Raw genomic sequence first — 121896 nt, 5'->3', positions numbered from 1 at the left:
ATGAAAATCGAACAATTTGACTTCCCTTCCCTTGATGATAGATTGATTGGGAAATGAACTAGAGTTATCTTATGGTAATCACAGAGAGGGACTGACAAGACATTTTTAATTGTAGCTTATTCAACTTTAAAACAATTTTCAGCTATAAACGAATGTTACTTAATACAAATATAAGTTAGCTAAATCAACAAATTTTATTAGATATGAAGTTTGGTCAAAATTTCAATTCAAATTTCCATTGGAATTTGCAACGAATAATTACCCATTTAAATAAGTCTAAAAATAGAAAATAACATACACAAGAGTGCACACACTGAAAAGTCTCGCCTTCTTTACTAATCATTGATATTATGTTGATAGTCCTAATAATAAAGTTTTATTACAACTGTCACATAAACTTAACATAAACCAAGAAAACTAAACGTTGACCTTTGAACCATGAAAATGAGGTCAAGGTCAGATAAACCATGCCAGGTAGGCATGTACAGCTAACAATTCTTCCATACAACAAATAAAATTGACTTATTGCTTTTAGTTTCAGAAAAACAGACCAAAACACAAAAGCTTAACACTGAGCAATGAACAGTAAAAAATGAGGTCAAGGTCAAATAAAACCTGCGCGACTGACATGTATATAGATCATGAAATATTTCCATACACCAAATATAGTTGACCTATTGCATATAGTATCAGAAAAAAAGGCCAAAACTCAAAAACTTAACTTTGACCACTGAACCATTTAAATGAGGTCAAGGTCATATGACACCTGCCAGGTAGACCTGTACACCTTACAACCATTCCATACACAAAATATAGAAGACTTATTGCATACAGTATACATGGTATAAGAAAAACAGAACAAAACACAAAAACTTAACTATAACCACTGAACCATGAACATAAGGTCAAGGTCAGATGACACCTGCCAGTTGGACATGTACACCTTACAGTGCTTCCTTACATCGAATATACTAGACCTATTGCTTATAGTATCTCAGAAATGGACTTGACCACCAAAACTTAACCTTGCTCACTGATCCATGAAATGAGGTCAAGGTCAAGTGAAAAATGTCTGACAGGCGAGAGGACCTTGCAAGGTACGCACATACCAAATATAGTTATCCTATTACTTATAATAAGAGAGAATTAAACATTCCAAAAATATTAACTTTTTTTTCAAGTGGTCACTGAACCATGAAAATGAGGTCAAGGACATTTGACATGTGACTGACTAAAACTTCGTAACATAAGGCATCTATATACAAAGTATCCAGGTCTTTCACCTTCTAAAATATAATGCTTTTAGGAAGTGAGCTAACACCGCCGCCGCCGTAGTTGCCGCCGTAGCCTCCGCCGCCGGATCACTATCCTTATGTCGAGCTTTCTGCAACAAAAGTTGCAGTCTCGACAAAAATCAAGATATTGACAATGATAGAGTGTTTTGAATTGTGAGACTTGAAGGTATTAAAAAATGTAAAAATAAAACCAACCAAAAATCTTGTAGAGATTATTACCTGATAACGATCTATTAATTTTAACTTGAAAATAGCTTAGACCCAGAGACAGTAGTCCAACATTACATGCATTACTCTGTCATCCAACTGCTGATAAGCAGGGCTGTCCCACGACCGTACTTGTCTAGCAAAACAGCTGTTGGACGACAGAGTTAGTTATCTCCGACTAAAAAAATCTTAACTTTTTTTTTCAAGTAGTCACTGAACCATGAAAATGAGGTCAAGGACATTGGACATGTGACTGACGGAAACTTCGTAACATGAGGCATCCATATACAAAGTATGAAGCATCCAGGTCTCCCACCTTCTAAAACATAAAGCTTTTAAGAAGTGAGCTAACACGCCGTCGCCACCGCCGGATCACTATCCCTATGTCGAGCTTTCTGCGACAAAAGTCGCAGGCTCAACAAAAACCAGGGCTAAAATCAATATTCTTCAATCATCATAAATTTAATAGTAACTTCTTGACCTCTAAATTACAAAATTTTGTTATACATAATTCAAAAGCGCTGTAAAAGGTAATCAAACATTTGGGTTACCTCCCTTTCACTGCTTTTAAATTGTCTCAATAGTGCTTAACCAGAAAAAAAACCTTCAGTCCATGTTTTTCTCCTTTTTTTGCCTCTAGTTCATGTCAGGGGGCAGATATAGCCATTTATTAAAGAGATGGTTCCAAGCCCTGAACCGCCACCTCCCTCTGCATTGGAGGATCTAGAGCGGGAGGTCCGGGATTGGAACCCCCCTTTTTTTTGGCTGATCAATGCCTTAAAATGGGGATGTATAGCTGGAACCCCCCTTTTGAAATGGCTGGATCAGCCCCTGCTCTGGATCTGCCACTGCACTTATATCAACTGTTATTTTAAACCCTTTGGGCCCTTTATTCCTAAACTGTTGGGTATAAAACTCCCAAAATCAATCCCAACCTCGCTTTTATGTTTAAATTTCATAGATTCTAATAACCTATACTAAAGTAATGGTGCGAAAACCAATAAAAATGCTTATTTGGGCCCCTTTTGGCCCCTAATTCCTAAACTGTTGGGACCAAAACTCCCAAAATCAATCCCAAACTCCCTTTTATGGTAATAAACCTTGTGTATAAATTTCATAGATTTTTAATTACCTATACATTTGTACTAAAGTTATGGTGCGAAAACCCATAAAAATGCTTATTTGGGCCCCTTTTTGGCCCCTAATTCCTAAACTGTTGGGACCAAAACTCCCATAATCTATCCCAACCTTCCTTTTGTGGTCATAAACCTTTTGTTTAAATGTCATAGATTTCTATTTACTTTTAACTAAAGTTATAGAGCGAAAACCAATGAGTTTTCAGACGAAACGACTATGTCGACGCCAACGTCATACCAATATACAACCACCACTAGTTTTGGCAGTCATATAAAAATATAAATATCAAATATGAATAGACTAAATATAATCATATAACTGTGTTGTTTCATTTTTAACAATTCAAGAAAGATTCAAATTCATTATGCATTACAATTTTTAATTTTCAAGGTTCAGAATGCTCTGACATCTTGTGAACTCCAATAGCTGTACCCTTAAAAGTCAGAGCTATATCTATTAAATTGTTTCCTTCTTCTTCTCTGCCTCCCCCTCTTTGAAATTCATTGGACAGTTCTCTCAATGTAACAGCAATTCTTTTGTTTTTGATGTCACCTCTATGTATTGCATGTTTCCATTTGTTTCGAGCTGGACCGTAAACGACTAACAAAGATCTTTGATACATCGGCAAATGTACCTCTGTCCTAGGAACGTCATCATTTGTAAAACAAAGAACTGAATCAGATAGAAGATTTAGAGTGACGAGTCTTTCTCCCCAAAGCCAAAAGTCATCAAAATGTGGATCAATAGATGCTCCTCGTTCTGAAGAATATTCTAAGTTACAAAGTTCAACAGGTTTAAAATCTGACAACATGTCTACCGTTTTCATTCGGTCATATATGTCTTTGCTGAAATCTGGAAGTCCTGTGAACTCTGCTAATTTTAGTTTCTTCTTTTTGAAGTTCACCTTTGGTCCATAGTCCTGAAAAACAAATTGAGACTAAATAATCTAATATTTATATCTACTGCAAACATCAAAATTTGAGAATTTGTGCCATTTTGTTTAATCTGTTGGATTCGATAGGCCAACAATTTTCTCCTCTGGCATTTATACATAGAACATCCTCATGTTTGTTTTTAAATTATCAAAACCATATGTTGCTATACATGTCACAAAAAAAACCATCACAACTAATAACCTTATCAGGTTGAAAATCATATACTAGTATGTGACTTGTTGTCTATGATCCAACATAACAATCTCCAATTACTGTGGATTCTTTTATTTTTGTGGATACTAATTTTTGTGGAATTATGAAAACTTGTATTTTCGTGGATATTAAATTTAGTGTTTTGGCAAATTCTGCATACATTCCTTTCGTTGAACATTGAAATTTGTGGTTCCCCTGTCCCCAAGATATCCACAAAAATTGGTATCCAACAAATATAAATGAGTTCACAGTATTTCAAATTGGTTAACTTACAGTTACTTATACATGTATAGATATAAAACCTCAAAATGATAAAGTATAGATATACTGAAGAATTATCGAAAAGACATACTGTTTATACAGTCAGAGCTCTGACATAAACAAGTCAGAATAAAATGACTTCCATAGGTCAGATATAATTTGATGTAAGTGTTGTCTCCCTTCTTGCACTCAACAGAATATGACTTGTACAGGTCAGTTTATGTCAGACTTTAATTTATCATAAAATGACTTCCACAGGTCAGCTTTTGCACAAAATATTGTGACTTAATATCTTCATATTCTAATAAGATTTATGTCCCTTTTTGAGGCATTTTGACTTAGAGAGGTCATTTTTTGTTCTGACTTGAAGCAGTCCTTACTACCACTTTGTGATCAATCTCCATAAAAGTATAATGATTACTAGTTTCCAATCAAAGAGTTTAAAAAGTGGGGCTCATCAAACCTTCTTCTAATACCAGAATCTTAACATAAAATATCTATCTCATCAAATTCAATCATTTCAAAATACAAACAAAAACCAGAGGAGAAAAAATGGATCATACAATTTTCTGTCATTATCAAAAGATTTACAAAATACAATATTGGATACATTTACTAGTACCATGACAATACCTTGAATCTTCCAAGGAAAAAATAAAGGATTTATTCTCATCCACTTTAAGCTAAATTTATCAAGAGCTAAACATTTATTATTTTAATATTTCATTGAGGTAAATACTGCTGTGCTAACTGACTCAAACAAGTCACACTATGTTCTGACTTAAAAAAGGTCAGTCAAAACTAAACTTATTTCCACCAAGTCTAGTTCTGTCATATTGATTTAAAAATGTATGGGAAAGCCAGATATATAGCACAGAGGAAATAAGGTCCCCTCAAGTCACAATGAGGACTATAAAACAAATTATTTGGTATATTCAATATTTAAATGCATTTTCTTTTAAACAAGTCAAATCATGTTTTGACTTAAAACAGTCAGTCCAAAACTAATTTTATTGCAATTTTTAGAGTGATGCACTGACATATGATATCAAATGAAAGTATGGGAACCAAATGAAAGTATGGGAACGTCAGAACAAAGGAAATGTATGTAAGATCCCCTAAAATAAATAACCATTTCACTTAATTGTTTCTAAACATTTATCAAATAATAAATTCACAGATGGCAGATGTAGAAGCATGGCTTAAAGGAACTCATTGTACACCTAGCTTTGATTGGAAAATTTGTTCTGCAATCTGACTTGAACAGGTCAAATCATGTTCAGACAAATTGACTTAAACAGGTCAAATGGGCATGTTCAGACAAATTTACTTAAACAGGTCAAATCATGTTCTTACTTATAAAAATCAGTCAAAAACTAAGTTTATGGAAATTTTTAAGTCGGGCATTGCCATACATGTATGATATTAATGTTATGTATGGAAAAGTCAGATAAAAGACACATAAACTACATGCAAGATCCTCTAAGATAAATGACCATTTGATTTAATTGTTTCTTAAAAAAATTATTAATAAATAAACTCAACAGTGGCAGATTCAGGAGGGGGCTAAGACTAAGAGGAAGAACACTTAGCTTTGATTGGAAATTTTGTTCTTCAAACTGACTTGAACAGGTCAAATCATGTTCTGACTTAAAAGAGTCCGTCAAAAACTAAATGGATTGCAAAGTTCTGTAAAAGTCAGGCATTATCATGATTGTGATGTTATAGTTAGAATGTATGGATACAAGTAGGAAAAAAAATCACAAATATTAAGTCACAATTGTAAGAACTATATAAAAGTTTATTTGGTATATTTTTGATATCTTAATATTTCATTGAGGTAAATCCTGTTGTGCAAACTGACTTGAACAAGTCGCATTATGTTCTGACTTCAAGGAGTCAGTAAAATACTATACTTTAATTAAGTATTGCAACTTTAAGTCTGGGATTGTCATATGCATATTCATATAATTAAGTATTGCAACTTTAAGTCTGGGATTGTCATATGCATTTAAAAAAGTATAAGAAACTCAGATAAAAGACACCCAATAATAAAATCACAAAAATGTGGACTATAAAAAAGTGTATTTGCATTGGTATTGTAGTATTTAATATTCAAATATATTTTGTTAACAAATTTCTTCAAATTATCTTAAAAATTTATTATATTTCTGTATTTTCATGACTTTTTTTCTCTTCAACTATCATTTGGAACTGTTATATGTTACTAGTATGTTTTATTTCGGATACACTCTGCCAATTTTATTTTATTAGTTTAATCTTAAAATTTAAATGGAAATTGGAGATGTGTCAAAGAGACAACCTGACCAAAGAGCTGAAAAAAACCAATGGGTCTTCAAAACAGCAGGAAAACCTTTTAACAATGTTTATCTTTACCTGTTTTCTTCTCCCTGACTGTGACAAACAAAATGGAGTTTCATATATCTTATCACAGATTGTCTGTTCTTCTGTTTTGTTGATAAAGTCACAATAAATCTGTATTCCCGGAAAATGTATGAATTTTCTGGTTCCCTGTTCATCATGACTTTCACAACATTGTTGGGTAGTAATCATTTCACAATTGGAAAATTTTTCTTCATCCTTGTCTGATTCCTTTGAAGTCTGTATCCAAGCTTTACCACAATGACAACAAAAATCATATGTATCTACCTAAAAATCAAAAACAGGTGAAACATGAACAAGACTGGAACAAATCATTAAACCATAATGGGCTCTGTCAGAATTTGTTTTCTAATAATGACATTGGCAATCATACCACATCTCTTTATTTTTAATCATGGTAATTAATTTAATTCCAACCATAATCAATTCATGCACTTATACAAAATGTACATTTAAAAACTTGGTTTTTTTTTAAATCATATTCATGATATTAATTAATGTTTCTTTTATAATTTAATTATGTAAAAATTTCAAACTTCAAATTAATGCTTTTATCTTGCAAAAATTATTGTGCATGAGCTACATATGATAAAAAAAATGATGCAGCCCATTGCAGCAGGTTGTTTTTTAACCTTTCTAGGATATCTTTTGACTATTTTTCATGAAGGTATGCCTCATGGTTACACAGGGACTAAACTTGGGAATTTCAAACTGGGAGCCCAGACCAGATACTTCATAATTATTTTCTATATGTTCAACTTGACTTTATCTGAAAGTTTAGAGGCCCAGCTCAAAATCTAGGAGCCATGGGTGACTGGGCACCCTTTAAGTTTTTTCCCTGCTGGTAGTTTCTAAATTAAGAATAGGTACCCTAAAATGCTTTAACCTTGACATTTGACTAGTTTTGATGGCCTCACTGAAGTTTCTAGGTGAAGAACAGCAATAAAAGTGCTGTCCCTTTGCTTTCAGTGATTTTTACTGTTTATTTAGAGATTGTGTGCATTTCTGCTTACCCTCCTGAGCTAATAACCATGAAAATGTAATTATGGAAATCTCCCACTTTCAAATGCAAAAAATAATCAATCAGTGCTTATTTGAAAACTTTTGTCTGTAGTTTTTATGTTCAGTATATGATTAATCAAAATTCATTTCTGCTATATCAACTCCAACAAAATCTTTTGTCTCTACCAAGTGGCATGGTAAAAAGAAGAAATAAATGACTGCCCACTTTCGAGGGCGATAAATAAATAATTGGTATTCATTGAACAACTTTGGTCAGTTGCTTTTATGTTCAATAGATAAGTTATCGAAATTCATTTCTGACATACTGATATATCAACACCAACAAGATCATGAAGATAGGGTCTTAGTCTCTACCAAGTGGCAGTGTAAAACAGGAGAAATAAATAACTGCAAATTGAAATGTATAGCAGATTAGAATGAAAGATTTTCAATTTTTACTACCAAGTTCACTTTTTCCCATTTTGTTCAATCAACTTTTATTTTTCTTCTGGTGGTCGGTACTATATTTGAAAGCATGCTTATATATTTAGTGTGATACTCTCAACAAAATCAAGATATTGACAATGATGGAGTGTTTTGAATTGTGAGACTTGAAGGTATTAAAAAATGTAAAAATAAAACCAACCAAAAATCTTGTAGAGATTATAACCTGATAACGATCTATTAATTTTAACTTGAAAATAGCTTAGACCCAGAGACAATAGTCCAACATTACATGATTACTCTGTCGTCCAACTGCTGATAAGCAGGGCTGTCCCACGACCGTACTTGTCTAGCAAAACAGCTGTTGGACGACAGAGTTAGTTATCTCCGACTACAGAGACAAGTGCCTGTACTGTATTCATGGTATTGCTTTATCATATATTTATATAATTTAAAAAAGAGATGCAAGGACGTATTCTTATGTAATGATTTTATAGTTCTGATCTTGCATGGAATTAAAGGTATGTGATTTTTATAGAATGAAGATAAAAACATCTGTCTGAACTTTTTAATGTTTCATTCAATATATATATGTTTTTCTGTTACAAATCATGGTATATTGTTTTGTGTGTACATGTTATGCTGCCAATCAAGGATTGGAAGAATATTCTTCTTATTATTGTGTGTCCTTTAGGAGACAATTAATATAATGTTCTTAGTATCTTATTCTTACACAATCTGACTTCTGACAGTCCTGTTGATTTGTGGGCGTTTCCTGATTTTCGCACAAGATACACGACCGTATTCCTTTACAACCACATGTCTTGTCCATTTCTTTTATCTGTTGTCCTCTGGAGGTCTGTACGATATACTATCATGAAATAAAATTGTTGTACATGAATTTCATTGTCAATAAAAATAAATATTTCGATAGGATACTGATTGAGACGGGGAAAGAAACACGTATTATTGCAGCATAACTATTTAGTGGTCTCATTGAAGACCAAAAGGTATCCCACAATATTATTTTTCAACTAGATTGTTTATACTCCTGCTTTTTAATATGCGAACACTAACGTATTGAAATCAATTTTGAAATTAGCTATTTTAACATATATATTGCATATCAGAGAAAATGTATTTCCTCAAACTTTATTGTGGGTTTTGGGTCTCACTACTTGTCGACTAAAGCGATAAGAAGCATCAAGAAGCTATTTAGCGACAAGAAAACATTTTTTTTTTATTAAATATAAAAAAATACTTTTTTAATATACGAGCAATGAATTGATAATTTTTCTTATTATATTGCTAGATGAAGAAATTGAACATTTATGAGGAAGGGATTGTGTAGTTTTTATTATTATATTGATAAATGAAGAAATTAAAAACATTTATGAGGAAGGGATTGTGTAGTTTTTATTATTATATTGATAGAGGAAGAAATTAAACATTTGTAAGGAAGGGATTGTGTAGTTTTATCTTTATATGAATAGATTAAGAAATTAAACATGTGTTAGATCAAAGGATATGCACACGCTTTACAATGTAAAATGAAAATAAAAACAAAGATTTGTCACCTTTCCTTTGAAGGATTTATTGAAACAAAAACATGAAATATCATTTTCTTTCTAACTGTGCAATTCATTTTTCCTGATTGCCCAACGTTAGCTGTAGCTGCACCCTATAAGGTAATACACAACGTAGAACATCAAATGAGATTAACGAGGCGTGTGTCCCTTGTTTTATTGCTACAATAACATCCTTCAACTTTATACACGCATCAGACTATACAATTACACGCGCCAGAATATACAATGATTGTAAATAGTGAACACCTATTGAAAACTCAAGATTGTCATTGAAAGTTTCCTTTAATCTTCAATCAATATGCATAAACATGATAAATATCATTAAAGGAGGCAATATACTATATCAAATGATGAAAAAAACAGAACACATTTTAATTATGTTTTCCTCTTGTTTGATTTCAGTTCTTTTGTATTTCACAATGTGTTCATGAATTTTCTGGACAATGATGCACACACATCATGCATTTTGCAAGTTTATTATATAATTGTACAAAGATAGTTTTAAAAACAAATTATAAGATAAATATATTATTGTTCTAAAACACCAGTAAAAGTAATATTATAAAACGACAGGGTAAACGTAATACTTGCTGCTATACATAATAAAATATCATGTAAATAAATGTAGCAACTGAATTAGATCTATGTTTCATTTTTTTTCTATCAACATTAACTTTCTTGTCATTAAAATTGCTTTCTTTTGCTTAGTCTTTTAATTTTTATTTGGAATAAGCAATTATAATAGCTAAAAATGTTTTCTTGTCGCTAAATAGTTTCTTGTCGCTTCTTGACGCTTTGTGTCGCTAATTAGGGAGACCGTGGGTTTCAGATATAATTCTTTTCACTTCCGTTTGTTGAATTTGGCGGGAATTTTCACATGTGTTTGTTTACATTGTTTGTTTTCGTAAGTATAAGAATAACCTTTAGCTTCAATGATCTTCCATGAATCTGTGACAATCAACTTATTTCTGTAAAATTGTTTTTCACCTTATATGCGAATCTCTGTATATAGATATAGGAAGATGTGGTGTGAGTGCCAATGAGACAACTCTCCATCCAAATAACAATTTAAAAATTAAACCATTATAGGTTAAAGTACGGCCTTCAACACGGAGCCTTGGCTCACACCGAACAACAAGCTATAAAGGGCCCCAAAATTACTAGTGTAAAACCATTCAAACGGGAAAACCAACGGTCTAATCTATATAAACAAAAGTATGGATTTCCATTTTAAAGAAAATGGGTGTGGAAATATTTGTTATGAGCACTGGTCCCTTATAGTCCGAGATTACTCTGACGTCCGACGGCTGTTTAGCCAGACAAGCTGGGGCCGTGGGACGTCAAAGCTTGTTCTATATCAAAAAGTGGATATTTGCCCACCCCAAATAGATGCGCTGCTAATTCCTCGCTTCTGGAGGCGACTGAGGGCCTTGGAAGTATATGAATCGGGCATCAATCTCTTCAGTTTTCATTTATCTCTTCATTTATGTAAGTTTCACCTATATTTCTATATTTTAACATTTTTCACAGAGACCCATGATTTCTGCATTTTTGACTTTCACTTTCAAATGGACGTCAAGTTAGGAGAGATTTCCTGGTCTCGAGACTCAAATATGCACCTATTTACATTTTGTTACCTCCTTTATAGGAGATCAATGTTTAACATTTAGAAGCAACCACGTTTTTTTCCCTCTTTTACAGGAGATCGGTAACTAGCATTTAGTTCCGACCACGATTACAATCGGCAGCTCTCGGACATTTAGGTAACTTACAGCGTAAATGAACAAGGTGTTACATTATCATTTGATTATGGTCATTTGCACTGTTTTCTCATGGTCACGTGATAATCTTTGAAAATGAAAGGCAAATTGGAGAAATCGTGGGTCTGTGAAAAATGTTAAAATATAGAAAAATAAAGATTTGGCAGGTAGGTGAAACTTACATAAATGAAGAGATAAATGAAAACTGAAGAGATTGATGCCCGATTTATATAAATCCAAGGCCCTCAGTTGGCTCCAGAAGCGAGAAAGCAGTGCATCTATTTTGGGTGGGCAAATATCCACTTTTTGATATGGAACAAGCTCTGATGTCCCACAGCCCCAGCTTATCTGGCTAAACATCCGTCGGACATCAAAGTAATCTCGGAATATTGTCCCTGGGCAAGTAAAACTGTAAATTTTACTTGTCCGGAAAATAAGTTACTTGTCCTGATCATTGCTGATGGTCCCAATAGATATTGAAGTATATTGTTTTTAGCTAAGCCTGATATATGATTCTTGGCACTTTTGCATCACAAACAAATGAAATCCATTTGATTATATATATGTGAAAAAAATTAGGAAAGTAGGAAACTGGTTAAGGCCTAAAATGGCCGTATTTTCGCCTCAAAATTTACTCTGAGTACAGACAAACCTGTGCATCTGGAGGAGTTTTAAGGCATAGCATGCCCTAGATAAATAGAAATCAAATGCATTGTATGATTTAGAAAATTTGTAACTTTATAACTGGATTTTTGCTGTGCACTTTTTAGCTCACCTGACCTGAAAGGTCAAGTGAGCTTTTCTCATCACTTGGCGTCCATCGTCCGTAAACTTTTACAAAAATCTTCTTCTCTGAAACTACTGGGCTAAATTTAACCAAACTTTGCCACAATCATCCTTAGGGTATCTAGTTTAAAAAATGTGTCCGGTGACCTGGCCATCCAACCAAGATGGCCACCATGGCTAAAAATAGAACACAGGGTTAAAATGTATATTTTGGCTTATATCTTTGAAACCAAAACATTTAGAGCAAATCTGACTGGGGTAAAATTGTTGATCAGGTCAAGATCTATCTGCCCTGAAATTTTCAGACCAATCAGACAACCTGTTGTTGGGTTGCTGCCCCTGGATTGGTTTTTGGTTATTATCTTGAATACTATTATAGATAGAGATAAACTGTAAACAGCAATAATGTTCAGCAAAGGAAGACCTACTAATAAGTCACATGACCAAAATTATCAGTCAACCCCTGAAGGAGTTATTGCCCTTTATAGTCAATTTTTAACAACTTTTTGTCATTTTTTGTAACTTGTACAAAAATCTTCTCCTCTGAAACTACATGGCCAAATTTAACCAAACTTGGCCACAATAATCATTGTTGTATCTATAATACTAAAATTACAAGGTCCAATTTGTCAGCCGTCATCACGTAAAAACGATGAATCAAAGAATTCAACTTTATATATAACTAATATAGAACAAAGGTGTAGATTAAAAATTACACCACTCAAGGCTCTTTTGTTTTCCACGTAATTAATATTGCCAGTAATTAAGAAGTTCCAGGTCGAGTCCGATATCGATACCAATAGTATATTCACCTGTTACCTATTACCTTATCTGTACGTTCCGCATCTGACAGGTGCACCTCCAAACGATGTATTTAGGATTTTGCTATATACACGGGTCATAATCACAGGGCTGACACTACTAAATTCAATCATAGTTAAACTGTAACCTATTGTAGTATTTTAATAAGTAAGACTTTCTAAGATAACAATACGAATACTAAAAATCTGGACTAAAACTAAGGCGTATAGGTGCAGTTTTCAATTTGTTAGCCGGCATCACGTAAAACATCGAATCAAAGAATTCAACTTTATTGATAACTAATATAGGACAATGATCTTGATTAAAAAATACTCCATTCCAGGACCTTTTGTTTTCCAAATAATTAATATTACCAATAATTGATAAGTTCCAGTTCGACGGGTTCAAACAAAAAGATTTGAACGCAGAGATAACTGTGTATCTTATAATCGCATCAGATAAAAAAAAATACTAAAATAAGGCTTGCGCATAGTTATATACTTTAATTCAGTCACGGACCCGCGATATCACGGGTGTGTTCTAGTATAGTTTAAAAATTGTTTCTGATGACCCCACCTACCAAACAAAATGGCCGACATGGCTAAAAATAGAACACAGGGGTAAAATGTATATTTTGGCTTATATCTTTGAAACCAAAACATTTAGAGCAAATCTGTCAAGATTTAAATGTACATCAGAATAAGATCTATCCCCTTTCAAATTTTCAGATGAATCAGACAACTCGTTGTTGGGTTGCTGCCCTAAAATTGGTAATTTTAAGGAAATTTTGCAGTTTTTGGTTATTATCTTGAATACTATTATAGATAGAGATAAACTGTAAACAGCAATAATGTTCAGCAAAGTAAGACCTACAAATAAGTCAACATGATCAAAATTGTTAGAGGACCCCTTAAGGAATTATTGCCCTTTATAGTCAATATTGAACAAAATTTCGTCATTTTTGTAATTTGTACAAAAATCTTTTTCTAAAACTGTGGGCCAAATTTAACCAAACTTGGCCACAATCATTGCTAGGGTATCAATATATAAAAAAGTGTCTTATGACCCCACCTACCACACAAGATGACCGACATCAGTAAATACAGTAACAGGTGAGCGACACAGGCTCTTGAGAGCCTTTAGTTTTAGTCCCTGTAGAACATGACAATATTGACAAACAGTTGAGTTTTCCTTCATATGGTCCACTCAGGTACACAGTTTAAATCACCAATTATTGTTTGGTATCTATTGTCCATGTCAATCAATACAGCTCACTTCAATTATTACCTGTCATGCCTGTGGGGAAATTCTCAAACCTATTTCCCAACTTAGTTTATTTTGGCATCCTCTTGAGGAAAGAAAAAAGTGCACTGCAATTTTTTTTTTTTTTTTCTAAAACATAAAACATATATTTGAAATTTATTTATCTAGGGCATGCTATGAGAACTTTATCGGGAACAACGGGATTGGTTCTTTTTAAGCTCAGGATTTTGGGATTGACCCTTTCGTGATCTGGGAATCCTTTTTATCGGATTTCGTGACGTCGGGATTTACTAAATACTTTATTTATATTCGAGACCTCGGGATTCCATTTTTTTTAAGTCCGGGATTTCGGGATCAGGACCCCTCCTATCCCCCCTCTGCTATACCTTAAAACTTTTCCAGATACACAGGTTTGTCTGTACTCAGAGTAAATTTTGAGGTGAAAATACGACCATTTTAGGCATAGAGTCCACATGAACCTTAACATCAAAGGGACAGAAACCACATCAAACCAACCAATGAAATTACAGGTAAAGGACAATTTTGCAGCAGTTTTTGAATAAAAATTGTAGCCAGTAGGTACATGTACATGTACATATATACTAATTTTGATGACAGTGTGTAAAGGAATGGAAACTAATTTACAGATAAAGCTGGAAGAATCCAAAAAAATCTATATTTTCTGATAGAACATAAAACTTAATAACATAGTCATTTGAATTGTTTTACCTTGTCCTATCTGGGCCTCTTATAGCTAACTATGCATTATGCGCTTTGCTCATTATTGAAGGCCGTAAGGTTACCTATAGTTGTTAATGTATGTCAAATGTATGTTTCATTTTGGTCTTTTGTGTATAGTTGTCTCATTGTCAATCATACCACATCTTCTTTTTCATATACTCACATATATACATGTGTAATTATTATTTTACCATGCATACAACTTTCCTTCTATTTGACAATTTTCATTCTATTTGATTCCATAATAATTATTTCAATTACAAATTCTTCCAAAAAGCACAAAAACAAGCTAATTATCCCTCAATTTATTAAGCTGCCATAAGTCCAACTCTTGCAAACTAAAACCAGGATCCAAATTTTGAAAAAAAAATTTCCATGATTCTCTAAACAAAGTATTATGGGTATTATGGTTTACGCCATACCAACAGTATTACGCATGAAGAAAATAAACACTTTGCTTATTTCAATTTACCCTAGGTTTACCACTTTTTTCAACACCCTTAAGAGCTACAAATTAACGTTTCCTGCTCCCTTACGCCTGGTTTATGCCTTATTTCCAGGTGTAATACGCGTAATAATTTAGTACAGGCAGGGCCACCTCCTAAAATCCTATATGAGGTGCTAATAAATTGTGTTAAAACACCAAAATCAAAATGCAATCTAGAGTTCAGTAAAGTTCTGTGAAATAAATGCTTTCAAAAATATATCACACATGACAGAAAACTTTTACTGTGCCAAAAACTTGAAATTTGTTACATATCATTTTGACGATGAAAAAAAAAGTTGACGTATATTTCAATATACAATTAATTTATCTCCAGTCCTATAGTTTACTATCATTTCAATTAAACATCCATTCAAGTTATCTATTTTTTTATTAAGCATTTTGTACATTAACTACAGTTCTGACAAATATCTGATTTTAACTGACCTTAATTTGAATACATTATTATTTCAGGCCTGGTCCATTATCTAATTACAGTAAAAATTTGCTCAGAAGATAATAAATATGATGTTTATTGATTTGATAAAAACTTTTTTTTTGAGGGGGAGGGTAGTTTTTTTCATCAGGAAGTTAATATTTTAATGTGAATTTAAAAATACATGAAATACATACATGTACAAGATAATTATATGTCTGCTCTATTGTCCTATTGTTAAAAAATTTCTTTGATGTCATTTTAGCTAAATTTTAATTGGCAATTTCTTACACATTGCCCCCAGGGGTATTGTCACATCTTATTATTTGTATTCCAAATAACTGTTAAATAAACAACCCATGTCAAAATACATGTCAATTAGATATTTGTGTTTATTTATTTAATAGGGACAGATTTATGGCTGATTAGAATGAGGACAGTTGATTAACAAAGAATATTGAAATAGGATAACAGAATTAAAATCAGGTAAGTTAATTCATAGTTATAATTATAAAAGATTCAGATTCAATATTTTATTAAAGTCTCACTACTTGCAATACATAAATATACAGTACATACAGAGTATATACACAATATAAAACAGACAATACACAAATATAAATTACAAAAACCATTCTATCAAGAATAATGAGAGACTTTAAAACAATTTCTATATAAAGCTTGTTAAAATACATACGATTATTAAAATAATTTCATTTTAAGAATATGAAAAGGTATTTCTTCTACTTAAAATATCATTAAAATAATGATTTTGAAATACACGACTTTATGATGATGTTGTATTTTAAGATTAAGCATTTATATTTAGATATTTTAGGAAAAATTTCTTTAAATAGAAATAGATATATAAAATATAATTTTCCCTGTCATTGTTAATATTATGTATAAATTGGAAGCTATTGGAAAGTATAATGTTGCATGAAAACTATACTTGTTATATGAATGTATGATTTTTTGGAAATATATATATATATTCGACCTATTATTCAAATGCGTTTTGTTTAAGTATACTTTTCACGTTTTTGGTATTTTGGAAAATGTTGTTTGTGCTGTTTTAAGATTCTTCTACAACGAAATTTATTTTACATGCACACGTATAAAAATTGGGGTTTTTATCCAACGCAATCATAGGTTTGAACGTAGTTTTCAATTTAGACTCGTTTATATATAAATGCAAATGATGAATAAATCAAATAGACTACTCAAAGATAATTTGAGAGTTTAGAGAAATAGGATTTGTAATTTCTGAGGTTTAGATATCAACACTATCTGTTGAATTTAAAAACATACAAGATGATTTATTTATAATATAAATAATAGAAGATGTGGGAAGACTGTTTACAAGCTAAGGCAACTCTTTCTCTCCACAAAAGACCAAATGCTACAGGAATTAACATTAAAGGTCTTTCAATATGTTCAATGATATAATGAAACAGGATTTGGAATCAAGAAAAGTAAAAACATATGTGGAACAAGCATACAATATAAACATATCCATTAAAGAAAAATAAAAGAAGTTTCACATGAAGATGAGGTGAAAAAGAAATTCTTTTGTACCAATGTATTTTGGGTTACGGTTGATGTTATATTGTATTTTGACTAAAATTTCAGAATGAAGATAACAGAAGATTTAGTGAAAAGTTTGTGTAATAAATCATCTCTCAGAGCAGTCCAGAGTTTAAAGTAAGTTATAATTTGCTAGAAACATTTAAGCATGTTAAATTTTCTGTAATTTGGAATTAAAAATTTTGACTGAAAAATCTTGAATATTTTAGTTTGTATTTTTAATATCTATAGATATGGTCTGTTGAAATAATAACCACTTATTAGTCTCATTCTATTATATTTCTGAAATAAAAGAGACAAAATTTTGTATTTATATAATTAAATTATCAAAATGTGTCCGAATAAACATCTTTTAAAACTATGATTTATCCATTCAACCAATGCAAGATAAAGGTTGTTATTAAAAAAAAAACACTCAAAAAAACAGATATGATGATTATCATAGAATCAATGCAATATTTCAAATATGTTGTTTAATGAAATTCATTAAATATTACCCCAATATCATGAATATAAGATAATGTCTAGAGTAGGGCAGAACGAGAGATTGTGTTTAAGATGCAAAAAAATGAATATTTTGTATTCTTACTGGGATGCTTTATGCAGATTTATAAAATTTATTTTAAACCCTGTTTTTTTGTTATTTTAGTCTTTCAGACAAAGAGATAAATGGAAGCTTGGATTGTACAGTATTAGAGCAGTTAGCGAACCTGTCAGTGTTAGACATATCACAAAACAGTATAACCGATATCCCAGAATCCTTCAGTCTACAGCGACTAGAGACCCTCGATTGCAGCTTCAACAATATAAAATCTTTAAAATTTATTCAGAACTTTAAGAATTGTACACAACTTTACTTGGATGGAAATGATGATATTCAGGTAGGTCAACACAGGAAATGTTGAAGTAAGAGTACAAAGAATTATGGGTAATTTCAATATTCATTCCCCAAAATGAAATATTATGGGAAGTTGGTTGAATTTTCATTGTTTAGGACTTTGCTGTAAAAAAAAGAAATGAAGTATGATTGCCAAGAGACATCTATGCACCAAAGCTTAAAAAAGAGGATGTCAGCAATTATTGGTAACCATATGACCTTTGGCAATGAGAAAAATCCATACCACATAGTCTGCTATAAAAGTCCCAACATAATTTTTTTTTATTTCAATTGGATAACTTTACTGATTTATAACAAAACAATTTATGAAAGACAAAAATTACAGACAAGAACCAATGACAACCACTTTCACAGGCACACAAAGAATGTGAAAAAAAATCATTTGAAAATAGCTTATAAATTTGTTTAAGAATCATGATAATTACAGTTTAGGATGTTTTTTTGTTTCTTTCTTTTAAAAAAAAATGTTGAGGTAGTTCTTACTTACTGTCTTTATCAACTAATATTGATGTTTATGTATATATATGCTAGAGGTTTATTTTTCTTTAATTATTTGAATAAGTTCTGTGTGACATTTCATTTGACAAATAACCATTGCTCTATTGAAAGAGTCAAAAGCCAATTAATTCAGTTTTTTTGCATTTATTGGTATTACTCATATAATTCCATTACACAGACAATTTATGTTACTCAATGTAATTAATAAATGTTGAATGGAAACATTTTGATATGCATCATACTGTGGTATAGTTTGGTATAGTTTGGTCTTATTTCAACAATTTATAAATTTTTTAAAAAGAGGGTGCTCTATAGAGAAAAGGATAATAATACTTTTAAAAGAACAAAATTTATCAGAAGAAAAATTTGATGCACCAAAACTAATGCAGGTTTTTTATGTTTTTACTTCATTATTTTTGAAAATATAAATTTTTTGCAGATTGATGTAGAATTGCATTTTTATGGTCATTTCAGGGTTTTCAAATCTGCAAACGGCATATAAAACTAGAAATAAATTCAACATTTAAATTTTTTGTCTACCCGGGCCCGAAATCCATTATCTAAAAAATAGTAGTATTCCTAAAAGAATACTGAATCCACAGCAGTTCAGTAGGTTGTGTACTCCACAACGAAGATCACATTTCATTGAATTATCTTTTATAGCTGATAGATAAAGTCAAAGCATTCAGGATGAATCCATCCATACATTTTGTTGATGAAATACGTAGAGCTACTGTGGAAAACTTCAAGGAGAAATTTGAAGTCATGGTAAGTTATATGAGTAAAAGTTATATGTTCTGAGATTGGAAATTGTAGTTTCTACTATCCTTGGTTTTTGATCTTCAAATTTTTTCAGGGGCCACAACTCTATGTATAAAGAAGAAGATGTGGTATGATTTATGATTGCCGATGAGACAGAGAGTCAGACCAAAAGACACTAATATTAACATTGTGATCAAGTTTCTTATTCATTGATCATGTAAGGCATACATGTACTTCGAACATGCCTCACCATGTGATATTTTGAATTAAGTGCTTTTTGACTAATATGAAAAGAGATGTTTGAATGACATTTTCTACACATTTTAAAAGAATGAAGTAAAATTGTGAGATGTTATGAATTAATTTGTGCTTTCTGCTTTTAGGTGAAGAGTAAATGGGAAGTCTTGTTTGCTGCCAAGTATGCAGAAGGATTCAGTGATGATCAATTTGAACATGTTCTCCAGGAGTTTTATACATCTTTAACCTCTGACCTTTTGTTTAAAAATATTACTGAAGAAACTGAATGGGCAATTGTAAGTATGCTGCCTTCACATTATAAATTCAATTTTTTTATATGTGTTTATGAGGTTTTGATGTAAAATATGACCTGCTCAATTTCTTTTTTAAAAACTTTAATTTTTTCATGTACACTTTTGTTGACAAGAAACTGGTTTTTGCAATATCCGTTTACAGCTGATTTCAATTATTGTGTAGCCTAAGGTAATATCTTTGATTAGCTTGCTTGTTAGCTGAACCCTGAAGTCATTGTTAGGTAAGGTACACTACGCTCCTTTCAATGTAGCTTAGCCTTACAGATATGTAGATTGGTTATTTGCCAGACTAGACTACTCTTAGTGGAGGGTAGTTTACATAACCTAACAATGACTTCATGGTTAAGCTAGCAAGCAAGCTTTTGCATAATATTTTAGTCAGTTTAATTGAAGTCTGGAGCTGGCATGTCAGTTAACTGCTAGTAGTCTGTTGTTATTTATGTATTATTGTCATTTTGTTTATTTTCTTTGGTTACATCTTCTGACATCAGACTCAGACTTCTCTGGACTGAATTTTAATGTGGGTATTGTTATGCTTTTACTTTTCTACATTGGGTAGAGGTATAGGGGAGGGTTGAGATCTCAAACACATGTTTAACCCTGCTGCATTTTTGCGCCTGTCCCAATATAGGAGCCTCTGGCCTTTGTTAGTCTTGTATTATTTTAATTTTAGTTTCTTGTGTACAATTTGGAAATTAGTATCACGTTCATTATCACTGAACTATAATATATTTGTTTAGGGGCCAGCTGAAGGACGCCTCCGGGTGAGGGAATTTCTCGCTACATTGAAGACCTTTTGGTGACCTTCTGCTGTTGTTTTTTTCTATGGTCGGGTTGTTGTCTCTTTGACACTTTCCCCATTTTCATTCTCAATTTTAAGCTTTTGCTTAAACACTCATGAAATTGGCTGTATAAGGTCTTACAGTAAACATTCATACCTTCTAAAGGCTAATTTGATCCAATTGAAATATTATATGAAGTGTTCCCATCACTTCATCCACTTTGACTCATTCAATTCATTTTTTTAAACAGGAATATTGCGACATTTATAGGAAATTTTAATAAAAAATATTTTTTATTTATTGTTTTACAAAATGTTTTAGGTCACAAAGTATAAGAAAAGACATAGTTTTTAACATTTTGTACAGATATGTTATTGCAAATGGATTTCTAGAAGGAAATTTAAGGTTACTGTGGGGTCATGCATTTGTACTGGACCTAGAATATAATCATTTGTTTGACATTTGAATTGTTTTGTTTATTCAGCTTAAAGACATTGCTTCAGAGATTGTTGAGAAAGCCCAAGATAAATCACTTTTCACTGAATCCAATATGTCTAGAGGTACACCACGAAGTGCTCGTCTAAATCATAAATGGTTGAACAGAAATGACTCAGGACCTTCAACCCCATCAACACCAGAATCCAGTGGACAGAAAGATTTAATGAGGGTAAAACCGTTAACTCCGAAAAGTGGGACAAGTACACCAAGACCATCTTTAAAACGAGGAAGAGAAAGTACCCCAACTAGTTCACCTAAAGGTCAACCTGCAAAAAGGGCAAGGGATACACCTCTATCAACACCAACAAGAAGGCCAACAGTTTTCACATCCATAAAAAGCACTGACGAACAGAAAACAGCACGTTTGGTATGTAAACATATAAAATTAAGAAAATTTACACCTTTTGTTTAATGAAAATTCTTCAAAAATAGTTTTGAATTAAGATCAGATAACACAATCTTAAATTGCACAAAGCATTGTGAATTAATTCATTAAAATATAATTTCAAGAAGTCTTTAGTAAAGGCAAATAAATACAGTATTCATAAATATATATTTCTCTGGTAAGTTACTATAACACTTGATAATTTATGCTCCTATAAGTAACTGTTTTAAATTAGTGTCCATTAAACATGTTTCCATTAATATAAAATGACTGAATAATAGCCAACTATAAATCTTATGGGGTGATGGATCATTAATGTATATAAATACTTCAATTTTTATGCAAAATATTTGTTTTGTTTTAGCCATCTGTTGGTGATTTTGACCCAGCCTACTTCATCAGATGTCACTCAACAAATAATGATCCCAATGACAATCAGACAAAAGTTTGGAGATGTGCTTTTAAACCAACTAATAAAGGTATGTTTTAGTTAAGTTTGAAAGAAGTGGAATTATGCTTATTAGATGTGATAGCCTTCTGGCTGTCCTGAAATCAACATTACAGCTTCTGAATTAAACCATTTAAGCTGGAAACCATATATTTAATGCATTTGGTTTGATTATGCCCAGTGGGATGAGAATAAAACCCCTAATTCAAGATGGGTTTTATAGGTCAAAGATGAAAGCTGCATGAGTTATTAAAAGAATAGAAATTTGGAAAATTTTATTACTGGATGTTATCTTTTGACCATATACAGCCCAGGGTGGAGTATTATCACTCATTTGATTAGATATTATTCTGGTTTGAGGGTCCATCCAATCATTGGTTTAAGATATTTCTCCAAGAAGTTATGGTCCTACCAGCTGAAATCTAGTACCATAAGTAAACATGTTATTATAATAACCTCAACATGTGACAAAAAGAAATTAGCATATCACTCCTTTTATACCTGCCTGCTGATTCAGTAGAAATCATAATTCAAACAAAATTAAAAGACTTTGTTGCTAGAAATATTTATTCTGGCATGATATTACACTTATGTTTACAGATAAAGGTAGCCGACTTTTAGCCACATGTGGAGGTCAAAATGTGTGTCTAATAGATTGTCAGACTGGTATTGTGATGAAGAGATACAAAGACAGTAGTAAAGAGGAGGTAACTCTATTTTAATATCATGTCATGTGACATAATTTTCACAAAATACACTAGCAACCAAAAGTTGTATGAACTTTTAACATTCTTATCTCCCAACAAAAACCAAAAAAAACAAACTACAAAAAAGCTTGGGTCTAATGCAGAAATAAAAAAGAAACTTTTGAAATTAGATGATGTGGTTTGATTGTCAATGAGACAACATTTCACAAGAGACCCAATGAAACAAAATTAATGTAACGATTATAGGTCACTGTAACAATGAGTAAAACCATACTGCAGTCAGCTGTCAAAGACCCCAAATTGGCTATTGGTAAACAATTCAAACAGGAAATCCAATGGTGATATCTATATAAATAAAAAAACATACATTTATTTTTTGCTCATCACAGATTAATGGTTAAAATGTGAGATCTTGCAAATTTTAAAAGAAAAATCACTACCTAAATACTGAATTAAGTTAATAAAGTTTTTATAATAGCTGAACTTTTTGAAATATGTTACATGTTTCGCATTTAACTTTGCAATAATTTTTGAAAGCTGACAGATCAAATATCTTTGTTTCTTTATGACCATTTATTTAAAAGATTATCTTTTTTGTACATATAACTATTGGTCTATTATTATTATTTTTTGTTTGTAGTACCTATGACATGCTTGACTTGAAACAAACCTTTGTCCTCAATATAAACAATAATAGACACTACCTTTCAAATTTGATTATTGAAAAGTTTTTATGCCCCACCTACAATAGTAGAGGGGCATTATGTTTTCTGGTCTGTGCCTCCGTTCGTCCCACATCAGCTTAAAGTTTTTTGGTCAAGATATTTTTTGATGAAGTTGAAGTCCAATCCATTTGAAACTTAGTACACATGTTCCCCATGATATGATCTTTCTAATTTTAATGCCAAATTATAGTTTTGACCCCAATTACATGGTCCACTGAACATATTAATTGATAGTGCGAAGTTCAGGTTAAAGTTTTTGGTCAAGGTAGTTTTTGATGAAGTTAAAGTTACATCAACTTGAAACTTAGTACACATGTTCCCTATGACATGATTTTTCTAATTTTAATTCCAAATTAAAGTTCTGACCACAATTTTCATGGTCCACTGAACACAGAAAATGATAGTGCGAGTGGGGCATCCGTGTACTATGGACACATTCTTGTTTAGTTATAATTTTGGTGTTTTAGGACTTTTATGCCTTAGCTTGGTCAACAATACCATACAAGACTGGTAGTAAAGAAGGAAAAATCAATATATTGGCAGTCGCAGGTAAGTGTACTGTACATACATAAATACATATGACAAGATGTGGTATAAGTGCCAATGAGACAACTCTCCATCCAAGTCACAATTTGTAAAAAGGAAACCATTATAGGTCAAAGTATGGTCTTCAACAAGGAGCTTGACTCACACCGAACAGCAATATATAAAGGGCCCCTAGACAGACATGTGAAAAACCATTCAAACCAGATAATCAATGGTCTTGCCAATATAAAAAATGAGAAATTGTCTGTTTTAAAATATGTGTTTTAAGCATGAAAGCAGGAGAAGACAATAAAGCATTCATATTTAATGATTTGTTTTCCCAATAGTTAGCATCCATATATTCACAGAAAATTCATTAACATCATCAAATAGGTAAAATTGAAATTTGTAAGCATTTTAAATTACCAGAAACTGGCTAATGTTAGAACATGGAATCTACAGCAAGTCAATGTTAGATATATAAGCATTTCGTGCATATTTAAGACTAGATGTTTTATTATTATCTATTAGACGCCGTCAGCTGAAATTCGTAGTGGTTATCATTTGAAATAATCTAAACTATCAACCGCGTTCTCTCGAGATATAGTTTTTCTCATTCCATTCATAAATCGTGAAAAGAAAAACCACTTCTGACCTACCTTTCAAGTGATTGCACTGTAATAATCCTGACCTTCACATTTTCCATTGTAATTCTGCCATCTTCGTTTCTATGAGGATCATTTGTTTACATGTGAAATTTGTCATTTACGCAGTTTCCTGAAATGTTCTTTTCATTGATGTGATACAGTTTCCCGCGCTTTATGCAAATGTTATGAAATTGAATTCCACGGAAACACTTCCGGAAAAAACAATGGCGTATTCCACCATTCAAAATAGTCTTGGAAAATGTGAAGGTCAGGATTATCACAGTGCAATCACTTAAAAGGTAGGTCAGTAGTGGTTTTTCTTTTCGCGATTTATGAATGGAATGTGAATAACTATATCTCGAGTGAATGTAGTTGATAGTTTAGATTATTTTTATAGATAACCGCTACGAATTTCAGCTGACAGCGACTATAAGATATATGAATAGCAAAAAGCAGTATTATGAAACTGAAATTCTATTATATTCCATCAAAATTGAATGAGTAACAACACTTGAAACTACATTTGAATTTTGTTTTTTAATCTGTTTTCAGGAAATAATGGTTTTATAAAACTTATCCATCCTTCCCAATTTGTGATGTATGCTACGATGGAAGGTCACCATGACTACATCAGCTGTTTGTTGTTTCACCCAGAAGAACCGACACATCTGTTTAGTAAGTTTTTATGATTCATTTACGGGCATCATGGGTTTTTTAGTCTAAGCATCTGTATGCTAATTTACAAAAATTGAATCTCACTTTGTACCTCAAAAATTTGACCTTTAAAATATATATGCCTCAGTTTTGAAACAAGCCATAAAACATACCCAAGTTTACAACTACAGAAGAAAACATTTTCATTACCACCTATGGGAAATCAATTGTGCATATTGAGCCATTTGCTGGTTTCAAAGATATTTTTTGTAGAGCAGATATGATAGGAAGTAAGGTGTGATTGGAGCAAAACTTGTGATTACATGTTGAATCAGGCTTTTTATTTGTTAAAAAATTTGATGTTAAAGTATTGATATCACAGTAAGTACCCAAATACTGTGGATTCATTATTATTCATTGGATACAAATTTCCGTGGGTATAGATGAGCCACGAAATTAGATATTGAACGAAAACCAAATTTTCTATAGGCTTGTATGCAGACTTTGACAAACAATGAAATTAAATATCCATGAACATGTAAGTTTTCCTTAATCCACAAAAATAAATGATCCACAGTATGTTTTTATGTATAAAGTTAAGAAGAATTTGTTAGAAATTGAACTGTTCATATCAGTTGAGTTGAAATTGAGAACTTGTCGTGTGATTTTGAGTTTTATTGGGTTGTCATATCAATCCATGAATCTGTCTGCCATTCAGAAAGCTTATATATAATTATCGTATGAAATTTATATGCATCATATATATGTAACAGTTATTAATAAAGATCAATAATTCAATATCTTTAGGTGGATCAAAAGACAGAAAAATAATACTATGGGATGTTGGTGTTCCAGATTTCACAGATTATACCACAAATTACAAGTAAGCCATAACCAAAAAACAAAATTGTGAAATTTGGTTATTTTGTATCTTTTATCATGTATATTGTGTCCTTATGATATTTATAACACATTTGAAGAGATTGGTTCAAAACTCCAGGTTATCTTTTTGGGTACTTGCAGTTGAATTTTTATGTGCTCTTCCTAGAATTTTTAAATAGCGCCATGGAAATTAACAAAGCACTTGTTTTCCAAAAAATATAGCACCATGGCCCCATTACATTCTATTATAAAATCATCCGTTAGCACCATGGGAAAACATATAGCACCGGGGTAGCAAGGTGCTTTATGGTCCTGGGGAGAACACTGATTATAATTTATTATTTAAGGTCTTAAGTGTCAGTCTTTGTAAGAATCAGGCAAATTAGAAAATTTTCAAAACATGGCCGAAAAAAACCCGCCAACCTAACCACCCTATTTTGAAGGTTAGAAATGGTAGATATTTCGTTTCTGCGTGTGGTAATTCGAAAAAAAATATCTAGATAAATTTTGGTTAGAATGATAGCAAATTACAGAGTTATCTCCCCTTAATTATTAATTTCTAGTGCATTTCAACCAAATTATATCTTTGATTACAAGATCAGGGAAAGAAAAAGAAAGTTATATTCATGCACAATTAAATATTCTGAACTTAAAATTAATGTAAAGCTGAGCTGGTTTTTGTTTGTCATGTTTCCACCACTGCCTGATTCTTAGGCAGATTGGCACTTAAGGAGGCTCCTGGGTACAAACATTTTAGCAAAAAATTAAACCTTTATTTTTTCATTACAAATTTTACTTATTACACTATTTGTTGTTACTTTATGATATGGTACAAAAAACAACCCACAAAAATGATTTGGTTTGGCCCCAGATGACTTTAAAACTTGAAATAGCTCCAAATTATCTCCCTTTGGTGCGAAAATGCCATTTTTTGGCCTTAAATTTGAAATATCTTTTTTAACTCATCGGTGACCTATATTTTTTATTATTGTTTTCAAATAAGCTGTACATAAACTAAATTATTGTAAAATTTAAGCAATTTCTTATATTAGGTTATTTTTTTATTTCGATATTTCCTCTTTTTCTCCTATTAGTTCAACAGAAAAAAAGGACATTAACAAAAATGTATGCTTTTTCCAGAGGCAGATTTTAGCTTAAATGAACGGTGACCCCATTATTTTATTTCATTTTTCTTTTAAGTATATGATAAAGTTCATTTATGAAAAAATATAGCGAAATCCTATATTAAAAAAAAAGAATTCATTTATACCCAGGAGCCCCCTTAACTGCTAAAAAGTGAAAAAGCATAAATGTTACTGCTTATGATTTTATATCTTAGTTTCCATATGAACTCATTGAACTGTTAGTTATGAAAATGTAAAAGGTTGCATGGTCTAGCATAAACTTCTAAACAGTTATAACCAGGTAAAAGGCCTTTAAAGAAAATACTACTTTTCTATACAATATCCTGTCTCCACATTGGGAGCACCTCCTACAATGATACACACTATGTTTTGTGTTTACAGGAAGTTGATGGTGTTAAATACAGCCCATACAGATGCCTTGAATTTGGTGTTTAGTATAAAGAGTCAGATGCTGATAGCTGGATGTGAAAAATCATGTTACGGATGGAGATTTAATAACAAGAAAAGTGTATCAAGGTATGGTTTATACACTCGTGGGTTCAACTGCGATAAATTCAGAAATTTGTGCAGTTTTTAGTGTTAGAAAATTGCGTCAAAATATTTTATAAAATAAAACTTTGCATTTTAAGTTCTGATTTTATTCTTTGTTTGCAGCATTTACTGAAAACACAATTGATCTCACGTTTTTGTCCTATCATCTAAAATCACAATCAGATATATATGCATACAAAAATTTGAGAATGACTGATATGGTGTAATGTTTGGAGGGTTAAGTTTTCCATATTCACCTTACACCAATCTTTGTAGAGACTTAATTTGGTAGGAACCATTAGCAGTTATTTCAATGTGAATGCAAACCATGGAAGCTTATTACTATACAAAATGTATATAGCTATGAACAAATTCTGAAATCAACCTCTAAATCTCTGAACTATATCTTGAATTTTCCATAAAAGAACGATTGAAATTTATGATTTTAGAAACTTTCATGGTAGAAAATTTTATATTGATTTCAGGGATCCTAACTTTGAGTTTCTGATACCCAGTACAATGTCCGATATTGAATCAGGGGACAGTGATGATGTGGAAGTAGTAGATGGCCTGGCATTGTTACCTAATGATTACATCGGTAAGTATTTGAATATTGTGAAGAAATCAAGTGATTGAAATTGGTGTTTAAAACCACTTACAGTACAGTTTGCTATTTCATGGCAGCCATTTTTAATTGGTGAAGGAAGCTTAATTGCCAATTGGAAACACATCTTTTGGTATGAAAACTGACAATCTTAGTCAATGAAGATTGGTGTTCCATAAGCCTGCCAAGTGCTGAACTTTAGATTATAAATGTTGACAGGCTTATGATACAGTAGTTTGACTACTTTGGCCATTGTAAAGAAATGAACATGAATATGAATTAGAATTGATAATACCCTCAAGAAGGGGGCACTATTTTTCAATCATATAGTCTATCTTTCCTTCTGTTCCAACACATGATGCTGGAATCCCAAGAGTAAGAAGTCTGCCGAATCAGGATTGTTAAAGATTTCCGATATATGTTCCTTTCTCGGACTACAGGCATATTTTAGTTAGTAATGTACATTCAGAAAAATTGACTTACTGCATTAAGAATGTTCACTTCTCAGTTTCAAAATAATTAACTTTTCAAAACATTAGTTTCTATTGACAGGGGATAAATAAAGGAATCAAAAGAGCAAACAAAAAAATATCGATCAATTTGCTTGTATTCGAGCTATAAGCCATTGAAATTTTTGCTTGAAAATATTCCCTCTTGAGTTTTCCTCTTGAGTTTTCATAGCTTTATCATTGACAAGGTGAAGTTCTCAAAGAAACTGTTAAAAAAATATTTAATAAAATTTTATAAGACTTTTTAAGGCATTCAAATAGATAAAACCAGAGGAATCCCAAAATCTGACAAAAATCCCAAAACATGACAAGCAAACATCCTTAACTGAAATAGGAAAGTGGTTTTGCAATATGGCTTCTCAAAAAGTTGTATTGTCCAGACTCCACCGTTAAATTATATATTTGACTTGTTGTGTACAGCATGAAACACATATATTCTAACATAACTCAGAAAAAAAGATTAGTCTTATGATCTGACCTTTTGTCTTTAACAACCTTGTTTTTCTCCACTGTTAATTTATTTTATTTTTGTCTTTTGCAGCAGCCAAATGTAATGGTTCAGGTCACATGGTCATCTGGAATCTCCATGACAACCTACCTGTCAAGGTTATTAAGGGGACAAAAACAGTAGAGGTCAAAGTATCAGCATTATTACAGTATACCAGAACATCTGTGGACTATATCAACCTCGGTTCAGCCTCAGGTAATATAACAGCCCGTGATCATCAGAAAATAGATAAGGGAAGACTATATCAACCTTGGTTCAACCTCAGGTAATATAACAGCCAGTGATCATCAGAAAATAGATAAGGGAAGACTATATCAACCTCGGTTCAACCTCAGGTAATATAACAGCCCATAATCATCAGAAAATAGATAAGATAATATGCAATTTCAGAATGAGAAGGATTATGGGTAAAACAGTTTACACAATACAACATAGAAAACTAAAAACTGAGGAAGACAAACACCATTTAAAACTAAGTTTGATCTCAGGTGACCATGAAAGGTTAAATGATTTAATTAAATAAACAAGTCTTAAACAAATGTCAACTTGAAATCAACTGGAATCAAGAAAAAAATTATACAACTTCAAGAAAACAACGTAGAGTAAGCTATCAACAAAATTATTTAAAAGAAAAAAATTCTGGAAAAAAACAACCACAAATAATGTTCCTAACTTTGGCCCGGCTAATTTTAAAATGTGCTCAGAAACAGATAAATGTGCTTTACTAAAAAAAAAATAAAAAAATTGATATGTATGAGGGATTCCTGGAAACGTATATTTTGTATATTATAGGTATGAGGGATTTCTGGAATCACATATATTTTGTATATTATAGGTATGCTTACAGCTGGAGACGACAAGGGGTCATTGTTTGTCTACCAGATGGATGCATTCACCAAAAAACACAAGGCCTCATCAGATCAAATTTTAGGCTATTCCATGGTAAGTTCTGATAGCAGATAATAGTTATATGGAAAAAATATCATACAAATTGAAGTTTACTTTCGCAATATCAGTGTCCGGTGGCATGACCTTTAGAAATTCAGTGAATTATGTATTATTAGTAGTACAATTGTCCTAATTTGAAAAATTTCATCTCATCTGATATGAATTTTATTGACCTGATAAATTCTGAATTAGGACAATTGCAGTGTACAAAATTTATCCTGATATTGTTATTACACCACTTATTTATTGGTTTTTTTTCCATGATAAATTCTGTATTAGGACAATTGCACAATGTTAAACAAATTTATTCTTATTTTTTTATTGCATATTGGCAGTGATAGCAATAAAGGAAAGCAACTCGAAAAATACTTTTTTTTTAAGTAAATGGTTTAAGGGACATAATTCAAATTGATTTAAAGTCATAAGAAACCTCAAATCAAAAAAAATAATGCATATGTTTTTTATAACTCAATGGATAGTTTTTATTATAAAACTTATGTACATATACTTTTTTCTGAAGAAAATTATTTAATTTATTCATATTTAGAAGAAGTTTACTTTATTTTAATAGCTTGCTTCCAGCAAACAATTCCCCCCGACATATTTTCCGTATGCAAAGTGACCTCAGTGTGACCCATCTCGTAAAAATCCGGTGATCACAATACGCATGGATGTCCTTAAAATAAACTATTATCTGAATTTACATGTAAACACATGCTCTCTTTCCATGCTTTTTTGTTTATTTTTTGTCGATTGTTGACAAACAGGTGACCATCATTAAACTTCGGCTTCAAAACACGAACTTTAATTACCTGCCATATTTTCACAACAACACTGACTGATTGAAAAAAAAATTGACGATTATACGAAATTTACACGAAAAAAATGATAAATTCGTGCACAGAAGACTAAGTTTATGATTTTTGTATGCATTGGTTCAAGATTTGGAAGAACATGATTTTTCACCGGTCACTCGTTTCTTATGACTTTAATAAAAAAATTGCACTGAAATTTTAATATTTGAAAAAAACAAGCCATTCAAATTGCAAGAAATTACTCTAAATCAGGATAAAACTACACATTTATAAAAAAAATTAATGAAGGAAAAAACTTATGTTACAGTAATTTAAATATATACCTGAAAAGTGGAAGAAATCTTGATTTGTTTGCATGAAAATTTGATTCTTTGAATAAATGATTTCAACCTTCAATGGTCAATGGTTTCAACACATTTTTAAAGAAACAAATTATCTTATTCTTTGAATTTATTTTTAAATGAAAATTGATGTTTCATTTTCTTGTTAAAAATTGAAATTGAAAATTTAAAAAATGAAAGTGACTCACTGTTATGAACAACAGATGGATTAGATATTGTTTTTGGCAGTAGGAAAGAGTGAAGCTGTTGACAGAAAAGCAATTATTTCAGCCACAGTCACCACACAGCAGGAGCCTAAGCTTGAGTCATATTTTTATAACTCAAATTCTTATGGTCAAGTCTATGGGTACAGTATAAAAAAACAAATTTCTTATAGAACGTAAAAAGTAGCATTTATATCTAAAATAATTCCTTTCGTTACAGAAACTTCTTTGGCCAGACCTAGATATTAGTTCAAGCAAGGGAAAAATGGATGAACTACCGGATTGTAATGTAAGAAATGTTTTATGATAATCTATTCTTTTCCAATATTGATGGAAAAAAGTAAAATAACAAAAATATCGAACACCAACTCAAATTGAAGAAGGAAAAGTCTATAACCTTAACCAAATATCAAGACACATCAAATGAATTGAAAACATATTCCAGTTGACTATTAACTCCTTACTTGTGTATTATTAGTAAGAATGGTCCTGGTTGTTCCATTATAATGAGTGTGGGGAAAGTAGAAAGTTATATCTATGGATATGTGTCTTGGGTCATTTATGATTGTATATACCATGTATACTGTGTTGTCATTTATTTTCAAGGGTATCAATTTTAATTGATTGATGAAAATCTCCATCTTGTGGAAATTTTATCTCCTTTTTTCAACAATAAATTTGCATATATTCCCATAGAAAAATTGTAATTCATTGAACATTAAATTCATGGTTCCCCATTTACACAGGTAATCCTCGGTAATTGATATAAAAAAAATTATAATGAATCCGCAGTCCATTTGACATGTGCAACATTTATTAAAGTATTTCTGATTGGTTAATTTTACAGGTTTTTTTTCACAAGACTGTAAATTCCTTAATTTGTCAAAAGTCTTGCTACATTCTTATTGATAAAATTTGTGGTTTCATTGTACCCATGAAATGAAATAAAATTGGTATCCAACGAAAAATAATGCATCCACAGTATAAGATTCTACATATAACATTTATAATTTTATCTTTCAGGATATTGTGATCAACAGTTGTTGTTCTAGTGATGATCAGACATTAATAGCTTGTGGAACAGATAATAATCTTGTGTGTATATGGAGGAAGAATCCTGTATCATTTCTATAGTGTTACAATATGGCTACCATTTGAGGGGGAGACCTTGAATCAGGGAGATAACTCTTTAAATCATTCATGTGCTTCTTAAAAGTCAAGTTTCATCAATGTATTTTAAGATTTTAGCTATAACAGATTGGAAATAAATTTACCTAGAAGCTTAGAATATATTAATGAAAATGGTTGACACAAACATTCTGATGATTTTATGAGTTATTTCCCTCAATTTAGGTCTAACTCCTTAATATAGATGCATCTTATAAGCATCAGATCTTACAAAGGAAAATGTTGAAGCTGATTGAAAAAATACGAAAGATAATTCAAGGATTTAAGATTTCCTCAAATTTGACGAATTGTTGACAAAAATGTCTGTTAAAAAACAACAGTATTTTCATTATGATGATAAAAAGGTAGAAAACAATTTAACTGCCCGATTTTTAAAAGATGCTCATAGGTTACGCTTATGTCATATTTTTGTTTTTTTGCAATAATTTTACTGAGATGAAATATTGTTTTATTTAATCATTCCTACTTGGGTGTTTTTTTGCATATTTTTATTTAAATTATAAGTCTATCTTTGTATTCGTTACTACTTCAGAAGTTCAGAAGTTATTGAGGAAATTTAATGGAGCTTTCTCTTTTAACTGTTTTAAAACCAGTTTAATGTCTGTTGCAGTAGCTCACAGTTTAACTTGTATATTTTTGTTATAGATATTCATGAAATATTGAAATTTATCGGTGAACTTTAATAATTTGTCAAGTAATTTAAACCATAATGAAAATATGGACATTGTAAATAGGAATGTGATAGTATGAATGTATAAGCTGAAAGTGAAGATAGAATATTGTTAGTATATGAGTTTTTAGAGGAGATATCATAGTTTTAGTATGTCATTTAGTTTTAGCATTTGTTAGTGATAAACTGTTATTGAGAAAAGTTTTTTTTTGTTATACAATAGATATTTTTACTACATTATATTTTTACTTAGTTCTATTTATCAAGGGAAAAAAACGTTTTAAGAGTTATGCTCCTTTCATGTAGTATACAAGAAATTGATAGTTTCTTGGTGTTATCTTTTGTTTTTGTAAATAGAAAAAAGCCATGACATTTGTTTAAAAACAATTGAACATTGTATGCATATACAAATCACAGTTTCTTGGTAAAGATTGCATGAAATGCAATCAAAACAATGGTACAGACTTGATATCTATCTAAGGTTTATCACTACCTTTGATTATTCAAACAAAATAGTGCAGTGAAGCAATCGTTATTTAGACCCTATTCAGGCAATGTTGTGCATGTTATACTTTGATATTTAAGTTACTGTATGATGTGTATTTCTTGTTGAGAAAACATTTATGCATAGAAATAGGTTAAGATAAGGCCGTACCTTGACCTATAATAATTTAATTTTATAAATTGTTACTTGGATGGAGAGTTGTCTCATTGGCACTTTTACCACATCTTCCTATATCTATAAAACTATCATGAAAAAAGGAAGTACAATTTTTTTATTTGACCAACAAATACAATACACTGCTTAATTCCAAATTCACAAAATTGCAAATGAAAGTAATGTTCACTTCACCCTTCAGTGTTCACAAGCACTTAGATTATATAACTGAGTTGTACTATTGATAGAAATCTCTGCTATATATGAAGAGTTTCTAGATCTGAACTTTAACTGATGATAAGCTCAAATATTGTCAAACATACCAATAGTCATATAGATGAATAGAAAAGAAAGGATATTGTGTGTCCTTGCAAGACAGAATCAGTACATGCACAGCAATAAAATGGAAAATGTGTCCATAGGACATGGATGATGCCCTTGTTTATGTATAACATTTTAAAGGGACATAACTCAAGAATATTAAAAATGACACCACCCAAATTCAAACTTGGTCCGAGTTTTATAATACACATTGTGTTTAAGTTTCATAACATTTGGCTTGGGCAAACCTAAGTTAAAAGAAAGGGAGCAAAAAAATCAGCAATTTTTCCATTTATAAAAGGGCATAACTTTAGAACAATAAAAGCAAAGCCACCCAAATTCGAATTTAAATTGTGTGTTGTGGAAATAAGCATTGTGTATAAGTTTCATAACATTTGTTTGAGGCAAACTAAAGTAAGATAATGGAAACTAATTCAGTAACACTTTAAGCCCCTTCTGATGAAGTAAAAAAAAAAACAACACATAAAGCAAAGGAACAGTGTTGTTATTCCTGTTCTACATCTCAAAGTTGCAGTGAAGCCTTTAATATGGTACTACAACTCTCATCCATAACAAGTTTAAGACAACACCAAGCACCTTTTTGAGTGGAATTTTCAAACTTACAACGACACAACTGGTCGAATCAAAGGGAACCACATGTGATGTGTCAATGGTAATTGGGAGCAGTGGTATCATCACTGGCAATTCTCATTTCCACAGAAGTTATATGGCCATGGAAGTTCAGTCATTGTTGTTGACTTTGAATGATAAAGTTGTTTTGCGATGTTAACCCACTTTGTTTTGATACACATTTAAAAATAAGGTTCTAAGACTTCAAAGAAACAGTTTTCACTGCTTTAGCTTTGGTTTTTTTAAGAAAAGTTATTTAGTTTGTACTTATTCCAAGAATTCATGTTAGTTTTAAACGCCAAAACTTATTAACAGAATTGACACATTAATATAGCTTTACGAAATTACAGTTAGAGTTAGAACTGATGTTCCAAAGGATATAATAATATATACTTTAGATACTAAATTTACTCCATATAAAAGAGGTAAGATCATAGTTAAACAACAGAAATACGGAATTCCGGGAAAAATTCAAAACAGAAAGTCTGTAGTCAAACAGCAAATTAAAACGAAGGAAAAAAACCTACCACAACAACTTGGCACAGGCATCTTCTAATGTAGAAAATTTATGGATTAAATCTGGTTTCATAGCTAGCTAAACCTCTCACTGACGTGTATGGCAGTCCCATAACATGTATGTAGTATATATTTTTAGTTTATAGCGATACATGTTTAAAAGTTTGGTTACATACATGTACATAACATATCTAAAGTTCATTTTGTGTGATATTTATAAGATCTAATACATATAAAGATGAATTTGACATTGTTGTGTTACACGGATATAGGCTGGTCATGTTACAGTCTGTAGGGTTGTTATATATAACAGGAGTAAATTCTGTGTACAGCATTCCTGTAAAAGAAAAGATGCATTTATATTTTGCCTAATACATGTAATATAATGCACTGTGTTTAAATTTTTCGATCACAATGTCATCAAAAAATTCCCAAGCCTTGAATATCTTTAAGAACACACTCCAATGTTTCAACAGTCGGAACATGCAGTGATATAATTCAGTTTGTTCCATTTGGGTTATTTTAATTTCAACGGTTCAATGTAAAATAGACACACACGACAAGTTGGCAGTAACAATGGATTTCAAACAAAATTAGGTTATACATGATCCTTGTCTAATGTTAACAACAAAATGTCGAACTAATCATGGTTTGATGGTGTAATTGAAACCGAAGACATTTTCTATTTTAATGATAAAATAAATAAAATCTAAGGATAAAAATTCCCCAGAAACCCCAATGTTCCTCCGCTTTTAAAACGTTTGTGTGTCACTGTGTGTGCACTTCGACAGATAGCAATTCCCAACCTTACATGTACCTCTTTGATAGACCGTTGCTGCTTACAAGACAACTTCTATGCCATGGGTTCGCTACTAAGCCATTGGTTCGTTATCATACATTTAGAGTAATCGCTTTAATAGTTTCACAGGAAATCAATCATATACGACCACAACTCTACAAATACGACTTTCAACCGGATGTTTTTTCGGCATGACGGGTTCCACGTGCACTAATGATTAGACGTTTATTCATCAGAGAAAAAGATTTTTACACCGGAGAACGAGTTGATCCATGTTACAGTATCTTCTTATTTATTTATTGTTTCGGAAATCTTAATCCTACTGTACCTTCCCCAAGAAAGAATGTTGATAATTTTAATGTACCTGCAATACAGGCAGTCATAAAGCAAGCAACGTTTCCACAAACAAATGCTCTGAACACTCCTCTGGCGTAATCTTTTCGTCTGCTAGGCTCAGCAGCAGTTAATGCACCTAATGTTACACCAATAGATGCTATACTACCAAATCCACAAAGAATGTAGGTTGCTATTACTGCTGATCGATCCTGGTTATGTAAAAAAAAAGGTCTTACATTAACAGATAAAAAAAATATAAACTGATGACGAAATTCAATACTGTTCACTCAAACAATGCTGAAAGGAAGCTGAAAGTAGCATAGCGGTGCCATAATACTTTCAATTAAGTCAAGTTTATCATTTGATAACTGCTGACTGTTACATCGTAAAGTTGCACATATTTCATGCATATTTAGGACGAGAACAGCATGCGTCATATAAGTGCTTAGACCACAGATCATTTTAAATCGGGGTATAATTTTTATAGCAGTGCTAAGAACAAACATTAAGTATAAAATAGTGTAAATGTTATATCAATATTTAGAAAATAGACTACATACGTCAGTAATAAACATAAACAACAACTTTTGTCTTGGGTGGAGAGATTTCTGGTTGGCACACCATACCGCATCTTCTTATTTATTACAAGGTATTTTTTATCTTTTGATTTTATGCAATTTCCCTAGATAATGGACACAGACACTTGTTTTTAGAAATGTCCTATATACCTCAATATAACAGAGTGTTACATTAATCTATAAAGGAAACATTTTTTTCTGACACAAGTGCCTGTGATAAATGACGAAATGAATTTCATTGTTTAATTTAAGAAACTTATCACACCTCGAGCTTATCCTCTTTAATCAATCTGCCAAGATCCATGTAAGCCAGAAAGTCATGAAGGACAATTTTCTTTCCTATCAGAGTAGCTACAGTCCTACAATCATTCCATGGTATACCCGTGATAACAGCTAGTGGCATGAAAATGTAAGAACATAACCACTGGAATAAATATAAAAAAAATTATTTGATTAACTCCCCTAACATCAACTCAACTCTATTACACACATAACGTCTATCAATAGGAATAATAATAACGAATAAGAAAAACAAACTATTAAAAATGTTGTCATAGTTCTTTCTATTTTGTTGTTTTGTTGGGTTACAATCTCCTTAACGTTAACACCGAATCTTATTTTTATTGACGACTTTAATGATTGACTTATTGAGTTACTATTTTTTTTTTGTGTTATTAAAATTTGCTGTTACAAAATGATAGAAATTGTTATAAATTAAGGAATGTATCTCCCTCATGCAAAGCTCTGATTCCTTTCACGGATTTGGCTATACTTTTTGGACTTTTTGAATTATAGCTCTTCATCTTTTATATAAGCTTTGGATTTCAAATATTTTGGCCACGAGCATCACTGAAGAGACATGTATTGTCGAAATGCGCATCTGGTGCAAGAAAATTGATACCGTTAATTTTATTACTATCACTGGGTCGATGCCTCTGCTGGTGGACTATTAGTCCCCGAGGGTATATCACCAGCCCAGTAGCCAGTACTTCGGTACTGGCATGAAAATACGGATTTTTTTTTGTGTTATTAAAATTTGCTGTTACAAAATGATAGAAATTGTTATAAATTAAGGAATGTATCTCTCTCATGCAAAGCTCTAATTCCTTTCACGGATTTGGCTATACTTTTTGGACTTTTTGGATTATAGCTCTTCATCTTTTATATAAGCTTTGGATTTCAAATATTTTGGCCACGAGCATCACTGAAGAGACATGTATTGTCGAAATGCGCATCTGGTGCCAGAAAATTGATACCGTTAATTTTATTACCCCCTTTTTTTTTTTTTTTTTAAAGTTAAATGGTTGCTCCCTTATGCTTGTTTTACGTCCAGTGGTAGTATTTCACGCATATTCAGTGATTATGAATGGCAAAATATTTGACAAATTATTATTATTTTGTAAAACAAGAACAATATATGTACCTCAAAATTTATTTCGGGATGACCAACTCTTTCACCATAAAATGAAATAGCGGCGTCTAGAAATGACAAAATAGCAAGAAATGCTATCAGATTTACAACAACGTAAGCAACCAGCTTGACAGTAGATGTCGCTCCTACAGATGCCGCCGCCAAAATGTTGGTTTCTTGTCTGAAACGAATAGTATCGAGTGGTGTTACAAATCACCTTGGGCATATACTGTACATAAAGTTTCATTATCATTATGTATAACAATTAAAAAAAAAAAGAAGATATGGTATGATTGCCAATGAGACAACTGTCCATAAGAGACCAAAATGACTGAGACATTAACAACTATAGGTCACGGTACGGCCTTCAACAATGAGCAAAGCCCATACCGTATAGTCAGCTGTGCATATTTAATTGAATGTGTTAAGTATTTTACCTCAACGTCTTTTATGATATAGTACATCTATCAATCTGCATCAGTATAGACCTGTTCATTGCATGGCTATACCCTACAGCGTTTTTGCATGATTTCATGCTTTATTTTTTCTTGTTGAGAAGGAATTACAAACTCTCCTGGAACACAGATGTTCATTTCTGGTATATTGTTTTATGTGCTATTTATTTTTTGGCGTGATGCTTTGTTGAATGCAGATTTTCTTTTTATCGTTTCTTTTAGTCATTAAAGTGTTCGTCATTCTTTGTTAATGGGTTTGATGTTTATGGGTTTGATTGCCTCAGCGATTTTGGTAAGAATTGAAATAATAAAAAAAAAAAACAATACTTTGCTAATAGTAAGCTCCGGTTTAACTCTGTATGAGAATGAGCTGAGACTACTATAACACATAGTAGTCTCAGGTATGAGGCAATTGTTAAATTTAAAATAATTGGATTGATAGCATGTCAATATTTATTAAATTTCAAGAAAAAACGTCAAATTTTTGGGGTAAAGATTGCATGGATGCATTCAAAATCATATTGAACAAGCATGATAATAAGATTCACCTTTCTAATACAGTCTTAACCCTCCAGTGTTCACACGTACTTTTATATTTAATTATTACGTGTTCCTTTTTTTTTACTATATCATAATCATGAAATAAAATACCCAACATCTCATTGTAAATTGCTCAAATCTAATTCTTCAGCAGCACTGTCCTCAGGCCATCCTAATTTAGCTACTGCTAATGCAGCCGGTCGGGAGCGGACATGAAAGTCGCTGCCACTAAATGCTGTGCAGGTACCTGCAAAGGTAAACAATTTAAAAAAGTACCTGTTTAAAATTTTATATACCTTATTTCAATACAATATGCAGATTTGGCGGTAGGATGGGCTTTTTATATTGACCTAGTAGATGTGTACGATTTCAACTCACTTCCGTGATAGAAACATGTCAAAATATTGAACTTTTCCAACGTGCTACTTTCTTAACGTTACAGGGCACAGGAAGGCAAGTCTCCTAACTCATATCATTTCTACTCCGGGTCGACTAGGCATGCTTTAAACCATAATTGCAGCAAATACCAACTTTCTAGTAAATTTCTTAAGCCAAATCTGTTTGCGGGATTTAACAGCTACATGTATAAAAGGCACAGACTTAGTTGGTGTTTTTGCAATTTCATCATTATAACTTAAATTGCAATGATAGCCCCCCCCCTTCCGAAAATCAAATGGTTGCTGCCTAAGTAAAGACGGGTACCCCGTCTTTACTTAGGCAGCAACCATTTGATTTTCGGAGGGGGGGGGGCTATGGATTTTTTCCGGGCAAATCTATTTTTTGTCGACAGGTCGAAAACAATTTTGTTTTTTCAATTTTAGCATGACATATAGTGGCAGCTGAGGGTGAAACAAACATTTTTTTCTCAGGGTATAAAACAAATTATTTTTTTTTCTAAAAAAGTGGACCCCCCCTCCCCCCAAATAAAAATAATCAAATGGTTGCTGCCTTACGGTATATGCAAAGTACTTAAATTTTAACGGAGTCAGAGATGTACAATACCACTGAGTTAATAAAGCACACTACAACATACACATGACGTTTTTGGTAATATAACCCCACCACATTCTTTAAGTGCCTGTCCAAAGCAAGAACCAAATAATTCAGTGGTTGTCGTTTGTTGCTTTATAAATATATTATGTTTGTTTTTCGTTCATTATGTTGTACATAAATCAGGCCAATAGTTTTCTTATTAAAATTGTTTTGCATTTGTCATTTTGGGGCCTTTCATAGTGGACTATGCGGAATGGGGTTTTCTCATTGTTAAAGGCCGTACGGTTAACTATAATTGTTTATTTTTAATTTTACTTACATACCTACCTTGAACACTATAGGATGTTCTTTAAGTCCTTCTTTTCCAACACACAATTTTTGATGCATTATCGGTATAAGACAGGAACGCAGAAATCTGACTGGCAATAAATCCAAAAACTCCATAGCCGATTGGCCAACGTAGAATAATCAGTCCAAACAGAAATTGAAGAAGGATTCCCCAAATAACTGGCGTCCATTTAATCTATAAAGAAAAGTTATATTGAAATGCCATTCAGAGGTTCAATGTAAATAGAAGTGAAAAACAAAAAAAAACAATAAAAAAAACCCAAAAAAACAACATGTTGTGTCGAGAGGTTATGACAACTTTTCATGCACAATATATAGTGTATATGAATTTCACTTCATGTATTCATATAATAAATTGTATCACTCAGGTATCTTCGAGACCAAAGTTTTGGAATCATAATGAAAACGCCATTTAGGAATATCAAAACCATAATTGGTTACGTAGAGAAAAAATAAAACATATAAGACTCAACTGTAGTTAACAAATTTCCTTTAAAAGATTACTGACTCAAAATTGAATCCGTCCATTCCGATGAAAATGTAAAAAAAAAAAACTTTTTGTAGTTTTAAATCTGTTTTAAAAATATTCTACTACGTTGAAATATTGCTTATACTGTCAGTTATAGATTTAACAGGGAAATATAGAGGTCATATCAAAACAAAGTCTACACGTATTCAAAACTGAGTACTAACATACCTTAGATGGAGAACGTGACGTCAATATTGTTAGAAACAACAAAAGTATCAACCCACCTAAAGGTATTAGTTTTCTGGTGTCGTGGATCCATTCGTGTATCAAAAACACCAGTAGTACCAATAATACAGTTACTGTTATTATTCTGAAATAAAAGAATGTAATTACCGCAGCAGAATGTATGAAGTTATTCACATCAAAATAACCTCATTTGTAGTAACAATCGAAAGGGCCAAACAAAAACCTTTAAAATTAGTATGTATTGCCTCTCCTCTAAGCATGCATCATTCAGAAGTAAGAGAAAACTTTGGACTGGTCAGTTCAGATTCCGAATGATATGCCCGGGAGAGCCGTTTATTTTTAATACTGTCATGTTATGATTTATACTTACATTCTTAAATAAGGAATTTTCGTATTAACTGTCCTGTTGGCTTTAACGATTTTCTTCCCTGCTCGAATGAAAAGTTTTCTAGACCTTTCTGCATGTGCGGCTATCCATAAACTGACAATACAAGTGTCAAACAGCAACAAGAAAGCATTACCACTATCATACCATATGGCATACACCATGTATGCTGTATACAATAGCATAGAGACTATTTTTCCTATCCAGGAAAATGTTTTTCTCCTTTTTCTGTCCCACCATCGTGTTCGTAGGAAAGATGGTCGGCCGAACAATGCGAATGAATCTACATTCAGTATGGGAGCTGACTCTTTCCTAAATGATTCGTTGAAGTCTGCACAGTATTCGTCATGCGTTCCGTTTTCGACGTCTGTCAAACATGTTGTGTCCAGCGACATGTTTATGTTGTGTCCAGCGACATGTTTATGTTGTGTCCAGCGACATGTTTCAACCCAGGTCATGTTAAGCCCTGACGATACAGTATGAAGGTAAAAAAAAGCACCACGTGGTGTCGTGTATATATCTTCACTTGACACAGGTAGGTCAAATCTATGTTATTTAAAAAATATATAGTTTAACGGGCAGTAACCTGAGGATAAAAATAAATATAGTGGCTTAGTTTTGTAAAGAGTCATTTAAATGGCTAGAGATATATTTTAGATTATAAAAATAAGAAGATGTGATATGATTGCAAATGCGACAACTCTCCACGAGAGACCAAATGACACAGAAATTATCAACTATAGGCCACCTTTCGGTACGGCCTTCAACAATGAGCAAAGCCCATACAGCAAAGTCAGCTATAAGAGGCCCCTTAATATCAAATTTAAAACAATTCAAACGAGAAAACTAACGTCCTAATTTATGTACAAAAGAATGAACGAAAAACAAATATGCTACACAGCAACAAACAACAACCACTGAATTACAGGCTTCTGACTTAGGACAGACACATACAGAATGTGGCGGGGTTAAACTAGTTTGTAGGCACCCCCTCTCCCCTGGTACAGTGGTGTAACAGTAAAACATAAGAACAACTATAAAAATCAGTTGGAAAAGACTGAACTCAGCAGATGGATAAAAATAGAAATACATCTAACAAAAACACAGAGTGGACGTGGACAGGTACTTATACATCCACACAATAGAAAGACAATAAAGATTCGACAATACTCGCAGTTACTGACAGCTAGTTCAAAGCCAATAACATCTAATGAAAAACATCATGGATAATTTAATAGTTTGTTGTTTTGTGAGTATCGTCTTTTTGGATCACTTGTGTCTTCCATGTTTCACAAATCAATCAAGACCACCAAATACAAATGTCTGTAAACAAATAAGAGAGTGCGAAACCCACGACCTTGTGCATTGCCAAAGTATCTACAGGATGTAGGATCGTAAGTGTTCATAACTGTATAGTGATGCATATTTAATCATGTTTTAGTATTCCTCAAACAAAAATGTTGTTATATGCTAAAATAGTATTTGGAATATTCTCACTAAAGAGCTTGATATTCACAGCAAAACTGGGAATCTTATGATACATATAATACACCGACATCATTCACGAAAGAGAACATTTAAGAATGTCACAAATCCGCCATTCCCTTTTGGTATTAACTTCAAAGAGGACGATTTATATACTGGATACCTTAACATCACCAACATCCTTATAAAGAACGATATATAGCCGGGTGGTCAAGATGCTCGACTAAACATCTTTCTAAAGTTCTATCACAACTCTTTCTACAGAAAAATATGGCATTCAGCAATATTGTTATCAGATTTATTTAACCAGCGTTGTCAATAAGATGTGGAATTATACATTCTTTTAAAAGATCTAATCAAAAATATGCAATCACAATATTTACACTTTTGCAGTTATATATCAAAACCATCTTCTTCGCTTTACACTACTATTACACATGTTCAATTGAAAGAACGTCTCATATAATAGAGCTTTTTTTATACAAAAATGGGAAACGTAGATACAAATTCTTTGTTTTAGGTCATGAAAAATCTTACTTTGTGAATATCCACACAGATTCCCACTACAAATACATCGACGATGATCGAATTGTACACTTTTCTATCACAACATAAATGTTCAGTATGGTGGATTTATATTTCAGCTGAAATTCGGCATTCCAATGGGTCTTAATAGTGCATCACTACTGACCGACATGTTTTTGTACTCATATGAAGCAGAGTTCACAGAGAACCTTTTCAAAGACGAACTGAAAAAAAAACCATCTTTCAAAGTTCTTTAATTTGACTTTGAGATATACTGATGATGTCACTCAATAGCCCTCATGTTAATGAGTTCTTACATTTCATATATCCCAATGAACTTGAGATTAAGGATAATACCGAAAGTAGAAGATCAGCTTTATATCTTTATCTTTTTTCTCGATGATGACACATACGGATGACTTCAGGCTAGAACCTATGACAAACATGAGATTTTCAACTTTCCAATTACCATCTTACCATTTCTCAGTAGTAGCACACTCTCTTCTCAATCCTATGACATTTATATATCTCAGTTTATACGTTACACCGGTGAATGTTCACACCATACGGAATTCATCAACCAGAGCTAGTGTGCTACGTTCACAAAAAACTGATCCAAAAGAGCTACGAGGAAGAACGACTGAAATCGACACTACATAAGTTTTACGAAAACCATCAAAAATTGGTTGATTGATACAAATTATCGGTGTTTCCACTCACTAACGACATGTTTTCACGGTGTTAGATCTTTAGATACCAATAAAGTCGTCTATTCTGTAATTTTCCCCATTGTGACAGTTTGCCATAGTGTGGATTCACCTCGCATGGTGGGTGACGCATGCGTGTTGGAGACGCTTACTCTGTTAACGCACCCAGTCTCGATCCTTTTAGAGTACATGCAGTCCCCTTGCAGTTTCTTGCCTTGATTTGTTTCTTCTTAATCGATTTACGAGATTTGGACATTGATAAGCTACTGTCGCCTTAATCTTAATTAATAACCTTTTAGGATAGGTTTATTGAAAAGAGAATCGACATGTTTACATTGATTATATCTAAAACGGGGTCTTTAACCAGCATTATGATGCATTTTCGTAAGATGATAAGTTTCTCTTTCATATTTTTATGGAGAATGACCAAGAGCTGTACTATTTTAGCTGTGGGTTAACTTTTGACTGCTACCACCACGCCAGTAGCCAGAGAGAACGGAAACACATTCGGTTGTTGGAAAGACACATTTATCAAGAAAGCACGAGGCGGGGAAACAAATTAAACATGGGAATAAACTGGCGCTATCACATTTCGATTGGAATCACCTTTTATTATCACAATCAGCCTCAAATCAGATATGTTCAAGCCAGGTAAAATATTTGGGACAACAAATTAGATTTTTAACATCTGCATTCTTACTAGAAAAGACAACACAGTGTCGACGTCATGTACTATTCTAACGAGATAACGTCATCAGCATCAATCAAAGATTAAAATGATTCTACATTTTAAGAGCTTGATTTGAGGGAAACATGTCGTGTCACAGTGCAAATTATGTCTTGGTGATCGTTACATTTTGTGTTCAGTATACATCACTTCCCTTTTACTACTGACGTATCATTTTCTATCCGGACAATTCAAGCAGATATTTGTCTGTTAGAATTTATGAAAAATTACCTCAAACAATCCCTCCATCTCCCCAAAAAATTGAACAAAAAAGGTTGTATATTTTCCTTTGATGGTCTTTCGTTCCATTTGTCCTTGCATTGTCATTTCGTTTCAACTTATGCGTTTAAATACCGCTTTGGTATTTTTCATCTCTCTTTGTGGATGTGGAAAGAAATCAGATTCCGTCTTATCAAGTAAAAGTGTCGTAAGTTTTACAATTTTAGAAAATATATCGTGCTTCGTGATTTATTTAATTAGATCTGGCGATATGCTGGCACCTAAAGACCTAGCCTACATTACTAACTTTGTAAAGCCATGACATACGTAATTTAGTTCTAACTTATAGATACACATATCTTATCCAGATTATAAAAATAAAAATGCACTAACTGGCTTCCGTAAAAATGTTCACAACTAGTACACGCAATTTTTACATGTTTAAGGTATGTCAAATAGATGTTATAAACATAATATTGTTGTGGTTAGTTTTTTCATATACTATTAATTTACTTGATAGACCAAAAATATCTATTGTCATGTATGACTCTTAAATAAACTGAAATTGTACACCATGAATACCTCACAATTTGTTTCATTCATATTAAAATACAAGGTGTCTTCTTTCTTTCAAGTAACGTAATTCGGTAGTTAATTTTGATATCTACCCATGCATGTAGGTGCATATCTTCAGTCTGACATATTACATAATATTGATCAAAACTATATGTGAATTAGTAAAATAGTTTGTAGTAATTAAAAACACATGAAACTTACATAGATATTGGATTACATGATTTATAAAAGGATACAAAAGAAATTTACCTTTTGACAGGACGGAATACATTAATATGTCTAATATTTCAAAAAAAGTATATGAATAATACTGAGTTATATGAGTGTTATAAAACGTTTAAACTTTATGATGTAAACATGTTTAAATACCGAAACTTAATACGAACGTCCTTGTACAGTGTTGTATGTATTGTAAAGGCGGAAAACTTTATACATAAACATTTACAATGAAGGTATGTCTTTATATTCATATAATTGTGATAATTATGGGGGGAAACGGGAAACAAGGAACAAATAGTTATCAAAGGTACCAGGATTATAATTTAGTACGCCAGACGCGCGTTTCGTCTACATAAGACTCACCAGTGACGCTCATATCAAAATATTTATAAAGCCAAATAAGTACAAAGTTGAAGAGCATTGAGGATCCAAAATTCCAAAAAGTTGTGCAAAATACGGCTAAGGTAATCTATGCCTGGGATAAGAAAATCCTTAGCTTTCGAAAAGTTCAAAGTTTTGTAAACAGGAAATTTATAAAATTGACCACATTATTGATATTCATGTCAACACCGAAGTGTTGACTACTGGGCTGGTGATACCATCGGGGACAAAACGTCCACCAGCAGTGGCATCGACCCAGTGGTGTAAATAGTTATCAAAGGTACCAGGATTATAATTTAGTACGCCAGACGCGCGTTTCGTCTACATAAGACTCATCAGTGACGCTCATATCAAAATATTTATAAAGCCAAATAAGTACAAAGTTGAAGAGCATTGAGGATCCAAAATTCCAAAAAGTTGTGCCAAATACGGCTAAGGTAATCCATGCCTGGGATAAGAAAATCCTTAGTTTTCGAAAAATTCAAAGTTTTGTAAACAGGAAATTTATAAAATTGACCACATTATTGATATTCATGTCAACATCGAAGTGTTGACTACTGGGCTGGTGATACCCTCGGGGAGGAAACGTCCACCAGCAGTGGCATCGACCCAGTGGTGTAAATAGTTATCAAAGGTACCAGGATTATAATTTAGTACGCCAGACGCGCGTTTCGTCTTCATAAGACTCATCAGTGACGCTCATATCAAAATATTTATAAAGCCAAATAAGTACAAAGTTGAAGAGCATTGATGATCCAAAGTGCCAAAAGGTTGTGCTAAATACGGCTAAGGTAATCTATGCCTGGGATAAGAAAATCCTTAGTTTAAGAAAAATTCAAAGTTTTGTAAACAGGAAATTTATAAAATTGACCACATTATTGATATTCATGTCAACACCGAAGTGTTGACTACTGGGCTGGTGATACCCTCGGGGACGAAACGTCCACCAGCAGTGGCATCGACCCAGTGGTGTAAATAGTTATCAAAGGTACCAGGATAATAATTTATTACGCCAGACGCGCATTTCGTCTACATAAGACTCATCAGTGACGCTCATATCAAAATATTTATAAAGCCAAATAAGTACAAAGTTGAAGAGCATTGAGGATCCAAAATTCCAAAAAGTTGTGCCAAATACGGCCAAGGTAATCTATGCCTGGGATAAGAAAATCCTTAGTTTTCGAAAAATTCAAAGTTTTGTAAACAGGAAATTTATAAAATTGACCACATTATTGATATTCATGTCAACATCGAAGTGTTGACTACTGGGCTGGTGATACCCTCGGGGAGGAAACGTCCCCAGCAGTGGCATCGACCCAGTGGTGTAAATAGTTATCAAAGGTACCAGGATTATAATTTAGTACGCCAGACGCGCGTTTCGTCTTCATAAGACTCATCAGTGACGCTCATATCAAAATATTTATAAAGCCAAATAAGTACAAAGTTGAAGAGCATTGATGATCAAAAGTTCCAAAAGGTTGTGCTAAATACGGCTAAGGTAATCTATGCCTGGGATAAGAAAATCCTTAGTTTAAGAAAAATTCAAAGTTTTGTAAACAGGAAATTTATAAAATTGACCACATTATTGATATTCATGTCAACACCGAAGTTTTGACTACTGGGCTGGTGATACCATCGGGGACGAAACGTCCACCAGCAGTGGCATCGACCCAGTAGTGTAAATAGTTATCACAGGTACCAGGATTATAATTTAGTACGCCAGACGCGCATTTTGTCTACATAAGACTCATCAGTGACGCTCATATCAAAATATTTATAAAGCCAAATAAGTACAAAGTTGAAGAGCATTGAGGATCCAAAATTCCAAAAAGTTGTGCCAAATACGGCTAAGGTTATCTATGCCTGGGATAAAAAAATCCTTAGTTTTCGAAAATTCAAAGTTTTGTAAACAGGAAATTTATAAAATTGACCACATTATTGATATTCATGTCAACACCGAAGTGTTGACTACTGGGCTGGTGATACCATCGGGGACAAAACGTCCACCAGCAGTGGCATCGACCCAGTGGTGTAAATAGTTATCACAGGTACCAGGATTATAATTTAGTACGCCAGACGCGCGTTTCGTCTACATAAGACTCATCAGTGACGCTCATATCAACAAACACTTTCTAAGAAGCCAAGATTATATACATTGTTATAAAAGTGCCCCAAAATATGTAAATGATATATATTTTATGTATTGCACTTGTAGGCTAAAGCCAATACATGCAAGACTAGAATAAAGCATTGTATCGTTAGCAACGGCAACATTTTATATTCGGAGGCCACACAAGCATACAAACCACATAGAAAGTTCAAAATTACACATCTGGCCATCATGACCACCGAGACTACTGGTTTGAACATTATATATGTATAAATCTTTGTGGTGCAGTTCAACTAGTTTGAGTTCTCCTCCCTCTTGTCTCGTATTATTGTTGTCAACGAAGATAAAATAGTGATAAAATCAACCGTATCAATACACGCCTAAGAAAACAGATACTGACTTTATTGTAGCATAACATACTTGTACCTCGAAGTAAAAAGTATCAACAATATAGTATTGCTGTTAAATTTGATTTAATTAAGGTAATTATAAATATGCTTACAGACAATTGGTATTGTAATGGCTTTTAATTGGCCTCCCTACCAGCAGACTTGTTTTGAGCTCATATATAAAACTAATGTATGCTTATATGGCCTTCAAATTAACATTGATTTAAAAAAAGTTTCTTTTTATATTGTCAAAACCCTTGATGTTAACCGTTAAATATATGGCAATATCCTAACTTTTTTGTATTTCGATGAATACTCATTTACAAGACATGAAATGTTAAATTCACGTAATCTTTTGACTAGACTTTGATTTACAAAACTCGATTATATGCTTGAAAATATGCTCTGTTAAGGTAAATAAACCCCAAATCTATTATGCGTTTGTAATTGGCTGTTTCATCAATGATATTTTAGCACTCATGGGGAACAGAATACAAATTAAATATTATATGATATTTCGAAGCTTATAATATATTTGAGTTTATAAAAATGTATGCATACGATCCAGTTGCAGTTTACTGATCATTTGTCCTAGAGCATTAATCAATTTACACAATTAAAGTAATTACCTACTGTAAACACTACACTAATGTTTATTGTTAGAACGCGTTTGAGTGCTGAGTTATGATATGAAATAATATGATACCGAAGTTTTTTATATTTCAAAACAGCTCTTAATATATTTTTTTCAGCAGCAGAAACAACATTAAAAAACCGAAATGAATTGCAATAATTCAAAAAGGACACAAAAACTAGCACTACCCATGCATAGAAGTTTATCCTAGATATTAAACGATTTGAGTCAACTGAAACCCGAAGGTACGTTTTGGTTTCCCCCCCCCCCCCCCTGAAAATCTGCAAAATAAATCCTTGTATAAAACCATTATTAAACTTATTTTTTGAACTTTCACTATAAAGGCTTTTGATAAAGACGTAAGAATTGACTAAGCCTTAATTACACAATTTGGAACAGTCACCATTTTGTTCACATCAATATTATATGCTCAGTAAAACAATTGGTTAGCAATGATGTTCACCTTCCGATGAAATCAGATAAATATATTTGCAAATTGGTGAAAGATGAAAACCACCTCTGCATCTTAATTGTACAGATACAATGCAAAGAACAGTTCTATAGATACATTAACGCTGAGATGAGCATTGTCAGTTATTGGTATAGCTTTCTGTGCTTGGTATTTTATGACTACAGTCTAACAAGAAGTCTTAATATATCAATTTCTACAACTCAAACCTTATTTACGACTAGATATTGTATACTCATCAGCCAAATATTTCCATTCAAAACTGCATCATCGATTTCCAAACATTTACAGATGTCATTTTTATTTTGTCATTCAGGTTAAAGGTATTAAAATCTGTGAAAATGGAAGGAATGATCGATGATATAAAAATTTACTCGATTACTTTAGACAATATTCTCGAAACTATTGGTGCGTCAGAATACGTCCGTCGAACACAACAACATGGATATATTATGCAAGAACTTCTGATCTCTGCAACCCAAAATATAACCGGGAGTTCCATTTTAGAGATATATACCTATAAATTTGGTAGTGCAGTTGAAGGAACAACAACTCCTGGTCTAAACTCTGATCAAGATTGTCTGATATGCGTTGATCGTCCTCAGGTTGTCGAGGAAATTCCCGAGAAGGATTTGACAGAATACATGATAATGATAACTGATGAAAATACACCGCCTGGATACACAAAGCTACAAAATGTCGTCAATAATGAACCAATGAATCTTGAAGAGATGGAAGATGAAGATGAAGAAATCGATATAACGGGAAATCGGGTTTTAGGGAATAAATTTCTGATAGAAAGCATGACAAACGACGAGATACATGGACCTGCTGGAACTACCTTGAAAAGTAAAAAATTGCCTGGAGTACCAGATCTAGACTTTGTGCCTTCATACAGATGTAGGACATGGCCAAGCCAGGCTAGTAGTTGGTTGTCCAGACAACGCCCATCTGGCTTTCCCAATGCTGAGATGATTGGAAGATTCACTTCTTATGGATGCTTTTTAGTTCCTGCTGGTCATTACGTGAGCCCAGAAAAGCGTTTACAATGGAAACTTTCATTTTCATTCCAGGAACGACAGATAATGTTCAGTATGAACCCAATTCAATTTAAAACTTTCATTTCATTAAAGATGATTAAAAAGGATTTTATAAGTGCCAGAGTACCCCCAAAATCGCTGACGTCGTACCATTGCAAAACGTGTATGTTCTATACAATGGAAACCTCTCCTGCTAACATATGGACGTCAGACAATCTGGTTCGGTGTATCAGTATGTGCTTACAAACGCTTCTTAAGTGGTTTAAAAATGGCTTCATTCCAAGTTACTTTATTCCAGAGGAAAACCTTTGGAAAGGAAATACTGATACACGTTTAACAATTGTTGATATTTTGGGATCACTCCTAGAAACTTCACCAATATATCTTACCGAGATCAAGTGTGATTTTGTCGGGATATTCTTACAAAACGCCTTACCATCAAGAGGATTTTCCAAAGATTTCGGCAATCCACCTGCAAATCAGGCCGAATTAGAAAACTCTCAAAGTGAATTGGATAGATTTATCTACAAATTGCATATGTGGACACTTGATTATATAATCAAATGTGCAAAGGAATTAATTATATTTGCGGCAGATGAAGAGCTAGACAAATGTATCACTATACACAATGCAATCATTCATCGAATGTGTATGGACTCCGATCCAAGATTAGTGCTTGAGCATAACAGTTTAGATCGACGAATGGCCTCTGCATACATCCTTCCGTTTTTACAAACAAGCCTTGGATCTCAGATAAGTGTGAAGTATCTTCACACAAACACTAATACAGAAAAAGAACATCTTTGGAATGAATCGATTAAATCCCTTACAAAAGGTATGGAATCTGATTCGATGTCCGGCCAATTGAAACTTGCAACCGTTTTATTCATGATCGATAGAACCGAAGATTCCAAAGAAATTTTAGATAAAATTGATGAAAAGTTCGACCCTAAAATTTGTAAATCACATTGTGGATGCAGCAAGGAGTCTGATTATGTCTGTGAAGCTCTTCGAAACAATATCAGAGAGGAAAAACTGTCTACGCTCGAGATTCTAAGAAAATATATTGGGGTTTGTGTTTGGTTTTTAAGAACGGAAAAGGATATCATACCAAAACATCTTCACTACGAAATGTTTCGATCCGTCTTTAGTGAGGTTAGTAATTTGATATATTACATACTGCTCATTGTCTTCCTCTACACAAATACGCTTTGTCGATGTGTTCAAAATAAAAAAATGCCGTAAAATATTATTGAAAAAAAACTTTAAGTATGAATGTTTCCATACTTACTTGAACATTGTAGAATGCAAAAAATCAAATAAATGAATCCAAAGCGAGCACTATACGAAAAAGTGTAGTAGGCCCTTATTTATTATCATTCTTCCTTGGGGGCTTTCGCTTGATGTGCAGATTTACAAATACGAGGTCATGTTTTGTCTAATTTGTGAAATGAACTTCAAGATGCATAGACATTTACAATTGAACGAAAGATCTGTCATAAAAAGTAAGGTTATGCGCACGGAAAACCTCGATTCAAAAAATCATTTTCTTCGAAATCACCTGTACCAAGTCAAGACTGTACAATTCTCAATTGTTCTAATAATAATCATTAAAAATATTCCTTATACTATAGCCAGTATGTATGGATATTAATTTTAAGATTATGCATTGAAAGATGCTCATCACTATGTTGTCCTAGTGACAAGAAAAATTATGTATTCAGGTATATTCCTCTATCTGTCTTCGAAGGCGGCACTCATTATTTTGACATGTTTTTAACTTGTGATTAAGTACTGGCGTAAAATAAAAGACCTGACAAATTAGCTTATAAAAAAAACCTATATGGTTGACTATATGCAAATAAGGAGATGTGGTATGATTTCTTATGTTGCAACTATCCATAAAGTACCAAATAACTAGGATGTAAACAACTTCATGTCACCCTTGGCTCATTTGCTTGAATGAGTTGATACCTATTTGACACAAAGAATAAACAGAGGGACACATTAAGTGTACATGTATCACTAACTTAAATGTTGTACATTCATCATAGAAACCACAATTTGAAAGTAGACGTTATTTTTAATGTAATTAAGAATTGATAAATTGAAATGGATGGACACATTTAATTTAAATGCAAATATGTGTGTATTGTTTCCATTTTTTTTTTTTACAATTTTCAGACACCCAGAAAACCAAACGTTGACGACTGGTTTGATTGCGCAGCCGTAGACTCTGATATATTCCTGTTTTACATGTTATTCAGGGTTAATCAGAAACTTGGTAATTATAATGCAATGGTTATATCAAAACTTTCTTTGCTAATGGAAATAGAACAGAATGTAAATCTTACTCATGTTGATACGGCACATAATCTGCTTGGCTGTCTGTTGAAGGAAAGCGGAGACTTGGATTCGGCATGGCAATGCTTTATGACGTCATGGGCCTTTAGACCTGACCATAACGCTGCAAAATGGCACATGGCAATCATGTTGTTTGAGGGAATAACATGTCTAGGTCTTTGTGATGAAACCGAAATTCAAGGAACAGAAGAAAGAAAAGAGCTTGAAGATGATATCGATTTAATTTATAGTCGATTATTCTAATAATTTTTGAACTGAAATACCTTTAAGTTAGTATATTTATAAAATGGTCGTCCTGAATATGCATGAAATAATTGCCACAGAACTTGAAGCAAACAGAAGTCATCCTTTTTACAAGTCTATAGTCAGGAGTTATGCTTATCGATTATTGAATATTGAAAAATAGAACAATAAAGTATTTCCATTAATCCTATTGTCTAATAAAGGTAACAGTAGTATACCATGTATACCGCTGTTCTAATATCTATTGTAAAAATTATTAAAAGATGAGACACGTTACTAATTCAGAACGTTCAACCACATGTTTAACAGGAGCAAACATTTGACAGTGATTGTTAAAAAGATTCTTTTAAAACGATTATACAATATATATTACACAAAAACATTGTATGTCTTACAGATGTAAATTTAAAAAAAGACAATTAAAAGCAGAAAATCACTTCAAATAAAACACCAACCCCTAGGAAATTAGGAATAAATCATAATAAAAATGCAACAAACATTTCAGCGAATTCATACAAGGTTATGTCATGTAAAACTTGTATTTTTTACATTAAAAAGCAGGAAAGTATAAAAATAAGGAGACGTGGTATGACTGCCAATAAAACAACTATCCACCAGAGTTCAAATATCATGGATATAAGCAATAATTGTTGTAGGTCACCGTAAGGCCTACAACATGAAGGAAAAATTCATACAGTATAGTAAACTATAAAATGCCCCGACATTAAAAATGTGCGACAATTCAAACGAAAACACTAACGACTTAAGGTCAAGGAACAGTAAATGGGCTATGTCGCAAATTTTGCTAAAAATTTGCATACAACCTTGACTCGTTGAACTACAACTGAAAATCGAAAAAATAATGCATTTATCTCTTTTATTATCTGAAAAATTGCAGATTGATTTCTTTTAATATGGGTGAATATTTGTATAGAAAGCACATAAAATCGGCAAAAAAACTTCTAAAATTTGTCTTAAAATCGCCAAATCTCTAATTCTACTCCATAGATTTTTCTTAAAAAACTATATATTGTTGACACATAAATTTCTGTTTTAATGATATAAAATAATCATAGGGTCACCGACTTCGTTTTTTGTCTGAATTCAACGTTTTACGGCCTGCAACGCGATAACGTTACGATTATTTCGACGTTTTGTTGGATTTTTTTACAAAGAACGCAACTTTGAATGATGATTACCGTAAAAACGAAGTCGGTGACCCTATCTTTATTTTGCACCATTATAACGGAAATTTATGTATCAACAACATATAGTTTTTTAAGAAAAATCTATGGAGTAGAATTAGAGATTTGGCGATTTTGAGACAAATTTTAGAAGGGTTTTCTCCGATTTTATGTGCTTTCTATACAAATGTTCACCCATATTGTAAGAATTCAATCAGAAATATTTCAAATAATAATTGACATAAATGCAATATTTTTTCGAATTTCAGTTGAAGTTCATCGAGCCAGAGTTGTATTCCAAATTTTACCGAAATCTGTGACATAGCCCATTTACTGTTACTTGACCCTAATCTATAACAATACAATTTACGAAAACAAATATGACTGCAAAACCAAAGACAACCACTGAACCACAGGACCCCGACTTGGGACTGGCACATACACCCTGTGAGCTCAACCCTCTTCTAACCTGGGTTAGTGGTGTTACAGCACAATATAAGGAACAAACTGTAAACATAAGTTGCAGAAGGTTTTCTACATGTATATGTGCACTTGCGTAAGGTCGATTTCTATCTGGCGCAGCTCATATATTAAAAAAAAGGTGTTTGTTTTTTAATTGTTAATCGTCGAAAAAAACACTAATTTTGCCGCAAAACCATCACTAAGTGTGTAAAAATCAATATGAAATTGATTCGACGTAATAGTAAAAGAAGCATTAATGTCAAAGTTAAGGAATTATAATAAATATATCAACAGGAACTGGTTATGAACAGAAGGACGGACACAAATGTGTATGAACGTATCCAAAATTTTTAAAAGGGAATCCACATGTTTGAAAGCAAAAATGCAAAAGGGACTTTTTATGGACTGTTACTTTGTCTGTTTGAAATAAAAATAAAACTGCATCAGCTGACACTAAGTGATGATGTTTATCAGATGTAAATCTTATGATTGCAAATGATACACTTGTTCTAAAATCATAGACCAACGGGAAAGGACGTAAGCATCTACAAGTCATCATGCTGTCGTAAATAATGAGCAAACGCCATAATTTAAATCAAGCTTTAGAAGGCCGGCGACAACAAACCGTGAAACAATTCAAAAGAGAAACCAACGAACATATTTGTACAAGAAAATAAATAAAAAATCACTATATATGGCATACAGCAACAAGAATAACTTCTGGCTTAGCTAAGTAAAGGAAAAAAAAACCATTTACCAAATTACAATAAACAGAAAGTAACGATCTAGGTTTACTCCTAGCTTCTGAAAGCTATGTTAACGACCAAAGTCAGGTGATTGACCAACTTTCTAAGGATTATATATGAATCTGTCCACTTCCGACAGATATTTAAAGCCATCATGATGAGCAATCCTGTTTTTGGTCCTATCGAAACGACATTAAATGTATATACAAAGAAAATTGCATATATTTTTTCCTGTAAAAGGTTAGCTGAAATTGGTTCATTCAGTGGTTAGATTAAAGGAGATAATGAGAATGTAAACGATGTACAGATGGACGCAACCCAGACAACATTTGTACTTTGACACAACATTGGCCCAACGTATTTACTTTCATTGACCCAACGTTGTTTAGAAACGTTGGCCCAATGTACAAATACAAAGTGGCTCTATATTGGACCAACGTGATGGCTAAACTTTGGCCCGGCCCAACATTGTAAATAGAGAGTACCATATGGCTTTTCAATATGGCACCTGTATCAACCAGAGATAACCAATATAATCCCAAGAGCTTTGCTTTTTTGTCGTCACTTTTTGTAAAGAGTTTTCAGTGTGGAACCTAAATAGCGTAATATAGGAAAGGACAGTTATTGCTGTTTATTATTTGCTTATCTAAAATTAATTACTGTGGGTAAATTTCGGCAGTATATTTACATAAGTCTTGATAAGTTTGCCAAGTCTACTAATTTAATCGGATATTTTGAACTTTACAACAAAAGATAGAAATGCTGAATAAAGTTACTCGTGTTTCTCGTTTCTCGTTTTTTTTATATAGATAAGACCGTTGGTTTTCCCGTTTGAATGGTTTTACACTAGTAATTTAGGGGCCCTTTATAGCTTGTTGTTCGGAGTGAGCCAAGGCTCCGTGTTGAAGGCCGTACATTGACCTATAATGGTTTACTTTTTTTTAAATTGTTATTTGGATGGAGAGTTGTCTCATTGGCATTCAAACCACATCTTCCTGTATCTATTGACAACACGATAGCTAAAAAAGAAAAAGACAAACAGACAAGAGTTTAGTCGATATCAAATTCAAGGAAATACATTTAAGATATGCCAATAATGATTTTTTCAACTTTATGAATACCGTATAGCGGGTTATATTCGCGGGTGTAAAATTTCGCGATTTTCATTGAATAAGGTATACGAAAAATTTTGGCGGTTTTTATTTTGGCGGATTCAACATTTTTAACATTACCTTTGCATGTGCACTTTTAAATTGGCGGAATTTATTTTGGCGATTTTGTTCTATCCGCGAAAATAAGCGAAAATTTACACCCCGCGAAAATAACCCGCTATACGTTATATAATTGATTAAAATGGCGTCCAAATTTAAAATATCAGCCCAAAAATATCAGAGTTTTACGGTATTTTGTAATAATTTGGTATAAAAGGATACAAACATAAACATGATAAAGAAACTTCTATTTGGATACAAATGCAAACCAACATATATTCTGTAGGGATATAGTTACGACACTGTTGTCAGGTCATTGAAGATGGCATATTTTGGTATTAATATTGATTCACTCATAAGGTCTTTGCATCGGAAATTTGCATTTGAAATTTGCTCTAAAACCAGTTGTTGGCATGATACGGGTTATGTTCTTCTCATATTTTCTATGATGGTATGATACTAAACTCCTAATGGGAGGGATTGTGCTTGATTTTCATATGATGAAGACATAATCTTGCAATCAGTTTAATTGAAGTCTGGAGCTGGCATGTCAGTAACTGCTAGTAGTCCTTTGTTAATTTATGTATCATTGTCATTTTGCTTAGTTTCTTTTGTTACCTATTCTGACATCGGACTCGGACTTCTTTTGAACTGAATTTTACTCTGCGTTTTGCTGTGTGTTTGTTTGTTCTGCATTGGCTAGAAGCCTATGGTGAGGGTTGAGATCTCACAAAAATGCTTAATCCAGCCGCATTTTTGCGCATGTCCCAAGTCAGGAGCCTCTGGCCTTTGTAAGTCTTGAATGTTTTCTAATTTTAGTTCATTTATATGTTTTGGAGTTTAGTATGACGTCCATTTTCACTGAACTAGACTAAGTACACATATTTATTTAGGGGCCAACTGAAGCCCGCCTCCGGGTGCGGGATTTTCTCGCTGTCTTGTGTTGGTGTCCTTCGGCTGTTTTCTGCTCTTAAGTGGGGTTGTTGTCTCTTCGACATATTCCCCATTTCCATTCTCAATTTTATATATCATTTTTATAAGAGGTGTTATAAACTATAAAAAAAACATGGCCGATACAATTAAAAATGGCGTCTCATACAAGGTCTAGGTTACACAGTTATTGTTAAAGTTTACATGACTTCAGAAAATCTTTAAATTTTCTAGCAATTTAAAATATGTATGAAACCCTACAAAGATATGAGACAACCATTTCTATTTTGAAAATGTGAGCGAAAATAAAAAATGGTGCCTCAAAAGTAATTATATTACGGCAAATCAACTTTATAGAAGTTGTTGACAATTAAGTATGATTCCAATACAGGATAATCAAAATTTAGCACAGTCTCAATCAGTTTCTCTCTCACAGTCCAGAGCAGTAACATAATGATATGCATTTCAATGCTACTTTCAAGCATTTACATCCTCGACATCCTTTCTAACAGCCACAGTGGATGAACTCTTGACAGGACATTGCAGCTTCTGCAAGCCCTGAACAGAATGATACCCACGTATCATTTAGTTTTTGGTGATGGCATACTAAAATTTGCGACTAAACAATTACCCCAAATAACACTAACTTGGTAAGCTACACGTTTCGTACGTTGTAGCTGTGGATCTCGTCTCATTTTCGTGTCAATACTGAATAGGAATATTGTCAATTGTTCTTGTCTGTGTGAATAAATGTTTTCTTTCTTCATTCACTATATTACATCATTTAAACCGATCATACAGAAGCACAACTTCCCATTCTATAACTGTTTTACTTCTGAATCGTATTCATTAAATGTTTTGACATTGGTTGGCTTAAGCATATTAACAAATGCACATCCACCGAGAATAATAAAAGGCACTATTTGTTGAACATCTGTTGGGGACGATACATTACATACACATTTTGACAGAAAGTCAGTTTTTTTCCTAGACGGATGGTACCATTTTGAATAAGCAGTGTTTTCCATCTCCTGATTGACAAGTAATATACAGTTTTGAAAATAAAGAACAATTACTTTTCAAAGACAGTTGTGATCTATGGTAGAATTTTATCTTCAGAAGGTGATGTTTAAAAAGTGGCATATTGTTCCTTTCTTTTTTTTTTTTTTTTATCAAAAAACACGCTGTTCGATCGACAAGGTGTTAGCTTCAGGTATAGACGTTACAAATATTAATATTGTCAATTAAAATTGCAGGGTTACATACCAGAATTAAAAATAAGGCGATTTTATTGATCTTTCAAAACACCACTTTTCGAATTCTATGATTACTTCATCATCATCAAAGAATCTGTGTACTAACGGTGAAGTGTACATGCTGTAATGTGGTGTGCTCTGTGTGTTTTTGTAACATGAGACACCTTCAGAAATGAATATGCTGTACCAGGTGATTTAACCTGGTCATTTACTTAAACACTAGTCCATCCACTATCGTCAGGCCAACTACCAAGGGCTTTGAATGCCGCCATTTCAATGTGTAGGCTGCCGAATATCATGACAAAGTTTTCCTCACCATGCATCCGAGACCAGTTTGGTCCATTGTATTAGTTTTACTACTGTGAAAATGGCAGTTTGTTCTGTATTCAGCTGTGAAAGATTCGAATAACTATCTCGTTAAATGGATACTGTCTCTGACTGGGAATTTGAAATAGTTTAAGATAGAGCAAATGTTCGAAAAACTCCTCAAATATTTTAGAATAATGATATACCTGTACCACGAAATGAATCTGTTGATGATATACTGCTTGGGTGTTGGTAAATTTTTTCTACAGCAGACGAAGTGATTGCATTTTGCAGTTGATGAGTAGGGCTAACAATACCTTTCTGGTTGTAAGCATCATTGGTCACCGAAGTAAAAGTTTCTAACACTCGTAGGAAACAGACAGTCCAAGTGTTAAGCAAGTGTCTACTAGGACATGTTTTCTAGTCTTACAGTAAATCATGATTTCCAAATAAGCGCACTCGGGGGGGGGGGGGGGGGGGGGGGGGGGGGGGTTCATGATCTTTCTTGTGACGATTGAATCGTTTCTTTCTACAACTATACATCAGAAGCTGTGTTGTTGTTAATTTCGAATGAAAATATGAACGATCCTGTATATGGTTCCAGACTGAATCATACTGACCAAAGAAAGAAATTACTGTAGGGTACATAAGCTTCTTATAATCTAGCAGGGCTTGCATACGGAATATATGTCTCCTCGTTAATACGATATTACAGTGTTTGTATTGTATTTTCTATCATTATTATCTTGATAGAAGGACGCTGTTCGCAAAGAAACTATTTAACCACGAGTTTTTATTGACGGAGTAAGATCATCCCTTTCTAAATTTTACGGACCCCATCAAGAGCTGGTTGGCCGTTATGGAATAAAATTGAGAATGGAAATGGGGAATGTGTCAAAGAGACAACAACCCGACCAAAATAAAAAAAACAACAGCAGAAGGTCACCAACAGGTCTTCAATGTAGCGAGAAATTCCCGCACCCGGAGGCGTCCTTCAGCTGGCCCCTAAACAAATATATACTAGTCCTTCAGCTGGCTCCTAAACAAATATATACTAGTCCTTCAGCTGGCCCCTAAACAAATATATACTAGTCCTTCAGCTGGCCCCTAAACAAATATATACTAGTCCTTCAGCTGGCCCCTAAACAAATATATACTAGTCCTTCAGCTGGCCCCTAAACAAATATATACTAGTCCTTCAGCTGGCCCCTAAACAAATATATACTAGTCCTTCAGCTGGCCCCTAAACAAATATATACTAGTCCTTCAGCTGGCCCCTAAACAAATATATACTAGTCCTTCAGCTGGCCCCTAAACAAATATATACTAGTCCTTCAGCTGGCCCCTAAACAAATATATACTAGTCCTTCAGCTGGCCCCTAAACAAATATATAATAGTTCAATAACTGTTTTACAGATGACGACGGATACGTTCCAATTATCGTAACTTCAATACCGTCCCCTTTTCCCGACACACAGGTTCAGATGTTCATTATAATGTAAACTCTACTTGAATTTGATTTGAATTTGCCAAATAAGTGTTGGTTCATATATCTCGCCGTTTATCGAACTTGGACGTTTACAAGTACCTGCAATCTCGGAATTGGACATCGTGTCCGTTATGGTCTATCCATAGACCTGGTTCATAAATATGCCGTACCAACTTCACAAATAATACATGATAGTCTTGAATAATAGATTCCAGGTACTGACGTTGTTTATCATCTCAATTACGTATTATATTGTTCATTCATTAGTCTTTGTAAACTATCAACTATTACTGTTTATTCCATTTTTGGTAATATCCTTTTGGCGTGTCTCGGTTCTTATGGATTCCGCCAATATGTTGTTGTGATGTTGTAATTTTTTGTATTCTTATCTTTCATTTTTGCTTATGTGTTTTCTCTATATGCCATTTTTTTTTACATAATTATTTGTTTTATAGTGATTAAGATTTTATCACAATGCTGACCCCTGAACCCCTATTTCTGACTTTTTTTACCTATTATGTCTGTTTGTTTTGTTCACATATTGTTGTCAATATAATGGAATTATATGCGACTGTCATACAAATGAGAGGTTTAGCTAGCAATAAAACCAGGTTAATCCACTATTTTCTACATAAGGAAATGCCTGTACCAAGTCAGTACTATGATACTTGTTTTCCATTCGTTTGATTTGTTTGAGATTTTGATTTTGTCATTTAATAAGGGACTTTCCGATTTGAATTTTCCTTAGAGTTCGGTATTTTTGTTATTTTACTTTTTTTCCCTAACCCAAACCCTAACCCTAACACTAACCCTCTCCCTACCACTTACACTAACCATTAACCCTAGCCCTAACCCTAACCCTAACCCTTACCCTCACCTTAATCCTAACCCCTTACTTAACTCTAACCTCAACCCTAACCCTAACCCTAACCCTAACCTTACCTTAACCCTAACCCTAACCCTAACCTAAACCCTAACCCTAACCTAACCCGAACCCGAACCTAACCCTAAACCCTAACCATAACCATAACTGCAAACGCATATTGAATAATATAAGTTGGTTTCTATTGAAATGTCGATTGTTTGTGGAAAAACACATCATTAAGGCATCTTGATAATTTCCATGTCAGATCTCACTGTAACACAGACCCGCGGCTGTCTATGAAATATTCATCCGTATGTCTCAACGGGGTTTTTCCCCCTCTAGCACACTTCCGCGGGTGCCTATGAAATTTTTATCCTGATGTATCAGTGGAGAATGTAAAAGAAGGTAGTAGAATCCGGAGCCTCTGCTTCCTGTGTACAATATCCCTAATTAGTTGGTAAAGGCGAAATAGTGACTACACGACCGTACACCGCCGGGTACGGTCACTCAGAGAAGCCATTGGTTCAGACACGCAGGCAAAAATCAGTCGTACGGTACTAATGTTGGTATCATCGCATCTGACATGTCTCGCAAAGATTGCCTCGGTTAACTCGTAATTGGTCGAAAGATTATTACATATTAACTGGTAAGACAAAACTAATCAAACCAAGTCGGGTTAGTGAGGCTGGATAACTTTGTGTTTATCACACGGCCTCGCGCCGGTGACTTATCTTCAAATGTCTGCTCTATCAACTTTCGAGGGTACGTGATATGCCTACCATGGTTGTAACGGGTAACGGGGAATCAGATTTCGATCCCGTAGAGGGAGCATTCGACACGGCTTCCACATCTAAGGAAAGCAGCACGTGCGCAAATTACCCACTTCTTGCATGGGGAGGTACATGCTTGACAGCACTTCACAAATCTTACGAGTTTACAAATAATCATGATTGATGCATATGTTGCACATGACAACGTCTAAACAGCAACCCAGCGACATATATACAGGTGCAGATACAATCCTCAAAAATAGACAGTTGTCTCTATGACAATCTATTAATCGTCCCAAGTCTTAATATGTTCATCATTGTCATGTATAATCTTCAGCATATTGTAGTTGAATAATAATCTCACCTGTTATTATGCTGGTTTCTAGGGAATCAAAATTTAAAAAAAATTATAAGTGGCATGACGTAATACGTACGAGGGGTTTGATAAAGCTTTTGTAAACGTGACTGATATCGATTACGTGACGTCATACAGACGTAGGGTTTGATAAAGCCTTTGCAACTGATAACGATATCGGTATCGCCAAGGATGGCTGATATAGCGCGATTGTCATCATTTGTATTGCACATACAATTTACCTGTATTTACTACTTAGTATATAATAAAGCCTTATAACTCAGATTGGTAGCTATGATACAGGATTATCGGACCTCCTATAAACGTGAGAACCGTGTATATTTTGTGGCAATTGATTATTACCATTTTCTATATTTACAAGTGATCATCTTTTAGGTGCATTTTGTTTGGATGCAGCCAGTTACATAATTTCGGATATTGCAAGTCACAGACTTTTCAAGCCAGTTCGCATTGGAAAAGATGAAAAAGAGAAAAGATATTTTCTAAATCTTTCCTTTGCCAACAAAGGTCTCGATGGCGTCAACCTTGGCAATATCCTTCATCATAAATTAGTTCAATCGAAAATACCTCCTTATTTTAAAGACCAGTCTGTACCAATAATTTCTTATACCTATACCAAACCTATTGCAACTAAAATTTTCAATTACAAACGCGTTTTGCAGGATCTCGATATTGACGACTTCAAGTCTAAACCTCCTGATTACACTTGTGCTAGTTCCCAATTCATATATAATCCCGCTGGCCACGTTATTACCGGTGACCTTAACATTGTTAATAACACTTCTCTACGAAACGTGTTATCGAAAGGTCCGAAATATCGTGAGCCTAAATCCATCAATTGGAAATACAACTTTAAAATTTTGATGGATTCAGTCGAGGATTATGCCAGGCAATGGGCTAAGCGCGAGAAGGAAGACGTAGACACTCTATCCGAATGGATAAAGGCAGTGAGGTCCTTAATACAAATCAGAATTAAGAAACTGAATGGGTCCATCAATGCCCATGCTACGTCAATTTTTAAAGACCCAAATGTTGCTAAACACCTATCCGACCTCCATGATAAATATGTTGTTGTCCCCGCAGACAAAGCCCCAAATAACATCGTTTTTGTCTGTAAAAGTCATTACATTATTTGCTTGATAAACGAATTAGGTATAGACAATTCACTTGGAAACTCAACATATACCCTCACGACACTTACCAAAGAGGAAATCCTAGATAATCATAGGTCTGTTCTTTGTTCCTTTGGTATTTCAACCAAAGATGAAGAACTGGATCTTCCATCACTGTATTGGATACCTAAACTACATAAGTGTCCTTACAAACAGCGGTATATTGCTGGGTCTTCCAAGTGCTCCACAAAACCTCTTTCTAAATTATTAACATCCATTTTATCAGCAATCAAAGACGGGCTTCAAAGTTATTGTGAAACTGCCTATTCTAGAGGTGGCGTGAATCAGATGTGAATACTTAAAAATTCCAAAGATCTTTTAGAGTACATACAATCTAACTCTCTTTCATCTTGTAACAGTATTAAAACATTTGACTTCTCTACTCTTTACACAAGTATTCCACATTCCAAACTTAAAGACAAATTAAAAGAGTTGGTATTACTTTGCTTCATAAAAAAGAATGGCCAACGTAGATACAAGTATCTTGTCTTAGGGAGGGATAAATCCTACTTTGTAAAGAATCACTCTGATTCTAACAAAAAATTCTCTGAAACCGATATTATCAAGATGCTTGATTTCTTGATTGACAACATATTTGTTACGTTCGGAGGACGTGTTTTTCAACAGACTGTCGGCATCCCAATGGGAACAAACTGTGCCCCTCTACTTGCTGACTTGTTTCTTTATTATTATGAGGCTGACTTCATGCAGGAACTTCTTAGGAAGAAAGATAAGAAGTTAGCAATATCCTTTAACTCTACTTTCCGCTATATAGATGACGTTCTTTCACTAAACAATTCAAAATTTGGTGACTATGTGGAACGCATCTATCCCATCGAATTGGAGATAAAGGATACTACAGATACAGTTAAGTCAGCTTCATATCTTGACTTACATCTAGAAATTGACAATGAGGGTCGGTTGAAGACAAAACTTTACGACAAAAGAGATGATTTCAGCTTTCCAATTGTGAACTTTCCCTTTCTAAGTAGCAACATTCCAGCAGCACCTGCATACGGGGTATATATCTCTCAATTGATACGATATTCTCGTGCTTGCATTTCCTATCATGATTTTCTTGATAGAGGGTTACTGCTAACAAGGAAGCTATTAAATCAAGAGTTCCAAAGGGTGAAGTTGAAATCATCCCTTCGTAAATTTTACGGACGCCATCACGAGTTGGTTGACCGTTATGGAATAACCATTTCACAAATGATATCGGATATGTTTCTCACGTCGTAACTACAATCCCCTTCCCTTTCATGAGTTTGACCTACCGAATTAGACTATTTACCGGATTTGTAATCACATAAGCAACACGACGGGTGCCGCATGTGGAGCAGGATCTGCCTACCCTTCCGGAGCACCTGAGATCACCCCTAGTTTTTGGTGGGGTTCGTGTTGTTTATTCTTTAGTTTTCTATGTTGTGTCATGTGTACTATTGTTTTTCTGTTTGTCTTTTTCATTTTTAACCATGGCGTTGTCAGTTTGTTTTAGATTTATGAGTTTGACTGTCCCTTTGGTATCTTTCGTCCCTCTTTTACAACTGCCTCGGGGATTCGAAATGCATATAAATCTTTTTGGATATGGAGCCTTCTAAACAAATTCCAAAATGGCCGCCAACAGTCAAGAAACTACGTCCAATATATTGATATAACTGACCACTTTATAGCTAGTAAAAGCATGAATCTGTGCACAGTGTTAGTTATAATGCTAATAAACATTTTTGAATATGAAGCCATCTATAAAAATCAAAAGATACCAAAAGGACATTTAAACTCAAAAGTCGAAAATAAACTGACAACGCCATGGCTAAAAAAAGAAAAAGAAAAAGACAAACAGACAAACAACAGTACACAAAACACAACATAGAAAACTAAAGGCTGAGCAACACGAACCACGCCAAAAACTGGCGTAATCTCAGATGATCTGGAAGGGAGAGCAGATCCTGCTCTACATGTGGCACCTGACGATTTACTCATGTAAGTACAAATACGTTAAAAAGTTCAATTAGGTAGGTCACATTTTTTGAAAAGGGAACGATATTCAGTGTCACTTTAAAAGTTTTAATCAACTAATTGAAGTTCTTGGGTAAGATCCTCGTGCAAAAGTTGGAATATTAGCGTATATTAGAGATTTCTGCTTCAATTAAATATGTAAACACTCAACCAGCCATTTTAACACGTCAGAATCTAAAATCGGTCAAGTGCTGTCATTAGTCAAGTATGGTGTATCAGAGTGTGCGTGACTTTTATTTTTGCAAGATGACATAAAGCAGTTTAGACAGAAAACATGTATTTCTGCAGTTTAGACAGAAAACATGTATGTCTAAATCTCCCAAGGGTGCAGATGACTTGAACTAATTGTAACCATTGGCTATCGAAGAAGCTAAAAGTATACAGCTGTTTGCTCGTTAGTGGCTTGAAATTGTCCGAATTCTACGATTTTTTGTTATAGTTGTCCATTAGATATACTACAACATCTTGTTATTTTCATATATAACATCGATTTAGCAATACCTCTTTCTGTTGTATAGAATTCACTGGGGCAATTGCGGGGCCACTGTTGAGCTTACCACATGAAGCAACAATAATTCTATAATTAAAATAGTATAAAATTTTTAATAAATGTTTTAAATTAACCCCTTAACCTGAACCTCCAGGTGTATTCGTCAGATTTGTTATAAAAAATGAAGAATTTGATGACGTCATATTGAATAACGATGAATTCGATGTGATGTTGAAATCTGTAGAATTACTGAAGACCGGAATAGGCTCTGTGTAAAGCATGCCTGAAAAAGACAAGTTTGAGTAATATATAATATTTAATTAATGCAAGCATTGATTTTTACAAATATATAGGAAAATATGAGTTAGCAAGTAACTGTGATCTTTGCCGTTTAACTGGCTTAAAGATAATCATTTGTTTGACTTCTTACACTCTCCTTGTGCTTAAGGAGGCTCGAGGGTATAAAAATTTCAGAAAAAAATTTAACATTTCTTTTTCAATACAAAATTTATTTGTTACCTTTTGTAGTTGTAACTTTATCATATTGTACAAAAATCATTCAAAACAATCAATTTGTGTTGGCCCCAGATGACTTTTAAAATGTATACATCATTGAAAAAGTTCCAAATTATCTCCCTTTGGTGGAAAAATGCCATTTTTTAGCCTTAAAATTTAAATATCTTTTTCAACTCATCGGTGACCTATATTTTTTAATATAATTTCCATATAAGCTGTACTTAAACTAAATTATTGTAAAATTTGAGCGATTTCTGTAATAAATTTCTTTTTTTTAATTTCGATATTAACTTTATTTCTCCTATTACTTCAACAGAAAAAAAACACTTTTACAAAAATGTATGCTTCTTTCGAAGCCAGATTGTGAGCGCAAATGAACGGTGACCCTACTTTTTTATTTCATTTTTCTATTAACTTAAAGATAAAGTTCATTTATAGAAAAGTATAGAGAAATCCTATATAAATGATTTAGACCCGCGAACCACATTAATATTATGAACACACATTAATTAAAGAAACTATATATGTTTGTCGTTGAGTTACTGTCTGATTGATCATTATCTTTTTATTACATTTTTTTACACTTTTGTTTAGTTTCATCAAAACCGAACATGATTTACCCCCGTCTATAAATGACTAAGAATTCTTCTAGTTCAGTGGGTTTCATTACATGCATTAGTTCTATCTGTAATATTTATTGTCCGTCAATTGTTTTTGTTCATGTCACTGTCTTTTATAGACGACTCTACAGTAGTTGTCTCACAGATAATCATAATACATCTCCGACATTTTATACTTATATACAACTAGTATATGTATACCAATGCATCATTTAGTGTTGTTGGATTTTCTGAATTATTATTCTTTCGATAAAATAAGTATAACTTGCTGACAGGGCCGTAACTAGCCTCTTTTAAAAGTGAGGCAAAATATATTTCGGCGAGGGGTCCGGTGGCCGCTCAAGACCCCCAGAAGCTCTTAAAAAAAATGACGCAAAATCGTGTATTCTGAGCGTTTCCTCGACTCTTTCTTACTATGAAACGCAATTAATTTTTAACTTTTTTTTCGACAATATTCTGGTCTCAAAGCAAAATATATAGATTCATTGTATTTTAAGGAATACATCAAAAGACCGATATGTAGGATAAAGCAATAATCGAAATTCTCATAATCATTAATACCCGATCTGTCTGTTCTTATCTTGTATTGTGTTTAGACTTTGGTGATTTGTTTTGTATGTCTGAGTTGAAATATAATGATAGTGCAGTATTATACTTTAAGTACCGCTTAAGCAGTCGACACTATGGACCATCTTGACCTTGTTTTATGGTATTAATGATTCTTTTATTGTTGAAGAACCTCCAGTGACTATCAAGATGAAGAACAAGAATAAAAACCGTGACCATTGATTTTTTTGTATTTTTTCTATGTATTGATTTTGTGTGCGATTAAATCCCGTGCACGTGTACTCCATATTCCTTTATTTTCTATTATAGAATCTGAACACGACTTAATGCAAGTTTAACCCTTCAATGTAACAGGTCATATGGCAATCAGTGTATGTAAAGTGCGGATCCTAAAATATCATTTTTACTGTATATGCAATAAATGTCTAATGTAGAATGATAAATAAACAGACGAACTTTTTTAATTTTTGAAGAAAATGAAGAAAATGAGTTAAAATGTATGTGTTCAGAAATACATAATACCAACAAAACAAAGTAAGAGATGCGAGCGGGGTTTTATTGCGCCTAAAGCCATCCAGCTGTGAAATATATACCAAAATAGGTGAATATTTAGGACATTTCACGAACAGATCGTGCAGGTGCTTTATAACTTACAGGTAAGATGTTGTTGCAGTAAAAAATATTCATTTTAATACAATTAATAAAGTTGTATAACGTAGAATATGTTTTGTCATTCAGTTTTTTCATATTTAACTAAATTCCACTATGATGATTTCGTAATGCTAGTCATGTTTACTGTCGAATAATGATACTATTCTTTCATTTTCACTGTGGAGCGAATCATTAGTATTGTATATGCGGTGCATTTTTACTGTATAATTTTTTATTTTTTTTTATCTATTACAGCACAGTTCTTTAAGCATGTAGAGCAATACTTTAGTTGACTTGCTTGCTTTTCTTTTATTGGATAATCATTATGATAAAACCCAATTTAATTCAAATATTAAAAATACAGGTTAAACTATGCCTATTCATATTGTTTAAAAATGTCAATCTTATTTACAAAGTTTGTATAAACAATTAAACAAACAAACAAAGCAAGCAAACCAACCAAAGTTTTGCTTTACATGCATTAGGAAATTAGCTGTAAAGCCTTAATTTAGCCGACTTGCTCAAACAATAGATAAAGTAAGAGCAAAAGATTCGATAACATTTATTTTACGGAGGAAAGTTTGGTTTTAAAACACTCTAATAAATTCAATAGAAATAACATTTATTTTAAATGTATTCCATTTAGTTTCTTATAAAGCGTATAGGGATCTTTATCCTTATTTTTTATCCATTTCCATGACACTTCACCACTAATTGCGTACATCTTGATAAAGATTGAACCTTTGTTTTCCCGTTTGAAAGGTTTTACACTGGAGCCCTTTATAACTTGCTGTTCGGTGTGAGCCAAGACTCCATGTTGAAGACCGTATTTTGACGTATAATGGTCTACTTTTATAAATTGTGACTCGGATGGAGAGTTGTCTCATTGTCACATACCACATCTATATATGGCTCAAAAACTAAACGAGACGGGATAGAAAGGGATAAAAAAAAATCAACGCTACTTTTTTAATATATTTATTATGGGCTTAATATGAGTCAGAATAGAGTAAAATAGTGGGTCTCATTTGGGTATAATCGTGACGCCGGATTGCCGATATTTTGCAAGCGTGACAGGTGAAAGTCAAATGATTGTATCGTGAAAACCGAGAAATGAAGTCTAGCGGGACACGGATAATAACAAAAAAATGAGAACTGCATAGTATATAAAGCGGGATACGGGAATCTGACAAAACAATAAGCGGAATACGGGAATCTGCCAAAACAGAAAGCGGGATCCGGGATCAGAACCCCCCAATGAGACCCCAGAATAAGATATTTTTGTATATTCATCCTATTGTTACAGTCATGCCTTCAATAACAAATGTATCCGATGCATGCATTTTTTTTTAAATTTTTGGTCCCTTTTCCAATTTTGTGGGGTCCAAATTTATAGACAAAAGTCCTTTAATATCGATATTTGGGATTCGTTGACATGCTGAATCTAACCGTGTATCTAGTTTGGGATTTTTTGCCTATTTGCTGAAATAGCCAACATAGAGTTCCAAAGGTTCTAAAATCATCAAAAATGAATTGTAGCATGCATTTCGTGCACAATAACCCAAATGTGTATGGTTTTACCTCTGCGGTAGTATCCATTCGCGGATCTAGAATTTCTCATTTTGAGAATCGCTTTTGTTACAAGTTTGAAAAGCCATATATTTGATGAAGAATGAATGAGGAGTTTGTATTTCAATTTGAAAATACATGTATCATAAATCCTAAAGTCATCAACTAAGTTTTTTCATTTGTTGCAAGTGCATTTATCACATAATTCTACAATAAAAATTCCTCGCATCTTTGAAAATTCTACATTAATAATGACTGCACTAACAGTGATAATTCATCGCATCTATAGTTAAAATGGATCGCTTTCAATAATCGATATGCTATATTATGATGCTTTTATAACACTTATTTGAACTTTAATGCTATGTTTGTATATTATAAAGACATATCGCAATGAAAATATGTTAAAACTTTCCTTCAAATCACTTAACTTGATATTTTCCAAACGTAAACAAATACAGTTTTCCCATGATCCTTTATTCTACAATAGACATACCCGCATATAACAGTAAAAATGAACTAGCTGGATTCGCACTTTATATACACTGGCAATACATTGTTGATTTTTCAAATTATTTGATACCGGGAGATTGGTAGTCTCGCTTTAATTTAACCCATGCTAGCTATCTAGTTTTATCTACAAAAAAAGAGCCAGTTCTTTAATATTTAGTTTAATTCTCCATGATGAAACGACCATTTTTTTTGTGTCCAGTAGCATCTTTTCTTCTTAAAATATTTCTCGCACAATGTCTGGACATCGGTGGACATGCAACATTGCCAAACCTTACTACCGTTCACCCGTGATTGTAGATCTTAATTCAAATATTCTCACAATTTAATTTTTTTTTTCATTAGAGAAAAAGGTCCTTCAGTATAAGATAGCTCAAGTTTAGAACAAATTACTAGATTTACAAACGAACATCAACACTTAGACTATAGTCTAAAAGTAAGACAATAAATGGACAAAAGACAAATCCGGGTACAGATAAGACACATAACTAAAAATAATAGACCATCAACACTGAAAACTAAAAGTTAATTAGAAACATGGATTACGAAAAACATGCAAGGGCGACATTAGAGAAGAGAGAACTTGCTTATTACAAGACACTCGCCGTGAAAACAATTTGATATGAAGACGAGATTTTATTTCAAATTTGTTTTTTGAAATTTTATACACGAGGCATTTGCCTCATTTGCCTCCATGTAGTTACGGCCCTGGAGCCTGATATACACCCCTCCTTTATGATTAACATCTATCCATTTGAAAAAGACATACTCAGGGGCGGATGCAGGAATTTTCCAAAGGGGGGGGTGCTATCCCAGGGCAAAGGGGGGGGGGTGCAAAACATATGTCCCGATTCAAATGCATTGATCGGCCAAAATAAAGGGGGGGGTGCGAACCCCCGGAACCCCCCCTCTGGATCCGCCACTGATACTAGTTGTAAATTAGAGTGATGGTGTTAGCATAATAAAGCTGTTGAGGCTATCTTGGTATATCGATATTTTGAATTTGTTGTATAGAATTCTGTCTGTCAATTTTTATGATAAAGACTATATTTGAGACCTGTAAGTATTTTATTTGTCTTTTAATTACGTCGTTGTTGTCCTATTGATGTACATCCATCATTTCCATGTATTGACAACTGTGTGTGGTATCCTAGGTTGTTGTTAATAGATGATGTTCATTGTTATTTTGTGGTTTACATGTTGCAATGTACTATAATATTAGGTAATCTTGCCTGTCTCGGTGCTGAGTGTTCGTGTGTTTTTTTGTACTATATTCCTTTCACGTAGTGTACTCTATTTAGGGAAATTTTTAACATTGGCATATAAGCGGGAAGTTTCGCTAGCATTAAAAGCCATTCAACCTACCATTTTGTTTTTAAATGTCCTGCATCAAGTCCGAAATATGGCAGTTGTTATCAAATAGTCTATGTACTAGTATCCATTCTCAATTAAATGTATGTTGGCGTTTGTTCTTGTTGATTTCAGTGTTTCTATTGTTCCGTTGTTTTCATCTTATTGTTAATGTGTTTCCTCGGTTTTCGTTTGAACCTGGATTTGTTTGCTCTTAATCCGTTTATGACTTTTGAACAGCGCCATACTACTTTTGTCTTTATCTAATATATAAAAAGTATTATAACACATATATTTACCTGCAATACAAGCAGTCATGAAGCATGCAATATTTCCACAAACAAATGCTCTGAACACTCCTCTAGCATAATCTCTCCGTCTACTTGGTTCAGCTGCAATCAAAGCTCCTAAGTTTATACCCATAGCTGCTATACTTCCAAACCCACATAAAATGTATGTTGCGATAACTGCAGAGCGACCCTGAAACACAGATATAGCATGTATAGTGACAGCTTACCAACATGTTTCAGTAAATTGTACACATAACATGCAGAGCGACCCTGAAACATTGATATAGTGACAGCTTACCAACATGTTTCTGTAATTTGTGCAGAGCTACCCTGAAACACGGAAATAGTGACAGCTTACCAACATGTTTCTGTAATTTGTGCAGAGCGATCCTGAAACACGAGTATAGTGACAGCTTACTAAAATGTTTCTGTAAAATGTACACATAACACTGAGGTCAAGTGCCATGATATTAAATTCCGGCAATTTCTTTTTTTTACTATATGAAAATAATCATGGTCAGGTTAATTATAAGAAAAATAATCATGGTCAGGTTAATTATAAGAAAAATAATCATGGTCAGTTTAATTATAAGAAACATTTTGTACAATTTTTGAAATTACTTTAAAGTAGCTGTGCCTTATAGCGATAAGCAATACTTGGATAGATTATTGTCTGAAAAACATTGAACAATATTAAATGAGAAAAGGGATCAAATAGTATAGCATAGTAAAATATATGTTGATACGTACCAAATATTGTTATTTTGTATGAGAAAGCATATAAGTTTATGTAAATTAGAAGTAGATGAGCAATGAGGCTAAAAACGATTCATAATAGCATGAAGAATTGCAACACAATTCACGGAGCACTTACGCATACATGAAGTTCCGTAGAAAAATGCAACCAAAATTTAATTGGAAAACGGACAGAGGACATACACAAAGTATAACATGCTCCTTAAATCGAAATCTTACCTCAATTTTGTTTTCTCTCATTAGAGCTCCTAGGTCAATATACGCTAAAAATTCATTAAGTACAATTTTCTTTCCAATCAAAGTGGCGACAACTCGGCAATCTTTCCATGGTATTCCCATAATGACAGCTAGTGGCATGAAAATGTATGAACAGAGCCACTAAAAAAAAGAACAAGGTTCCCTATTAAAACGTTGTGATTTTTACAATATTCAATTTCTGAATAAAATGAGGATAGCAATATGTAGGATTTGAACAGTAAATCGTTGGTCTTGTCGAATTTCAACTTTTTTTTTTTTATCAAAAGTCAATAAAACCAAATGTTTACCTCTAAAAAGACAATTATGGTACAATTGAACTAATAAACGATATTTGTTTTTCATATTTTATATTTTTATGTAGCTTCCCATAAACAATTCAATAAGAATCTCTAAATTGGTATCATATCATCATAACTTTATTTTTTTTTTCAGAAAACGTCAGATATGGTGTTGCTTAACAAATTATTGTTTGCATGCATTTAAAGCTAAGTAAAGGGAAAATATGGTATATGCTAATATCAATACCTCAAAGTTGACTTCTGGATGACCAACTCTATCTCCATAAAATGAAATTATGGCGTCAACAAACGATAGAATGGCAAGGAATGCTATCAGGTTGACAACAACATAAGCTATTAGTTTGACGGTAGATGTCGCTCCCGCAGATGCTGCCTCCATTAGATTTGATTCTTTTCTATAAAAAAATGTGATGCATAATTTATTGAGGGACTTCAGGTATAATATACTTTGTAAGTACATTATAGATATTTAGACATGTTAGAGAGCTTCTAAGCATTCATGTTTAGCATACCTAAAATTGTGATATTAATGGAGAGTCGTCTCATTGGCACCCATACCACATCTTTGATATCTAATTATCAATGTATTATTTGAAAACCCGTATGTAAGATTACAATCATTTTTTATGTTTACTTTACAACTCGTTCAAACATTTATCCATAACGAATCTTTACATATCTACAAAGATTATACAGTAGAATAACTATTTTTACAGTTGTTTTCCGGAAGAAGTATTTCCGTGAATTAACCCTGCAATATTCCTATGAAGCGAACTATACAGAAACAAAAATATGATTCACAATGAAACGAAACACCAAAAACACATTTACCAGCATTGACTCGGTTCCCTCATTGAAAATCGCCCGTTCGGCAGTAAAACTAGTGCTTAGTAGATTCGTTAAGCAGTTTTGAATTTATAAATACACATCCCCGTTCAATTGCATTGTAGAAGGGAAAAGGCAACACTTTATTCATGATATAATATAACCTATTTGATACAATCATCTGTTAATGTCATATCCCCTATGCCTTATTACCAATGACTTTAACATTCAAGGTTATTATTGGAGAGTTTTTGTTTTTCTTATAAAGAATGATAAATATTTATGCTTACCCTACGTTAATATTAATATTATCCATACTAAATCCATCTATTTTCTTCTTCTCTGGCCATCCCAGTTTAGAAACCGCTAATGCCGCCGGAGCTGACATAAACGATGCTGCTATTAAATGATTGGCAGGAACCTGTAATGTTGATACATGTAATTTATAACATTAAAATGTACATTATGGTAAAATGAAATAGGACACATTATGTCTTTTTACTTTTTTTATATTTTAAATGTTATTGGCTTTGAACTAGCTGTTGATTACTCAATCGGCAATCCTCGGGGACTCGGGGACTCCGTTACTCTCCTTCGGAATCGGCGAGTTGTGACAAATGTTGGTCACTGTGAGTACTCTTAGATCTGTACGTTTTGTCTGTTTTGTTGGGGGGATGTATAAATTCACTGCGACGTCCAGTCATATCATTCATATTTGTTTCGTTTATTGCTTTATACATAAATTATATGTCGTTAGTTTATGATGTTTGAACTGTTTTGCATGTGCCATTCGGTGGCCTTTTATAGCTGTCTATGCGTTATAGGTTTTTCTCATTGTGGAAGGTCATGTGATGGCCTATAATTGTTAACCTTTACGTCATTTGGTCTCTGGTTGGGAGTTGTCTCCCTGGCAATCCTATCACACCATGTTTATACTAGTTTTTATCTTCCCTTTTAATCAGTTAAACATATAAGGTCATGACAAACTAAATGCAGAGTGAGTATTAGTTTTTATTTGTCTTTGGGTTGCTGGCTTATTGACGGAAAACTTCACATTCAATTTTTATTACTTTTTATAAATCATGTAAATCTCAGTCAGTTTCTCTCAAAATGTATCTAGACATGTGGTTTTCAACCTTCTTTCCTTTACAAGTTTTAGTTGTGCAATCTTATTACAAATTAGAGTAATACCAATATCAACCATTTCTAAACAGTTTAAAAAGCCAAACACTAATAGTGATAAATACAAGTCAAATTTAGATGTTGATTTAAACAGTCTAAAAATAAAGACAGAACATGCAAGTAAATAACTTACATATCAATCATTTGTCTATCTAAATGTCTATCATTACAATAAATATATTTAATGAACTTTACATGGGTTGACAGGTGTATGTTTCTAGTCAGAAATGCAATGCTAGCACGAACATGTATCGTTTACAATTAATTTGAAGTTACTTATAACATTTTTAGTGTTATTAAATAACAAAAAATAGAGATGTGGTACTTTACCAATGAGACAACTATCCATCAGTCCCAAATACGTGACTGGCTGATAATGTTTATCATTTTGCTTTATTTTTGTACGTAAATACGTAACAATGAGTTGATGCGTGAAATTTTTGCCAGTTTTAGTCATATCTGTTCGACTAAGTGAAATTATTTTATTTTTTACAGCAATGGTAATATCTTTGGTTAGCTTAAGCTTACTTGTTAGCTGAACCGTGAAGTCATTGTAAGGTAAGGTATACTACCCTCCTTTTAAAGTAGCTTAGTCCTACAGAGAGATAGATTGGTTATCTGTTGGGCTAGTCTACTATTAAAGAAGGGTAGTTTACCTGACCTAACAATGACTTCACGGTTCAGCTAACAAGTAAGCTAACCTAAGATATTACCATTAACTTCATACTCACTGAAATCTGCTGTAAAACGTACGACTAATATAAGAATAAGGAGATGTGATATAATGGCCAATGAAACACCTATATCCAACTGAATTCAGTTAAAATGGATGTACTGAATAACACCTATATCCAACTGAGTTCAATTGAAATGGATGTACTGAATAACACCTATATCCAACTGAGTTCAATTGAAATGGATGTACTGAATAACACCTATATCCAACTGAGTTCAATTGAAATGGATGTACTGAATAACACCTATATCCAACTGAGTTCAATTGAAATGGATGTACTGAATAACACCTATATCCAACTGAGTTCAATTGAAATGGATGTACTGAATAACACCTATATCCAACTGAGTTTAATTGAAATGAATGTACTGAATAACACCTATATCCAACTGAGTTCAATTGAAATGGATGTACTGAATAACACCTATATCCAACTGAGTTCAATTGAAATGGGTGTACGGAATAACACCATTTTGACATTTTAAATCAAACAAGAGTCTGATTTTTTTACTAACCAATAAATAAGTACCCCAAATTCTATATAAGCTCCTATAACTGTTCCAGCAACTGTAGCAAACCCACCAGTCATGATAGCGTTTAACTCTGACCTTGACACATCATTGATAAACGGTTTCAGGGCTATACTCGATTCCACCTACAAAAAATATAAAAGACAGTCAAACTACTTTTAAAGTACAAAATTAACTGAATTCGTGGAACAGATATCTGTAACCTATCATATCATCGATTCATTTCGTGTTTTATTTTACCTTCTCGAGGGGGACTTGATACAAGAAAATGTTTTAAAAAACAATGAAAAGACAAACAGTGCACAACAATAAACAGAGTATACTAGAGACTGAGCCATTCGTAACACTTTTCATATTTCTCATGTAAGTGCACAAACTTTTACTCTTTCAAAATCATTGTTCTGTTGCGGCAAACCACCACAATTATGCATTTGATGAATTGAAATCATTTAATTTAATTCAATACACCTATGTTAATTATTTACGTTAACCAATTTTTACTGTTCAAGATGAGCACTTCAGCAGTTCATGTTTCTTCAAAATGATTAACAAAAATGTATAATAAAATTGCGTGTTTGTAAATTCTTTAAAAGTTTAATTGATTTGAAGACTGTCGTACCTGTCCAACAAATATATGAGCGGATGTAGCAAATGATTCCATCGGTGAGGTTTTCATAGCAAATCTGAGCACACGTGCTATACCTTTAATTATCACTTGCATGGCGCCAAGGTAGTACAGGATGTTGACAATTGCACTGAAAAAGACGACTACAGGCAACACCTGAAATGAACATAAAAATATTCTAAATGTAATGTGTTTTTTTTTATATAGTAAGCATACTGGTTTGCCATATCACTCCGTTGTAAGTTCATGCTGTTATTCAGATTTCTTAATCTTTCTGGTGTGTTATTCAAAACGAATTTGCATCATTGGCGGATCCAGGGGGGGGGGTCCCGGGGTTGGACCCCCCTTTTTTTTTACCGATCAATGCATTTGACTGGGAGCATGTAGTTTGACCCCCTCCCCCCTTTACTTTGGGTTGGGAACCCTCCTTTTGAAATGGCCGGATCCACCCCTGCACATGGCTTTAATATAATACAGATGTTGCTTCGTACTTGTGTTACATTACGCATATATGCAAAAGACGATCAATGATCAACTGTATTCCTATTCAATAGCTATTGAAATAAAGTTTTACTGAGTATCACGATAGATACCACAATTGAAGTTGATTGACATCAAGTCCTTGAATGTACGATCAGTGCTTCCGAAGTAAGTGGCATGCTTGGTATGCAGTTAAGGCCATCTTATTCTTCCAACAATATAAATTGTTGCAATTTCGAAGGATTCAAAAAATGTTTTTTTTACCTTAAACTGTTTCGGCTGTTTTATGTTCAGATTCTTAGTGGCATTGATGTTCTTAAAGTTTATCCAAAAGGTTTTGACCTTGAGCGTATGTTTCCGATATAGGTTGTTCAAGAACCACGTGTCGAGCGCACGTTAAGCGGAATGGAATCAGCAGAGCTTTTTATTTTGAAATGTATATTAAAACATATATTTTAGACAAAGAGATAATTCATTTCTAACCAAATAGAACAAAGACTTGCAGCGGTATCTTTCAAAAGAACCTTTTGAAAGATACCGGCACCAATAGAATATTCAAACACCGTAATTCGAATTTAAATTACCTCATGGTCTAACAAAAAAACAGGCAAAAAACAGGCAAAATTAAAAAATATATTATGCAATTATTGCACGATATAAAAGATTTGAATTTAATTTGGAGTTCACAACAAAAAAATATGTGTGTTTTGAAGAAACTTACTTTAAACACAACTGGGTGGTCTTTCAATCCCTCGTCACCAAATACAAATCTGGACCCATTGTCTGTGTAGGCAAGGAAGGCTGTGACTTGGTCCCCTATAAACTGACATACTGCATAGCCTGTAGGCCACCGTAGGATGATCATACCCAACACAAACTGAAGAATGATGCCCCATATAACGGGGGTCCATTGTACCTGCCAAAAAAATATAGACCGATATAACATATAATACACAAGTGTAGGAAAAGATCACACACAGGAGTCCCCTAAACTTCAGTGAACACGAGTATAGGTCCATGACTAGCTAAAATATTCAAATAATTGGGACTCATCAATGCTCGTTCAGTCGAAATAATCATCAAATTACTAAAATAAAATGCTATAGATGTATTTGAAATAACAGTTTGACAGCAGACTGTACAATATTTGTCCCATGTACATTGCAAGTCCTGATCGTATTTATTTGTAAACGGGGTATTTATTTTTGCATCTAGCGTGTCTTTAAAGAAAATTATATGAAAATATTTCTTATTTGAGATATACAACATGCACAATGTAGAAAAAAAATCCAGACCCTCTTACAAAGTTGCCTTTTTCTAGTGACAATTAAACTTAAAGTTTAGTTTTAATATATTTTTACAACATATTTGATATGTTTATTTTAAACATTCTAAACAGTTTCAAATAATTTGTAAATAATTTGATAGAAGAGGTTCTGTGTTTCAATGTTTCATCCTGAACTTTCATGCATGAGATAATTGCCACTGGACGTTAAGCAATCAACAATTAATCATTAGGCATATCTGGCAGCTTAGTTATTAACTCGAATAAATAGCGCCCTCTAACGGTCAGTGTCCCCAAGATCACAGTGTAGTAATCGCAATGAGCGGAAAACAACGACTGGATTATTCGGGTTTCAGCATAAGTAAAATAATGCCAAGGCGAACCGTATTTCATGTAACTTACCTTTGAGGGAGAGCGTGACGTAATGAACACAATAAGTATAAAAAATAATAGTCCACCAAAAGGTACCAGTTTTCGGATATCTTGGTACCAGTCGTAACATAGAAATCCAAATATCACAAGAAGAGTGAGTGTTGTGATAATTCTGAAAAATAAAACAATTTCATCCAACATGGTTATTCTTGAAAATGAAACGAATCTTTTCAATGTATAAAAAAGAAGATGTGGTATGATTGACAATGAGACAACTATCCACAAAAGACCAAAATGACACAAACACTAACAACCATAGGTCACCGTACGGCCTGGTCATTTTAAAAAAGAAAATGATTTTTTTTTAACGTGGTTATACTGAAAAAAGATTATTTTTTTTAACATTTTCAACTTGATAATTCTAGACAATAAACTAAATCTTTTCACAATCATGACAATGGCTATTCTGAAGAAAAAAAATGATTATGTTAACATTGTACCATGTATCTGTTTTCCGGTAAGATGTGGTATGAAACAACTCTCAACAGGAAACCAAATGACACAGAAATAAACAGCTATTGGTCACCGTACGGCCTCCAACAATGAGCAAAGTTAATACTGCATAGTCAATTAACAACACTTTTTAGTAACTAGAAGTAAATGATTTTTACGATCTAACATTGTCTAATGGAAGACCAGACTTGAATCGGATATTACCACGATAACATTTAAGATGTAGATTAATTTCAGGCGTATAACTAGAAATATCTAAAGGTAGTTTATATGGAATTATACATATCCGTGCTAGATATCTAAAATAAAAAGGAGCCGTCCAGTTTATTCATTGAATTATTTTTAATTGATCAAAATAAGAAAGACGGAATACCTCTCGAATGTTTAGGAATTTTTGTCAAATGTTCGGACAATCGACTCTTCCTTTTTTATACGATACAAGTTAAAATATTTGTTTTCAACTAAATACATCAGATCCGTAAATTATTAAATCTTTTCCTTTCAATTAATTTTTATTTTTGTATTAATAAGGCATCGACCATTCTTCGGTTGTTCATATAGAGGTTCGAACGTGCTCCCCTCACCAAAAACAGATAAATGTCGCTGCTTCATTGTGCTTAAACATATGAGAATTTGTCGTTCATAGTCAAAATATGATCATGTCTTGCTTCATTGATTTTCTAATAATCTAATAATCTCGTAAAGGTGAATGACTGACCATGACCATGTTGACCAAAAAGGTCAAGACTTTTAAACATTATATACTTAAGGGTACACTGTAAAGTATTATCTAATTTTTATCCATTTTCTTTCTTCTATGACTGTGTTTTTAAGCCGGTCGAACGATCATGACGGATAAAGAACAAACTTCCGAGGATTTTTCGGCTTTTCAATCTTGATAAAATAAATAGAGAAAGAATAAAATTGATTTTTTCAAATATTTGATATCGCACGAGACAAAAATGCTCGATCGAGTATCAATTTACAATCTAAGAAATTTGCAAATATTAAATATTTCTTTAAAAAGTTACAAAATAGATATATCCAAAGTATGATCGGCACGAAATAAGCGTTACGCCGATTGAAACTGGAAATAATATCAGCATATAACTCAGACATATAACCATGATGACGTATATGCAAATAGTGAATTTCAAAAGTAACAGAAATTTAAATCTAACAATGAACACTTTTTTTCTTAAAATTTGCATACTTACGCTCGCATAAACGGGACTTTTAAATTAAGAGATTTATGAGCTTTTACAATCTTCCTTCCAGCAAAAATGAAAACTTTTCTAGACTTCTCGGCATGGGCCGCAACCCATATAATTACTATAATACAGTCAAATATCAGTAACATAACATTGTCGTTGTCATACCAAATCGCATAAACCATATACATCACATATAATACCAACGATAAGATTTGTCCAAACCAAAAAAACGCTTTTGTTCTCTTTTTGTGCCACCATTTTGATCGAAGGAACCACAGACGACCGAAAAATGAAAAAGAGTCAACACTTTTTACCGGAGTTTGAGTCAATTCGTTTGAGTATTCATTGTCAGTACTTCCACAAGAATTTATTTGTATTCCATTTTCGACATCTGAAAACCGGTCATTTGAATCCTGAAGAACATATTTATCCATGGTCATTTTAAACTTTTGGTCATTTTGTCCTTTAAGTTTATATTCCGATTTAAGATCAACACAATCTATTCATCTTTGTCCGATAGTCAAACGCCGCGTGGTTATTGAAAATGTGTTTGTTTACTTGATACTATCTAGGTCACCGTGGTCAGTTTAATATGTATACAATGTATTATATTATCTATAAGTCTTGAGTTTAAATGACCACAGTATACATGTATTCAAATAACTTTGGCCCATAAGATTAAAGCAACTGTATACATTATTGTAGATGTGATATTAGTAAGATTTTATTAAGACATTTTCTGTTTATCAATGCATGTGGGAATATTACATGTGTTATATAACCCAAGTATACAAACAGACAATTACTTGTTACATGTACATGTATATATATAAATTATGAACGTGCTACTTATAGATCTACTAGTAATTAATGAATACAAGATTTACAAATTATAGTTGAATAAGTGGGTAATAAATATTGATTTAAAAACAACTTAAAGCGACACCAATTTTAATCATGATACTTGATACCTTGCATTGTGAGACAACAGATTAAAATTATATTTCTAAATTTCACAATGTTATCAATGATTTTTTTTTACGAAAGCAGGCTAAAATATTTAGCAGGATTTTCGTATAAATCATTTAGATTACCAACTATATCATATACTTAGATGTTAGAAAATTATAGTAAATTTTGCCACATGCAGTTTAATACATTATATAATCATTATGGATCAAGTAATCTCATTTATGGCGTAATATAATTAACTTAACTAAGATTTCATATATAAGAAATGATTCTATTTGAAGTTAAAGAAACATCTGATTCAACATTAATCTTGTAAGTAAATTTTGCCGCGGTATAATCATACATCACGTAAGTTCACGTATGGTGTAGTGTAGATCATGTTAACGGAATAAACTTTATTAAGATTTCAGATAAGAAATTACCTATGTTAATGTTATGATTAAAAAACATAAAAAAATGTCCTATTTTTTATAAGAAGCATCAAGTTATTGTACCAGAAGTCAATTACTAGTCTATCTAATAATTTACTTCTGGTTATATACTAATTATAGCAATTATGTACTTTTGTTTTAATAATTTATTATTTTAATCATAACTTCCTATCTGCTGCATGATGTTTAGCTATACTTCATAATGTTTAACCTACATCCTACCGATGTTTCACGGTATTTTGACATTGTACAAGGTCAAGATTTTTTTTTAAACCGTTGAATGAAGGGTTTACACTTTAAACCATGAGAAGTGTACTGAACGCAATCATCTTAAAAGTTAAGTGGTAAGACACGATTATTTTTTTTGTGTAACGGATTTCGTTAGTTATCTACTTTGAAATGTTTTACATTTTTCGACAAATTCAACCAATAAAGCCTTCAATCTGTAACAGATAATCCGAACACCATCTCCTATCCAGGAATGCATTATCTGAGGCGATAGATATATCTGAAACCCTGAAATCCATAAATAGTGGCATCGATCTCCACTCTTACATTTTAAGGATCCACACCAACTTATTTAGCCACTGTACATACTCATAATCTATGTTAATCAATTTAGATAATTGATATTCTTTAACAGATTAAGTTTTTACTTAGTATAAACATTGTTACATCTTAATTCAATTGTTGATACTGCATGAGTACGCAAAACATAAGATTCGGGGGATTGTAGAACTAATCGACACAACAAACTAATGACAAACCAAACCTTGTGTGGAGAGTTGTCCAGGGGCAGATCTAGTCATTTTAAAAAGAGGGCGTTCCCAACCCAGGACAAATGGGGGGGGTCCAACTATATGTCCCCATTCAAATGCATTGATCGGCCAAAAAAAGGGGGGTTCCAACCCCCGGACCCCCCTCCCCCTGGATCCGCCAATGGTTGTCTCATTGGCAATCATACCACATCTTATTTTTTATACATACCAATATTTCCTAAATCCTTCCGTCTTCACAAAATGAATGTACCATAAGGTTATATTATTATTCTCAAGTCCAAAGTGAAAAGAAATATACTCACGCTCTAACATAGATTGCCTTTGATATCAATAACCGGAATTCGATGATGAGTGCTGTTTTTCCTCGATTCGCTAAACGTCTTGGTGTTTGCGTGAATAGGAAAATCCATACAATTAGAACACAAATATCCCATGCAAGCAAACCAGCTCGCTCAGAGTTATACCACACCGCATAAATTATATAACACAGATACGCAATAGGAATTAATATTTTCAAGGCTGTCAAGACAAAAGATTTTGTTTTATTTCTCCACCATGAACTTTTTAACACAGGAGGAGTATAGAATTGTGAGAACGAGTCCGAATTCATACATGATTTTTTAATCAGAGATTTCTGGTCAGCTGAAAGCTTGTCCTCCATTGTAAAACTCTCACTTTTCTCAGTAGAATTTTTCTGTATGAGAGGCTGTTCCGATGCCATGTTGATCTAGATCAGAACCGTTACTGAATTATTACTGTTCATTCATTCTTCTGAAGAAGAAAAAGAAACAAATGTAACAGTGTTGTTGTAGGTTTTCCATCCGATGGTATCACCACCTTGGGCAGTCGTCAATACTTTTGTATTGACTTCAAATATCTTGATCAAATATATATATTATTAGTTACATAGTGTGTTAGTGACCCAATATGATATATACAGGGTCATTAAATTCCATATGGGATGAGACCCTGTATATATCATATTAGGTCACTAGCACACTATGTAACGAATTTATCTTACCGACTATCTTCATTTGTTGAATTTGTTGAAGTTGTCTTATTTGCTATCATAACTCATCTTCTTATTTTTTGTTTCAAAGTGTTCGAGTGTTCAATTTTAAGAAACTTCTTCTATTGGTCTGCATTGAACAACTATTGTTAACTATACATATTTATTATCAACAACCTTGATATCAACACTATTAAACAGAACTTTGATAGTTTTAAATATATATATTTAATCAAACAGTGTTCCAAGTCAGGAATATGCCATTCGTTTGATATGTTTGAGCATTTGCTTTTGACATTTGATTAAGGATTTTTTGTTTCGAATTCTCCTCGAATTTCAGTATTTTTATGATTTTACTTTTTACATTAGCTGTATTTTGCAAAACCCTTCGAAATTCTTTGTCCTCAATGCTCTAACATGCTTGATTTTTAAATCCTTGTCAACCCAGTTTTTGGGTTTGATTTTCACTGATGAATCTTTTGTAGACGAAACATGCATCTGTCGTTTTGTTTTTATTTTGTAGCTGAATCATCGTAATAATGTCAAAGGTCACTTAGACCAGTTTTTCTGGTGTCGTGATAACTTTATATGTCAAAGTACTGTTACGTATACAAGATTGATTGATCTGTATTTAGTATTACATGTACTTCTGTATTGCTTTATTTCCAGGAAAAGGCAACTTATTGATGTTCAAAGAACATAAGTTTGACTTTAATTCATGAAGTACTTTAACATAAATGCCTTAATAAGTAATTTCCGGAACAAATTTAAAACCACAAGTATACTAGTATATATATATTATATATATAGCCATACAATTAACCAGTAAGATTGACGAGTAAATGTGATAACGACATTTGCCGTAAAAAGTGTCATCGAAACAATTCCCATTGGTTTAGTTAGGGTTGTGTTGGTTTCGATTCCTGTTTCCTTTTGTCGTTTTTTTTTTATTATCATTTTATCAAGAAGCTTTGTTACAATTATAGGCAGTAATATTGCAGTACTTTTGTCCAATTACAACTGAGAGTTGAGATTGCACATGGGTCCTTCATTTCTTTAATGTGATACATTTCAATTTTTTTCTCTATTCTTCATTTAGTACCCTTATTCTATGTGCATTAATTATTTTTACCCTTATTCTGTATTCTATATTTATTTTTATCCTTATTCTGTATTCTTTATTAATTTGTACCCTTATTCTATATTCTTTAATTATCAGCACTCCTTAACTCTCTATTTGTTATTTCTTTTGTTCTATTTTCCTCTTATCTTATACTATTTGCCATTTATTGTTCACTTTTTATCCATTATTTTCTTTACCGTTAACTCCTTCCAGACCCCCATTACTCTCACCTCCCAACCTAGGCGATATTAAAAGAATAAGAAAATCAAATTTAAGGATGACAACTTTTAAGACTCATCATTACATCACGGCAATTTAAATAGCATTAGGTCAATCGTGTGGTTCTTGACAAAATTGGGTTTTCTTTGTCGTGTGGCATGATCGTCAATGCGACAACTCTCCATCCGAAAAACGATTTATAAAAGTTAACCATTATAGGTCAAGGAACTGCCTTAAAGACGGAGCCTTGTCTCACATTGAACAGGAAGCTATAAAGGGCCCCAAAAATTATTTATGTAAAACCATTCAAACGGGAAAACCAACGGTCTAAATTAATCTATATAAAAAACGAGAAACGAGAAACACGTATGATTCATGACTTAGGACAGGTGTAAACATTTGCTGCGGGATTAAACGTTTAATGGTACCTAACCTTCTCCCCTTTCCGAAACAATAGTATAACATCACAACATAGAAAAACACACTATAAGATATCAATTTTATTTTACTCTGAAACACTGTTGACAGCTTAACATTTATTCACAAAGAGTCCTGTTAACTTGATATCTTCACTAAAATAATGATGGTGTCCACCTATGCAAAGTCTTCATATATTCAATAATTTTGTTTTTTCAATATAAACGAAGCTTTCAATTTTTTTTCTTTGACTTCAACTTCATGAAAACCATGCATGTATATATCCTGAATTATATACATGCACCAACATTCAAAATGTCAATGTTCAACCTATCGTAAAAGTCGTGTCGTGTTTGAAGGGTAGTTAGCTATAAAATAGAGCCAAATATAGAGAAGCAAACCGACCTATGGCGTTGGAAAGACTTAAAGAAATGTGTCAAAGAGTCAACAACCCGATCAAAGAGCAGAAACCGCCGAAGACCACCAATGGGTCTTCAACATGTATTTGTGATTACTAAAAATCTTCATTAGAATACTATGGAGCATAACAAATCTAAAATTTTGTTGCAAGTTAATTCATACACATGTTTATTTGGGTTCAAAATATTTTTCTCAATCAGCAAAAAATATATAAATTTAATTCTAATACCAAAACGAATATCATAATATTAAACCATAAATATGATAAAAACATGCCTCAACAGCAACGCCAAAAGAATTTGTTTTTTAAAGTAGGGCTACTTTTAGATATATTTTAAACGGGAATTAATAAAGTGTTTGTATGTGCTGATATCGATAAAACCACTAAACTAAGATTTGTTCCGAACGGACGGATTTTTCTACATGTCCTACGATAAATAAGTATTACGATTGAATATCTTAACTTAAGTGGTTTAATACATATCATCCCCGACTCATAAAAGTACCACTTACAATGTATTGCTTAATTCCGATTCCGGTCGCATCGGTGTTATTCTGTACGTAACACTAATGAGTAGCATCCGTAAAAATTCTCCGAATGGGACATCTTTAAAACATAAATCTGTTAATCTGTTGATTTGTCTGTAATTGTGTTTTTATTTTATTAAACCCAAATAAGTTTTAAACTTCTTCTTTTACAATTGATCATGTTCATGGTTATTTTGATATCCAAAATTTTTGTTATTTGAATTATATATAATTTCATTTAAATAATAAGACCCATTCAATAGCATTGCAATCTCTTATGTCTTATTTAATAATGTGCTTGTCCCAAAATCGGTAGCCTGTAAGTCAGTGGTTGTCGTTTGTTGCTGTTTTACATATTTGTTTTTCGGACATTTCTTTTAACAAGTAAGAATTGGGCTGTACGTTTTCTCGTTTGGATCGTTTTACTATTGTCATTCCGATACCTTTTATAGCGACCATTCGGTATGGTCTTTGTTCGTACTGTGGCTTGTAGTCGTTAATTTGTGTGCCATTTGGTCTATTGTGAAGAATTGTAACATATGGCAATTATATCACATCTCTTTTTTTATACAAGGTAAAAAATAATAGTTCATAATGACATAGTTTTAAACTTCTGTTGTGACATTGTAATACTTTATTTTTGAAATTTTTCATTAAAAAATACTGTTAAAACTAACTTTCTGTTCTGTCCAAAAGGACATAGTTTAAAATTTTTATTCTGTCCCTGTAATGACATATAGTTTAATATATTGCCTTTGTTTTTGTTCTGAATACACAATAAGGAAATGTGGCATAATTGGATTCATCAACTATCCTCCAGAAAATACATGTAGTCGAAATAATAATTATACTAGTATGAATACGTTGGAATTGTTCATTGGCGAATCATACGTGCTAAATGTCCATGAAATATTTGCCACCGTACAAAATATAACGAGCAAGTGACCATTCAATATCAGTGCTATCTAGTGTAAAAACAAAATGTTCTTACCATGACTGCGTTGAATATTCCTCTATGGAGCAAATGTTTCGATCCTTGTACTATACATGTATGTCATATATAGCATATGCAGGCACTGAATGATCTCGCGTGTATATTGGCGGATATTATATATTACACTAATAGGTTTTATCCTGAACACATCATAATGTCACTTAAAATATTCATTAAAATAATGACGTAAGTAATTTATTCCACTCAAACAATGGACTTAAATCCAACACATTTCGACATGCAAAAAAGAAGTACTTTTTGTCCACGAAAGTTAATCGAGGCGACCTTTACTCGAACTTAAAATTGATTTTAAAGCTTCATAATCTAAAATTTCTTTGCCTATTACTACACAAGCTGGTGTCCGTATTTATCGTAAGTTATTATCTTATCCGTAAAATTGAACTCTAAGATGACTTGAAAAATAAATAGAGCTCAAGAGATTATTTGTAAATCGAGATATCAACATTTCATTCAACTTCTTATCATGAATGTCTACATTTTTCTCTACTATATTGTGACCCCTAGAATGTGTGCCGTTTGTCATTGCATGGTGTCTAGGTGTTGGTGACCAACTTTTATCAGATCGTATTGACTTCTTTGATTGCGCGACTAACACGTTAGAGTAAGATGAGATAATTTGATAACACTTCAATGGACAGCAATCCAACAGCACAATCATTTAGAAATTTCACAAGTCTTATTAATAAACGCGTGTGTATTTTTCGATTAATTACTTAAATTCCATGCTATAAATCCATGAACAACTTTTATACATTCATGATTACTTTTCCTGTTTCCGGTTTTTATAAAATATTAGAATAGAAAAATAATTAAATCACATGATATGATGTATAATGTTTTTCCCCGCTTGTACGAATATACATAATACACAGTTATTGTTACATCCCATGATGAAGCAATAAGCAAAGTTTAATATTAGTTATTATATACTTTACATTTGTCAAGGGGCCAGCTGAAGGGGTGCGGGAATTTCTCGCTACATTGAAGACCTGTTGGTGACCATCTGCTGTTGTTTTTTCCATGGTCGGGTTGTTGTCTCTTTGACACGTACATTCCCCATTTCCATTCTCAATTTTATACAATGTATATCATGTATCTATTGTTACTATTCTCATTTCCATTCTCAATTTTATACAATGTATATCATGTATCTATTGTTTCTATTCTCATTTCCATTCTCAATTTTATACAATGTATATCATGTATCTATTGTTACTATTCTCAGTAGTTGTAAAAAAACAAATAAGCCGAAATATTGTCTGTCCACTTGTAGGCGTCCTTTACCCTGATTTACATGATAGCTATCTATTAATGTAAATCCCTCCGCATTTGACATGCTTGACTATCATACAACATATATTTTTTTTTATATATAAATATTGATTAGGCGACTGTATATTTTAAGAAAAAAGTCCTAATATATTATATTTTCAAGGTAAAACTTTACTATTGTCTTGATGCTTTGAATTTTAAATGTTGTATAACTAACATGACGCAAAATCGTGTTTTCCTCCAAGTTAAAAAAAAAGGGGGGGAGATGGCTAGTATGTTTTTACATAATATATATTATGTTACTCTACTCTAAATTATATTTATGGATAATTACAACACACTAAATTTGATGAACGGATTTTGTATCACAGGTTTAACAATATTTTTTTTCATTGTATCTGTAACTGTTTTAATCTTGAAATATGTAATAAGGGATAATCACACAAACCTGAATATCGTTTTAGATCTCTTAGGTTTTGCCTACCATAACATGTATGCTTCTATATCGAATGATTGATTTATGTTTCTTCATTGAACAAGGAACAAGGAAGTAATATTCTCACTAATTGTTGTCTCTTTTTTTAACAATTAGTTGGTATATTAGTTTCAGATCATATCAGAATTTAACGCCTTCCTTCCGTACCATATGATAACATGTGCATACAGACGAATCAAGTTAAAGAGAGGTGGAAGGACATTTGGAATCCATGATTTACACTATTGGGACTCTGAAATTGAATTATTGATTATATTTAGTAAACTTTAGAAAGAATGCATAATCCTAGAGCTTTCACGATTCGTCGTTTATCCTTATGATAGTCTGTAATGGTAGCGTTGAGTTGACACATGAAGCAAATTGTTCAATACTCATAATACAGTACTAAATATAATGAAAAAGGCAAACCTCTTCTATAATGAGCCCGGGGGGGGGGGGGGGGTATTCAACCGTGGTGTAAAAGGAAACTAGTCAGGTTCAGCTAACTGATATCTATTTGTAAATAAACAATATTTTAAATAGTCTTTGAAGATACATAAACTAGATTTACTCAGATGTCTTTTATGGAATTTTATGTTACATGAAATGTATAGGGAGATTACATATATTGACGTGTAAAGCTGGTAATTACTTTATTTATATATTAATGAATGCCACTGTAAGTTGTTTACAACTTTACATAATTTTTTTTCATCTTGATGTCATTTCAAATTGTAATTTTTATTTTCTTTGGAAGAAAAACGTATTCGACTAAAGAAAGAAACAATTAAAAATGCATTTCACATCTCTTGCATATTAATGTTTGGCGATGGAAATTTTTCACACATCGATTATCTCCCGTTTAGCGTGGATGGAGACAAAATCATTTATGTCATGGTTTCGTATTTTTGCCTAATGAATTACATGTATCAAAAAACGTAAAGATGTTTAAGGGGAGAAGCAATCCTGTACTATAACTGAAAATGTATCTATCCATTGTTATTGTGTGTGAGTAAAATGTTATATTTTGTTTTTATGTAATTATAACATCAAATTCCCTATTTTGTCAATCACGTGTGTTTTGCATATTTCAGTTAGATGATGCACACAACATTGTGTTGCTGTTATTTTCAATGTAGTTTTAACCCGAGTTAAACTCTTATTTCAGTCAGAAAATACAGGTGAATACATTCACTCTAAGAGTGTTTGAACTTTCAGATACAGATCAGAACGATTGAGTCGAACGGACATTGAAACATGTAGCAACTCCACAACATCTATTTGTATATATATATATATATATATAACTCGTCTAAACATCAAACCAACAATGTTAGATCTGTAAATTTGCTTTCGCAAATTTTTGGTTCTTCCCTCGCCGGGATTCGAACCCATGCTACTGTGATATCGTGACACCAAATCGCCTGCACTGCATCCGTCCCGCTAGACCACACGACCACCTGGGCTCTCAAAAAAAGAGCTTTCGGTGGCCATATGTTACCTTTCCACGTCAGTTTTAATCTAGCGGCGTACTACAGTACATGATATATAAGGCATGAAGATGTTATTGTTACAGATCAGCTAAATTATCTATAGTAAAGGATCCTACAAATTAATGTAAGATACAGTCACAGAAAATAATTATATTCATAAGTACGTCTGAGTCAGTGTATATATATATATAATACAAAAAAATACAAATATGAAAACAACTATACGAGTATCACCTGGCTGTATTCCAAACTAAATCTAAAAAACAGAGTAAGAAAGTATCAAAGTGGAAGAACTAATCTGAGCAAAGGTTGCACCATGTAATTTCGCATCGGGCCTTCTAGAAACTCAGTAATGCAAACACAGAATAAGACGAGTAATAGTAGACTGATGTGAATCAAAATGTCTCCAACACAGTGCTGCAAAAAAAAAAATAAGATAAAAAACTATTTTATTTAGAGTTCTCAATAAACCTAAAAACTGCAAAACTTTCATTATTTCATGCGCGAGGGGATCGGTTCTGATTGAGGACATCGTGAATGTGTGAGGGGTGTTTTACATTATATATATATTTCCTTATACACTGACTGCGTGTGTAGATTACAAGACGTGAATAATGTATTGATTATACCATATTCATGACAAACGTACGGTCTGTCAAAACCAGCAGTGATACCAATACCATTCCACACGCAAAGGACAAGGTACGATAAGGCCCGTTTCTGGCCCCCCTTTTTTCACTTTTAAATTCTGATTTGGAGAGCCGCTTATTACGTTTAAATATTCCCTGAGGTTTGAATTTTGTTTGGATAACAAATCTACAGAACTAGTTTTTAAAATTTTGTATGTTACAGAAAAACGAACCGTTTAAAGTCAACATTACAATTTTACACTGACAGTAGCAATGTAATGCGAGATAGAGGGTTCCGTGGAATCCACGAATTATGATACTGCTTCCGTTTGAAAACTATGGAAAATAAACGGCCGGACTTAGTGGTGTGGGTATATCCCTCTAATGTCCGAAATATTGTTATTTTTTAGAACTTTTTTCTGATATTTGACTGCCGTTACCCTTTTCCATACCAAATAGCTTTGAACATCGACTCGAACTTTAAACTTGAACTCTATGTATAGCTTCAAACATTAAATAAACGACTGATATGGGGGATCGATTTAAAAATAGACCTATGTTTTTCGAAAATGGTCAGGTGATTTTACCTGTTCTCATCATCAATAAACAAGTTGTCGACTTAATCTGTTAACAAGTTTAATTCAACATGTCGATGTTTTATTAATTTGTCATAACATTAATTTTATTCTAGCAAGTCGACATTGTTATGAAAATTTTCTTCATCATTCCGACAATTTAACGGGGTCTCCTCATGCTGATTTGATGTCCGGCCATTGTAAAACTCATGTCAAATTATATGCGTTCGGAAGTGCGTGTAATATTATCTTCAGTAATACCAGGGGGCCGCGTGTAATCCGATCACTGATTTTCAATTTTAAGATCATGGCTGAAAATGGCAATATCAATATTTGGCTGAAAATGGCAATATCAATATTTGGCTGAAAATGGCAATATCAATATTTGTGATAAATTTGCAGTATTCGGAATTTGACAATTGAATACGATGGTTTGAACTTCAAAGAATGATATAATCTTATAAAAGGGACTGAAAAATAATTGAAATCTCCAGGAAAATTGAATATATAATAATGACTATTATAAAACAGTAATATAAAGACAACACCAACTTCAATTACCAGTGACAAGATTGAGCCCTAACAGTAAATATTACAAACATTTGCTACCCCCTGGTGCTGCTGAAGATAATATTACACGCACACAAAAATAGAAACATGCGCATTATATTTGCCGGACAATAGCAACTGCCTATTAAGTATCATTATTTAGTTAGAATTCTTTCATTTAGAAGTTAGATTCATAAACGAGAACAACTGAGTATTGAACCGATAACATATCGCGTGAAACTGAGAACATAATTTAATCAATTCTCTTTGCTTACTCGTTTATTCTGTAGCCATTCATATGTTCAAAATGTTTCAATGGAGTTTCTCATGTGTTCCTATTACACCATTCACAAGAACATATTTTTTTCATTTCGTACGGTAACATGTATTTATGCTCTTCATCTTCGTACTTTATTTGGCTTTTTATAATATTTGGATTCGAGCGTCACAGATGAGTCATTTGTAGACGAAACGCGCGTCTGGCGTATATTTAAAATTTAGTCCTGGTATCTATGATGAGTTTATTTCCAACCACTAGGTCGATGCCACTGCTGGTGGAGATTTATTTTCCCGAGGGTTCCACAAGCCCAGTTGTCAGCACTCTCTGTGATGGCATGAATTATCATTGATATTGTTATATTTATAATTTAAAACTGTTTACAAAATTTTGAATTTTCAAATACTAAAGCTTTTCTTCCTCAGGTATAGATTACATTAGCTGTATTTTTTTAGGAATTTTGGATCTCAATGCTCTTTATCTTCGTACTTTATTTGGCTTTTTATAACTTTTTTGGGATTCGAGCGTCACCGATGAGTCTTTTGTAGACGAAACGCGCGTCTGACGTATAATATAAAATTTAGTCCTGGTATCTATGATGAGTTTATTAGTAACTACAGCTGTCGTATTTATACATTCATTTTTTCAAAAAGAGGAAGAAATACACTAAGTTCCGTACAGCTTTCCATACAAAGAAATTGAACTTTCTGCATTAGGTAAGTGTGTACGTACGGTTGTCTTCAAGAAACTGTTATAACTTGTTAAAGGTGTACATCTGCCACTTTTATTATTTGTTTTCTAGAAAAGGTGTATGTTTACATTTATTTTTTAAGTTTATTATTATTGGTACACAATTTGAAGATATATAGGTTGACATAGCTGAAACCGAAAGTAAATTTCAAATTTAATAATTTATTTTCCCTATGTACATTTTTTTAATTGCATCACACTTAATATAATATAATTTTCGCAGTAAACAATTCTCATACATTTATCCATGAAAGTGGGTATATCAAAGTATCTATCATTGTTCATGTAGTTTACCAAGCCATACCAACATATAAATAAAATGCACTGTGTGAAAAGTGCGAATCGATGAAACTTACCAAATTTTATAGTATCCGGCAATGGAAGCGTTTAAAATAGGGACGAAAGATACCCGAGAGACAGTCAAATTCATAAATCGAAAAAAAAAACCTGACGACGCCATGGCTAAACAGACACACATAGCACACATGACACAACATATTAAATAATAAGCAACACGAACCCCACCAAAAACTGGGGGTGACCTCAGGAGCTCCGAAATGGTAAGCAGATCACACTTCACATGTGGCACCCATCGTGTTGCTCATGTTATAACAAATCCGGTAAATAGTCCAATTCGATAGGTCACATGTAAGAAAGGGAAGGGGATTGTAGTTACGATGTAAGGAACATAATTATCCGATAACATCTGTGAAACGATTATTTCATAATGGTCAACAAACTCATGATGGCGCTCATAAAATTTACGAGGGGATGAATTCAACTTATCCTTTTGGAACTCTAGGTTTAATAGGTAGCTTGTGAGCAGCTACACTGTATCAAGACAATCATGATAGGAAACACAAGCACGGGAATATCGTATCAATTGGGAGAAATATACCCCGTATGCTGCTACTTAGAAATTTGGAAAGCTGTAATCATATCTCTTTTGTCATATAGTTTTGTTTTCAACCGACCCTCGTTGTCAATTTCTAGATTTGAGTCAAAATATGAGGCCGACTTAATTATAATTATTGAATCCTTTTTCTCTAGTCCGATGGGATAGATGCGTTCAAAATATATATAGTCACCAACTTTTGAATTATTTAGTGAGAGAATATCATCTATATAGCGGAAAGTAAAGTTAAAGGATATTGCTAACTTCTGATCTTTGTTCCTAAGTTCCTGTATGAAGTCAGCCTTATAAGAATAAAGAAACAGGTCGGCTAGAAGAGGGACACGATTGGTTCCCATTGGAATGCCGAGTCTGTCATCCGAACGTAATAAATATGTTGTCAAACAAGAAATCAAGCATCTCGATAATGTCAGATTCAGAGTGATCCTTTACACAGTAGGATTTATCCCTCCCCAAGACAAGATACTTGTATCTACGTTGTCCATTCTCTTTTTAAGAAACAAATCAATACCAACTCTTTCAATTTGTCTTTTAGTTTGGATGTTGAATGCTTTTGTAAAGTATAGAAAAGTCAAATGTTTTAATTCTATTGCAAGATGAAAGAGAGTTAGATTGTATGTAATCGAAAAGATATTTGGAATTTATTAGTATCTACATCTGATTACGCCACCTCTACAATACGACGGTTGCTTCATGTGGATCAGGATCTGCTTACTCTTATGGAGCACATAATATCACCCCTAGTTTTTGGTGGAGTTCGTGTTGCTTATTCTTTAGTTTCCATGTTGGGTCATGTGTTCTATTGTTTGTCTGTTTGTTTTATTAATTTTTAGTTATGGTTTTGTCAGTTTATTTTCGATCTATGAGTTTGACTGTTCCTCTGGTATCTTTCGTCCAGTGATGGAAGATCTAGTTCTTCATCATTGGTTGAAATTTCAAAGGAACATATAGCAGACCTATGGTAATCCAGGATTTCCTCTTTGGTAGGTGTCGTAAAGGGTATATGTTGAGTTTCCACATGATTTGATAATACCTAATTCGTTTTTCAAGCAATTAACGTAATGAGTTTTACACACAACAACGATGTTTGGGCTTCATCTGCGGGGACAACAACATATTTGTAATGGAGGTAGGATAAGTGTTTTGCAGCATTTGGGTCTTTAAAGATTGACGTAGCATGGGCATATATTCCATTGATATAACCATTCAGTTTCTTAATTCTTATTTGTATTAACGACAACACAGCATTATTCCATTCGAAAAGGGTGTCTTCGTCATCCATCTCGCGCTTAGCCCATTGTCTGGCATAATCCTCTACTGAATCCATCAGAATTTTGAAGTTGTATTTCCAATTGATGGATTTAGTCGCACGATATTTGGGACCTTTCGATAACACATTTCGCAGGGAAGTGTTATTACAGTCAAGAGTTGATCAGTTCTCACCTCAACTTCTTGACACAACGATGAGTGGCGAAGTTGCATTTTAACACGCTTCGTAAACTTGATTTTGTATACTTGTTTAGTTATCTTTTAATTTTTCTGACATTCTGAATGTGAGCTTTGAATCTTCTTCTGAACAAGTTTACTTTGACAAAGTGAATAAAAAGTATACACTCGCCTCTGTACATTGTCTTTGTTCACTTGTTACATACATATAGTCTGATAGTTGCATTTCAACAAACCTTTTATACCCTATTTTATTTTCAAGTGGAGTTGTTTCCTCCGGAAGTGGAAAAGTTAAGTCGAATTCTGCATATTCCGAAAAGGTAAAGTTACATTACAATTAAATATTTTACTTACAATAACGGTTTGACAGTGATTTTCGGAACATGATATATTATATCTAGTATGTTTTCAATTTAATTACTAGTCCCCATCTGTTTTAGTCAGTCAATTATTCTTCACAAGAAAACTTTAAATAGAAGATTGAGCAAATATCTTTTTCTATTGCTTTTTCGCATTTTTTCTGTTTATTTGTATCTACATTAGGCAAAAAATCTTGAGTAAAATTCTTCAAAACCTTATTCTTTGTTACACATTCACGAAACGCATCATGTTCTTGCAAGGCAGACATACACATATCAATTAGATCTCTTAATTGTTTTTTTTCCTTCATGAATGATGCTTTTTTTTTGTTTTGCTGCAGAAAAAATCAAATAATATATTAAATGTTTTGTAAATATTTGAATCATAACTAAATATTTTGGAAAAGGTAAAATATTTGAGTAATATTTATATCCAAGAACTTGAAATCACTGTACAACTCTTGAAAGATAATTTTGAGTGATTAAAAAAGGTATGAAATTATAATTGGTGGTCATTTTTATGTAGTCCGGATCCAAAGTACCTGTTTTTGTACTTACAAACTTCCGTTTACCAGTACGATCTAATATGCAAAAAAGTAATGTTGATTTTTACAACACAATTCAGTATAATGTGTACATGTAGCTTTGTCATTAAATATTACCACTTTATTTGAAATTTCGACACACCAGCCGCAACTGCTTTTGAACTGAAATATCAGAATTTATCATAAAAACAATTGGATAAAGATTTAGTGCTGTTGTTCCTTTACCGTAATAGTAAGTCAGTTCATTTTTTTTAATTCATTGTCTGTTTTCGGGGAAATCGGGCATTTATAAAAAAAAAAATGAAATGTCAACAGATTTTTATATTTGTGATTTTGAAATTTCCCTTTTCGATAATTCTTGTTAATAACAACTGTTTAACATTTCAAAATTATTAACACGCGACATACGTGAGATTGAATGACTTTATATGTCAAGATCATATAGAACAGTAAAATATTTTATTTTGTTATACACCGATAATAACAAATAAAGTTTGTTTTTCAGACTTCTTAAATGACAACAGTGATTTTTTGGTGATCTGTGCAGTGGGGCAAATTTTATTGTATTACCAACAAAGTATTTTGAAGATTGTGAAGAGCGAATGTACCGAGCCTGCGCCTAGTCCCATACAGGGGTTAGAGCATTCAAATCTTATCATATTATAGATTTGTCGTCTGTCGGATCCAATATCCGAATGTCTTTGAAGAAAATCTGCAAAGTCCATCATGATATGCGTATGGAATACTTCTGCACAGACCATGATATTGTTTGCTGTAGAGCCTGCATTACCAATGACCATAGAAAATGTCGAAATGTTTTGCCATTAGAACGTGCATCGAAGAATGTTAAAAGGTCTGCATTGTTCACAGATGTTATGCAGGACATCAATCATATTATCAAAACATTACATGATCTATGCGACAACAAAGAGTCAAACTTACAAGCACTTTCGCAAACTAAATCAGTTATAACCAAACAGATCACTGAAGTCAAATCCCAAATAATGAAACACATAGATGATGTAGAACGCAATTTTCATGCCAAGCTGTCATCTCTGCATCGTAAGCACGAGATCGAAATCATCAAACAAAAAGATGAAATAACACAATTAATGGACAGCATAACAGCATATGAAAACAAAATTGATTTCCTAAAAGATCATGGGTCAGATAATCAGCTGTTATATTCTTGCACCAACAAGTAACAAACATACAAAGCGCCGAAGCTAGTGTCCTGCAGATGATATCAAATTCAAAAGAAGTCCAAATAACCTTTGATGAAAAGAAAGATATCAAACTTGAAAATTTTGGAACACTGTCAGAGTCTGTTAGATCTTGTCAAATTCAATACAAACCAAAGAAATGTCAACAGGCCCAGATCATGGTACAACCAACAAAACATATTGTTGGGTTTGAAATAAATGCAGTTGAATTACAATTGAAAACAGGGAAGATTTATAACATAGAAGATATATGTGTCACACATGATAATAAGCTGCTCTTGACTAATTGTACATATTCAGATCCTACACTTTATGTCTACAGAGACTGCAAGAATTACGAAACAGAGATAACGTTTTCTGTTAATCCTCGTTGTGTTGCTGTGATACCTGGTACAGACAGAGCTATTGTTACTCTACCTGACGATCAGTCTATACAGTTTATAAACACAAAAACGATGAAAAGTAATTTCAGTGGAAAAAATTACATTTTTTATGAAATTTGTAAAAAAATTACTATAAAGGGCAATAACTCCTTAGGGGGTCAAATGACCATTTTGGTCATATTGACCATTTGTTAGGTCCTACTTTGCTGTGAATTATTGCTGTTTACAGTTTATCTCTATCTATAATATTATTCAAGATAATAACAAAAAACGTCAAAATTTCCTTAAAATTACCAATTCAGGTGCAGTAGTCCAATTCATCTGAAAACTTTAGAGCAGATAGCTCTTGACCTGATAAACAATTTCACACCCTGCCAGATTAAACTAGAATATGGGGATATTAACTCTCTGTTACACAATGATAATCAGGAGCAACTTTTTGTTAGATGTGATGACGAACTTCAATGTATCACATTAGACGGAAACCAAATATACAGTCAGGACGTTTCAGGAGTATCAGGAGTTTTACGCGACAGCCAGGGTAGTATTTATTACGGTGATCACTTTGACAGCAACATACAGAGAATTTCATCAGATGGATAATATTGTGAGGAAATGCTGAACAAATACAATGGGATTAAACATCCTAATGGAATGTGTTTTAACAATGACTTCACAAAACTGTTTGTTATTAATAACAATAACAGATCCGTGTGTGTATATACCTGTAAATGATTTTTTATTTATTATTTGTGGCACGAGACTAAATATACCATGCATATTTATGTATTTGTTTGAATGAAAGACGATTAGAGATAGATTTGTGTGGGTTTTTATTTTTAAGTCGTTAAATTTAGTGTCGTATTGAAGAGTAAAACAATATAAATCAACCTTCAGTGTTGACATGAGTTATGTTGAAGCGAGTTAGCACAATACTTTTTTATTTATTTTCTTTCAAATTGTCGACTTTAAACTTGAATTTGTTAACTTTAATCTTGGAATTAACAACATTAGAAATTCCAACGTAAATCTTCCAACCCTCGTTTATCCGACACCGCTCTGTTCGACATTCTTTCATCGACTATTGGCTCATTTATGTATACTTAGTAATGTATTTTACCTAACTTTTGTTTGATGATTGCTATTGTAGAAATCGATGCACACCCGCTTTTTGTTCGGTATATAATAATAATGTATGAACTGTATACATAATTACAAATTTGACACATTTGCCCGGGGGAAGGCGATGGTGACTTCCAAATATTTTGGAAGGGGTGTGCTTTTAATGCACCGACAACTGTGCTTATATTTTATATAACATTTTCTTATATTCTGTAATGTTTGGGAAATTTGGGTCCTCATTGCTCATCATTATTTTACTTGTTTGGCTTTATAACTATTTTAATATGAGCGTCACTGATGAGTCTTATGAAGACGAAACGCGTGTCTGGCGTTTTAAATGATAATTCTGGTACCTTTGATAATTCTTTGTACCTATTTATGTAAAAATATCACCGGTGTCAACGTGATGATCGAAACTGCAGTAACGATCATCCCAATATGGCGGACACAAATATAGGGAAATTTTATAAGGCTGATTTTTCCACTTGAGCAGCTTATTTTCAGATTTGTATTATGTCAAAGAACATCAAAGAACATCTTTATAAGCATTGCCATTGAAATATTTTTTTCGGACAGGAAGGAAAAGCAACAAGAAGAATGAAAATCGACATACAAAAAATCACGATGATGATCGTAACTTTTATTTAATTTTATCAACGATGATCGTCTGTTCAAAAGAAGCATTTTCGGATTAATAAAGAAACATAAAGCTGTTTAGTATGCGAAAAAAATGTACGTTATCAGCTGATATTGTGATGAACGATCACAAAGTTATCTAGTTCAATATTGATTTCAAATGTTTTCTATAAATATGGTTTTGTACAGTTCATATTAATGACCAGTTTGTTAAAATTGAATATTTTTTTCCCATCCCCCTTACACTTTAAAGGGACAATAGTACCTTTCGAGGATCTGGTATTTTTTTTGGAATTCAGACTTTATAGTTTCTTTCATTAACAGATTTACGATTTTAAAAGGAAAGGTTGAAAAAATAAAGCATTAAGAAGTGTACTAAATCATATATGTTCAATGACAAAAAAAAACAACGAAACCGTCAATAAAGGGTGCTACTATTTTATTTTAATTTGGGGGAGAGGCAAGGATAAAATTTTTTGTCCTACATTTTTTTATGTTGAAATCTCTATCCTGCTTTTTTTTTTTATCCTATTGGGTCCTGCTTTTTCATCCTGATTTTTTTTACATAAATTGTCATACTGCCTTTTTGTTTGGTCAAGATGTTTATCCAGCCTTTTTTTTACTCAAATCTCCTGTCCTGCCTTTTTCCAAATGTTATCCCCCATATAAAAATCAAACGGTAGAATTCTGTTTGGCTTAAAACAACTTCTTCGACTAACTTCAATATTACATGTCATATAACCCGTATAAATGTAAGAATTTGAAGCTTGAAAAAAACTTATATGAACGTGTATACCATATATTTCAACTGTTCCTTCTTGACATAAATAGCCCATCCATGTCAAATATAGGCAACAGTAGTCAAGTGGCGTATCCAGAGATTTTCATAAAGGGATGGGGGACTGGCTGCCTAAGAGTAGACCCGCTACAATCATGCTTCATTGATTCCCTATACAATCAACCAGATCACCCCCCCCCCCAAAGGTGACGCGATCTCCTTGACCCTCCTCCTTAGTCCGCCTCTGTAGTCTTCCAATGTTTAATAGTCATAGTTTGATCTGGGAACAGTATTACTATATATGTCCCTGGTTTAATTAAGAAAAAAACAAGACCAGGCAACAATTTAAAACCGATAAAAAGTCATCAAAATAATGTAGCTTCATGCCTTCCTTTACTTTATTCCGTGAAAGTTTTGGCCTGTATTCTGAAACTGTATTATGAGAATGATATTTATATCAACTTCATACCAACGTAAAAATATTTTGAATGTTAACTAAATTACTCATAAGAAAAAATATTGAGGACATTTGCATATAATTCAGTTTTCATTGAAATACATAGATTCAATGACTTTATATTTATGTTATAATGTGTAAAGATAAGCATAATTAAGTTCCTGATTAATTGGCCATTTTAAGATTTGAAAAGGATTACGTATATAAGAGATGTAAAACCTGACACAAATTTATATAACATTATCAAAGAAAAATGCATATCAATACAGAATTTCATTTAAAAGTAATATCTCTAAAAAATTATGAACCATACTTTGGAATATTCAAGTAACACATGAATATGAAATAACCCATAATAGAATAAATTTTGTATATACACCAGACGCGCTACAAAAGACTCATCAGTGACGCTCGAATAAAAAAGAGCAATAAAAGGCCAAATAAAGTACGAAGTTGAAGAGCATAACGGACCAAAATTGCTAAAAGTTTTTTTTTTTTTTTTTTTTTTTTTTTTTTATAATGAATTTTCTTTATTGTAACAAATAGACTAGCACAACATGTATGAACAAAGGTGTACAGAATGGCATTTTAACACAAAAGAAGTATTATATAATAAAACAACAATTGAATATATATGGTGGTGCAATAGTAGCTTGAAAATAAATAAATATCTTATAACATTGAAGTCTTACTTGTTCTTGCGATATGCATAAGTGGTGTTTCAATCAAATTTTAACATTTATTATTTATTCTATGATAGGGGCCCAGGGACTCCAGTATTTGTTATATTCCTCTACAGAGAGGTTTTTAAATGAAATGTATTTTTCTAAATTCAAGTGTTCCTTTAAATAGTTTTTTAAAGCATTTAAATTTGGCAAAACTTCTTGTAGTTTTGTTCGGTAGATGTAGTATTTTGAAAAAAGAATAATCTTATTTTTAACAAAATTCAATTTAACATTTTCTAAGATACCAAATAAAATAATCATAATATTCAAAGGCAGTTCAATATTTGTCATTTCAAAAATCCAAATGTTTAGTGCATGCCAGAGACTGGCGACCATCGGACAGCTCCAAAATAAATGTTCTATGGTCTCTGGTCCTTCTTTACAAAATGTACACATGTTGTTTCTATTTATTTTCATCTTGTAAAGTAGTGAATTAGTTCCCAAAATTCTATGGATAATTCTATATTGGAACCAGCTAAGCTTAGTGCTTTTACTATATTTTGTACACGAAGTGTGTATTTTTTTCCAGTTAATACCAGTCATATTAAGATGGTTCTCCCATTTTTCCTTTGCAGCAAATGTAATATATTTTTCATTCAATATGTTGTACATGTCTTTTGAACCTTTTTTTGATTCAAAAAAGATACTTATGTTAAAAGGTATTATTGCATGAATTTTTCTCTCGTTTACTTCAATATTTATCGTGTTTAACCACTCATTAAGCGAGTGTGCTATTCCATAATAATGTAAAATATTTGGCCTAAATTGATATAATTGTTGGAAATTTTGAAATGACATAACTTTGCCCTGGTCATCTAACAAATCTTGCACTGTCCAAATTCCCGCATTTGCCCAGTTTTTATAGTAGACTCTTGAACCACCAATTTTAAAGTTTTCTACCTCCCATAAAGAATAAGATAGAATTTCATCAATACATCTTGGTTTTCTAATTTGATTAAGGGTTTTCCAAGCATCAAAAACTTCTTGCCAAAATTTATTTGATGACCTTTTAATAGGCCCAATATAACTTATTTCAATAAAATTTATTTGCTCCACAATAGAGACTAATCTCACCCACTTTGAATTCGAATTATACAAACGTCTCACCCATGTAAGTTTTAGTCCCTGTATAAATGCTTTTAAATTTAGCATTTTTAAACCACCCTTATAATAATCTTGACATAAAAGATCTCGCTTGACCTTATCTGGTTTATTATCCCAGATAAAAGCATACATTTTATTTGTTAAATTAAGTAACATATTCTCATCTGGACTAGGGATAGATAGAAACAGATGATTTAATTTAGCTATGACCAAAGTTTTTAAAATGGTAATCTTTCCAAAGGGGGTGAGATACTGTTTTGACCATTTTTTCAAAGTGTTGTCTATATTATCTAAAACTGGCCTATAATTTAAATTAATCATTCTATCTAGGTCGACTGAAAAAGTAATTCCAAGTAGTTTAAATGTACTGGAGCCCCATTTCAATCCCCACTTTACACAAATTTGATCCTGACTATGTTTTTTGCTACCTATCCAAATAACACTTGTTTTTTCTATATTTATCTTAAGTCCCGAGATTTCAGCATACAATTGGAGAACACGAAGAGATGCATCGAGCGATTCTGGCGAGCCATCTAATATCAAGGATGTATCATCTGCATATTGAGAAAGTACAAACTCTGTATCATCTATAGTAATACCCTTTATCTCCTTACTATTTCTTACCAAAATGCCTAATATTTCTGCACATAGCAAGAAAATATAAGGGGATAAAGGATCTCCCTGTCTACAGCCTCTCTCTATAGTGAAGAATTCTGACAGACAGCAGTTTTGTGTCACCGCAGCTGTTATATTGTTATAGAAGGTTTTAACCCAGGATATAACAGATTCACCAAAATTAAAATATCTTAATGTATCATAAAGAAATGACCAAGCTATGGAATCAAATGCCTTCTCAAAATCAATCAGCAGGAGAATTCCTGGAATATTATTTTCTTCAGTAAAATGTAGAATATCATATATCAATCGACAATTTTCGCCTATATATCTACCTGGAACAAAACCAGTTTGATCCGAGCTTATTAATTTTGACAAAACAGATTTTATTCTCTCTGCTATACAGCTTGATGCCAATTTATATGTAGAATTAGGTAAAGTAATAGGTCTCCAATTTTTAAGAAATTGTTTTGGTTTACCATCTTTTGGAATACATGTAATCACTCCCTGCCTCTGGGTGACAGACATTTGGCCCTTCCCATACCCAAAATTTATAGATCTAAGGACAAATTTACCAATATCAATCCAAAAAAATTAAAAAAATTCTGCAGTGTAACCATCAGATCCAGGACTTTTGTTATTTTTCATCCTCTTTAATGCTGCAGTTAATTCAGAAAAAATAATATTTCCCTCCAATAATTGCTTTTCATCCTCGCTTAGCTTTGGTATCTCGTCATAACAACAAGTTTTTGACAAATACAGCTAAGGTAATATATATTCCTTGAGGAAGAAAATTATAAGTATTTCAAACTAGAGGCTCTAAAGAGCCCGTGTCGCTAACCTTGGTATTTAAAGGAAGGCAACAGTAGTATACCGCAGTTTAAAACTTATAAATCCATGGACAAAAAACAAAATCGGGGAAATGTGAATATTCAACAAAGGACACAGATTGATTCATGACAAAATTGGGTTTTGGTGATGGTGATGTGGTTGTAGAGCTTGCCTCACTGAACATTCTTGCTGCTTAGAATTATCTCCAACTATAATGATTGGCCAAGTAGTTTCAGTAGAAAAATTTACATTTTTTATGAAAATTGTAAAAAAATTACTATAAAGGGCAATAACTCCTTAAGGGGTCAATTGACCATTTTGGTCATATTGACCATTTTTTAGGTCCTACTTTTACTGTGAATTATTGCTGTTTACAGTTTATCTCTATCTATAATATTATAACAAGATAGTAATATAATAACAAAAAACGTCAAAATTTCCTTAAAATTACAATTCAGGTGCAGTAGTCCAATTCATCTGAAAACTTTAGAGCAGATAGCTCTTGACCTGATAAACAATATCACACCCTGCCATATTTGCTTTAAATGCTTTGGTTTTTGAGTTATAAGCCAAAAACTGCAATGTACTCCTATGTTCTATATTTAGCCTTGGCAGCCGTCTTAGTTGGTTGGCATGGTCACCGGACACATTTTTTTAAAACTAGATACCCCAATGATGGTTGTGGCCAAGTTTGGTTTAATTTGGCCCAGTAGTTTCAGAGGAGAAGATTTTCTGTAAAAGATAACTTAGATTTACGAAAAATGGTAACTCCTTCGAGCCAGGTGAGCTAAAAATCAATGGTGTAAATAATTCATGTCAGCACATATGTTACACCTCCTTTTTAATGGATATAAGGCTATGTAATGCTTTACCAAACGTTAAATAAAAGTCTATTTTTCTTAAACATCACACAATTAGCCGCTAAATTAATTATAATTGGACTTAATATACTATTGGCGGATATTTCTTTCTCCTGAAGAGATTCCCTTTGGTATATTTGGAAAAATGCTTCTCCTTTGCAAATCTTGTTGATTCGACTGTCACTTTTGAGTATTTTGCAGACGTAACGCGAATCGTACACAATTTGAATCCTGGTATATTAGATGAGTTTATGTACACAGTGTAACAGTGGTCGTACTTTACTGCAACATTGCATCAGATCTGATGTCTGCCATTTCGTTTTGTAGTTACCTGACAAATGTTCACTTCAACAATAACAAAACGACAGCTGTCTAAGCTTCAATTATCCTCAAGATACCAAGGAACAAAATCAACAAAAAGAATTATTCAATTGCAAGCTGTCTACAAGTTTAACAATTCGAGTTCACTAATCAAAGCTTTATATTTCTAGAGAGATTTATAAAACTACAAACAATGGAAAAGAGTTTTTTTTACCGATGAGAAAAGGAAAATTGACAATTGAGAAGTTAAAATCGCAATGTTTAATAGAAATTCTAGTATGAATTCGTCAACGGAGTCAATACTACAACAATCAGTGAACTTAATGCTCCCGGCTTTGAACAGGCACATATAATGAATATTGCTTTATTAAACATGTTTGTAAGGGCTTGCGCGTAGTTGATTTGGTGCATCTATTTGGAATGTTAGGTTATAAATGCTCTTCAACTTTGTACTTGTTTGGCTTTCTAACTATTTTGATCAAAGCGTCAGTGATGACTTTTATCCCTTTTTGGCACAATTTTTTGGAATTTTAGATCCTCAAAGCTCTTCAACCGAGTACTTGTTTGGCTATATAAATATTTTTATATGAGCGTCACTGATGAGTAGATGTAGACGAAACGCGCGTCAGGCGTTCTAAATTATAATCCTGGTACCCGTGATAACTAATTAGGTTAACGAAACGCACGCCTGTCCTATTAAATCATAAGCATGGTAACTTTGATAGCTATTGGACATGTTTGTAAGCGCTTGACCCATGTTCTAACCTGGGACAATGTTGTTACATCACAATATAAAAATACGTTGACAAGGGCTTAACACATCCGATCGATATATAAAGCAGAAAAATATCAAACAAGACCAGACATGTTTCACCTGCGTTGCAAGCACTCACTGAAAGGAACATTTGTTAGTTTTTGGAAATATCAATACATATTTCCGACAGTGACTTAACAAAACACTAGCTGGATGGTTTTGTCTCCATTTTTTTCATAACAAATTTGTTAACGAATTCCTCTTTATATTGTGCAGTCGATATTTCGGACGCACAGTTGAATTACAAACTGAAAGCTTAGAAATATCTTGACATTACAGCATATGAGCATTGTGATTAATTATACCCCACGCAACGAGTTGCGGAGGGTATAATGTTTTTGACCCGTCCGTCCGTCCGTCAGTCCGTCCGTCAGTCCTGTTTCTTGTCATCGCAACTCCTCTCAAACCACACAACAGAATTTCACGAAACCTTTTCACATAATAAGGACATACTATGTAGTTGTGCATATCGACGAGAAATTGCAAATCAATTTTTTTTTCTAGGAGTTACGCCCATTTGAACTTATTTACTTTAATGTACTACTGCAACAGTTTGTCATCACAACTCCTCTGAAATCACACAACATAATTTAATAAAATGTTGTAGATAATATATATACTATGTATATGTGCATATTGGCAGGAAATTATTATTCAATATTTTTTCTTATACAATTTTTTTTCTAACACTTATTTAATTTCTAAATGACAATGTGGGGACGTGGGGTATGTGAGCGTGCTATCTAAAGTTCTTTAATTATCTTTAGAATATTTCAGATTAATTCACAGACTAGTTGTAAATAGTTCATTACAATTTGTCTTAACGTCTTACCATACTGTAGTGCAAATGGTGTTGAAGAATTTAATTAGCGTTTGTAGAAGATTGTCGTGACATGGCTATATAGCGTATACCTAACAATAAATGAATATGAATTATCCATTAAGGAGATAAAACTTTTGCATTATCCTCGTTAATATTTGAAATATTTAAGAAATTCTAATTTACCAAAAATAAAGTTAGGGAGATCAACGGAGATACGGATATGCAAGGCATGTCAATAAACAGTTGAATTCTTGTGTATCAGTTTATTTAAATATTTCTAAAAGCTAGATTCAAAAGATGGTATCGTCATTTTTTGTTTCGCAACGAAAAATCGTTAATGAAAAAAATGCTTTAATTTAAATTTACCAGAAAATGAGAAACATTCACGTCATTTCAGTTATAGTGGAAATTTGGTTACAATTTGATTAAATAAGTAACAATTAGAAACTACCAGTTTATGACACGTTGAAAGGCAATTCATAATGCAATGTTCATCGTATTAAGTACCCGAACAATATAAATATATACGCATTCGGTCTTAACCATAAGCATATGGTTCAAATACTCATATGACCCAGAGCATTGATACTTATTTATAATCCTTTATATAATATTGTTCTGCCTTTCTCTGTATCAATACGACCTGCCTGATTGTATCTCTGTAAACTGGTATTGGATGATTGTACAGACAAGATATTTTAATATTACATTTGCAAATCATTTATTTCCTGCACAAAATTAAACAAAAGATTTATTTGATTTGCAAGTTTTTTTCCTCAGTGGCTTCAACATGTACAATCTAAAAAGTAAAATCACAAAAGTACTGAACTCAGAGGAAAATCCAATCGAAAAGTCCATAATCACATGGCGAAGTTAAATTACAAAACACATAAAAAACGAACGGACAAGAACTGTCATATTCCTGACTTGCATTGGTACAGGCATTTTCAAATGTAGAAAATTGTGGATTAAACCTGGTTTTATGTCGCTTAACCTCTCCCTTTGATGACAGTCTCATTAAATTCCGTTAAATTTACAATGATGCGTTAACTAAACAGACATACTAAGTCATTACTAGAAGTACAACTTAAAAATTTATTTGATGAAACTGATTCCACAATATGGTCATATTAAGAAGGTTTTAACAACACCCTGATTCGAGGGAAATGATTACCGAAATTGACAAGGCTAAAATATTGGATTATTTCTATTGACATTTGATAGTTACATGCATACGTCCCGATGAACTTGAAAAAGAGGTATACTATTAGATAATTGAAGATGTGGTAGGAGTGCCAATGACACAACTCTCCTTCCAAATCACAATTTGTAAAAAAATAAACAATTATAGGTCAAAGTACGGCCTTTTTTACTTTGCACACCGTACCAGAAGCTTTAAAAGGACCAAATAATTAAGTTTATCATATAAGGATAAACTGTTTTAATAAAAGTTAAACTCCATTTTCCAGAATCAATCCTAATTGATTCTTAATTTAATCACATCAATAATACGTCATTTCGTGACGTCATTCATGCGTTATCAAACAGGTGCAAAACTACCAACATATAGCTTCATCCGGTGCTTTCGAAACCACCCTATTGGGGCCTGCAAAAAGAAGAAAGGATTACGAGTTGTACTCTTTGGGATACTCCCGTTTTTGTGTGAATGAAGTAGAAGAATCTTTAAAATTTTATCCGTTTAAAGTATTAGCAAACGAATTAATACATGGTCAACGATTTGGTTTTAAATTACAATATTCCGGTTCACGTTTACCTGTTAATGCAGTCAATTTAAATAATGTGAAAATTCATGCAGATCTTGTTAGAGAAAAAATAATTAAAGAGATTACTCTAGGTAGAATGGCCGGTCCTTTTGACCATCCACCTTTGCCAACTCTACGCATTTCTCCTATATTTTTGGCCGAAAAGAAGAACGGAGATTACCGTTTAATTCATAATTTTTCCTATCCCCTACATAACTCTGTGAATGACTTTATAGATGACAAATATTGCTCTGTGCAGTATTCGGGAATTGACGACGCTGTTCGTTTGGTACAAAATATAGGAATAGCCGGAATACTTTCAAAGTCCGACGTTAAAAGTGCATTTCGGTTATTAAGGGTTTCATCTTCATATTTTGACCAGTTGGGTTTCATTTTTGATGGTAAATATTATTTCGTTGTTTACCACAGGGAGCCTCAATCAGCTGTTCGCTGTTTGAAAAGTTCTCAACAGCGCTTCATTGGTTTACGGAACTTACCAGTGGAAATTCAAATATACTTCACTACCTAAACGATTTCCTTTTTGGAGGTGAAGCAAATAGTACAACTTGTCAGGAAACACTTGAAGCATTCAAGAAGATTTGTTCAGATTGGGGGGTTCCACCTTTTTACCTTTTTAGGCATTGAATTTGATACCTTAAAAATGGAAATGAGGCTCCCTGGGAAAAAAACTGACTAATTTAAAACAATCTTTGCAGCTGTTTCTTCTTTCAAAAAAGGGTAACCTTGTGCCAGTTACAGTCCCTGATCGGTTTGTTAAACTTTGCATGCCAAGTTATCGCCCTCGGAAGGGCTTTTTGCCGAAGATTAATTGATGCTACTTGTAACATAAGAAAAGCACACCACAGGATACGGGTATCATGTAATATGCGCGAGGACATTAAAGTTTGGACCTCTTTTTTAGATATGCTTGAACTGTTTACAGACAGTGCAGGGGATCAAAACAAAGGCTTTGGCGTTTACTTTCAAGGAAAATTGGCACAAAGTTGTTGGCCAAAAGAATGGGCAGAACTTGATTTATTGAAGGACATTACTTTACACCACTGGGTCGATGCCACTGCTGGTGGACGTTTCGTCCCCGAGGGTATCACCAGCCCAGTAGTCAGCACTTCGGTGTTGACATGAATATCAATTTTGTGGTCATTTTTATAAATTTTCTGTATACAAAACTTTGAATTTTTCGAAAAACTAAGGATTTTCTTACCCCAGGAGTAGATTACCTTAGCCGTATTTGGCACAACTTTTTGGAATTTTGGGTCCTCAATGCTCTTCAACTTTGTATTTGTTTGGATTTTTTTAACTATTTTGATCTGAGCGTCACTGATGAGTCTTATGTAGACGAAACGCGCGCCTGGCGTATAAAATTATAATCCTGGTATTTTTGATAATTATTAGAGCAATATAATGAAGTTACGGTCATTATTGATAGTTTATGGACTTCCAACGATATGCTTGAACTGTTTACAGACAGTGCAGGGGATCAAAACAAAGGCTTTGGCGTTTACTTTCAAGGAAAATTGGCACAAAGTTCTTGGCCAAAAGAATGGGCAGAACTTGATTTATTGAAGGACATTACTTACTTGGAATTTTTCCCAGTTGTCATATCACTTCATATATGGGGAGTACATCTTAAAAACAAACGAATCATTTTCTATGTGGATAATCAGGCCGTTGTTACTATCATAAACAAGAGAACTTCAAAGTCGAGTTATGTCCCTTATCAGGAATCTAGTTTTTTCCACATTAAAATATAAAATTGTTTTAAAAGCAGAACACATAACTAGTAAAATAAATACCATAGCCGATTCCTTATCCCGTTGTGATTTTCAGCGTTTCAGAAACCTTTGCCCAGAAGCAGATCAGTACAGAACAGCAATTCCAGACCACATTTGGACGTTTTAGAAATTGAATTAAATCATCTTCTCACCAGTTATATGGCACAAAAAAACTGGAAAACCTATCATACGGCAATCGAATCCTTTAAAAACTTTCGATCACCATACAACGTACATGATATTTGGCCAGCCCCGCTTAGCGATTTAATATTTTAAATTGCCTTCCTTTCATTCAAGGGTCTGTTAGCCTCTACTGTCTTAACATATATGTCAGGAATAAGTTATCAACATAAGATTCAAGATTTAACAGATAGTACAAAATCCTTTTTAATAGGAAAAACATTGGAAGGTTTAAAAAGGTCAAATCCAAAATGGCAAAAAAAACTGATTTGCGGATACTAATTTCAATTGATTTATTACAGGTCTATTTTTCGTCGTATGAATCCGCCATGTTCGCTTCAGCTTTTAGTCTAAGTTTCTTCGCTTTACTTCGCGTGGGTGAAATGGCTGCGGAAAATAAAACTGATTTGATGCACATGTTATACAAATATATGACGTTTCAGTTGTCAAATTTGACCACAAAGAAGAGCTTCGTCTGTGTATAAGTAGTTCGAAAACAGATCAAATACACTCTTCTTTAACCTTGATTATTAGTGAGCAAATCGACAACTCTTTTTGTCCCATTCACTTACTAAAGAATTTTTGACAAATTCGATATCCTTCGTCCGGGAGTAATTTATACCTACATTTTGACGGATCAAGTCTCACTCGTTATCAATTTTCGTCTATTTTACAAAAGAGTTTGTCATTCTCCGAAATCAATGGACATTTCAGAGCACATTCTTTTAGAATCGGGGGAGCAACTGAAGCTAAAAGGCTAGGAGTAGATGACGAAACATTAAAGAAATGGGGTAGTTGGACATCGGATGCTTACACAAAATACATCCGTTTGAACATTTATACATACAGGCTATACTTTTAAAACGCACTAGCTTATTAAAAGAAAATAAAAAAATAAAAGAAATAATACATTCATCAATTGTAGGTGTCAATTCAATTTGGTTAATAGGATCATCCATAGTATATTGGGCCAATAAAGAAGCTTCGTCTAGACCTGGTGGACTTCACCTTGGCCTACAGAATACAGGTGCTCATATGGTTTGGATTGGTCAAAGGGGTATGAAGTGGGGTGATTTAAAGCACTTTGTCTTTGAACAAAGGTTGCTTGACCGCCTCCTTCCGAGTTTCCTTGTTATTCAACTTGGGCCTAATGATTTGGGTTTATTGACATCAGAGAAATTATTCAGTGATATAGAATGTGACCTGCTTCGGTTTATACATGCATTGTATCCAGCTTTAAAAATTAGCAAGATGAAAATGGAACATGTCCCCACATTGTACGTTAGCTTTTATTTTGGGGTTATATTCTTCTGTGTTCCCACATAGATTAGATTGGGTCTTTTTAATGTACCAAAGAGACCGGTTCCTTAATTGGTCCCAGCTTGGAACTTAAGGTGTTCTCTTTGAATTTATTAATTAATAAGCTGCAATGGAAACCAAAGAGTTCTTGGGGGGAATATTTGCTATGTATCGGGGTTCATTTTTCATACGATCTCTCTATTTAGCATTTAACCTAGAGGATTGTAGCTTTCATTGCCTACCAGTGAAGCACAGGCTTGCCAAAAATAATGATTCGGCGGTTTGTACGTTCATCTTGCCTTATCTTGTCTGCGCAAAAAAAATAATACTGTAGCCATATCATTCCACATTCTTTGTTGATTATTATATTTATCTTTGAAAACAAAAGGAGTCGGTTTTACATTTCACACATACTACTATGGTAAAGAAAGGGTTTGATTACACATGAGACATAATTAAGAAGAAAGCAAAAAATTGGTTGATCGCCAATGAGACATTTATTTAATATGAAGCAGTTCGGATCTTTGATTAATGACTGGTGTAAAACCATTTAAACAGGACAAGTATCTAAAAACGAAAAACATTTATAAACCACATAAAAAACTACAACAACTGACCATAAGGTTCCTGAATTAGGATACAGGTCAATACTAATGAAAAAACGGATAGATGTTTAACAATTCTATTTGGTTGATAGTAATCATTAGACATGGAATAATTTGGTTAATTTTCATTTAAATGCAAGAAAGGTCAAATAATCCTGCAAACTTACAATATAATTCAATTTAAATCCTAGAAATGTTTCATTCTGATATGTCGTTCATCATATCAGAGAGGAAGCAGTTGAGAATTTTAATTTTAATTAGATTGTCAAATTTACACCCAGTGATGAATATCCCTATCAATTAAAGAGGTGAATAGCCTTTTCAAATTCTCATTTGTACACAAGTTTTATCCGAATATATAGCAAAATTGAAATGAATTAACTCCAAAGACATAAAAAAACAAACAAGTGAATACATACTCAACGAATAAATCTGAAATATGACACAAGTTAAATACGAAATCAATAACATAAGGGGTCAGATGTTTCAGAAAACAACAATATCTTGGAACAAAATGCCAAAAATGGAACAATTTACACAGATGAATCAAACTAATATTTTGTTAAGGTTTACAGTAATGGAAAACAGAAACGATTTTTTTCCAAAAACAGTATCTCTCTTGGATGTTGTCTTCAGTATAAATGAATTCTTATCTAAATATTATAAATATTTTTCTTGTTTGTACTTTAGTCCTTCCTACATGTATTTGTTATTAAGTGTGTTTACCTTAAGATATTTTACTGTACATATTTCTGTGTATGATTTTTTACTTTTGTGTCGTAAAAAAAATCGAGTCGACCATTGTGAGGGTTCTGATCGAATTAAAAATGATTTAGTTCTGAAATCTGTTTTGGCGAGTTCTTCCCCCTTTCCTGTGTTCTACATATTTTAGTAAATATGCAATATCTGCTGGTGACAATCTAGATACTAAACCAGGTTCAACCCACCATTTTCTTCAAAAGAAAAGGCCTGTAACATGTCCGGAATATGACAGTTGTTATCCATTCGTTCGACGTGTTTGAGCTTTTGCATTTGCCATTTGATAAGCGACCTTCCGTTTTGTATTGTGATCGGAGTTCATTATGTTTGTGACTTGTTTGTACTTTAGTCCTTCCTACATGTATTTGTTATTAAGTGTGTTTACCTTAAGATATTTTACTGTACATATTTCTGTGTATGATTTTTTACTTTTGTGTCGTAAAAAAAATCGAGTCGACCAGTGTGAGGGTTCTGATCGAATTAAAAATGATTGAGTTCTGAAATCTGTTTTGGAGAGTTCTTCCCCCTTTCCTGTGTTCTACATATTTTAGTAAATATGCAATATCTGCTGGTGACAATCTAGATACTAAACCAGGTTCAACCCACCATTTTCTTCAAAAGAAAAGGCCTGTAACATGTCCGGAATATGACAGTTGTTATCCATTCGTTCGACGTGTTTGAGCTTTTGCATTTGCCATTTGATAAGCGACCTTCCGTTTTGTATTGTGATCGGAGTTCATTATGTTTGTGACTCCCTTTTTTGTTTACATTAAACCCACTAGTTCGAGCAATAAAATGAAGCAAACAAGTTTTATTCTACGAAATCTAATAGTATAAGGTACACAACTTAATATAACTATAGACATTGAGATACATTTTCAACACAGGCTAATTCCTAAACTAGTAAGGCGATATATTAAACCAAAATCATTTTTTATAAAAAAAGATATGAGGATACATAGTGTTCAATCACCCATTTTTCTCTAATAAAATCATTTGATTGACTAACATAGGCATCCATTATCACATGTGTCACATGATATCTGTATAAAGTTTAAAATCCTTTCTCCAATATTTCTGTAGAAAATGTCTTTTGTGTTTTGTAATTAATACTGTAAAATAGGTGTAATAAGATACTAAAGTTAAAAAACGTGTCTTTGTTTGAGTTTTATCATTTTAAAGAGGATATAGAACTAGTCACTTCCCAATGTTCTATTGAATAAAAAATACATCTTTGTCGTTGTCTGGTAATACAAATGACTGAGTTCCTATCATACATTCACCTTTCAGCGTACATACATTGGTGTTCTTGTCATACTCTGCTGCAGTACAGGCTGCTTTGGTGAAGCATATTATTGTACAGTGAATGTAACTGTCCGCTACAGATGTTACTATGACAGGACCTACGTACCTGTACCCGATATATCCGCATGCATAGGCAGTATCAATCCTTGAAGAATCTTGAATAGAAAAATGAAAACCATTGTTTAAATAATAATACGCATGTTTTAATATCAGAGACCTGCAAGGGATTTCATAGCCTTCGGTAACATAGTGAGTGTTCTCCCCCTAACAGAGGAGATAATACGTCCTTCTGAATATCAGACACTTGCAGGGTATGTCATTTTTCGTTATCGACTTTGAAACATATAAGTTAGTTTGTGATTATGAAAGAATTGTATTTTAAGCTTTTAACCAACTTGTGATGCATATTTTGGAATAGCCATGATTGCAGTACGGTGATCTGTACAAGTATAATGTATATTTGTAAATATATGATATGAATCTTTAAATATGGAATATGAATGTGTAAATTAATAACATAATCTGTAACAGTTTGATATGAATGTGTCGAATAATCCATAATATGTATCTGATTCGAGTTACACTGATGAGTCTTTTGTAGACGAAAAGTGTGTCTGGCGCAAAAATGAAATTTTAATCCTTGTAGCTGTGATGAGTTTATTTATCAATAGAGCTTTCAGTTTTATTCACTGAAGGAGTTATGCTCATTTCAACTGTAACAGAAAAGATACATTTTATATATCTGTTTGTAAAAATTATCCATCATGTTTATAGTAGATTTTAACGTTTAATTACATTAATTTATTATCAAGAGCATGTCATATTAACGGATTCAATAATTCAGCAGACCATTTTTTGATTTTTTCCCTTGATGTTCGCTAAAAATGTACAATAAATTTCCAAGATAATGAAGATGGCATTTTCTGATTACCTGATTTATTGAGACTGTTTATGGTATCACTATAGACCTCTACTTCACATATTGTTAGGTGGTCTGTATCTCTACGTTTAATCCGGATAAACCTCCCTCTAGTGTTAGGGGGACACACTATAGTGACTCTCGGGTTTGCTGTGGCCTGATAGTGACAGTGAAGTACATCCCCACTATCTAAATTGCCCCAACTATTACATGAACATGATGGCATGATAACTTCAACATCAAAATTGGCAAGTTGTTCAACTGAAACATATGATAGTATTAGAGTAAACTCATATTTTATATGGAGTTATTATATTACATGTAGAAGTTTACTGATTTGACAGGTATCTACAAAGATTTGTTAGTGTTTAGTTTTTGTTGATACAAGATTAATGGTTCCTTGATAAGGAATATCTACAAATAAGGCAAATATTTGGCTCGTTGAGGCACTCATATATAAAGTAATGTTATAACTAGATTAATTGTCACCAATGCCAAATAATAATGGTAAGTGTATAGTGTGTAAAGACGAGTACAGTCTAAGTAAGGTAAGCATTTGATTCGTTAACAGGATACCCACTTATCTAGATAGGATTATGGTTCGCTAAAACAAGTATCTGCAAGTTATTTCAATATTTAATCAATGATCAGTATCGAGTTAATAATGACTAATTGAGGTAATTAATTGGTTCGCAGATACCCGAATCCGCTAAACATGGCAAGATTTTGATTCGTAGAGACATGAATCTACTAAACAAGGCAAGGGTTTGGTCCGTAGAGACACAAATCCACTAAATAATGCAAGTGTTTGGTTCGTAGATACACGAATCCACCGAATAAGGCAAGTGTTTGGTTCTTAGAGATACGAATCTTCTAAATTAAGCAAGTGTTTTGGTTCGTAGAGATAGGAATCTACTAAATGAGGCAAGTGTTTGGTTCGTAGAGACATGAATCCACTGAATACAGCAAGTGTTTGTTTCGTAGAGACACGATTCCACTGAATAAAGCAAGTGTTTGGTTCGCAGATATAATAATATCCTGAATAAGGGAATTGTTTTGGTTCGTAGAGATATAAATCTACTAAATTAGACCAGTGTTTGTTTCGTAGAGACATGAATCCACTGAATAAGGCAAGTGTTTGGCTCGTAGAGACACGAATCCACACTAGATAAGGCAAGTGTTTTTTTTTCGTAGAGACAATAATCCACTAAATAAGGTAAGTGATTGGTTCATAGAGACAAGAATCCACTAAATAAGGCAAGTGTTTGGTTCGTAAAGAAAAGAATCTACTAAATAAGGCAAGTGTTTTGTTCGTAGAGAGAAGAATCAAGAATTCATTACAGAAGGCAGGTTTTAATTTCTTTGAGGTAAGTATCTCAAGTTAAAGATTAGTATTTGCTTCGTTGAGACAATTACTTACTATGTTAGGTAAGATTGTGTTTTGTTGAGACAAGTATCAACTAAGTAAAGTTTAATTCTTTGTTTCAAGTATTCACTTAGTTTGGTTAGGTTTTTTTTATAAACAAAGTAAATATTTAGTTAGTTGAAATATTTATTCTGTACGGAAAGTTTGATTCAATGTTCCCTGAGACAAGCATCCACATAGATGAGTATTTGGGTTTGTTCATATCTAACATGCACATTAGGCTAATCAGCACTTTTGAATATACATGATATAAACTGTACAAATAATTGTCTTGTTCAAATTTTAAACCAATTAAATTACGTTTGGTTGATTTCGCTTTACTTAAAAAGTTGAAAGTCATTTTGTAAAATTATTTAAAAACCTGTAAGAAGTCACACTTACGACCATAAGATGTCCGTCCAAAAATATCTATCCCCTCTATAGTATAAACATTTTTTAAGTCGACTGCCCACCATGACTGCTGATTATCTACTCTGGCTGAATTCGCACATAAAAAATCGCCTCCGACATACTGCAAATTTGACTTGTCTCCATCGACTGCATATGTAGAGTTACAACACAGATAATCTTTTCCCTCAGTAGCTCTAGGATCATGAGTAGAAGACAGCCTTGTAGGTTTCTTTAAAGCAATATTTACATCAGCAAACACTGAAATAAAATATACATGCAAATAGACATATCTTCATATTGATAAAAAGTTATACACGTTGACAATACGCTTGCATGTCACAGTAAAAAATATGATTCAATTGGATACAGAATCCTCTTATTTCAATTAGAGTTTTAATATTTGCTAGTAGGAATTAGAACTATGATCTTTATTAACTAAAATCCAGTGCACATAACAATTTCATTATTTATAACTAATTGAAAAGACGGTATCAAGAGGTTTCAGAGATTCTGGATTGAATCATTTGTCTTGTAAGATTGAGAAAAAAATTACAGGATTGTGTTCTGAATATTTTGAGATAAAATTGAAATTTCATCAAGTTTTGTTAAATTTTGCATTGAAAGACTTCATACATATATTTATCATTTTCTATTTAATAAGCAATATCTAAATTATTACCTATAAATATAAGTGTAGGCTCTATGTATTTATAATTTGACAAACAGGTATAAATATAGATCCTACCACTGTATCGCGTGTTATACGATATTTATCCAATCGAGACAGTTAAATTTTCAAATTCAAAATGCGAAGCTTGCCCGAGCGTTTTAAATATTTAAGATTTAACTGTCGAGAGTGGATAAATATCGTTCGATTTTCTAACATTCTTCAGGGAAACATATTCTTTCTTTGCGAATGATCTGCAAAAAGCTGTGTTCTTTCTATGTGACGTCATCAGGCATGGTCGCCTTTTTTCATGCCGTCACAATAGGAAGTTTAGAGGAAAGCAAGAAAATTTGAGGTCAAAGTCTGATTTTAACCAATGAAGTACTGAGATCAAACGAACCACACCTTTATTATTATTTTTTTACAATGGGTGCAGAAAGGGATAAATTGACGAAGAATAAGAGAAAATACATTATCATCATTCGTTTTGTTGTTAAAAAACAAAGCACTTCCTTATGCTACTTAACCTTTGGAAAAATGCTCTGTTGTGAAACAAAAGTCATAGAAATTGGTCTTCAATGGTTTCCTTGTTTCGAGATAACAACTTGTCAGCAGAGGTCCAAGTACGGTCGTAAACACGGAGCCTAAGCTAGCATTAAAGGGCCCCAAAATGTTTAGTGTAAAACCTTTCAAACAGGAAAATTTACGGACGATACCAAAAAGCAAGAAAACCTTTTGGACCATATAAACAACCAACACAATTGAACATCAGGTTCCTGTCTACAGCTAGGTGCCAACTATTCCGTTCATTTCATAAATTTGAAAAAACTAAGATTATATCTTTTTTATATTTTTCTAGAATCTATTATCTAATATTGGTCACATTCACAATGTGGAAAAGTAACGGAATTCTCGTAGCAGCATAGAACAAAATTA

The 121896-nt window shown here is 32.9% G+C and overlaps 5 protein-coding genes and 1 long non-coding RNA gene across 8 annotated transcripts; 3 read left to right on the top strand and 3 right to left on the bottom strand.

Moving 5' to 3' along the window:
- Positions 1-2997: 2997 nt before the first annotated feature.
- LOC134681382 (alpha-ketoglutarate-dependent dioxygenase alkB homolog 4-like) lies at positions 2998-8871 on the bottom strand. The gene is made up of 3 exons (XM_063540985.1): positions 8631-8871; positions 6446-6718; positions 2998-3558 (listed from the first exon to the last, which is right to left on the bottom strand). Exons 1-3 carry the CDS (start codon positions 8727-8729, stop codon positions 3025-3027), a joined length of 906 nt encoding a protein of 301 aa, XP_063397055.1. The 5' UTR covers positions 8730-8871; the 3' UTR covers positions 2998-3024.
- Positions 8872-10287: 1416 nt separating this feature from the next.
- Positions 10288-30581, top strand: LOC134681380 (leucine-rich repeat and WD repeat-containing protein 1-like). 3 transcript variants are annotated; one of them, XM_063540982.1, is made up of 17 exons: positions 10374-10390; positions 11188-11249; positions 16165-16243; positions 17390-17461; positions 17994-18225; positions 19404-19508; positions 19886-20035; positions 21320-21700; positions 22083-22197; positions 22767-22873; positions 24066-24147; positions 25323-25445; positions 26232-26307; positions 27833-27967; positions 28468-28580; positions 29637-29868; positions 30439-30571. In XM_063540982.1, exons 4-17 carry the CDS (start codon positions 17391-17393, stop codon positions 30554-30556), a joined length of 2040 nt encoding a protein of 679 aa, XP_063397052.1. In that variant the 5' UTR covers positions 10374-10390; positions 11188-11249; positions 16165-16243; position 17390; the 3' UTR covers positions 30557-30571. The 3 variants fall into 3 exon arrangements, with proteins under 3 accessions (XP_063397053.1, XP_063397051.1, XP_063397052.1); XM_063540983.1 differs by lacking the exon at positions 11188-11249 and having other exon boundaries at positions 10288-10390; positions 29637-29798; positions 30439-30581; XM_063540981.1 differs by lacking the exon at positions 11188-11249 and having other exon boundaries at positions 10288-10390.
- A 1546-nt stretch (positions 30582-32127) lies between these two features.
- On the top strand, positions 32128-34008 carry LOC134681381 (uncharacterized). Its single transcript, XR_010100615.1, has 2 exons — positions 32128-32199; positions 32934-34008. It is a non-coding gene; the product is annotated as an uncharacterized LOC134681381 (long non-coding RNA).
- Positions 34009-40131: 6123 nt separating this feature from the next.
- LOC134727962 (sodium/nucleoside cotransporter 2-like) lies at positions 40132-42848 on the bottom strand. The gene is made up of 4 exons (XM_063592360.1): positions 42439-42848; positions 42051-42192; positions 41426-41528; positions 40132-40259 (listed from the first exon to the last, which is right to left on the bottom strand). Exons 1-4 carry the CDS (start codon positions 42846-42848, stop codon positions 40132-40134), a joined length of 783 nt encoding a protein of 260 aa, XP_063448430.1.
- Positions 42849-46829: 3981 nt separating this feature from the next.
- Positions 46830-54726, top strand: LOC134681378 (uncharacterized). Its single transcript, XM_063540980.1, has 4 exons — positions 46830-47144; positions 50544-50670; positions 51211-53089; positions 54119-54726. The coding sequence occupies exons 3-4, from the start codon at positions 51236-51238 to the stop codon at positions 54539-54541; spliced, it is 2277 nt and encodes a 758-aa protein (XP_063397050.1). The 5' UTR covers positions 46830-47144; positions 50544-50670; positions 51211-51235; the 3' UTR covers positions 54542-54726.
- Positions 54727-67955: 13229 nt separating this feature from the next.
- LOC134681377 (solute carrier family 28 member 3-like) lies at positions 67956-83615 on the bottom strand. Its single transcript, XM_063540979.1, has 10 exons — positions 82970-83615; positions 81270-81411; positions 80304-80498; positions 79097-79258; positions 78477-78602; positions 76320-76450; positions 75431-75599; positions 74867-75025; positions 73901-74081; positions 67956-68101 (listed from the first exon to the last, which is right to left on the bottom strand). The coding sequence occupies exons 1-10, from the start codon at positions 83404-83406 to the stop codon at positions 67956-67958; spliced, it is 1848 nt and encodes a 615-aa protein (XP_063397049.1). The 5' UTR covers positions 83407-83615.
- Positions 83616-121896: the final 38281 nt, after the last annotated feature.

This window comes from Mytilus trossulus, chromosome 8 (assembly GCF_036588685.1).
Source record: "Mytilus trossulus isolate FHL-02 chromosome 8, PNRI_Mtr1.1.1.hap1, whole genome shotgun sequence".
NCBI classification, from domain to species: Eukaryota; Metazoa; Mollusca; class Bivalvia; order Mytilida; family Mytilidae; genus Mytilus; species Mytilus trossulus.
This window is presented reverse-complemented; position numbering and strand designations above follow the sequence as displayed.

Bases quoted from the DNA above. Each gene is read 5' to 3' on its own strand.
- LOC134727962 (XM_063592360.1), bottom strand. From the start codon at position 42,848: ATGTCGCTGGACACAACATGTTTGACAGACGTCGAAAACGGAACGCAT. The intron at 42,193-42,438 runs GTAAGTATAAAT...CTTTTATTTCAG, and splicing joins AAAATTCCTTATTTAAGAAT to AATAATAACAGTAACTGTAT. The intron at 40,260-41,425 runs GTCAGATTTCTG...TTACCTTTGCAG, and splicing joins AGTTTTTGGATTTATTGCCA to GTACCTGCACAGCATTTAGT.
- LOC134681377 (XM_063540979.1), bottom strand. From the start codon at position 83,406: ATGACCATGGATAAATATGTTCTTCAGGATTCAAATGACCGGTTTTCA. The intron at 75,600-76,319 runs GTAAGCATAAAT...ATTTTTTTATAG, and splicing joins AATATTAATATTAACGTAGG to AAAAGAATCAAATCTAATGG. The intron at 74,082-74,866 runs GTAAGATTTCGA...TCTGTGTTTCAG, and splicing joins TGAGAGAAAACAAAATTGAG to GGTCGCTCTGCAGTTATCGC.
- LOC134681380 (XM_063540981.1), top strand. From the start codon at position 17,391: ATGAAGATAACAGAAGATTTAGTGAAAAGTTTGTGTAATAAATCATCT. The intron at 18,226-19,403 runs GTAGGTCAACAC...TATCTTTTATAG, and splicing joins ATGGAAATGATGATATTCAG to CTGATAGATAAAGTCAAAGC. The intron at 27,968-28,467 runs GTATGGTTTATA...TATTGATTTCAG, and splicing joins AACAAGAAAAGTGTATCAAG to GGATCCTAACTTTGAGTTTC.
- LOC134681382 (XM_063540985.1), bottom strand. From the start codon at position 8,729: ATGGACAAGACATGTGGTTGTAAAGGAATACGGTCGTGTATCTTGTGC. The intron at 6,719-8,630 runs GTAAGAATAAGA...TTTGATTTTTAG, and splicing joins ACTGTCAGAAGTCAGATTGT to GTAGATACATATGATTTTTG. The intron at 3,559-6,445 runs GTAAAGATAAAC...TTTGTTTTTCAG, and splicing joins AGTCAGGGAGAAGAAAACAG to GACTATGGACCAAAGGTGAA.
- LOC134681378 (XM_063540980.1), top strand. From the start codon at position 51,236: ATGGAAGGAATGATCGATGATATAAAAATTTACTCGATTACTTTAGAC. The intron at 53,090-54,118 runs GTTAGTAATTTG...TACAATTTTCAG, and splicing joins TTCGATCCGTCTTTAGTGAG to ACACCCAGAAAACCAAACGT.